The sequence below is a fragment of the Scyliorhinus canicula genome, chromosome 8 (assembly GCF_902713615.1).
Source record: "Scyliorhinus canicula chromosome 8, sScyCan1.1, whole genome shotgun sequence".
NCBI lineage: Eukaryota > Metazoa > Chordata > Chondrichthyes > Carcharhiniformes > Scyliorhinidae > Scyliorhinus > Scyliorhinus canicula.
In genome coordinates, this window is record NC_052153.1 from 71,004,026 (window position 1) to 71,148,204 (window position 144,179).

The following is a 144,179-nucleotide window of genomic DNA, read 5'->3' on the forward strand; positions in this document are numbered from 1 at the left end:
CGAACAGAGCGAATATGGAGTCGAGGGTCTTGATGACGGTGGCAGACGTCATATCCGGGCATGGGACGGCGAATGGGGACCTGGAGAATTCATCGACCACACAAAGGATATATCTGTTGCGGTCGGTGGACGGGAGGGGCCCTTTGAAATCCACACTGAGGCGTTCAAAGGGGCGGGACGCTTTCACCAGGCACGCGCGGTCTGGCCGGTAGAAGTGCGGCTTGCACTCGGCACAGACCTGGCAGTCTCTGGTGACTGCCCGTACTTCCTCGACGGAGTAGGGCAGATTGCGGGCTTTGACGAGGTGGTACAACCGAGTGACCCGCGGATGGCAAAGGCTGTCGTGCAGGGCACGGAGCTGGTCTACTTGTGCGCTGGCACATGTACCTCGGGAGAGGGCGTCTGGGGGCTCATTGAGCTTGCCGGGACGATACAAGATCTCGTAATTATAGGTGGAGAGCTCGATTCTCCACCTCAAGATTTTATCATTTTTGATCTTGCCTCGCTGCGTGTTGTTGAACATGAAGGCTACCGACCGCTGGTCAGTGAGGATATTGAATCTCCTGCCAGCCAGGTAATGCCTCCAGTGCCGCACCGCTTCAACGATTGCCTGGGCCTCCTTTTCAACAGACGAATGTCGAATTTCGGAGGCATGGAGGGTGCGGGAAAAGAGGGCCTTGGCTATGTCTGCTCTAATATGGGCGAAGGCATGTTGTGCCTTGGCCGTGAGGAGAAATTGAGTGGACTTTATCAGTGGGCATGCATTGTCCGCGTATTGTGGGACCCACTGGGCGTAGTAGGAGAAGAACCCCAGGCAGCGTTTGAGGACCTTGGGGCAGTGGGTTGGGATCGGGCCCCAGGAGTCCGTTTTGGACTACGCAGCCGAGGATGGCCAAGCGGTTAGTGCTGAATACGCACTTCTCCTTGTTGTAAGTGAGGTTGAGGAGAGATGCGGTGTGGAGAAATTTGGCAAGGTTGGCGTCATGGTCCTGCTGGTCATGGCCGCAGATGGTGACATTATCTAAGTACGGAAACGTGGCCCGCAGTCCATACCGGTCAACCATTCGGTCCGTTTCCCTTTGGAATACCGAGGCCCATTAGTGACGCCGAAGGGAACCCTAAGAAATTGACAGAGGCGACCGTCCGCCTCGAAGGCAGTGTATGGACGGTCCAATTTGTGGATGGGGAGCTGGTGGTATGCGGATTTAAGGTCAATCGTTGAGAAGACCCGGTACTGTGCAATCTGATTGACCATATCAGATATGTGAGGGAGGGGGTACACGTCGAGCTGCGTGTACCGATTGATGGTCTGACTGTAGTCCACGACCATCCTGTGTTTCTCCCCAGTTTTAACCACTACCACTTGGACTCTCCAGGGACTGTTGCTGGCTTCGATGATGCCTTCCAGAAGCAGCCGCTGGACTTCAGACATGGACGGTGAGGGTGCCGATGCAGTACCCCAGATCGCCGCTGGACCTCGAACCTGATGAAGGCCTTGTCCTGGGCGCTGTACCATCTGCTCCTGGTGGCGACGGGCTTGCAATCCACAGTCAGATTGGCAAAAAGGGAGGGAGGGTCAACCTTGAGGATTGTGAGGCCGCAAACGGTGAGTGGGGGTAGGGGCCTGCCGAATTTGAGGGTGAGACTCTGCCGGTTACATTGAAAATCCAGGCCCAGTAATAGTGTAGCACAGAGATTGGGGAGAATGTACAGGCGGAAACCCACTGAATTCAATGCCTTGCACGGTGAGGTTGACCACACAGAAACCTCGGATCGGGACAGAGTGGGATCCAGAGGCCAGGGAGATCCGCTGGTTGGCGGGATGGACCGCTAGGGAGCAGCGCCTTACCGTGTCCGGGTGGATGAAGCTATCGTGCTCCCGGAGTCTAGTAGGCAGGAGGTCGCGTGGCCGTTGATTAGCACCATCGAAGCGGTGGCCAGATTCTGAGGATCGGACTGGTCCAGCGTCATGGAGGCAAGTAGCGGGTGGTCGTCCGAGGAGTCATATGAGGAGCGATAGCGGCCCGGGTCCTGCGTTTCAGTCCCGAAGGGGAGACAAAATGGCGGCGATGGCGACGACCGGAGGACCTGTGGGGGAGAAGATGCGGCGCCCATGCAGCGCACGTTGTAGGGGCGGGGCAAGATGGCAGCGTCCATGGAGCGCATGTTGCGGGGGCGGGGCAAGATGACGGCGCCCACTGGCCACACGTGGACCTAGGAGGAGAAGATGGCGGCGCCCATGGTGCGCACGTTGTGGGGGCAGCACAAGATGGCGGTGCCCACGGGCCACACGTGGACCTGGGGGGAGAAGATGGCGGCGCCCACTGGCCGCACATGGCCCTGGGAGCAGAGGATAGCAGCGCCCATTGTGCGATCGGCTGGGGGAAGGGAGCGATAGCGGCAACTGCGCGGGCCTGGCACACCGCCGCAAAGTGGCCCTTCTTGCCGCAGGATTTGCAGGTTGCATCGCGGGCCGGGCAGCGCTGGCGGGGGTGCTTCTGTTGGCCACAGAAATAGCAGCGGGGACCCTCAGAGTGTGCGGTGTGGCGGGCAGCGCAGGCATATTGCGCAGGAGTGGCCCCAGTCGGGGGGTCGGTTGCGGGGTCCACGAGGGGTAGGATGGGTGGACCGCGCGGCAATCGGGGTACAACTGGACATTACGAGAAGCGACCGTCATGGAGAGCGCTAAAGCTTTCGTCTCCGTTAGGTTGAGTGCGGCCCCTTCCAGCAGTCATTGTCAGATGGGGTCCGATGCAATCCCCGTCACGAATGCATCACGCATGAGGAGATTGGAATGTTCCGTGGCCGTGATGGCCTGGCAGCCGCAGTCCCGTACGAGAGGGATAAGGGCCCGCCAGAAGTCTTCAATCGACTCACCAGGTAGTTGTACGCGAGTGGCGAGTACATGCCTTGCAAATAGAGCGTTCGTCTTCTGGATGTAGTTTTCTTTAAGGAGGTCCATGGTGCCTGCGTAATTCGGCACATCCTGTATCAGCGGGAACATGCTGGAGCTCAACCTTGAGTAGAAAACCTGGATTTTCTGATCTTCCGTCGGCTCAGGGGTCGCTGAGTTGATATAGGCCTTAAAGCAAGCCAGCCAGTGATTAAAGTCCTTTCTGGCGTTTGGCGAGTGCGGATCCAGCTGCAAGCGATCTGGTTTGATCCTGATGTCTATAATGCGGAAAATCTAACTGTAATAAATTGATGCGCTATCAATTGTACTAAAGACTCGAATGGGTACAGTTAGATGTTTGTCCTCCGACTGCAGCTGGTAGAATGGCTGATCAGGAGAATTCATGCATATTTATACGGCTCCTAGTGGGCGGAGCTAGCCGGCAGGGGCTACCGGCGAACCTGTAGTATAGGTACTACTGTACATCCCCTAATACAGCCACACACACAATTAGACAGTGGTTGGTGGACAGGCTTTGGGGAGTCAGGAGATAAGTTATTGCCGTAGAATTTCAAATCTCTGACCTGCTCTTGTAACCACAGCATTTATATGGGTGGTCCAGTTCTGTTTCTGGTCAATGGTAAACCCCAGGATGTTGACAGTGCGGAATTCAGTAATGGTAATGCCATTGAATGTCAAGGGGAGATGTTTAGGGTCTCTCTTGGTGGAGATGCTGATTGCCTGGTGCTTTTGCGGCAGAGGGGGCACATGCAATTTATTAGTCCAAGCCTAGGTGTTGTCCAGATTTTACTGCATGCGGGCACGCAATGCTTCAGTATCTGAGGAGTTAAAAATGGTACTGAGCACTGAACAACCATCAGCAAACATCTCCACTGCTATCTTGATGATGAACCAAAGGTGACTGATGAAGCAGCTGAAGAATGTCTCTTCCTCAGACACTCCCTGAGGAACTCCTGCAGTGATGTCCTGGGACTGAGATAATTGGCCTCCAACCATCACAACCATCTTCCTTTGTGCCAGGTATGGCTCCGACTATGGAGAGTTTTCCCCGCTCAGTATCGACTTCAGTTTTGCTCGGCTTTCTTGATGCTATGCTTTGTCAAATGCTGCCTTGATGTCACTGGCAGTCCCTCTCACACTAGCTCTGGAATTCAACTCTTTGTCCATGTTTGGGTAAGGCTGTAATGAGGTATGGAGCTAAATGATCCCAGCAGAACCTAAACCGAGTATCAGTGAGCAGATTACTGGTATCTCACTGCTGCTGTTGACAATACCTTCCATCACTTTGTTGATGATTGACAGTAGACTGATGGGGCGTTAATTGGCTGGATTAGATTTGTCCTGTTTTTTTTGGACACAACATACTTGGAGAAACGTCCACACTGTAAGGTAAATGCCTGTATTGTAGCTGTACTGGAAAAGCTTGGTTGGGGACGCTCGTGGTTCTGGAGCACCGCCGTTCAGTACTACAATTGCGATGTTGTCAGGGCCCAAAGCCTTTACTGTATGTGGTGCCTTCAGCCATTTCTTGATATCACATTGAGTAATTGAATTGATTGACATCGATAATGGTGGAGACTTCAGAAGGGGGCCAAGATAGATAATTCACTCAGCATTTCAGGCGAAGGTGGTTGCAAATACATCAGTCTTGCTATTTGTACTGATGTGCTCACGTCATTAAGGATGGGGATGTTTCTAAAGCTACCTCCAGTTTGCGGGACTGCTGAGATTTGATTAGACCTGTTGGATGTAAGATCACTTAGCCTGCCTATCGCATGCTGCTTCCACTATTTTAACATGCATATCTTCTGTGTTGTCACTTAATCATGTTGACACCTGGGGCGAAATTCTCCGACCCCCCGCAGAGTCGGAGAATCACCCGGGGCCAGCGGAAATCCCGCCCCCGCCGTGGCAGAAATTCTCTGCCACCCGGGAATTGGCGGGGGCGGGAATCACGCCCCGCCGATCGCCCGCGCCGATCGCGAGCCCCCTGCAGCGATTCTCCGGCCCGCGATGGGCCGAAGTCCCGCTGCTGAGAGGCCTCTCCCGCCGCCATGGTTTCAACCACCTCTGGTGGCGCCGGGATTGGCGGCATGAGCGGGCCCCCGGGGTCCTGGGGGGGGCGCAGGGCGATCGAACCCCGTGGGGTGCCCCCATGGTGGCCAGGCCCGCAATCGGGCCCCACCGATCGGCGGGCGGGCCAGTGCCGTGGGGGCACTCTTTTTCTTCCGCCGCCGCCACAGCCTCCACCATGGCGGAGGTGGAAGAGAATCCCCCAGCTGACATCACCACCAGCGCATGCGCGAACCGGCGAAGGCCTTTCGGCCAGCCCCGGCGCCGGGCGGCAGGCGTCAAAGGCCGCTGGCGCCAGTTTTGGCGCCAGTCGGCGTGGCGCCGACCACTCCGACGCGGGCCTAGCCCCCAAAGGTGCGGAGAATTCCCCCCTCCCCGCCGGGTAGGGGAGAATCCCGGCCCAGCCATTTTTAGGTATGTCTGGTGTTGTTCCTGACATGCTCTCTCACAATCAAAACCAGTGTTGGCTGCCTGGCTTGATAGTAATGGTAGAATGAGGGATATGTTTCGCTGTAATTTTACAGATTGAAGCTGAATACAATTCAACTGCTGCTAATTGCCCACAATATTTCATGGAGGCCAATTTTGAGCTGCCAGATTGGTTTTGAGTCTATTCCATTTAGCCAGAATGGTGTCACACAACACATTGGCGGCAATTTTCCAGTCGCGTCGTGCCAGCGCAAATCCCACCATGTCGGGAAAATACTGGGAAAGCCTCAAAATGCGATTTGTGCCAGACGCAAAACAATTTGCAATGTTCCCAGTAGACGTAATCGGGTACGTGCCAGCAAGGGCATGAACTTGATCACCCCATGCATTCAAATAGATTTCAATATGCAAAGTCGGCTTGCCGCCGAACCTTCCAGGTACGCACTATGTTCCCACCTGTAGGCGTGATGTGGTGCCCGCCTAACACTTATCACTGCTAGGTTGGCACTGCCAAGGGGTGGGGACTGAAGGGTCAGGGTCTTTGGCCACCCCACGGCGAAGTGGTGGTGGGAGGTTGGGTACCGGCGATTGGGGTGGGTCGGATCACCCTGATGCCTGTGTGGCGTTGGTGGGTAACCCAAACATTTAGTTGTGGGGGGAGAGGTTGCCCCACAAATGGAGACCAGACATGACGACCACGCCCAGGAGCTCGGAGGCCATTGTAGCCCCCAAGTCATGGCAGGACAGTGCCCTGGCATCCAGGCGCCCAGGCACTCTGAATGTGCCAACTGGTTATCACTGCTAGGTTGGCACTGCCAAGGGGTGGGGACTGAAGGGTCAGGGTCTTTGGCCACCCCACGGCGAAGTGGTGGTGGGAGGTCAGATACCGGCGATTGGGGTGGGTCGGATCACCCTGATTCCTGTGTGGCGTTGGTGGGTAACCCAAACATTTAGTTGTGGGGGGAGAGGTTGCCCCTCTGTTGTCAAGGCATGGGGATGGTGCCCTTATTTGTGAGGGGTCGCACTATCATTGTGGGATGGGAAGGGTGCCTGTTACTTAACTTTAAAATTGGTGCAGCTTATAAAAAGGGTGCCCCAATCTCTGAGGACCCAGAGCTGCCAGCTCAATTAGGCCCTAGGTCTCTCAGTGCCGATGCAAAAGATGCCCCCTTCCAAAAAAATGCTAAGTGCGGGAAGATTGTGATCAGACTCACACCGGAACAGCCACATGAATCACACCGATTTCCACGCCTGAAATGGCATTTAGTCATTTTGGGGGCACGGTTACGCCCATTACCTTGTCTTGCAGAGGAGTTACGTGCCAAAATATATTACATCCACACACTTCAATACTGTAATTGTATATTACCTAACTTGTGTTTGATACACCGAACCATCCAAAATTGTCCAGATTCCACAACAAAACTCTACCTCGCAAACAGTTGAGCGTCACGGTGTCTGACAGGGTTTATTGTAAAGTAACCACTGCACTTGGCACCAGATTGGAGAAAGAATATAATTTTAAGGGAAGGTTTTGCTCACACATCGTTCTGTCCTCATGCAGATCAATAGTAGCTGTGGAGTGACACGTACCACAAGTGAAATGTGCCAACACTCTATATGTTGTGTAACCCTGGAAGCATTTATTCTGTCATGTTGCTTCCACAGTGACTGTTCAAGGCAATCCTCATCCTGACATACCAACAATAATGTAGTGTTACTTGACCATCTCTTATGAATAATCTAAATGTCTACTAATCCACCTTGCACAATTAATGGTATGACTGAAAGGGAAACACAGAGAGCAAAAACACAGGCTATTAACTGGGTAAGAGGAAGAACATAAGATTATGTAATATAAGAGTACAAAATACATTAAATAGACCCATTCATTCATTCATTCAAAAATATAATAAATTTGTTCATATCACCATTTCTGTATCTCTCCCTTCCGGTACTTTTTTTCATAAGAGACATATGTAATTGGAATGACCGTTGAATCGAAAGGGAAAAGGTAGATATCGGTCTGTCTAATGATGACAGCAGTGTCCAAAGGGTAAATTAATGATGTTCTGTGTTTAGTGAAAATGTTGTCAACTAACATGGGCTCTGAGCTGAATATCTAGGTCACAGACCCAACAGATGCATGTGTGTGGAAACTGGAATGTTGTCTCACTCAGTATCTCAATTAATAACCTGCTTTGCCTGAGAGGCAGTCTCTGTATTTAAATACTTTGCCTTGTGTGAGAATCCCTTCAGGGGCTGGGTCATCCTTCCCTTTTTAATATTTTTTACACCAGATCCTGGTGTAGAAAACACAGGGATTGAGCACATTCAAGTAGCCAGGGTGGAAATTATAGATTGTGAGACTTAGCGAGACATTACCACATGGGGTGTGAAATGCCCTCTGTCTCAGAAGGTTTCTTCCCTGCTGAAGAATTTAGAATTTATTCATTAAAAAACAAATGGTAATTGTTCAAATCTTTGTACATTGTCGATCTCTGAGGTGAAATAAATCCACTTCACTGTTATGATCCCATAAAGACCAATAACTATAAATAAGAGCTTTGATACCAAGTGACCAACTTAAAGGAATTTCACAAGATGTAAAAATAATTAATTTAGAGTACCCAATTCTTTCTTTTTCCACTTAAGGGCAATTTAGCGTGGACAATCTACCTACGTGCCCATCTTTGGGTTGTGGTGGGGTGAGACCCATGCAGATACGGAGAGAATGTACAAACTCCATATGGACAGTGACCTGGAGCTGGAATTGAACTTGGGTCCTCAGTGCCATGAAGCAGCAATGCTAGACACTGTGCCAATTCACAAGATTTTAAGTTTTACGACTTTTAGAACATAGAACATAGAACAGTACAGCACAGAACAGGCCCTTCGGCCCTCGATGTTGTGCCGAGCAATGATCACCCTACTCAAATCCACGTATCCACCCTATACCGGTAACCCAACAACCCCCCCCCCCCCCCTTACTTTTTAGGACACTACGGGCAATTTAGCCTGGCCAATCCACCTAACCCGCACATCTTTGGACTGTGGGAGGAAACCGGAGCACCCGGAGGAAACCCACGCACACACGGGGAGGACGTGCAGAATCCGCACAGACAGTGACCCAGCCGGGAATCGAACCTGGGACCCTGGAGCTGTGATGCATTTATGCTAACCACCATGCTACCGTGCTGCCCACAAACTGTAACAGACCTGACTAAACTTGATCTAGGAAACAACTTATACTCTAAACTATAGCAAAAAAATTAACCATTGTGAGTGTTTTAACACAACTACTAACCCCATACTACATACACAAAAAACAGCTCTCCACAGGAGTACAGGGTTGGATTTTCTGATATCAGCAAAGACCAATGGCAGGTGGAAAAAGTAGTGTTCAGCCAGTTGATGGCAATGGCAGGAAAATAATTGCAGCCACGAATTCCACAATGTTTCGCTGGCCAGCAGCCTCTGATTCTCCTGGCCCCCCAACAAATCAGCGACTCAATAATCTGGGCACCATTTTAAAGGCTGTCCCAGCACACATCTATAAAACTAGGAAACAATCTTCATCCAGGTTCATCCACCGACACCAATCTGGCATTACCCTGGCATTACCATGGCACCCGCGGCTCTACCCTGGCACGGCGCTAACCCCCCTTTAAGTACTGCACTCACCTCCCAGCTCCCCTGGGAATTCTGCTCACTAGGTGCATACCTTCAGAGACCAGTTGTGCTTGACGCCTCTCTGACATCAAGCTGCTGTAGATGGATTTTTGGATTTGGGCGTAAGATTCCTGCGCATGGTAATTATACGTAACTTTATTACAATAAAGTTCCGAACATTGAACAGTGGAAATGCGGCTCACCAATGATGGTGGGAGGTGGGGGGTGGTGGGGGGGTGGGGGGGGGAGGGGTGGATTGCTCCCTTCTTTTACATCACTATGATACCTGACTTTGACCTTGGCTTATTTTCCGCTTCCGTTGTCGAAGTGAACGGGAGTGAAAATCCCAGCCACAATCTTTCTAAGAAATTTTTCCAGCCACTCCAAGCTACCAGTGGGTTGAAGTCTCTCCATTTCATTGAGTTGTAGATTTGAGTCACTGTCAACAGGGCTTCCTCTGTTTCCAGAGAATTTTCACACCGATTACCTGTAACATGATTCCACTCTGCTATTTCTCCTCCAGGCAAATATTCCAGGCTCTGTAGATTGCCATGGGATGCGTATTTTCAATGAACAATTGTGCTTCTTCCTGCATTTTGCCTGGAAGCTCACAGGGCTACAGGTGTGAAAATTTCGCACCTTACCCCAGTAAGTCTCAATGTGGTCCTCTCACCCCATCGACCCCATCCCCATAGTAATCAAAGAGCACAGGCTCACTGTCAGGCAAGAATGGAAGCAGGTCATATACCCTCTTCATTCCGCCCTTTTACCTTGAATTAAAGAGACACTCCCAAAATACAATCATCTTATAAAAGCTCATCTTCATTATGTTATCTATCAGCTCTCTGCACCCTCAATTTCTCCTCCAATTTATTTCCTCACTCATGTTAAAGAATCTATGCATCAGCCAGTCACTATTAGCTGAAACAACTGCTTCCTATAGGATTAAAATGAACTTATGTATCCTACCCTTTGAAATGCATAACAACCATTCAATTTCACAGAGCAATACCTTTCACCAGCCCATGATTGACAATTTTCATAGTCCAGAGTCAGGTATTTGGTGGTTTGTTTATCTGTCTTTCCCTTCACGCTTGAATGCATCTCAAGTACTCTGCTTTGATGCTGACCACAATGTTTACAAACACTCTTGCTATGGTTGTCAGCTCCTCCAAAGAAACTAAGGGGTTTGACTTCCTCTTTTCTAACAGTAGAAAACACTTGGCTGCTTTGATGTGGTGAGGAGCTGTTAATCATAGCAAGAGTGTTTATTGAATGGATGTCTTGCATTTCAAAGGGTGTCAGGGGTGGGGACTGAAGGGGGCTGGCTGAAGGGGTGGCTGATGAGACTCAGGTCACGCTCATGCGTGCATGGTGTGGGGATTGACCCATTATTCTGTGGTGGGGGGAGGATGCCCTCCTTGTTAGCGGGGGATCAGGACTTGCATTGTAGGGGTCTGCTGCTGGACTTTGGGATTGTGCCACCCGCTCAATATGGCTGCCCGATCCCATATCTTGAGGGTATCCAGCAAGCTTTCCACCATGCAATGATTTGCATGGCAAAAGACTGTGACTCGCATCTGGGCGCCACTCATAGAGGCAGCGGAGACCAGCCTTGAGGAGAAAAGTGAGGTTGAGCTAAGAAGGTGAAAATTGCTTTGAATCGGCAGCCCCTTCTACGGTAAAAAGTTGTTTGTTGATTCGGAGTTGGCATTAGCTCACCAAGTGTTTCTCAATCTACTCTCAAAAGTAGAAGCAATATGTGGGCATGTGTGAAGTATACGGGCGCGATTCTCCGCAAATGCCGCGAGTCGTAAAGGCTGCCGTGAAACTGGCCGTGTTTCACGGCAGCCTCCGCGCCCCCTCCCGGGACCCGATTCTCCCCCCGGGCGGGACTAGCAGCGGCGCCCTGTGAACCACGGCATCGCGGCCTTAGCGACCGTCGCTAAGTCCGCGCGCCAAGCGTCACGACGGCTGACGCGCACGATGACGTCAGCCGCGCATGCGCGGATTGGATGGCTCCAACCTGCGCATGCGCGTGGCCGTCATCTCCCTCGGCCGCCCCGCGGACTGATCCTGCGGGGCGGTGGAGGGCGAAAGAGTGCGTCCGTTACGGACGCACTGCCCACGATCGGTGCCCACCAATCGTGGGCCCATGCCCCCCTTGGCACGGCCGTGGTACTGCCGTGCCAATCGGGGCCCTGGATGCCCAGAACGGGCATGTTGCGGCCATTTTTACGACGGCAGCAAGCAGGTGTGTTTGCTGCCGTAAAAACGGCCGTAAAGGCCTGGGAACTCGGCCCATCGGCCTGGGGAGAATCGCTCTTCGCCGTAAAAAACAGCGAGCAGCGATTCGTGTCGTGGGGCAGCCGTGGGGGGGGGGGGGGGGAGAATAGCGGGAGGGCGTGAAAAATGTCGGGGACGCCGTCCCGCTATTCTCCGATCCGTCGTGGGCAGCTGAGAATCGCGCCCACAATATCTAGTGCAGATTAGAAAGGGGCTAGTCTAGCATCCCAGGGTTTTGTGTAATCAGGTTTTGATCAATATATGTGCACAATACAGAACGTTAGCTCCTCCGTTTGGTTGTATTTGACCAAAGCAGCCAAACCTGTTACCTCTAAAGAATATCCTAAACTTGTAACAATACTAAAACTCGACTTTGATGCCATTGATATTTATCTGGTTAATGCTGCACTGGATGCACACAAGCCGCAAGTTCACTCAATATCAAGGAATAGGCCCCATCAGAAATTCAGGCACAGACTTCGAAGGATCTGCATCATTCAATGAATGGAAGATTGTATGTGCTATGTAGGGCAAAATATAATACATCAGCACTATAAAAGTACATCTCTTTACGTTATCATCAATAACTAATAAGTCCTACTGTTACTTAGAAATGTAATGAGTTCTCCGCCAGGAGTAATATATGTATAAATATATAAATAATATATTTACAATCATGCTAATTATATATCATTAGAGAAACATAAATGCAATGATAAGAAAACATGCCTTGCCTCTGTAATTCAGTGTCAATAAAATTTCTACAAAACTACGAGTGCGATGAGATAATTATAATTTATTTACACACAAAATTAAATTAAAGATAGATTTTCACAGTAAAACAAATACATGGAAAAGATTCCACATGTAATTATAATTTTTTGAAAGGATTAATTTATTTATTGTTGTCTTAGTCACTGGCAGCCTAAAACCTTCTGGTGCTCTGTGTGGAACCAGCAATATCACAGATTTCATTTGCTTCGGACTAAAATTTAGGATTGCATTGCCGCCGAGATGGAAAGCCAGTGACATAATATGAGAGGGGAAGCATATTGAATGATATATGCTTTTCCCCTTGAGGGCACCAATTCATATTGAATGGAGGTCAATAGCGATACTTTAACACTGTGCAAATGTTAAATAGCCGCAAATTGTTGAAGTACGAGGAGTTTATGGTCTGGTAAATCACCCAAACATCCATTCTTAATCTGTAAACTTTAACAGTGACTATCAAGAAGCTTTTTTACTCTGCAAATATTACACCTATACCTCATATTATTCTCACTGTTCATACACACATGCACTCTCGAGCATATCTGTGATCAACAGAAAAAAATCAGTTATTTCTTTTCCCCTCTTTAGTCTGAGGCAATTAGGCAAATACATCATCCTTATCTCCACACGCAGCATTCTGACCACCATGAACAGTGAGCCCACCCATTACTTAACACCAACCCACGCCATGCAAAATTCAGTGTACAAGAATAAGCAAGGATTTGCAGCCATTGGCCGGAATTCTCCAGTCATTGCGATTCGATTTTCCCGCCGGCAGTGCAGCCCTGTGGGGTGGGGTAGTTACAATGGGAAATTCCGTTGACAATCGGTGATAAGGTAGAATCCCACCTCCAGCGAACGGCACGTGGCCAAGAAACACGCGGCAGGCGGACCGGAGAATCCTGTAAATTGTGTGTGAGGTGGCATCGTAGATCGACAACCTAAGCAGCGACTTTGATTACTGACCTGAGTCTGGTCTGTGCAAATTTCCATTTAGGAATAAAATTGACAATTGCACTGCCACTCAAAAGGAAAGTCAGTGACGTAACATTAGGGGAAGTACATTGATCAATGGGTGGGCTTTTGCAGCCCTTCCTGCCACAGGATTTCCCAGTCCCACCAAAGGCAATGGACTTTTGGATGACATTTTAAGGCCCCAGCCCTGTTGTGACTGTAAAATTCCGCCCAATGTGCTGTGAAAGTATTGGCTCATTGAAGTTAGAATAGAGGCAGCTTTAGAATGGAGCCAGAAGGAGCAGTTGTTTGAGCAGGAGGAAGCTGATAGTTGAGGTCTTCTTTAATAAAGTTGCTTTAGGCAACAGAAGGTTGACTTGTAGTATCACACTGTGCTGGTTAAATTCAAAATGCTTCCATTGTGGATCAGCACCATTATATCGCTGTTTTTGCCTTGCTTATATTTTGGTAGCAGGTAGCTGCCCAAAAGTGATATAATGGAAATTTTAGAGAAGCGGTATATGGCGCACAATGGGGATGTTTTGGTCGAACCCAAAAGTCCCTTGGACAAATGTGGATTAAATAAGGAAAGCCAGGGTGGATTTGATCAGGGCAAACTTTGTTTAAATGGTTTGATGAGTTTACAGTCAATTCACAGAGACAGCTGATGGGAATATTGCAGGTGATGTGACTACACGGATTTCAAAAAGACATTTGATAAATTGCCACTTTGTCAGCAAAGTTGAAGCATGCTGGAACAGTGGCAGCATGAACACTTAGTTAGCTGAGTGACAGGAAACAGCTTAATGCTGAACAGTTGCTTTTCGGACTGGACAAAGGTATATAGTGGGTTTCCCAAGGATCAGTACTTGGACTATTGTTTCTCTTGGCCTATACTGATAATCCATGCAAGCAACAATTTCCAAATTTGCAGATGCTCTCAAACTTGGGATTATTGTGTGTTGTGTTTTATGCCTCAGTTATGCAGAAATGATACACTGGTTATATGTGTGCAGGAGTTTTATTGAATGCTTTAAAATGTCTGGTCTCAAACTCAAAGCTACTTGCTTCAGTTCAATTTCATTGTCTAAATGACATGTCCAGGCTTAACTAGTTATATACGGTGAACACAGAACTGATCCCAGACTTACACAATCAAACACCAAATAATTGAACACTACGGGCGAGATTTCCTTGGAAATCGGCAATGGTGGGTGGGAAAAGCGGCGTGTAGCGCGGCGATGGTTGCTTTTCACGCCATGGAGTGTGCCAAAAATGTTGATGCACATGCTTCACATCATATTGCTGCAGGCAGCTATTGATTCGCCTGCTGTGCAACCACCTCAGCATTTTAATGATTGGGTTACCATATTTGAAGGCCACCCCTGCGCACTGATGACAATCAAGGTAAACTCCTCTAAATGGAATGCTGCATGGAAGAGTCTGTCCATTTTATGCCAATGGTGATTGTACCGACACTCCAAACCAATTAGGTTATCACAGCTAGGGTGGCAGCCACCATAGAGACTTTGGTCCTAGGCTTTCATCCTGCACTGCCGTAGGACGTGCCTAGAAGCTGTGGGTTGTTCCTGCCTCTTCTGTTTCTTTGGCCTGGACCAAGGACTGGGTGGAGCAGGTGACCAGATGACGGGACTGCAGGAGGAGGAGGGTGGTGGCTCACCTCAACTGGATGCCTTGGAGGTTGTGAAGATGCGCCTTTGAAGGATGTCGGCAGCTTTAGTGTGATAATTACTGATTTCTGTTTCAAGTTTGGAGGATGAGTAAATTGCTGGTGCCTTTTGTACTATTGCATGTTGTTATTTAATGTTCGGGAGTCATATGCTTGCTATGGGCAGCACGGTAGCACAGTGGGTAGCATTGTTGCTTCACAGCTCCAGGGTGCCGGTTTCGATTACTGGCTTGGATCACTATCTTTGTGGAGTTTGTACATTCTCCCTATGCCTGTGTGGGTTTCCTCCGGGTGCTCTGGTTTCCTCCCACAAGTCCCGAAAGACGTGTGGTTAGGTGAATCGGATATGCTAAATTCTCCCTCTGTGTACCCGAACAGGCGCCAGAATGTGGTGATTAGGGGATTTTCATAGTAACTTCATTGCAGTGTTAATGTAAGCCTAAGTGTGCCAATAAAGATTATTATTATATTGTATTGTTGCTGTTTCTTGTAATGCCAGTGGCTTGTTTGCTGCAGCCCCTTTTTGCTTCTGAGGCCTGGAGCAAGGAAAGGGAGGGAGGAAGATGACCTGCTGCCAGTGCTTGGGACAGGGAGGGGATGGCCTCACTCTCCCGCCGCGTTCTCTGACTGCGGGGGTTGGAAGGGGTTTTGTATTGTTGGTTGATGTCTGGAGGCCGTGTGTCTGTTAGCCGCAGTCCCTTTTGTCGGCTGTCTTTAATCCGGAAAGGGGTGTTCATTCGCTCTTTTGCCAGGCCTTGCGGCTGAGAGCTGTGGGAAGGGGAGAGAGGGTGAGTTGGATCAGAGGCAGTGCATTTGTTAGCCACAATGGGGGTGGTGGGGGTTTATATTGTTGGCTGATTTCTGGAGGGCATTTGTCTGTAAGTCACAGCCCCTTTTGTCTGAGGCCGGATTCCAGAAAGGTATGTTCACTCGTACTTCCGCCATGCCATGCAGCTGGACACTGCGTGGAGGAGAGAGAGAGAGGGCTTGGATTCTGGTAACTTTGTTATATTGTTGGCTGTTTAACGCTTAATGTCTGGAGGCCATGTGTTTGTTAGCTGCAACCCCTTTTGTCTGAGGCAGGAGTCCGGAATGGGATGTTCACTCGCTCTTCTGCCATGAATTTCAGCTGGGAATTGCAGGAAGTGGAGAGAGGGCGAGTTGGCTCAGATGCCAGTAAATTTGTTATATTGCTGGCTGTTTAATGTTCAAAGTCTGTAGGCCATGTGTTTGTTAGCCGCAACTCCTTTTAAATGAGGCGTGAGTCCAGAAAGGAGTGTTCACTCACTCTTCTGCTATGTCCTGCGGTTGGGAGCTACAGGTAAGGGACAGAGCACGAGTTGTCTCAGATGCTGGTAACTTCACTATGTTGTTGTCTGTTTCCTGTTTGGAGGCAGTATGTTTGTCAGCCACTACCATTTTGTCTGTGGTGGGAGTCTGGAATGGGGTGATCTCCCTCCCTTCTGCCCTGCTCTGTGTCAGTATGACTTTCCAGCTGGTCTGCTGCTGGGAGCTGTGGGTGTGGTTGATTTGGATGCTGTTACCTTCTTTGTGTCATTGCCTGGTCCTTGTTTAATGTGTATTTGGTATTTTTTGTGCAATTACACTGTTAAGGTTTTGCATTTGCACTGATGCTTTGTTATGCATGGGTGCCTGTACGTATAGCACAGTGCCATTTCCTTTTACTTTTATGGTTATGGTGATATGTGAATTGTTATTAAACTAAAACGTACCCAGGTGGATTCCCGTGGGTAAGTGTGCCATGTACCATGTGGGGCTTATTGCCTAGCATCCCAATCAGATCATGGGTGGGGAGGAGGTGCTTTTTAATCCTTGGTAAGTGACTGGTAAGTAGTTTTTCCCTTCATTTGTCTAATTTTTTGTTTTCTTTTGTTTTTTGGCATTGTAGTTGTAGACGTTAACCTAAGGTTTAAGACATCATAGGAGATCCCAGACCCGTGTCATGCTCCTCGTGTGCGATGTGGGAGTTCAGGGACATGTCCACTGACCCTGGCTCCTTCATGTGCAAGACATGTGTCCAGCTGCAGCTGCTGTTAGACCGCTTGACGGCTCTGGAGCTGCGGGTGGACTCACTTTGGAGCATCCGCGATGCTGAGGACTTAAACTGAAAATTGAGGGAGAGAGAAAATGGGTGACCAAAAACAGAGCGAGAGTAGGAAGGCAGTGCAGGGGCGCGATTCTCCGACCCCCACGCCAGGTTGAAGAATCGCAGGAGTGCCGGGCGATTCAGGCCACGCCGCCCTGGCACCCGCAAGTGATTCTCCCACCCCCCCCCCCAAAATGGCGCGTCGCGTTTTGCAATAGGCCGCTCAGAGAATCGCCGCTCCGGTCGAGCGGCGATTCTCTGGCCCGGATGGGCTGAGTGGCCTGCCTAATACGACCAGTTCATGCTGGCGCCAACCACCACCTGGTCGCTGCTGGCGTGAACAGCGCATGACCGCTGCATGTGGGGCCTGTGGGGGGGCGGAGGGAGAATCGTGCACCAGGGGGGTGCTCAGGAGGGGTCTGGCCCGCGATCGGTGCCCACCGATCGTCGGGCCGGCGTCTCTGAAAGATGCACTCTTTTCCCTCCGCCGTCCCGCAAGATCAATCCTCCATGTCTTGCGGGGCAGCGGAGGGGAAGATGGCAACCGTGCATGCGCGGGTTGCGCCGGCCAACCTGCGCATGCGCGGGTGACGTCATTTAGGTGCCGCCAGCCGCATCATTCAGGCGGCGCCACTTTGACGCAAGCGTCAAGGCCCAGCACGCGAAATTGATGCGCCACCGCTCCTAGCCCCCTGGGGGTGGGGGAATAGGGGGTGAGGAGTGGCCTCCGATGCCGGAGTGAAACACTCCGGTTTTCACTCCGGCATTGGCACTTTGTCTCCCTTTGGGAGAATTGCGCCCCAATGATGTGTGCATCTCCCTGCAAAACACATATACCACTTTGGATACTATTGAGGAGATGGCTCTCCAGGGGAAAGCAGCAGCAGCCAGGTTCATGGCACTGTGGCTGGCTCTGCTGCGCAGGAGGGCAGGAAGAAGAATGTCAGGCCTATAGTGATAAGGGACTCAATCGTAAGTAGAATAGACAGGCGGGTCTGCGGATGTAATCGAAACTCCAGGATGGTATGTTGCCTTCCTGGTGCAAGGGTCAAGGATGTCTCTGAGCGGCTGCAGGAAATTATATGTCACAGCAATGCTTTCAGTATGTAAAATGAAAAATGTATCACTGAACCAGATGACTGCAATTTTCTTGATACAGTAAATTTGTATGAGTGGAGTGGGCGATGTTGTATTGTAGATGGGCCAGCCATGCTTAGGATGTCAGAGTCTCGACTTCCAAAGCAAATCTTTATTGCCCAGCTCAAAGAAGGCTTCCAAACTAGAGGAGGATAAAGGAAGAGCTTCAAAGACACCCTGAAGGCTTACCTCAAAAAATGAAAAATCAACATCAACTCCATGCTCAGAAGAGATCTATTTGGAGGAACCGCCTGATTGAAGGGACACAATTCTTCGATGGCACCCAATGGCCAGAAAAAGGCATCTTAGAAAGAAATAGCAGTAATCCAGAGTCCAAGGAACGACCCCACCTCCCGGAAACCCCTGTCAAGTGTGCAGTCGAAGATGTGGCTCTCGGATCGGCCTCATCAGCCATCCAAGAACCCATGACCAGTAACACTGAATTTCTTAGGTGGACAATCATGCTGTAGATGCTGTTTTCCTCTGCCTTTCTTGTATTGTTGGATAGGTGCATCAAGCAATATGCAGCAATGGCAGGTAGATTGACTGGTCACTTAAGGGCCTCAGTTGACCCTCTGATGGGAAGGCCACCTGATATCTTCCCAGCTGCTGTTAAAATGGCACTCAATTTTAGCCTCCCACCCTACATATTTGCAAAGGAAAACATTTTAAATAATCTGTTTACTGCTTTGTTTTATGTCTCTTCCATGAGACATACCATTATCTCTGACAGTTGACATGGCACTTTACTATTTGAAGTACCAGCAGAGTATATATATTGTTTGTTGCAAAAGGTTAAGGATCATTCATCAGTCAAAACAGAGAAAGAAAAGAATGTTTCAGACAACCAGAATAATCAGGCATGGAAGGGAAGCAGAGAGTTGGGAAAGAACAGGAACAATAGAAGATTGCCAAGAGCTGAGTGTGATGGGCGGAGGAGAATGAACAGTGCCAGGGAAATAAGTGTGGATAAGTATCTGGATATGAACAAAGCTGGAAGAAATCCAACGAAAAACAATAGGGTCGAGCCAGAAAAACATAAAAATTTTAGAAAAAATTTTAAGAAAAGAGTTCAGCTTACATGAGAGACAAACTGAATGGATTACAATTCAAATTGTTGTCTCGGCAGATGCCATTATTTCTTTCAAACTTGTAAGCTTACTGAGCATGGGGCAATATTATCATCATGATAATGTTACTGGGTTAGTATTCCTGATTCATTCCCTGGAGCCACAAGTTCAAATTCGACCACAGGAGCTGAAGGAATTTAAATTTAATTAATAAATGTGGAATCAAAAAACTAATCTCAGAATGGATAATCTTGAAAAGACCGAGGTTTTTTTCAAAATCCCACCTGGTTCACAAATGTCCTTCAGGGAGAAAACCTGCCGACTTTATCTAATCTGACCAACACGTAACTTAAGACTCACAGCAATATTGTTTCCTCTGAACTCCCAACGAAATGGCCTCTGAAGCCATTCAGTTGTATCAAAAAAAACACAGAAAAGTCAAATAAACTCAGTGGGCGTATCCACATCGCATGGACGACAGCATTCACAAAGGTAATTAGGTATGGGCAATTAATTCTGGCCTTGTCAGAAATGCTCACATCTGGGCAGCGCGGTGGCACAGTGGGTTAGCCCTGCTGCCTCACGGCGCCGAGGTCCCATGTTCGATCCCAGCTCTGGGTCACTGTCCGTGTGGAGTTTGCACATTCAGATAGATAGATAGAATAGATAGATAGAACAGTACAGCACAGAACAGGCCCTTCGGCCCTCAATGTTGTGCCGAGCAATGATCACCCTACTCGCCCCGTGTCTGCGTTGGTTTTCGCCCCCACAACCCAAAGATGTGCAGAGTAGGTGGATTGGCCACGCTAAATTGCCCCTTAATTGGAAAAAAATAATTGGGTACTCTAAACTTTAAAAAAAAGAAATGCTCACATCCCATAAACAAATAAGAAACACGGTGCCATTTATAGTTTTGATTGGATTTGTTTATGGTCACGTGTACCGAGGTACAGTGAAAAGTATTTTTCTGTGAGCAGCTCAACAGATCATTAAGTACACAAAAAGAAAAGGAAATAAAAGAAAGTACATAATAGGACAACACAAGGTCCACAATGTAATTACATAACACCAGCATGGGGTGAAGCAGACAGGGGTGCAGCGTTAATGAGTCCATAAGAGGGTCGTCTAGGAGTCTGGTGACAGCGGGGAAGAAGCTGTTTTTGAGTCTGTTCGTGCGTGTTCTCAGACTTCTGTATCTCCTGCCCGATGGAAGAAGTTGGAAGAGTGAGTAAGCCGGGTGGGAGGAGTCTTTGATTATGCTGCCCGCTTTCCCCAGGCAGCAGGAGGTGTAGATGGAATCAATGGATGGGAGGCAGGTTCGTGTGATGGGCTGGGCTCACGACTCTCTGAAGTTTCTTGCGGTCCTGAGCCGAGCAGTTGCCATGCCAGGCTGTGATGTAGCCAGATAGGATGCTTTCTATAGTGCATCTGTAAAGGTTGGTAAGAGTCAGTGTGGACATGCTGAATTTCCTTAGTTCCCTGAGGCGCTGTTGTACTTACTTGGTGGTAGCGTCGACATGGGTGGACCACGACAGATTTTTGGAGATGCGTACCTCTAAGAATTTGAAACTGCTAACCATCTCTACCTCAACCCCGTTGATGCTGATAGGGGTGTGTACAGTACTTTGCTTTCTGAAGTCAATGACCAACTCTTTAGTTTTGCTGGCATTGAGGGAGAGATTGTTGTCGCTGCACCACTTCACTAGGTTCTCTATCTCCCTCCTGTATTCTGACTCGTCGTTATTCGTGATCTGGCCCACTATAGATGTATCGTCAGCAAGCTTGTAGATGGCGTTGGAACCAAATTTTGCCACGCAGTCATGTGTGAACAGGGAGTATAGTAGGGGGCTAAGTACGCAGCATTGCAGGGCCCCGGTATTGAGTACTATTGTGGAGAAGGTGTTGTTGTTCATTCTTACTGATTGTGATCTGTGGGTCAGAAAGTCGAGGATCCAGTTGCAGATTGAGCAACTAAGTCCGAGGTTTTGGAGCTTTGATTTGAGTTTGGCTGGGATTATAGTGTTGAAGGCGGAGCTGTAGTCAATAAATAGGAGTCAGATGTAGGAGTCCTTGTTGTCGAGATGCTCTGGGGATGAGCGTAGGGCCAAGGAGATGGCGTCTGCTGTGGACCGGTTGCGACGGTATGCGAATTGAAGTGGGTCAAGGCGTTCTGGGAGTATGTAGGTGATGCGCTTCATGACCAACTTCTCGAAGCACTTCATTATGACTGAAGTCAGGGCCACCAGACGGTAGTCATTGAGGCACGTTGCCTGGTTTTTCTTTGGCACCGGTATGATGGTAGTCTTCTTGAAGCAGGTGGGGAGCTCGGAGCGGAGTAGGGACAGGTCAAAGATGTCCGCGAACACATGTCCGTGCAGGCTCTTGGTTCACGACCAGCGATCCCGTCCGGACCCTTCGCTTTCCGAAGGTTCACTTTCAGGAAAGCCGATCTGACTTTGGAAGCTGTGATGGTGGGTATGGGTGTGTTAAGGGCTGCTGGGGCACTCGACAGTGGATCGTTGGTTTCCTGCTCGAACTGAGCATTGAATACATCGAGTTCATCGGGGAGAGGTGCTCTGCTGCCGGAGATACTGCTCGGCTTTGCTTTGTAGCCATTATGTTGTTTAGGCCTTGCCACAACCGCCGAGAGTCTGTAAAGGTTGTCTGTGACTCTAGCTTGGTCTGATATTCTCTCTTGGCATCTTGGATGGCGTTGTGCAGATCAGACCTGGATTTCTTGTATAGGTCAGGGTCGCCTGACTTGAACGCCTCAGACCTGTCCTTCAGTAGGGAGTCAATCTCGTGATTGAGCCATGTTTTCCGGTTGGGGAACGTACATACTGCTTTCTTTGGCACGCAGTCGTCCACACATTTGCTGATCAAGTCTGTGGCGGTGGTGGCATACCCATTTAAGTTGGTTGCTGAGTTCTTAAATATGGACTAGTCCACTGTCTCCAAGCAGTCACGTAGGAGCTCTTCCGTTTCCTCAGAGCAGCAGTGCATGACCTTCTTCGCTGGATTCTCCTGCTTGAATTTCTGCTTGTATGCTGGGAGAAGGAGCGCCGTCTAATGATCTGATTTCCCAAAGTGCGGTCGGGGCAAGGCGTGGTGAATTATAAATACTAATAATCCACACTGTATTGTACAACATGTGTTGAGCCTGTATATTGTATTGGATCATGTGTAGTTGGGCGGCTCTACCCACAGGGGGAGATGAGGAACTTGTACTGGGCTCCACCCTTGGCTCCGCCCATAGCTCCGCCTATGGCTCCTCCCCTTAACCGGATGTATAAAGGTTGATGCTGAGAGCCTGCCTGCCAGTTCATCTGGAGTTCATCTTGTCACAGGCAAGCTCTGTTGTAAAACAATTAAAACCACTGTTCACTTCTAACCACGTGTCTCGTGAATTGATGGTCTCATCAATTTAATCGTCTTTTAGAAACAGTAAGGAGCGACTATGGAATCAGCCCTCAAACCTGATCGACTGGAACTCGACCCACAGGATACAGAGGCGAAAGAAATCTTTTCACACTGGCTCCGATATTTTAAGGCCGACCTGGCTGAAGCAAGCACCAATGAAACGACGGAGGAACAGAAACTCAGCCTACTGCACGCGAGGGTGAGCCATCGTATATCTACTCAGTTAAAATGTACCGGCTCATATACAGAGGCCCTGGCCCTACTCGACAGAATGTACGTGAGGCCCGTCAATGAGGTCTACGCGTGCCACGTTTTTACTACTCGCCGCCAGCGCCCCACAGAATCGCTAGAAGAATTTCTAAGAGACTTGAAAGCCTTGTCCCGGGACTGTAATTACCAGGCTGTAAATGCTGCTGAACATAGGGAACTTGCTGTCCGCGCTGTCTTTGTTGCAGGCCTCAGATCCAATTACGTTCACCAGCGACTGCTTGAGAAGGGGGCCCAAAATTTAGAAGACACTGTTGAACTCGCTACTACTATGGAGGTCTCGTTTCGCAGCCTCACCTCGTTCCCTGCGGACTCCGTGACCCCGTCATGGGCCCCCGACCAGCGACTGCCCCAGGCCTGCGCCGGGCGGCCATCCAGCCATTATGCTGCCCCAGCCTGCCACTTTTGTGGCCAGCCCCATCACCCGCGGCAGCACTGCCCGCCCCCCCCCCCCGCCCCCGCGGCTCAAAGCACTCGTTCTCTGAATTCGCAGGCCCGCAGGCCCCGTATCACTGCGGCCTATACCTCCACTCCGCCCCCACCCACCACATGCAACCCATGGGGGCCGCCATCTTGGCGGACCCCCACCACGCGGTCGACCACGTGCGACTAATGGGGGACGCCATCTTGGACACCATCTTCGTCGCCGCCCGCCACGTGCGATCCACAGGGGCGGCCATCTTGGGCTCCATCCTCTCCAAATTTAGAAAATCTGATTGAAGACTGCGACCTCAGTGGGCATTCACCACGGGACCACCCCAACACAGCGGACTGAGCCGCCGACTACCCGCAACCCGGCGCAGTCACGTTGGACCAGTCGCGTCCAAAACACCTCCGCAACTCAATGACGACCGTACAAGTCAACGGCTACAGTACACCGTGCCTCTTCGACTCCGGGAGCACCGAGAGCTTCGTACATCCAGATCTGGTAAGACGCTGTTCGCTCCCTGTTTTTCCTGCACGGCAAACTATCACCCTCGCTTCAGGCTCCCACTCTGTTCACATCCAAGCGCGCACTGTCGCGACCCTAACGATCCAAGGCGCTAGTTACTCTAATTTTCAATTATACGTCCTGCCCGAACTTTCCGCCCCACTCTTACTGGGACTCGATTTTCAGTGAAACTTCAAGAGTCTCACCCTCAGCTTCGGCGGACCCCTACCCCCACTCACCATCTGCAGCCTAGCCATGCTGCGAATCCCCCCCCCCCCCCCCCCCCCCCCCCCCCCCTCCTCTCTTTGCCAATCTCACTCCGGACTGCAAACTCGTAGCCAATCGCAGCAGGCAGTACAGCCTACAGGACAGGGTGTTTATCCGAACCGAGGTCAGAAGGCTCCTACGTGAGGGGGTCATAGAGGCCAGTAACAGCCCCTGGAGAGCTCAGGTGGTGGTCGTCAAAACCGGGGGAAAATTCCAAAGGGTAGTGGACTGTAGTCAGACCATTAATCCGTTTACGCTCCTCGATGCGTACCCCCTCCCCAGGATTGCAGACATGGTGAATCAGATCACCCAGTATCGTATTTTCTCCACGGTGGATCTGAAGTCTGCATACCACCAGCTCCCAATCTGCCCGGAGGACCGCCACTACACGGTGTTCGAGGCCGATGGCCGCCTCTTCCATTTCATCCGGGTTCCCCTTGGCGTCACGAACGGGGTCTCGGTGTTCCAACGAGCAATGGACCGAATGGTGGACCAGTACGGGCTGCGGGCCACGTTTCCGTACTTGGATAATGTCACCATCTGCGGCTATGACCAGCAGGACCACGATGCCAACCTCCATCGATTTCTCCAGACAGCCCAGAAGCTTAACCTCACATACAACATGGAGAAATGCGTTGTCCGCACGACCAGGCTAGCCATCCTCGGCTATGTCGTGGAAAACGGAGTCCTGGGCCCCGACCCTCCCTCATTGTCCCAGGGCCCTCAAACGGTGCCTGGGATTCTTTTCATACTATGCCCAGTGGGTCCCTCAATATGCAGACAAAGCCCGCCCACTATTTAAGGCCACTCTTTTCCCCCTGTCGGCTGAGGCTCGCCAGGCCTTCAACTGCATCAAGGAGGAGATCGCCAAGGCGGCCATACGGGCGGTGGATGAATCTGTCCCCTTTCAGGACGGTCACCTCAGCACCTCGCTTTACCGCAAGCCCACAGATAATCTCACGATGCTCCACTTCTCCAGCTTTCACCCGAAACACATTAAAGAAGCCATCCCCTATGGACAAGCCCTCCGTATACACAGGATCTGCTCAGACAAGGAGGAGCGCAACAGACACCTACAGATGCTGAAAGATGCCCTCGTACGAACGGGATATGGCGCTCGACTCATTGATCGACAGTTCCACCGCGCCACAGCAAAAAACCGCACCGACCTCCTCAGAAGACAAACACGGGACACCACTGACAGAGTACCCTTCGTCGTCCAGTACTTTCCTGGGGCGGAGAAACTACGACATCTTCTTCGCAGCCTCCAACACATCATCAGCGAGGATGGACATCTTGCCAAGGTCATCCCCACACCCCCACTACTGGCCTTCAAACAACCGCGCAACCTCAAACAAACCATTGTTTCCAGCAAATTACCCAGCCTTCAGAACAGCAACCACAACACCACAAAACCCTGCCAGGGTAATCTCTGCAAGACATGCCAGATCATCGACATGGACACCACCATTACACGTGGAAACACCACCCACCAGGTACGCGGCGCATACTCGTGCGACTCGACCAATGTAGTCTACCTCATACGCTGCAGGAAAGGATGTCCCGAAGCGTGGTACATTGGCGAGACCATGCAGACACTGCGACAACGAATAAACGGGCATCGTGCGACTATCAACAGGCAGGACTGTTCCCTTCCAGTTGGGGAACACTTCAGCAGTCAAGGACATTCAGCCTCTGATCTCCGGGTCAGCATTCTACAAGGAGGCCTTCAGGAGACGCGACAACGCAAAATTGCTGAGCAAAAACTTATAGCTAAGTTCCGCACGCATGAATGCGGACTCAACCGGGATCTGGGATTCATGTCGCATTACATTCGGCCCCCACCAACAAGCCTGGACTTGCAGAGGCCTACCGACTGAACTGGCTTGGGACAATTCACACCTCTTTAACCTGGAGTTACCTCTCTCTCTGCATCTTTGATGATTTGATTGCCTGCAGGTGCTCGCATTCCGGGGCATCTCTGACTGTGTCTATATAAACATTTCTGGAACAAGCCTTTCCATTCACCTGAAGAAGGAGCCGTGCTCCGAAAGCTCGTGTTTGAAACAAACCTGTTGGACTTTAACCTGGTGTTGTAAGACTTCTTACTGTGCTCACCCCTTTCAGGTTGAGAGCGACGCCTCAGAGGTAGCTTTTGCAGCCACATTAAATCAGGCAGGGAGACCAGTCGCCTTTTTCTCCCGAACCCTCTCCGCTTCGGAACTTCGACGCTGCTCGGTCAAAAAAGAAGCACAAGCCATTGTGGAGGCTATACGTCACCTCAGGCACTACCTCGCAGGTAGGAGGTTCACCCTCATCACCAACCAAAGATCGGTTGCCTTCATGTTTAACAACTCGCAAAGGGGCAAAATAAAAAATGATAAAATTCTGAGGTGGAGGATCGAGCCCTCTACCTACAAATACGATATTATGTATCGACCGGGGAAGCTCAAAGAGCCCCCAGATGCCCTGTCCCGCGGCACGTGCGCCAGCACGCAGAGCGACCGCTTAAAAGCCATCCACAATGACCTCTGCCACCCGGGGGTCACCCAACTCGCCCACTACATTAAAGCCCGAAATCTGCATCTCTCCACCGAGGAGGTAAAAGCCGTCACCAGGGATTGCCCGATGTGCGCGGAGTGCAAACCGCACGTCTACAGACTAGACAGGACCCACCTGGTCAAGGCTTCTAGGCCCTTTGAACGCCTCGCTATCGATTTCAAAGGGCCACTCCCCTCGGCTAACTGGAATGTGTACTTCCTGAATGTCATCGACGAGTTCTGCCGAATCCCTTTTGCTATCCCGTGCCCCGATATGACCTCCCACACAGCCATTAGGGCCCTGCATAGTATCTTCACCCTGTTTGGTTTCCCCAGCTATATACACAGCGACCGGGGTTCGTCCTTTATGAGCGACGAGCTGCGTCAGCACCTGCTCGACAAGGGCATCGCCTCGAGCAGGACTACCAGCTACAACCCCAGGGGGAACGGGCAGGTGGAGAGGGAGAATGCGACAGTCTGGAAGACCATCCTACTGACCCTCCGGTCCGGGAATCTCCCAATTTCCTATTGGCAGGAGGTCCTTCCCAACACGCTCCACACTATTAGGTCCCTCTTATGTACCTCCACCAACCAGACCCCTCACGAGCGGCCCTTTATTTTTTTCTAGGGACTCCACCACTGGGGCTTCACTCCCGGCATGGTTGAAGACACCGGGCCCAGTACTCCTCCGGAAGCATGTCAGGGCACACAAAACTGACCCACTCGTAGAAAAAGTGCTTCTACTACACTCGAACTCCCAATATGCCTTCATAGAGTACCCTGACGGCCCTCAGGACACCGTATCCCTCCGGGACCTAGTGCTTGCAGGATCAAACCCCACCACTACCACCGCCGAGGTACCCCTCACACTACACCCCACACAACGCGCCGCGCCCCACTGCCCCCGCGCCTACCAGTTCACTACACATGGTCCGCGCGCCCGCACCCACAAGATTCCAGCGCCCCCACTCCCCAGTCGAACCGGACGGGTACGAAGCTCGGACAGAATCACCCCCGGAGTCCGCCATCGTACCCCAGCCGACCGTGATCATCCAGCCACCAGAAGGGGCTGCAACCCCCGTGCTCCGCCGATCACAACGGACAACTCGACCACCGGACAGGCTCAATCTGTAAACCATCACCCCCGCCGGACTTGATTTTTTTACAGGGGGTGGATGTGGTGAATTATAAATACTAATAATCCACACTCTATTGTACAACATGTATTGAGCCTGTATATTGTATTGGATGACGTGTAGTTGCGCGGCTCTACCCATAGGGGGAGATGAGGAGCTTGTACTGGGCTCCACCCTTGGCTCCGTCCATGGCTCCACCCATGGCTCCTCCCCTTAACCGGATGTATAAATGTTGATGCTGAGAGCCTGCCTGCCAGTTCATCTGGAGTTCATCTCGTCACAGGCAGGCTCTGTTGTAAGATGATTAAAACCACTGTTCACTTCTAACCACGTGTCGCGTGAATTGATGGTCTCATCACAAGGAACAGTAGGTGTCTTGATTTTTGAGTCGCCTTGAGTAGTCAAGGGTTTTGTCACCCCTGGTGGGACAGGAGATGTGCTGGTGGAATTTTGGCAGTACACTCTTGAAGTTGGCCTTGTTGAAGTCCCCAGCCACAATGAACAAGGCCTCCGGGTGTTCTGTTTCGTAGTTTATAACTGTGTACAGTTCGTCCAGTGCCTTCTTCACTTCTGCCTGGGGTGGAATGTAGACCTCTGTGATAATGGCTAAAGTGAACTCACGTGGAACTCACAGTTTTAATACAACAGCAATACAAAATGAATCACTCCAACACAAACCTGAAGAAAGACTTGACAGATGGGTCTTTGTGGTGATCTAACCACTGTATATATGTGTGCTTGCAGTAGGGGGGTGTATGGCTGTACCTGTATTACAGGTTTCTCCGATAAGCCCCTGCTGGCTAGCTCCGCCCACAGGGAGCAGTATAAATATTAGTAAATTTCACTGAGATGCCATTCTACAGCTGCCGCCGGAGGAATAGCATCTCACTGTAATAAAGCCTCTCTTGTACTGCTCTCGAGTCTTTGTATACAATTGTTAGAGCCACAATTTATTACAGTGAGATTTTACTTACACCATGGACATCAGGATTAAACCTGACCGCCTGCAGCTGGATCCGCAGTCGCCCCACGCCAGGAAGGACTTCATTCACTGGCTTGTAGTTTTCAAGGCCTACATCTCATCAGCGGACCTTCCCCCGACGGAGGCTCAGAAACGACAGCTTCTTTACTCAAGACTCAGCTCCAGCGTGTTTCTGCTCATTCAAGACGCGCCTAACTACGCCCGGGCCATGGAACTGCTCAAAGAGATCTACGCACAGTCGGCGAACACACTGTTTGCGAGACATCTACTCTCTACTTGCGTCCAACAGCCGGGTGAGTCGATTGAGGACTTTTGGAGGGCCCTTATACCTCTAGTACGAGACTGCGACTGCCAGGCCGTCACGGCCACAGAACATTTCCGATTTACTCATGCGGGATGCATTTGTGACGGGTATTGCATCGGACCCCATCCGGCAACGACTGCTGGAAGGGGCCGCTCTCGATCTCGTGGCTACAGAGACTCTGGCGCTAGCAATGACGGCCGTCTGCCGTAATGCGCGATCCTACCCCGCTAGCCACTCGGCCCACCCGCCCTACCCCTCGTGGACCCCGCAGCCGGCCCCCCTGACAGCCGCCCCTGTGCACTACGCCTGCGCTTCTCACCACACCGCGCACCCGGGGGTCCCCGCTGCTACTTGTGCAGTCAGCAGAAGTACCCCCGCCAGCGCTGCCCGGCCCGCACCGCGACCTGCAAAGCTTGTGGCAAGAAAGGCCACTTTGCAGCAGTGTACCAGTCCCGAACGGTTGCCACTATCGCGCCCAAAACCCCCCCTCGCCTCAGCCAATCGCACAATGGGCGTTGCTATCCGCTGCCCCCGACCCCACGTGCGATCAGTGGGCGCCACCATCTTTCGCCGCCCCTGCCATGTGCACACCATGGGCGCCGCCATCTTCAACCTCGCCTCCATGTGTGTTCCATGGGCGTCGCAATCTTGCCCGCCGCCATCTTGTCCGCCGCCATCTTCTTCCTCACAGGTACTCCTGACACCGCCATTTTGTCCTCCCCTCGGGACGAGACCACGGGAACCGGGTCACTGCCGTTACTCGTCGGACTCGTCAGACTTATCGGCCGATCGCCTGCTACTCGCCTCCGTGACGCTCGACCAGTCCCGTCCTCGCAACCTGGCGCCCTCTTCCACGACGGTGCTCGTCAACGGCCACGTGACCTCCTGCCTCATCGACTCCGGGAGCACCGGGAGCTTCATTCACCCGGACACAGTAAGGCACTACTCCCTTGCGGTCCATCCCGCCAACCAGCAGATCTCCCTAGCCTCCGGTTCCCACTCTGTCCCGATCCGGGGCTTCTGTCTGGTTAAACTCAGTGTACAGGGCGTGGAATTCGACCGTTTCCGCCTGTACGTTCTCCCCAACCTCTGCGCATCAATCTTACTGGGCCTGGATTTTCAATGCAACCTCCAGAGCCTCACCCTCAAATTCGGCGGACCCCTACCTCCCATCACCGTTTGCGGCCTCGCGACCCTCAAGGTTGAACCTCCCTCCCTCTTTGCCAATCTGACCGCAGATTGCAAGCCCGTCGCCACCAGGAGCAGACAGTACAGCACCCAGGACAAGGCCTTCATCAGGTCCGAAGTCCAGCGGCTGCTTCGGGAGGGTATCATCGAGGCCAGCAACAGTCCCTGGAGAGCCCAAGTGGTGGTGGTTAAAACTGGGGAGAAGCACAGGATGGTCGTAGACTACAGTCAGACCATCAATCGGTACACGCAGCTCGACGCGTACCCCCTCCCTCGCATATCTGATATGGTCAATCAGATCGCACAGTACCGGGTCTTATCTGCAATTGACCTGAAATCCACTTACCACCAGTTCCCCATTCATAAATCGGACCGTCCCTACACTGCCTTCGAGGCGGACGGTCGCCTGTGCGTTTCTAGCACAGACCGTTTGGCCATCCTCAGCTACGTAGTCCAAAACGGACTACTGGCGCCCGATCCCGACCGCATGCGCCCCCTCATGGAGTTTCCCCTCCCCCACTGCCCCAAGGCTCTCAGACGATGCCTGGGGTTCTTTTCTTACTACGCCCAGTGGGTCCCACAATACGCGGACAAGGCCTGCCCACTGATCCAGTCCACACAATTTCCCCTCACGGCCGAGGCACGACAAGCCTTCGATCGTATCCGCTCAGACATAGCCAAATCCGGGATGCATGCAGTAGATGAGACACTGCCCTTCCAAGTAGAGAGCGACGCTTCAGATGCCGCCCTTGCCGCCACTCTAAACCAGGCCGGCAGACCCGTGGCATTCTTCTCCCGCACCCTCTATGCCTCCGAAATCCGACACTCCTCTGTTGAAAAGGAGGCCCAGGCAATCGTTGAAGCTGTGCGGCACTGGAGGCATTACCTGGCCGGCAGGAGATTCACTCTCCTCACTGACCAACGGTCGGTAGCCTTCATGTTTAACAACACGCAGCGGGGCAAGATCAAAAACGATAAAATCTTGCAGTGGGGAATTGAGCTCTCCACCTACAATTACGAGATCTTGTATCGCCCCGGCAAGCTCAACGAACCCCCAGACCCCCTCTCCCGAGGTACATGTGCCAGCGCACAAGTGAACCAGCTCCGCACCTTGCATGAGAGCCTTTGCCATCCGGGGGTCACTCGGTTGTACCACCTATTCAAAGCCCGCAATCTGCCCTACTCCGTTGAGGAAGTACGGACAATCACCAGAGACTGCCAGGTCTGTGCGGGGTGCAGCCGTACTTCTACCGGCCAGACCGCGCGCGCCTGGTGAAAGCGTCCCACCCCTTTGAACGCCTCAGTGTGGATTTCAAAGGGCCCCTCCCCTCCACCGACCGCAACACCTACATTCTTAGTGTGGTCGGTGAATTCTCTAGGTTCCCCTTCGCCATCCCATGACCGGATATGACGTCTGCCACCGTCATCAAGGCCCTTGATTCCATATTCGCTCTGTTCGGTTTCCCCAACTATATCCACAGTGACAGGGATCCTCATTCATGAGCGATGAGCTGCGTCAGTTCCTGCTCAGCAGGGGTATCGCCTCCAGCAGGACGACCAGCTGCAACCCCCGGGGAAACGGGCAGGTAGAGAGGGAGAATGGGACGGTATGGAGGGCCGTCCAGTTGGCCCTATGGTCCAGGAACCTCCCAGCCGCTCGCTGGCAGCAGGTCCTCCCTGATGCGCTCCATTCCATTCAGTCACTGCTGTGCACCGCAACTAACCACACACCCCATCAACGTGTTTTTACCTTCCCTAGGAAGTCTACATCCGGGGTGTCGCTCCCGACTTGGCTCACGGCTCCAGGCCCAGTCCTTCTTCATAGGCACCACAAGGCGGAACCCCTGGTGGACAAGGTACGCCTACTCCACGCGAACCACCAGTATGCCTACGTGGAGTTCCCCGACGGCCGCCAGGACACAGTCTCGCTCCGGGACCTGGCTCCCTCGGGTGCCGATCCCATGCCCATGCCCCTCCCCCCCCCACCGCGCCACCCTCCTTTTCCCCGGCACACCTGTATTCGTCCCCACGAGGTACATCCCTCGTTCCCCTGCCCACGCTGGAGGACATGGAAGATTTTGGCTCGCTCCCGGAGTCATCCCGCCACTGGCCAGCACCAACACCGCCAGCACCTGCACCGTTGTCACCAACGGCGTCTGTGCACACGTCGCCACCACTGCTGCGTCGCTCGCAACGGAACGTTCGACCGCCGATCCGACTCAACCTGTGACCGGATTGCTTGATGGACTCTTGGTTTTCTTTTGTTTTGCCATTTTGTAAATAGATCACTTTATGTATTATAGTTCCACGTCACCCCCGCCGGACTCATTTTTGACAGGGGGTGAATGTGGTGATCTAACCACTGTATATATGTGTGCTTGCAGTAGGGGGATGTAGCTCCATCCACAGGGAGCAGTATAAATATTCGTAAGTTTCACTGAGATGCCATTCTACAGCTGCCGCCGGAGGAATAGCATCTCACTGTAATAAAGCCTCTCTTGTACTGCCCTCGAGTCTTTGTGTAAAATTGTTAGTGCCACAGTCTTTTTGTTAAAAGGAGCAGATTACAGAATGATGTCTCAGAATAATTTAAAATGGTAAAAGGATGGGTCAGATTGACAGAAGCAACAATTGGTGGGTCAAGAACGAGGGGCCTGGTGACATGGTGGCGCAGTGGTTAGCATTGCTGCCTCACGGCACTGAGGACCCGTGTTCGTTTCCAGCTCCGGGTCATTGTCCATGTGGAGTTTACATATTCTCCCCGTGTCTGTGTGGGTCTCATCTCCACAACCCACAGATATGCCAGGTAGGTCGATTGGCCACGCTAAATTTCTCCTTAATTGGAAAAAAATAAATAAAAAAAGATTGAGGGGCCGTATATCAAATATAATAGATTAAGAATAGAGAACAAATGATCTTTATTCAGAAAAAGGCCGGGATATTCCGCTTCCGTTCGCATTGGACAATTTTGGCAACAGGAGCGGAAAACATTGCAATAAACCCAAAGTTGAGTTTCATGACATTGCCAAACCAGGAAGTGATTGTCCTTTCCTCCCATCAGTGATGGGCCATGTTTCTCGGCATTCAATGTCGGGAACCTCATTATAATGAATCAACGTTTAGTTATCAGCCCCATACGCCAGAATCATACCCCTGTGTCAAAAAATCCATCCACGCCGGCCTGATGTCAGATTTGCATGAAGCATGGCTAGTCTCAGAAGATGTGCACATGGCGAGCAATGCTCCCAGGGGATCTCAGAGGTGAGTGCATCACTCAGGGGGGAGAGTGTAGTACCCAGATTTATGCCATGGTAGTGCCTACTTGATACCAGCTTGATGCCAGGGGAGATGGAGATGCTAGGGGATGGGGTGCCGGAGGTGTTCCTGGGGTGAAGATTGTTTCCTGGTTTGCTAGCTGTGCATTGGGGCCGCCTTTAAAAATGGCACCCGGATCATAAAGTGTCTGAGTTGATGTGGGATGGGCAAATCAGAGGCTGCCCACCAGAGATACGTCATGGAACCTGTGACTTCAATCCCACATTATATGGCAGAAAAAGCTACCAACTCCCAGCCAGAGTGTCATGTGGCTGTGGTATTAGAGGCTGAACTAGAGGCTGAGGCAGAAATTATGTTCAAGATTAAATTGGAGAGGTGGATGAAGGAAAAGGTTATAAAGGAAAATTGGAATAGATCCATTAACTGTGACTAAAACTGTTTGCTCGTGTGGAGGATGAATGCTGACGTGGACTGGTTTGCCGGATGGTCTGTTTCCATGATTTAACTGCTGTGCATTTCTATGTAATTTATTGCACCAAGCAATTAAAGCAGGATTATGTGATGTCAGAACCTCTTACAGTGGTATGAACTGATCCCTTCTGAAGTAATTACTGGCCCAACCCATCATTTTCCTGTAATATTCTAATTCTGAACCTTTTAAATTAGAATTAGAAAAATGAGGGAAACCTTTTCTTCAGTCAGGGTTTCTTTAATAAACTATTTTCCCCTCTAATTCATGGAAAGTGTTTTAGCTGCTCCCAAACATCATTGAAATACAAAATATAAAACTAAACTATTTCAGGCGCCGTTAGGCCTACTAATTCAGTGACTATATTATTTAATCTGTATTATGTAGTTCCTAATAATTCAATTCCATCAGAGTAAATAATTTCTCACTTAAAATCCCAGTGGCATTCTTTAAAATCGCAACTTGAAGTAAAACAATTTTAAGCAAATCAGACGTTCCCATAAGAAACAAAATATAAAGTAAAGTTTGTTCTTATGTTCATTTTTCTTTGGAGAAGCAAATTACAAGTTAAAATGCTATGCGCTACATAGACATTCCAAAATGAAATAACTTACAACATAAAAGAAATAATGTTTGAATTTAAATTAGATATCACTCACCAGTTGCTCTTTCTTCTTCGCCAGTCCCTTGGGAATGAGGATGGCTTGCTTCCACTCCAGTTTGATGGGTTCTGAGATGGCGGAAAAATCTAATGTGCAATCTACAGACTCATGTGGGGCAGGTAGTCCTTCGAGGGTCAGGTTTATGCCCTTGATTCAATGCTTTGGCTTCATCTTTGCACATTCATGGCAAAGTCCCTCAACGTGTTTGGTGTCTCCCTTTATGAACCTCCTCCCTTTTGGTCAGTCACAAGCCAGGCTATCCCATGAGGCGGCTGGGATATTTAACTTCTTTCGGGATGATTTGAGGTGAAAACACTTCAGTGGAGGCAGTTTTGAGAGATTAATGCCACAATGCTGGGCAAATTGGCTGAGGAGATCATGCTGCTGTTGGACCACCTTTCTTACCATTGGATTTGGAGGATCTTACAAAGGCACCACTGGTAGTACTTTGATGTGCCTGCTACAGGTTGTCCAAGTCTTAGAAGCATAAGAGTGCGGGGATAGTTTCCTGGTGAACCAAGATCGTAAATATCGGGTTTGAGATCGTGGTCCTCAAATACTCATAGATAGATAGAATTTACAGTGCAGAAGGAGGCCATTCAGCCCATCGAGTCTGCACCAGCTCTTGGAAAGAGCACCCTAGCCAAGCCCACACCTCCACCCTATCTCCATAACCCAGTAACCCCACCCAACACTAAGGGTACTTTTGGACATTAAGGGCAATTTAGCATGGCCAATCCACCTAACCTGCACATCCTTTGGCTGTGGGAGGAAACCGGAGCACCCGGAAGAAATCCATGCACACACGGGGAGAATGTGCAGACTCCGCACAGACAGTGACCCAAGCCGGGAATCGAACCTGGGGCCCTGGAGCTGTGAAGCAATTGTGCTAACCACAATGCTACCGTTCTGCCCCCACAATGCTACCGTTCTGCCCCCACAATGCTACCGTGCTGCCCCCACAATGCTACATGCTGCCTAAGTTGCCAAGGTTGAGTTGCACACTGGGATGACAGGATAGGGAGAATGGTCCATATTTTCCAGGATCTCACCATTAATCTTAATCGATGAGTGGTTGGGGGGGACTGTTGTAGTGCGGCAGTTTTGTTTTCCAATAATTTAGCGAAGGGCCCATTTTCTCATCTGTTTTCTGGGTGAGTGCACACGCAAACATATGGCAGCCCAATGAATGAAGTTGGGGTGACATTGGCTTTCAATTGAAGACAGCAGAAAAGTGGAGTGGGGGGGGGGGGGGGGGGCAACAAAGGAGGGGTGCCGAAAAGGAACAACCTGTAAATTGTAATAATATCTGTTTCAGCCATCTCTTGTACAGTGTAAAAATGTAAATTATAATAAAAATATTTATTTTAAAAGTCTTCATTTGACAATGACTCTCCATGGAAATCAAGTAATTCCACCACGTCGGCTTCCTCCTCATCAAAGCTAACTTCTTTCGCTAAGGTAATGGGTTCACACTGAACTTTTAGGGCAGCATCGTGAGATCCTCTCTGTGACATACTCAGGTCAGGCTTTCCATCACACACCATTCAAACATGACAATGTAACTTCATCCCATGAATCAGCGATGTTATTAATACCCTCAAGGATGTTGCATACACATTAAAATTTTCTGGCTGCCGGTGCATTATCACCGTCTATTGCCTCGATCAACTGCAAATAGATACAATGTACGTAAAATACCTTGAATGTTGCTATTGCCCCTGATCCATGGTCCCTATTCACCTTTTAAGATAAGTTATCAAGCTAGATAGGATGACCTGGGACATTTCCTCTGGCACAATATTCGCTCCAGGCAGTAGAAGCATGCAGAGAGAACAATTCTTGAAAGAGTGCCGCCGTCATTCAGGCTTTCTTATTTGAACACCACATGTTCTTGCACAGATGTTTTTGTGGCATGGCATCACTAGAAGGAAGTGTGTCATGTGATCTAGTTTTAATTTTGTTTTTCCTTCCAGCAGAGCACACACTCTCACACATATGTACAACTCTGTTGTCTTCAAGCTTTGTGTCCATGTATATCTGTTCACATGTGCCTAGAATTAATTAATGAACCCACAACGTGGTCATCCAATCCCTTATGAATGATTGAAACTTTAATATCATTATAAATACATGACAACCTTTATACTCTTGAATAAATTATCAAGTTTGAAAGGATAACCTGGGGCATTATCTAAGAGGAGCAATATCTTGAAGGCAATATGGCACAATATTCCCTCCAGGCATGAATGGCGTACAGAGAGAATCATCATTCATTGAATGCCAAATCATTTACGGATGTTCTTTTAAATAACCCTTCAAAGGCCTCGGTGTCTATGACTAGTACACCACTAAGGGCTTAAATCTCCTGCACCATTCCCACAAGCAGAAAAGTTCAGCAATCTTTGGCAGGTTTAAATCCTGGCACTCTCTTCTCTTTGGCGATGAATGTGCTTGTGTCATATGCTTCTAATCAAGCCCCATCTCATCAACGTTAAACACTTGTTTTGGTAAGTAGCCACCTTCTTTAATTCTCTTCAAATGTGCATGGAATTCATGACTTGCTTTACTATCGGCAGTAGCCACTTCACTGGTAGCTTTAATGTTAGTGAAATAGAAATGCTCCTTAAAACTCTTGAAACAATTGTAACTAACATTAAAACTTTCCAAATGTGAACTCTCACCCTGCTCATTATTTAAGTCATCATATTGTTTTTTCGAAATAAAATACTGCGGATGCTGGAGATAATTCTAATAACAGGGCAGGATTCTCCACCCCCCCGGGGGGTCGGAGAATCGCGCTGGGCCGGCGTCAATCCTGCCCCGCCGTGTTCCGAATTCTCCACCCCCTGAGATTCAGCGGGGGTGGGAATCGCGCAGCACCAGTCGGCGCGCCCCTCGCGCCGGTTGGCGGGCCTCCCGCAGCGATTCTCCGGCCGCAATGGGCCGAAGTCCCGCCGCTGACAGGCCTCTCCCGCTGGCGTGGATTAAACCACCTACCTGACCGGCGGGATTGGCGGTGCGGGCGGGCTCCGGGGTCCTGGGTGGGGGGGGGGGGGGGCACGGGGCGATCTAACCCTGGGGGGGTGCCCCCACGGTGGCCTGGCCCGCGATCGGGGCCCACCGATCGGCGGGCGGGTCTGTGCCGTGGGGGCACTCTTTTTCTTCCGCCTTCGCCATGGCCTTCACCATGGTGGAGGCGGAAGAGACCCCATCCCCTGCGCATGCACCGGTATGACGTCAGCAGCCGCTGAAGCTCCGGCGCATGCGCGGACTTACATCGGCTGGCGAAGTCCTTTCGGCCCCGGCTGGCGTGGCGACAAAGGCCATTCACACCAGCCGGCAGAGTGGGAACCACTCCGGCACGGTCCTAGCCCCTCAATGTGAGGGCTTGGCCCCTAAAGGTGCAGAGACCTCCGCACCTTTGGGGCGTCCCGACGCCGGAGTGGTTCACGCCACTCCAACACGCCGGGACCCCCCGCCCCGCCGGGTAGGGGAGAATCCCGGCCACAATCTTTATTGTCACAAATAGGCTTGCTTACATTAACACTGCAATGAAGTTACTGTGAAAAGCCCCTAGTCGCCACACTCCGGCACCTGTTCAGGGACACGAAGGGAGAATTCAGAATGTCCAAATTACCTAACAGCATGTCACTCGGGAATCAAACCTGGGACCCTGGTGCTGTGAAGCAACAGTGCTAACCACTGTGCTACCATGCTGCCCATAAAAACAAAAAGTGCTGGAAAAACTCAACAAGCCAGGCAGCATCTGTGGAGTGAAAAATGTTTCAAAGAAGAGTCCAATTGAACGTGAAACATTGGCTCTGCTTCTCTCTCCACAGATGCTTCCAGACCTGCTGAAGTTTTCTAACACTTTTGGTTTTGATATAGGATTTTAGCCTTTGCTTCGTTACCCCTCATACAAAGAGACACCTTGAGTTGAGTTTGATCTTTGATCCAGACTGCCAGGAGTCTTCTCATGTTTTCCATGATGTTGCTGGGGCAGCACGGTAGCATGATGGTTAGCATAAATGCTTCACAGCTCCAGGGTCCCAGGTTCGATTCCCGGCTGGGTCACTGTCTGTGTGGAGTCTGCACATCCTCCCTGTGTGTGCGTGGGTTTCCTCCGGGTGCTCCGGTTTCCTCCCACAGTCCAAAGATGTGCGGGTTAGGTGGATTGGCCATGCTAAATTGCCCGTAGTGTCCTAATAGTAAGGTTAAGGGGGGGAGTTGTTGGGTTACGGGTATAGGGTGGATACGTGGGTTTGAGTAGGGTGATCATTGCTCGGCACAACATCGAGGGCCGAAGGGCCTGTTCTGTGCTGTACTGTTCTATGTTCTATGCTTCCAGTCCAACCTAATTTTTGTGTGAGTTTGTCAGAGTTACCATGGATTGTTCTCACTATGGGGCAACCCAAGTCCTGTACGAATATTGACTACTCATTCTCCGGCCTCAAGAGATTCTAAAACCACTAATTTTATTTCAAAGGTGACAGGTCAGGATTCTCCATTTGCTGACGCCAAAATCGTGCAATGCAATGGGGCAGAGAATAGGTTCCGACAGCAAAATTGCGGTGGGCGCTGATTTGACGCTAAATCGCAATTCTCCATCATCACCTCAACAACTACGTCAAATTGTACCAGAACGCACGTACAGTAAACACCGTTTGCATACCATTACCGGGCCCGACCCGGGACTCCACGATTCTCCGCCTCCGATGGACCGAGTTCCAGACAACGCAGTTCACTCGTGCTTTTAAAAATCATGAAACCAGCATGATGGCTGATGAGGGAGAGGCAGGAGGTAGGACACAGAGAGGAGCAATTGCGAGCTGCTGGGCGACAGTGGCCGGGCTAGCTGAGGTGGTGGGGGGGCGGGGGGCCCTGCTAGGGGCCTGGAGAGGTGGGGTGATGGAGGGAACAGGCCAAGTGGCCGGGGTGACCTCCACAGGACTGGGACGGTGCCCAGGCATGGACTGCCATTACTGCGGCCATCTTGCTGCGCACCCACTGACCATCCACCTTGGCCCCTGGATCTGCCGAGTGACAAACCACCGACGGGGCCAGGGGTGTGTGCATGCGGGGAGGGGGGTTGCGGAGAGACATGCGGGGCAGTGTCCGTGGTACCAACTGGGAGCCACAATGTGGCCCGGTGGACCAGATTGGGCACGGGGGTATGCATCATGCTAACATGTCAGTGCTTCATTCCCTACAGACAATGCATATTGAAAATCAACCAGTAAATATGGCCTTCCTGCTGGTCGCCACAGCTCTGGGGGATGCCCTGCAGCTGTATTAGCGGGCGCTGCTTGTAGAGGAAGAGGAAGCTGTAGCAGCGGAGTAGGCAGCAGCGGGGCGTGCCACAGAGGAACAGGTGGCAGCGATCCAGGTAGGAGTGCTCGTTGACCAACAAAGAGTGCTGAGGAGGTGGAAGAGCCAAGGAGGCGCCGCATGAGGCTTTGTGTATACCAGCACCACCTGTCATTCGCGGACCTGCCGGACCAGGCATGCCATCGAAGATTCCGGCTGAGCAGAGAGACAGTGTGACATATCTGTCAGATGTGGTACAACTGACACCGCGGGGATATGGGGGAAGACACCCCCTCTTGGTGGCAATGAAGGTGATGGTCGCCCTGAACGTTTATGCCACGGGGTCCTTCCAGGCGCAGAGTGGGCACCTGTCTGAGATCTCACAGACCTCGGTGTACAGGTCCATCCAACCCGTCACGGAGGCCCTATATGCCCAGGCCCTATATGCCCAGGCCTATATACTCAATACATCCACTTCAATGTGGACCGAGCCAACCAGGATGGACGGGCAGCGAAGTTTGCCGCCATCGCCGGGATGGCCAGGGGGTGATCAACAGGATACATGGCCCCCTACGAGTACCTGCAGATGACAGGCCATTCTACACAAACCAAAAGGGGTTCCACTCAATGAACTTGCAGCTGATATATGACCATTAGATATGCATCACACACCTCTGCGCCCAATACCTGGGCACTGTGGATGATACCTTCATTCTGGCACACTCGATGATTTCTGAAATGTTCGAGACGTCCCCACAGCTGGGGGGCTGGCTGGGTAACAGGCCCACTTATTAACATATGATACGATTAATTACGAAACGTATTATGTTCAACGTGCACGCCACATGTTAAAGCGGGAAGTACATTAAATAAATCAACTGACAGCAGGGACTTACTGCAGTTCTTGTTTTTAACAAATGCAGAAAATGCCTCACTCCTCCACTCTGAGGTCCCCACTTCCTTCAATACCATAATACCAGTATCAAAGAAGAACTAGGTAGCCTGCCTCAATGACTACCGACCGTTGGCCCTGACGTCTGTTATCATGAAATGCTTTGAGCGGCTAGTCATGAGACGGATCACTGCCAGCCTCCCAGACGGTCTTGATCCACTGCAGTTTGCCTACCACCGCAACTGGTCCACAGCACACGTTATCTCACTGGCTCTGCAATCAACACTCAAACACCTCGACGACAAGGACACCTATGTAAGACTGCTGTTCATCGACTACAGCTCCGCCTTCAACACCATTATCCCGACAAGACTAATAACCAAACTCCGCAATCTTGGACTTGACCCCTCCCTGTGCAGTTGGATCCTTGACTTCCTCACCAACAGACCGCAATCTGTCCAGATAGACAACAGCACCTCCTCCACATTAGTCCTAAACACTGGGGCCTCGCAAGGATGTGTGCTCAGTCCTCTACTGCACACCCTATACAGACATGACTGTGTGGCAAAATTTAACTCCAACTCAACCTATACGTTTGCGGATGATACGGCTGTGGTGGGCCGTATCTCAAACAACGATGAATCAGACCAAAGGAGGGAGATAAATCATTTGGTTGCATGTTAACATAGAATATACAGTGCAGACTAAAATTCAATGCCGTATAATTCACTTTTCTAGTGGTGTTGGCTTCATACAATGAGAAAGCAATGCAGAGATGAATTAGTCTTGTAGGTGAGCGTACTGAATGTGTAGGTCTGCACCAACCCAATTAAGCCCTCACTTCCACCCTATCCCTGTAACCCAATAACCACTCCTAACCCTTTAGGTCACTAAGGGCAATTTATCATGGCCAATCCACCTAACCTGAATGTCTTTGGACTGTGGGAGGAAACCGGAGCACCCGGAGGAAACCCACGCAGACACAGGGTGAACGTGCAGACTCTGCACAGACAGTGACCCAGCGGGGAATCGAATCTGGGACCCTGGCACTGTGAAGCCACAGTGCTAGCCACTTGTGCTACCGTGCTGCCCTGATGGTATACCGAAAACAACCTCTCTCGAAATGACGGAAAGACCAAGAAACTGATCATCGACTTCAGGAAGCATAGCACGACACACACTCCCGTCTGCATCAATGGCTCCGAAGTGGAGATGGTTGATAGCTTTAAGTTCCTGGGGGTCAACATCACCAACAGTCTGTCCTGGTCCACTCACATTGATGAAACAGTCAAGAAAGCCCAATAATGTCTCTACTTCCTACGGAAGCGAAAGAAATTTGGCATGACTGCATCGACTCTCACAAACTTCTACAGATGTGCGATAGAGAGCATCCTATCCAGCTGCATCACAGCCTGGTATGGCAACTGTTTGGTTCAAGATCACAACAACCTGCAGAGTGTGGTGAACTCAGCCCAGCGCATCACACAAGCTTGCCACCCTCACATTGATTCTGTATACACCTCCCGCTGCCTCAGGAAGGCAGACAGCATTATCAGAGACACCTCCCACCCAGGCATTGCCTTCTTCCAGACCCTTCCATCAGGCAGAAGGTATAGAAGTCTGAAGACTCGCACATCCAGACATAGGAACAGCTTCTTCCCCACAGCTACTAGACTCCTCAACGACTCCCCCTCAGACTGACCTGTTCCCTGTAAGAACACTAATCACAACACCCTATGCTGCTCTTGCTCATATATTTGCTTTGTTTGGCCCCTTGTTCCGCACTGTAACCAATCACTGTCGATGTATCATTTGTCAATGTTCTCTGTTGATTATTCTCTTTGTCTACTATGTATGGACTGTGTACGTTCCCTCAGCCACAGAAAAATACTTTTCACTGTACTTCGGTACATGTGACAATAAATAAATCAAATCAAATCAAAATCAAATAAAAAATATCAAATGAAAGTTCCCCACTTAAAATACTTGCTTTGAAAATCACCAAAGATCAAAGAGTAACAAAGCGTATTGATTTACTCATTAGGGGCCTTGAGTAAAAGGACATTAGATTTGAAGTTTAGCAATGAAACTTGAGATTTAAATCACCTGCCTACTTTATCTCATTAAATTAAACTACACAAGTTTTATTAAGAGTTATATAACTGTGGAACAATGTCAGTTCCTGGTGTCACAATCCAATTAATTATATTTCCAGTTCAGACTGTGCTGAAATCTAATTTATATGTTTAGTATAAAATGCTTTTCACATTTCATTTATTTGAATTTAATTAAAATTGTGTCATGTTGTTTTGTGCTGTGACCAATTAGTTCAATTTCCTTGAAAGCCAGTTATTGGCAGAACATTACATTTCCTATGTTGATTTTTTTTGATGATGGATTATATGTTTAAAGCTTTGTAGTGATTGTTGACATAAAATACCCATTATATTTTGCTTTTCAATCTAAAACTAATTTATGCTGATAGCTGCTCTGAATCACTGGATACACCTTCCAGATTACTTATTATCATCATTCCATGTCGACCTGCATTCCCTGAAATTCAGAAGAGACAAAAAAAACTAAAAATAAAAATAAAACTAATTCGGAGATTAATGTGAAGCAGGATATGAGTTTTATACCACAGGTGTGGGGCCATTAAGCAAACAAGTAATTATGCATTCTGTAGTGCATTAGTCATTAATCCTTATGCTAACAGTTATGAAAGATTATTCATCAGTCCAGATAGCATCTTAATGCTTTTAACATTTAACTGTTTCAGGACACCTGATTTGAGTCATCAGACCTCACCAAATAATGCAAGGGCACTGTAATCAGAAGAGCATTACTTCTTTTATTTCCATTTTTATTGTACTTCTCTCCTCTCCTGAAGGCATCACTCAGGTTGCAGTATGGTCCAATGTGCGCTGAAAACCATCGAGCACGTTGACCACGTGGCCATTTTTCATGCTGGTCAATGACCACAAATGTGAGCTTGATCATTTGATGATAGGGACTTTGCAATTCTGCTCATTCACCTTCACCCCATAATCAGGTGTGTGCTCTTTCCAGAATGTGAGGGACTAAAACCTCACTCTGGGCTGGATTCTTCGGCCACGCCCGCCGCAAGATTGCCAGGGATGGAACACGGACCATGTAAAGGTCCGTTGACCTCGGGTGGGAATTTCTGGTCGCCAGCCATGCGCGGCCAAGGAATCCCTTTCTCTGTATTGTTATGGGTCAGGGTTTAGAGAATCCCAAAATGTATCATGGAGTTCACCTGACCCACAACTTTTAATAGATTGTGGTATGGGGAGCACATGGCTCACTCTACAGGTGTGGGACAGCAGAAATGGACCAGTATTTAAAACAAAACAATGTTTATTCTATGAACTCAAGTTAACCTTTTTAAAACAAACAGTGAATATCTTAGCAACCATTAATTCAAAGATAACCCCCAAAGACTACAACACTAAGTAATCCTTTAAGCTGTCCTTCTAACATCCAAAAGACTTAACAAACCTTTAATCAGGAGCACATTAGGTTCACAATCACTATTGAGAACATTTATAATTCTGAATTCACCAAATGATCCAGAGATAGTCTTTGGATGGCAAGAGATCAACAGGACAGCTCTTGGTTTAACTTCAGTTGCCGGTCACTGGAAAGCCCAGACACACCCAAGCTTTTTCTCAAAGTGAAACTAAAAAGCAGAACCGGAGCTCAGCTCCACCCACATTCTGACATCACTGCAGTAGCATGAGCAGCTAACCATTTCTTAAAGCAACATTCTCATGACAGTATACATTTATAAAATATATATAGATAACCTCATTGCTATTTTTGTAAACTTTAAAGCTGAACAAAATAGCTGGAACTGCGCCTGTCTAAGACTCTTGAGCAAAAAAGTCATAGAATATAGAACAGTACAGCACAGAACAGGCCCTTCGGCCCTCGATGTTGTGCCGAGCAATGATCACCCTACTCAAACCCATGTATCCACCCTATACCCGTAACCCAACAACTCCCCCCCTTAACCTTACTATTAGGACACTACGGGCAATTTAGCATGGCCAATCCACCTAACCCGCACATCTTTGGACTGTGGGAGGAAACCGGAGCACCCGGGGGAAACCCACGCACACACGGGGAGGACGTGCAGACTCCACACAGACAGTGACCCAGCCGGGAATCGAACCTGGGACCCTGGAGCTGTGAAGCATTTATGCTAACCACCATGCTACCGTGCTGCCCCAATATTGCAGTTTCAAGGAAGCTCACACCTTGTTATCTCTGAAAAACGCTAACGACCAGCTGTGAACTGCACAGCCCAACTTCAAAGAGAACTTGCATTTAATAAGCCAGGCTGGCCAGAAGGAGACTGATGGTCTGCTAAGTGAAAAAGACACACAACCTTTCTTTCAAGTCCTAATGGCTGAGACATTTAGCAGTCTTTGAAACTCAGCATACACATCCTTTGTTGGAGCAGTGAGGATGATAGGCCTAGGCCTTTGACTTGTTGGATAAGTAGTATCGCCTTGCTGAACTGCATTGCTCAGTCTGCTGTTTACCTTCTTATCTAGTAGCCTCACAGATGAGGAGCTCTGCCCAGGTGGAATACCTGGACCCCTTCTACGCTGCTTCAGCTGGACATTCTGTACCCTTACCTGCAAGACTAATTCATCTCTGCATTGTTTTCTCATTGTGTGAAGCCAACACCACAAGAAAGGTGAATTTAACGGCACTGGATTTCAGTCTGCCGACCTCCATGAATTAATACCCCATTGGTCTTTGATTCTGACTCTGGAACCCACATGAAACAATATTAATTTTCTCTGTGGTCTCTAGACTGTAAAACCGTCTTCTTTCCGTCCCTCTCTTTGCTATAAGAATGCGAAGGGGTGATGTTGCCAGGTGACATTCCTTTCTGCGTATTGAGTGTGAGACAATAAACTAACCCTTTGAGTGCATCCTATCTCAGATTTGCTGTGGGGTTATTATTATGGCCAGGGTTTAGAGAACACCAAAGTATATCATGGAGTTCACCTGACCTTCAACTTACAATAGTTGTTGGTTATGGAGAGCACAAGGGTCCACTTTACAGGTGTGATGTGACAGAGATCAAAAGTATTTTTAAACAAAAACAATGTTTATTCTATTAATCCAGTTAACATTTTATAAACACACAGTGAACATCTTATCAACTGCCAACACTGATATCCCCAAAGATACTGTACTTTATAGGTAACCCTTATTAACTTTCCTAACAACAGCCATAAGCCAAAGACCCTTTTTAACAAAGATTTGCATTCTTGCTGCCTGCTTGGCCCAAACTCAAGAAAAACCCAAGAAAAGGTTTGCATTCCATACAGAAACAGGTATTACTTTGAAATCATCAAGTGACATGGAGACATTCTTTAGCATGCAGAGAGAGAGACCAAAATACACCTCCTTGGTTTGAATGGAGCTCTCCAACTGAAAATGAAACTAAAACTCAGCTACAAAACAGCTTCCAGCTCAAAACAAAAGCAAAAAGCAGAGCCAGAGCCCAGCTCCACCCACACAATAACATCACTGCAGCCACTTGAGAAGACAAACATTTCTTAAAGTGAAATTTCCATGACATTATTGATAGAAGATTAAACCACACTGATTGGGATTGGGTTTTGGGAAATATCCCATCGCTTATAAAGAGGGAAACAAATCAAAAACAGCTTTGTTTATGACTGGGTGGTGAGGAGAAATTAGTGAAGTTTAATATTTCTTTGGCTACATTTGTTGCAAACGGCATGCATGTGCAGTTCTAGAGTTTTCCTCCATTATGTCATTACAAGCAACAGAATAGACAGAGGCCAGATGCAAAGGCGATGCTGTTCATACCATCATGGAGGTGTTTTAGGCAGTGTCATTTAATTCCTAATCAAGACAAAATGGTCAGAATGCCTGTTAATCATGGAGATGGGGTCAGTTTTCTGGGTTGGAGCCACAGTCAGACTTTTCCCTTGGGCGGTGAGTTTGGGCCAAGCAGGAATCAAGAAGGGTGGGGCTGGGGGTTGGGGGGGGGGCAGTGCTACAGTGTAGAGTGGCTGAGGGACGGTTGGAGGAAGGATGGGAATGAGGAAGAAGCGAGATGCGTGGGAGGAGGAAGAAAGTGTGAAGGGGATGAGTGTGGTGTATGTGTGCGGTGACATCATAGGCACGTGTCAGAGGGTACAGGCTGGGCACAGCAGAGTGACATCATTGAATGTCTGCACAGGTGCAGATAAGTATTAGTGGCCATTCTGTACAGCCATCTTCCATTGGCAAGAGATAGTGGGCCGATTCAGCGGACTTAAGTTAAAGTCTGCTATTCAGCTGCACTTTGCTGATTTTTTTGGCCTTGGGAGAGTCTCTGCACCACGGCCACACTGAAAGGCATTTTTGCAGATCATGGGCACCATTTTGTCTGGCTACCTTGGTTACACACCAGTTCTAGCCCACTGTGGATCCGAGCCGCAGGCATTGCCAGCTTGGTGCCCTGGAAATGCCCCTGCCAGCCTGCCATTGCCACCTAGGAGCCCTTGCACTGCCAGAGTGACACTGTCAGGCTGGCAGTGCCAAGGTACCCATGTGCCAAGGGAGTACGAGGGTACCACCCTGCCCTGACAGTCTCGAAGTCTCCAATGACCTGGCTGACCACGCCCCCCCCCCCACCCCACCCCCTCTAGGTGTCATTATGCCTGGTCTCCGTTTGTGTGGCCCAGTCTAAATGGCACCTTATAGAACAGTACAGCACAGAACAGGCCCTTCGGCCCTCGATGTTGTGCCGAGGAATGATCACCCTACTCAACCCCACGTATCCACCCTATTACCCCCCCCCCCCCATTAACCTTATTTTTTAGGACACTAAGGGCAATTTAGCATGGCCAATCCACCCAACCTGCACATCTTTGGACTGTGGGAGGAAACCGGAGCACCCGGAGGAAACCCACGCACACACGGGGAGGACGTGCAGACTCCGCACAGACAGTGACCCAGCCAGGAATCGAACCTGGGACCCTGGAGCTGTGAAGCATTTATGCTGACCACCATGCTACCGTGCTGCCCTTAAAGACCTTGGTGAGGTCTTCCTGGCATGGTCATTGAGAATTGGGTGCCGGGTGAATCCGGCGAATCCATAATTAAATGAGACGTTGAATCTCGTGAATGGCCTGTCGTGAGATTCAACGGCTTCAGGCGCGACCAGGCCGCTGAATCATGGCCAGTATTTTTCTTTTCAGGTTCTTATTGAGATTGTTTTGAGAGTGTTGTTTTGGTTTTGGGCGCTGCTTTTCTATTCTCACTGACTCCTTCAGTAGATAATGCAGTATTGCAGTAACATTACCATCTGTCTATACCATGGGGTATTTTTGGACTCAAGCAGAATTAGAAGAATGAATCGATATCCTCAATAATCATCACCCCTCCATTAAACTTAAAGCCACAAAACACAAGGAAGGCAATAATTTGCTCGACACGAAATAGTATTTAAATTGACACAAGATAACAGGCATAAATTAGCTGTGTTTTTTTAGAAATAATAATACTTCTACTCACAAAGAACCATCACCCTAAACATGCCTCCTGCGGGATGGTGAGGTCACAGCTAATGCATTCCATCATAAATGCACATAGCTGTACTGTGGTGGATTTAGAGTTAGTGGGCACTTGTGCGCAGATTCCTTTTCAGTCCCCACCCACCTTGGGACGAGATTTTCAGAATCTCATACGGAATTAGCGGATATCAATAAGTATACAAACAAAAAAGGATTGGCTAATTAAACCAAATGAGACAATTTAAATATATATATATTTTATTCCAAACATGATCAAATTCTTACATACACAGGCATAACTATATAATACATTGTCATTTTTATTTTAACGAAATAACAGTAACAATCCTAAATCCCCTATCCCCCCTCAGCCCGACAACTCCCCCTCCCTCACGCACTCCTCTCCTAATCCGCCCCCCGCTCCCCCCCCTAACTGACTATATGGTCAATGGAAGGGTCTTGGGGAAAATTGATGTGCAGAGAGATCTGGGAGTTCAGGTCCATTGTATCCTGAAGGTGGCAACGCAGGTTGATAGAGTGGTCAAGAAGGCATACAGCATGCTTGCCTTCATCGGACGGGGTATTGAGTACAAGAGTTGGCAGGTCATGTTACAGTTGTATAGGACTTTGGTTCGGCCACATTTGGAATACTGCGTGCAGTTCTGGTCGCCACATTACCAGAAGGATGTGGATGCTTTGGAGAGGGTGCAGAGGAGGTTCACCAGGATGTTTCCTGGTATGGAGGGTGCTAGCTATGAAGAAAGGTTGAGTAGATTAGGATTGTTTTCGTTGGAAAGACGGAGGTTATGGGGGGACCTGATTGAGGTCTACAAAATTATGAGAGGTATGGACAGTGTGGATAGCAACAAGCTTTTCCCAAGAGTGGGGGTGTCAGTTACAAGGGGGTCACGATTTCAAGGTGAGAGGGGGAAAGTTTAAGGGAGATGTGCGTGGAAAGTTTTTTACGCAGAGGGTGGTGGGTGCCTGGAATGCTTTACCACCGGAGGTGGTAGAGGCGGGCACGATAGTATCATTTAAGAGGCATCTAGACAGGTATATGAATGGGCGGGAACAGAGGGAAGTAGACCTTGGAAAATAGGAGACAGGTTTAGATAAAGGATCTGGATAGGCGCAGGCTGGGAGGGCCGAAGGGCCTGTTCCTGTGCTGTAATTTTCTTTGTTCTTTGTTCTTTGATGGCCATGAACTGATTCTTAAACAAAGTGATGAAGGGAATCCACCTGGAATAGAACTTTTCCTCCGACTCTCTCAGGTACATTTAATCTTTTCCAATTTCAGGAATTCTGCCAGGTATCCCAACCATGCTGAGGCCTTGGGTGATACCGCTGACCTCCATCCAAGCAGGACTCTTATCCGAGCCACCATGGAGGCAAAGACCAAGACGTCAGCCTTCTCCCCTTCAAGGAGCCCCGGGGTGTCTGCCGTCTGACACCCTAAGGATCGCCACCAGCGGGCATGGCTCCAGCTTGACTCCAACAATCTCCAACCTAGTCTCAAAATTGAGACCCAGAACCCAATTAGTTTGGCATAGGATCAGAACATGTGTGAGTGATTCGCCGGCCCCCTTGAACAACGCTCACATCTGTCCTCTATCCCAGGGAAGAGCCCACTCATATGGGTCTTAGTTAAGTGCACTCTATGTACTATTTTGAACTATATCAAGTTCAGCTTAGTGCAGGACGAGGTAAAGTTCATCCCACGCAAGATGTCACTCCAGACCCCTCCCTCTACCCCTAGGCCCAGCTCCTCTTTCTACTTCCCCTTCACCTCTTCTAGCGATGGTTTCCCCATCTGAAGCAAACACATATATATCGGAAATCTTCCCTTGCCCCATTTCATTTCTTGAAAGCATCCCATCCAGCAGTGTAGGTCTCAACAACTGGGGGAAACGAAGACAGCTCTTTGCGAATAAAGTTGCTGCCCTGCAAATACCTATATGCACTCCCGCTTGGGAGTTGAAATTTTTCCTTCACCTCCTCCAGACCCGCAAACCTGCCTTTCACAAACAAATCCCTGAACCTCTCAACTCCTGTTCTCCTCCAGATTTTGTACGTTGCCCCGGTGAAAAGCTACGATTATCACAAATTGGCGACAGTAATGACATGTCCCCCAGTTAAAAACATTGCCTGAACTGGTTCCAATCTCTTCAAGCTACTATTACCACCGGGCTGGTCGAGAGCTGAGCCAGGTAGAATGGAAGCGGGGTCATAACCAATGCCCTTATACACGAGGCCTCCTCCATCCATTCCCACCCCAGCTTTTCAGCCATCTTCGCACTTTCCCAATGTTTGCTGCCCAGTAATAGAGCATCAGGTTTGGAAGTGCCAACCCACCTGATTGTCACCCTGTCTGCAAGTAGGTTCTTCTAATCCTGGGAATCTTTCCCAACCAGACAAAGGCAGAGATTAACCAATCAACCCCCGCAAAAGAAAAAAGATTTAGGGAGGAAGATCGGAAGGCACTGAAACATGGGAAGACATTGAACATGAAGTAGAATGTGGGAAGTATTCCATTTCTGTTTGACAGAAAGTTATCTGTATTCTAAAATAGACAGCTCTTTGGATTCATGTCATTTGAATGTTTTAAAAAGGAAAACATTTCACTTTCAATAGGAATTATGCACATGTTTTATTTTCTACGTTTGGTCCTCAGCTGAGCCGCATCAGCCACATTCAATTATTTTCCTGGCGAGTATTGTGAATGTACGAGTTTCTACTGAATGCATTGGAAAGATTACAAAAGTACATGGCACTCTGCCATAAGACTGGAGCATAGCATTGGCTTTCACATTACGATTCCACCTGAACCTCCGATGTTTTACTGCAGGCCTTGTAATACTCCTACCCCTCCCCCCCCCCCCCCCCCCCCCCCACTTCCTTGCCCCCAGTAACGCATCACCATTGACAGATTGTATTCAAAAACATCAAAACATTTAACTATTTCAGGCAAAAAGATATACAATGCCATTATACTGAGGACTGTTAAACAGTACCAATTGAAAAAATGAAATGAATCAAAAATGCTTATTGTCACGAGTAGGCTTCAATGAAGTTACTATGAAAAGCCCCTAGTCGCCACATTCCGGCACCTGTCTGGGGAGGCTGGTACGGGAATCGAACCATGCTGCTGGCCTGCTTGGTCTGCTTTAAAAGCCAGTGATTTAGCCTGGTGAGCTAAACCAGCCCCAATTGAACACAAGCTTGTGAGCACTGCAATTTCATGTGAATGAATGGGCAACTTGTGCTGTGCATTTCTCTGCATGAAGTCAGGAAAGGAGAATCATCTTTTGCGAAGATAAGGAATTACTGTAAGTCGACCATTTTCCAAAACATGTGCCATTATGCCTAAAGAGCTGTAAAATGTTTATTTTGTACAAAACTGTATCTGGAAGGATCCCCAGAATAAGTTCAGTGAAAACTTCAAGATTATCGGTAAAAAGATTGGCCGGGTAAAAGTCCACCACTCACATAGACAATCTATGTTCAATTAATGTTTTTGTTTCAGAAAATATTCAGTCCATTTCACATCAGCACATGGAAGCCAAAAGTCCCCTGATCTATTTCAGTAAACTAATTCACACAGGCGTTAGATTGAACTTGTTACTTTCACAGAATGATAGGCACTTCAACATCATTGCACATGACCTCCCCAATTGTGGAACTGCACATATACAGTGCGCCACAATTGTAGAACTGCCAAGGTACACGATGCCCCAATTGTGGAACTGCCCTGGTACACTGTGCTCCAATTATAGAACTGCACATATACAGTGTGCCGCAATTGTGCAACTGCCCTGATACATAGTGCTCTAAATGTAGATTTTCCCAGTTACACCATGCTCCAATTGTGGAATTCTCAGCGACACTGTGCTCCAATTGTAGAACTGTTCAGATGCCCCAATTGTGGAACTGCCTAGGTGCACCATGACCCAATTGTAGAACTGCACAGATACACCATGCTCCAATTGTGGAACTGCCCAGGTGCACTTTATCGCAAATCTGTAACTATCCAGGAGCACCGTGCCCAATTGTAGGATTGCCCAGGTACACCATGCCCCAATTCTGGAACTGGCTTGGTACAACATGCCCCACTTGTGGAACTGCTCAGCTACATCGTGTTCCAATTATGGAACAACTCTGTTACAGCGCACTCCAGTTGTGGAACTGCCCAGTTACACCATGCTCCAATTGTAGAACTGCCCACATACATTGTGCCACATTTGTGGGGTTGCCTGATAGACATTGCCCCAATTGTGGAACTGCCCAGTTACACTGTACACCAATTGTGGAACTGCCCAGTTACACTGTATTCCAATTGTACAACTGCCCAGATACATTGTACGCTAATTGTGGAACTGTCCAGTTACACTGAGCTCCAATTACGGAACTGCCCGGTTACAGTTTACTCCAATTACAGAACTGCTCAGTTACACTGAACACCAATTACAGAATTCCCCAGTTACACTGTACTCCAATTACAGAACTGCCCAGTAACACTGTACTCCAATTACAGAACTGCCCGGTTACAGTGTACTCCAATTGTAGAACTGCCCAGTTACATTGAACACCAATTGTAGAACTGCCCAGTTACATGTACTCCAATTGTGGAACTGCCCAGTTACACTGTACTCCAATTGTGGAACTGCCCAGTTACATGTACTCCAATTGTAGAACTGCCCAGTTACATGTACTCCAATTGTAGAACTGCCCAGTTACATTGAACACCAATTACAGAACTACCCAATCACACTGTATTCCAATAGTAAAACTGCCCAGTAACACTGTACAACAATTGTAGAACAGCCAAGTTACAGTGTACTCCAATTACAGAACTGCCCAGTTACACTGTACTCCAATTGTAGAACTGCCCAGTAACACTGTACACCAATTATAGAACTACCCAATCACACTGTACTCCAATTACAGAACTGCCCAGTAACACTGTACACCAATTATAGAACTACCCAGTTACATGTACTCCAATTGTAGAACTGCCAAGTTACAGTGTACTCCAATTACAGAACTACCCAATCACACTGTATTCCAATAGTAGAACTGCCCAGTAACACTGTACAACAATTGTAGAAGTGCCCAGTTACACTGTACACCAATTGTAGAACAGCCAAGTTACAGTGTACTCCAATTACATAATTGCCCAGTTACACTGTACTCCAATTGTAGAACTGCCCAGTTACACTGTACACCAATTGTAGAACAGCCAAGTTACACTGTACTCCAATTATAGAACTGCGCAGTTACAGTGTACTCCAATTGTAGAACTGCCCAGTTGCAGTGTACTCCAATTGTAGAACTGCCCAGTAACACTGTACACCAATTATAGAACTGCCCAGTTACACTGTACTCCAATTACAGAACTGTCCAGTTACACTGTATTCCAATTGTGGAACTGCCCAGTTACAGTGTACTCCAATTACAGAACTACCCAGTAACACTGTACTCCAATTGTGGAACTGCCCAGTAACACTGTACACCAATTATAGAACTGCCCAGTTACACTGTACTCCAATTACAGAACTGCCCAGTTACACTGTACTCCAATTATAGAACTGCGCAGTTACAGTGTACTCCAATTACAGAACTGCCCGGTTACAGTGTACTCCAATTGTAGAACTGCCCAGTTACATTGAACACCAATTGTAGAACTGCCCAGTCACATGTACTCCAATTGTAGAACTGCCCAGTTACATGTACTCCAATTGTAGAACTGCCCAGTTACATGTACTCCAATTACAGAACTACCCAATCACACTGTATTCCAATAGTAGAACTGCCCAGTAACACTGTACAACAATAGTAGAACTGCCCAGTTACACTGTACACCAATTGTAGAACTGCCAAGTTACAGTGTACTCCAATTACAGAACTACCCAGTAACACTGAACGCCAATTGTAGAACTGCCCAGTAACACTGTACAACAATTGTAGAAGTGCCCAGTTACACTGTACACCAATTGTAGAACTGCCAAGTTACAGTGTACTCCAATTACAGAATTACCCAGTAACACTGTACTCCAATTACAGAACTGCCCAGTAACACTGTACTCCAAATGTACAGCTGCCCAGTTACACTGTACTCCAATTGTAGAAATGCCCAGTTACAGTGTACTCGTATTATGGAACTGCCCAGTTACACTGTACTCCAATTGTAAACTGCCCAGTTAAAGTGTACTCGAATTGTGGAACTGCCCAGTTACAACGTGCACCAATTGTAGAACTGCCCAGTTACACTGTACTCTAATTGTACTGCCCTGTTACACTGTACTCTAATTGTAGAACTGCCAGTTAAACTGTACTCCAATTGTGGAACTGTCCAGTTACACTGTACTCCAATTGTGGAACTGTCCAGTTACACTGTACTCCAATTGTAGAACTGCCGAGTTTATATTGTACTCCAATTGTACAACTGCCCAGTTTATACTGTACTCCAATTGTAGAACTTTCCAGGTACACTGGGCGCGATTCTCCCAAAGGGAGACTAAGGGCGGAATTCTCCGCTCCCGCGATAAATCTGGAAGGCCGTCGTGAACTCGGCCGAGTTTCCCGACGGCCTTGGAGGCCGCTCCTCTCACCTTATTTATCCCCACCTGGGAGTCTAGGAGCAGCGCTCTGTAACTCTCGACCACCAGGCCTTGACGCTTGCGTCAAGGCGGTGCACCGAGAATGACGCGACGGTGGCGCCTAAGTGACGGCAGCTGCGCATGCGCAGGTTGGCCGGCTCCAACCCGCGCATGCGCGGCTGATGTCACAACGGCTGATGGCTCAAACCCGCACATGCGCGGTTGCCGTCTTCCCCTCCGCTGCCCCACAAGATGTGGCGGCTTGATCTTGCGGGGCGGCGGAGGGGAAAGAGTGCGTCCCTTTGAGACGCCGGCCCAGTGATCGGTGGGCACCGATCGTGGGCCAGTCCCCTCCCGAGCATGGCCGTGGTGCTCACTCCCCTCTCCGCCCCCCACAAGCTTCAAACCAGCTTTTGGCGCATGTTCATGACGGTAGCAACCAGGTGTGGGTGCTGCCGTTGTGAACCGGTCGGGAACGGCAGGTCGTTCGGTCCATCCGGGTCGGAGAATCGTGGAACTGCCCAGTTACACTGTACTCCAATTGTGGAACTGCCCAGTTACACTGTATTCCAATTGTGGAACTGCCCAGTTACACCGTACCCCAATTGCAGAACTGCCCAACTACAATGTACACCAATTGTGGAACTGCCCAGTTACAATTATAGTGGTTTGCAATGTGGCTTCACAGCGCCAGGCTCCCAAGTTCAATTCCTGGCTTGTCTCGCTGTCTTTGCGGAGTATGCACTTTCTCCTGTGACTGTGTGGGTGTCTCAAAAGACATGCTGTTAGGCGAATTGGACATTCTGAATTCTCCCTCCGTGTACCCGAGCAGGTGCCGGTATGTGGCAACTAGGGGATTTTCAGAGTAACTTCAATGCAGTGTAAGCCTACGTGTGACAATAATATAGATTATTATTTTAGAATTGTCCAGGTAAACTGTGCCCCAGTATGAAATGAAATGAAAATCGCTTATTGTCACAAGTAGGCTTGAAATGAAGTTACTGTGAAAAGCCCCTAGTTGCCACATTCCGGCGCCTGTTTGGGGAGGCTGGTACAGGAATTGAACTGTGCTGCTGGCCTGCCTTGGTCTGCTTTAAAAGCCAGCGATTTAGCCCAGTGTGCTAGAACTTTTCAGGTCCCCCGTGCTCCAATTGTGGAACTTTTCAGGTACCCCGTGCTCCAATTGTGGAGCTTTTCAGGTCCCCCGTGCTCCAATTGTGGAACTTTTCAGGTCCCCCGTGCTCCAATTGTGGAACTGCCCAGGTCCCCCGTGCTCCAATTGTGGAACTGCCCAGGTATTTTGTGATTTTGTGCCCCAACGTGCTCCAAATGTGGAACGTCTCACCTGGACAGTGATCCAATTGTGGCACTGCCTGAGTTAATTTGGACGTTGGAAGCATTGAACAGACTCAATGGATATTGTAGCTATTATACAAATTGAGATTTTAAATGTATGTTGGTATGATAAATTATATTTTTGCTCCTAGATGTTAGAAAATCCCATCTGGTTCACTCATGTCCTACAGGGAGGGAAATTTGCCATCCTTACCTGGTCTGGTCTACATGTGATTGCAGATCCACAGTAATATGGTTCTCACTTACATGCCCATCAAAGTAATTAAGGATGGGCAATAAATGCTGGCCCAGCCATTGATGCTCACAATCCATGAAAGAATAAAAAAAGATACATAAAGCACTTGTTCTTTCTATAAATCTTCTCCCAAATCCCCAGTTTTCACCATATCACATTCAGATTTCGCCCACTTTTCTCCTCTTTCCCGGTTGCCCTCTGACCTCTGACCTCTGACACTCTCACATCTGATATTGTTCTTCCTTAAGTTACATGCAGGACTATAACAGAAGACAGCCCCAATACAGATGAATAAATAAAAGGTAAATCAACCCCTTGTTCAACCTTCATAATACATTTTGTGCATTCCCACTCTTACAGTGCAGTGATCTGGAATGTCATCTCTCAGTGACTTTTCTGTTTTCACTCACTCATTCTAATTGAGATATCATTACATTTAACAGTAAAAATCCAACAGACTGCATCATCGCAAGGCCAAATGGGATATTCCTGAAAGATATTATTAATCTGTAACCATTTATAGTTACCTAGTTATCATATATTACATTTCTTAAATATATACATTTATTTTATATATATAATAATAATCTTTATTATCACAAGTAGACTTACATTAACACTGCAATGAAATTACTGTGAAAAACCCCTAGTTGCCACATTCCAGCGCCTGTTCAGGTACATGGAGGGAGAATTCACAATGTCCAAATTACCTAACAGCACGTCATTCGGGACTTGTGGGAAGAAAGCGGAGGACCCGGGGGAAACCCACACAGACACGGGGGAGAACGTGCAGACTCCACACATACAGTGACCAAAGCCGGGAATCGAACTTGGGACCCTGGCACTGTGAAGCTACTGTACAAATGACTGTGCTACTGTTCACATCCGTTATTAGACATACATATGTATTAAACATGGAAGGCAGGGGAAACATAAGAACATAAGAACTAGGAGCAAGAGTAGGCCATCTGGCCTCGAGTCTGCTCCACCATCCAATGAGATGATGGCTGATCTTTTGTGGACTCAGCTCCACTTTCCGGCCCGAACACCATAACCCTTAATCCCTTTATTCTTCAAAAAACTATCTATCTTTATCTTAAAAACATTTAATGAAGGAGCCTCTACTGCTTCACCGGGCAAGGAATTCCATAGATTCACAACCCTTTGGGTGAAGAAGTTCCTCCTAAATCTACTTCCCCTTATTTTGAGGCTATGTCTCCTAGTTCTGCTTTCACCCGCCAGTGGAAACAACCTGCCTGCATCTATCCTATCTATTCCCTTCATAATTTTATATGTTTCTATAAGATCCCCCCTCATCCTTCTAAATTCCAACGAGTACAGTCCCAGTCTACTCAACCTCTCCTCGTAATCCAACCGCTTCAGCTCTGAGATTAACCTAGTGAATCTCCTCTGCACACCCTCCAGCGCCAGTACGTCCTTTCTCAAATAAGGAGACCAAAACTGAACATAATACTCCAGGTGTGGCCTCACTAACATCTTATACAATTGCAGCATAACCTCCCTAGTCTTAATCTCCATCCCTCTAGCAATGAAGGACAAAATTCCATTCGCCTTCTTAATCACCTGTTGCACCTGTAAACCAACTTTTTGCGACTCATGCACGAGCACACCCAGGTCTCTCTGCACAGCAGCATGCTTTAATATTTTATCATTTAAATAATAATCCCGTTTGCTGTTATTTCTGCCAAAATGGATAACCTCACATTTGTCAACATTGTATTCCATCTGCCAGACCCTAGCCCATTCACTTAACCTATCCAAATCCCTCTGCAGACTTCCAGTATCCTCTGCACTTTTCGCTTTACCACTCATCTTAGTGTCACCTGCAAACTTGGACACATTGCCCTTGGTCCCCAACTCCAAATCATCTATGTAAATTGTGAACAATTGTGGGCCCAACACGGATCCCTGAGGGACACCACTAGCTACTGATTGCCAACCAGAGAAACACCCATTAATCCCCACTCTTTGCTTTCTATTAATTAACCAATCCTCTATCTATCCTCTTTACCCTTAATGCCATGCATCTTTATCTTATGCAGCAACCTTTTGTGTGGCACCTTGTCAAAGGCTTTCTGGAAATCCAGATATACCACATCCATTGGCTCCCCGTTATCTACTGCACTGGTAATGTCCTCAAAAAATTCCACTAAATTAGTTAGGCACGACCTGCCCTTTATGAACCCATGCTGCGTCTGCCCAATGGGACAATTTCTATCCAGATGCCTCGCTAATTCTTCCTTGATGATAGATTCCAGTATCTTCCCTACTATTGAAGTTAAGCTCACTGGCCTATAATTACCCACTCTCTGCCTACCTCCTTTTTTAAACAGTGGTGTCACGTTTGCTAATTTCCAATCTACCGGGACCACCCCAGAGTCCAGTGAATTTTGGTAAATTATCACTAGTGCATTTGCAATTTCCTTAGCCATCTCTTTTAGCACTCTGGGATGCATTCCATCAGGGCCAGGAGACTTGTCTACCTTTAGCCCCATTAGCTTGCCCATCACTACCTCCTTAATGATAACAGTCCTCTCAAGGTCCTCACCTGTCATAGCCTCATTTCTATCAGTCACTGGCATGTTATTTGTGTCTTCCACTGTGAAGACCGACCCAAAAAACCTGTTCAGTTCCTCAGCCATTTCCTCATCTCCCATTATTAAAACTCCCTTCTCATCCTCTAAAGGACCAATATTTACCTTAGCCATTCTTTTTTGTTTTATATATTTGTAGAAAATTTTACTGTCTGTTTTTATATTCTGAACAAGTTTACTCTCATAATCTATCTTACTCCTCTTTATAGCTTTTTTAGTAGCTTTCTGTTGCCCCCTAAAGATTTCCCAGTCCTCTAGTCTCCCACCAATCTTTGCCACTTTGTATGCTTTTTCCTTCAATTTGATACTCTCCCTTATTTCCTTAGATATCCATGGTCGATTTTCCCTCTTTCTACCGTCCTTCCTTTTTGTTGGTATAAACCTTTGCTGAGCACTGTGAAAAATCGCTTGGAAGGTTCTCCACTGTTCCTCAACTATTCCACCATAAAGTCTTTGCTCCCAGTCTACCTTAGCTAGTTCTTCTCTCATCCCATTGTAATCTCCTTTGTTTAAGCACAAAACACTAGTATTTGATTTTACCTTCTCACCCTCCATCTGTATTTTAAATTCCACCATATTGTGATCGCTCCTTCCGAGAGGATCCCTAACTATGAGATCATGAATCAATCCTGTCTCATTACACAGGACAAGATCTAGGACCGCTTGTTCCCTCGTAGGTTCCATTACATACTGTTCTAGGAAACTATCACGGATACATTCTATAAACTCCTCCTCAAGGCTGCCTTGACCGACCTGGTTAAACCAATCGACATGTATATTAAAATCCCCCATGATAACTGCTGTACCATTTCTACATGCATCAGTTATTTCTTTGTTTATTGCCTGCCCCACCATAACGTTACTATTTAGTGGCCTATAGACTACTCCTATCAGTGACTTTTTCGCCTTACTATTCCTGATTTCCACCCAAATGGATTCAACCTTATCCTCCATAGCACCAATGTCATCCATAGAACATAGAACATAGAACAGTACAGCACAGAACAGGCCCTTCGGCCCTCAATGTTGTGCCGAGCCATGATCACCCTACTCAAACCCACGTATCCACCCTATACCCGTAACCCAACAACCCCCCCCCTTAACCTTACTTTTTATTAGGACACTACGGGCAATTTAGCATGGCCAATCCACCTAACCCGCACATCTTTGGACTGTGGGAGGAAACCGGAGCACCCGGAGGAAACCCACGCACACAGGGGGAGGACGTGCAGACTCCACACAGACAGTGACCCAGCCGGGAATCGAACCTGGGACCCTGGAGCTGTGAAGCATTTATGCTAACCACCATGCTACCCTGCTGCCCCTTACTATTGCCTGAATGTCATCCTTAAATAACAGAGCTACACCACCTCACTTACCATCCACTCTGTCCTTCCGAATAGTTTGATACCCTCGGATATTTAACTCCCAGTCGTGACCATCCTTTAACCATGTTTCCGTAATGGCCACAAAATCATAGTCATTCACGATGATTTGCATCATCAACTCATTTATTTTATTCCGAATACTACGAGCATTCAGGTAAAGTACACTTATGTTGGTTTTTTTACCTCTGTTTTGAATCTTAACATCTCCAGTTTTATTCCTTTTAGTATTACTGGGCCTATTCACTGAGCTCCCCTCAGTCACTGTACCTTGTACTGTCGCCCTTTTTGATTTTTGCCTATGGCTTCTCTGCCTTGCACTTTCCCCCTTACTTCCTTTTGCCTCTGTCCCTGATTTACTACCTCCCAACTTCCTGCATCGGTTCCCATCCCCCTGCCACATTAGTTTAAACCCTCCCCAACAGCTCTAGCAAACATCAGGAATTTCCTGTAAAAAATGTTTCAACATGCAGTTGCAGGAAATGAATGTTCTCACAAGGTCAGTTTGTAACATTTAACTTCTCCCCAAAGTTACTGAATTACATATTACATATTAAAGAAAAGGTTCTTGATTTACCGCAGCTCTGACAGCAGCAGAGCTGACCCCAAAGAACACTGACCCGTAGCAAAGGCAACAAAAAAACTGCAAGGGAAATATCCCAATTAACCTGACAATACCAATTCAACCTGAAGTTATAACATTCTGTTTGATTGTCATATCTGTGCCCAATGCTCCAATTTAAACTGCACTCTCCTGTAATGAGTGTACTTTCTGGAAAACCTCAGCAAATCAAACTGCCCTCTGTCCACCTCAAAACCACCAGCCAACCCACATGCATAACACATCACGGCCCATTCAGCAACTTGTTAGAACAGCACAGATTTGGGCTTAACCATGCCTGTAACACACAGGAAAGATAAGTGCCTTTCTACACAGTAAGAAGCAAATTGGAATGACTGCTCGATACTCTTTCGCAATCATCTCTGTTCTGTTCAGTAAGTTCCACGTTTATTGGTCACCACAGATGCTTGTGTTTGCTCATTCGATGGCCTACATTTTGAGGCTCCCTTACCACCTGATTCCCATTGACTCCAGTTTAGCTAGGGCTCCTTGATGCCAACTCAGTCAAACGATCCCTTGATGTCAAGGGCAGACACTCTCACCTCACCTCTGGAGTTACGCACTTTTGTTCATGTTTTTAACCAGGCTGTAATGAAGTCATGAGCTGAGTGACCCTGAGGGAACCCAAACTGAGCGTCCGTGAGCAGATTATTGCTGAGCAAGTGACGCTTGATAGCACGGTTCATGATCCCTTCCATCACTTTGCTAATGATGTTGGAATGCTGGCGCTGGACTGGGGTGAGCACAGTAAGAAGTCTTACAACACGAGGTTAAAGTCCAACAGGTTTGTTTCGAATCACTCGCTTTCGGAGCACAGCTCCTTCCTCAGGTGAATCCAACTATAGGTGATTCATTCACCTGAGGAAGGAGCTGTGCTCCGAAAGCTAGTGATTCGAAACACACCTGTTGGACTTTAACCTGGTGTTGTACGACTTCTTACTGCACTTTGCTGATTATGGAGAGTAGACTGATGGGTAGTAATTGACTGGGTTGGATTTGACCTGCATCTTGTGTACAGGGCACACATGGGCAATTTTCTGTAGATGCCAGTGTTGTAGCTGTACTGGAACAGCTTGGCTAGTTGCAAGGCAAGTTCTGGGGCACAAGTTTTCAGTACTATTGCTGTAATATTGCCAGGACCCAAATTCTTTGCAGTATCAAGTGCCTTCAGCCATTTCTTGAATTGGCTGAAGACTGGCATCTGTGATGCTGGGGACTGCAGGAGGAGGCCAAAGTGGATCATCCATTTTGGCAATTCCAGCTGAAGATCGTTGCAAATGCCTCAGCCTTATCTTTTGCACTGATGTGCTTCCCCCTACCCCCCATCATTGTGGATGGGGATGTTTTTGGAGCCTCCTCTTCCAGTGAGTTGTTTAATTGTCCATTGTCATAATATACACCAGTATATCATGGTGCAGACACATACTGAGGGACATACACTAGGACCAATCAACATGCACAAACACCGCAGCCAATCACCAGTTAGAACACACACACTATAAAGGCAGAGGGCACCAGGGTTCCCGCTCATTCTGGATGCTGCCTCTCTGTAGAACAAGAGCTCATCAAGTTTAGCACAGACTCACACCACGTGCTGAGAGATTTAACTGGTTCGGACAGGTACAGGTCTCTAGTTAAACTAACATTGTTTAAACCCACAGTTCTCGTATGTCTATTATTTTATAAGTAGTTAATAAAATAGAGTTGAACCTTCTTCAGTGTTGGTGGCATATGTTAGCTTCACAAGTCTACACTGTCCAACACTTCATCCACCATCACCACCATTCATGGCTGGATGTGGCAGGACTGCAGAACTTAGCTCTGATGTGTTCATTGTGGAATTGCTTAATTCTGTCTAACATTTGCTGCGTGTGCTATTTGGCATGCAGGTCATCCTGTGTTGTAGCTTCACCAGGTTGACACTTCACTTTTAGGTATGCCTGGTGTTGCTCCTGGCATGCTCTCCTGCATTTTTCATTGAAGCAGGGTTGATCCCCTGGCTTGGTGGTAATTGATGTACAGCGGATGGTCAGATTGGGGAGGGAAGTCAGATGCTCGGGGGATAGTTCTGTCAGGGAAATGGTCTGGTTGGGTCATGAGCAGTAGTGAGGTAGATGGATTAGGCAGGGTAGTTGGATGTTTGGGGGATAGTTAGGGAAGGTCAGGGGGTCTAGTCTGCTCTGGTCAGAGCAGTAGTCGGTGGTTGTTGGGTAGTCAGGTCCAGTCAGAGACATTGTTGGGTCTGGGGCCAGTCGGCTCGTCAAGTAAGGTCAGATTGCGGTATGGTGATGGGTGGGGGGGGGGGGGGGGGGGGGAGGCAGGCGGGGGGGGGGGGGGGGGGGAGTTGAATGGCCGGGTCAAGGAATAGTTGGATCAGGTCATGGCTGGTTGGGTTGGGTCAGGGGATAGCGAGGTGGTCTGATGGTTGGGTAGTCGGGTTGAGGGCTGGCTCAGGTCAGGTTGGGTGGATAGTTGGGTCATTTGGGGGGTTGTAGTTGAGTCATCTGGTCGAGGGGGGTTTTCAGGGATAGTGTTGTTGGATCGAGTCAGTGATAGGTGGGTGATGTGACCATCAATTCACAAGACACGTGGTTGGAAGTGAACAGTGGTTTTAATAGTCTTACAACTGAGCCTGCCTGCGGCGCGATGAACTGGCAGCAGGCTCACAACTGCAGATCTTTATACTTCCAGTTAGTGGGAGGAGCCATGGGCGGAACCATGGGCGGAGCCAAGGGTGGAGCCCAGTACAAACTCCTCATCTCCCCCTATGGGCAGAGCCGCGCAACTGCGCGTATACCGAGCTTACAAAGACACAACACATACAATATAACACAGTGTGAATTACTAGGATTGTGATTCACCACAGTGGGTGATAGTTGGATTAGCTGGGTTGGATTGGATTGGGTCAGGGCACCTCAGGTTTAGTAGTTGGTCAGGGGTCAATTGTGGAATTACTCAGGTATGAAACCAGATTTTAAATTCGCTAACATTTCCCACATAACTAGCCAGGTAAGTACCACAGATCTATCCCAGATCTCCGATTATAGCTTCCGCAGGGCCCTGACATACATCTACAGTCATGCACCAGGGTCTGAATTCTCTGGGATACTATGGGCAGGATTCTCCGGTCTGCTAGCCACGTTTGCCTGTGCGGCGGGCCCTCGCCAAGCAGCGGGATTCTCCATTTCTGCCACCTGCCAATGTGATTTCCCCTTGTGCCATCCCACGCCACTGGGAATCCCACAGGCATGGATGCTCTGCCGGCATAACGGAGAATCCCGTTGGCAGAGAATCCAGCCCTATGTTTTTCCACCAGAACTGAATCATGTGTAATTCCCATTCCCCTTGGGGACACTATTGGTTCTGAGATTCAGGTTGTGGAATTGAGTGAATTGCGAGCAATCCCCATCCCTGCTGGCATCTGATTCGCTGGGATCGGAATTCACGTTAACAAAACTGACAAGCTGGAGCTGCTTATAAGCACTCCTCTCAACACTTTCATTCCAGCCAAGAAGATAGCCACTGGAGGACCAGCCCTGCGATTCCAGGACTGTGAAGTGGACAGAATACTGGACACTATCAAGAAGAGGAGGGGCACTCTCTTCCCCACAATGGGATGCTGACTGAAGTGCCTGGGAGGAGATGGCAGAGGCAGTTAGTGCTGTCAACCTCACGAGGAGGATCAGAATGCAATGCTGGAAAAAGATGAATAATCTCTTGAGGGCAACTCAAGGGAGTCACCAAATCCGTGCCCCAGGCATCACTCCCATCCTTCACTCCTCACATTTGCCCCAATCCCCTAAAGGCCAACGACATCCCACCTGCCTGCACCTCCCTTACAACCCACCCTCCACCAAACCCCAACACGTGTATTGTCATCTTTGGCCAGGAGTCTTGCACACACATGCCACCAGCTGCAGACCCCCTGTAGAACTCGCTTCCCAACATCTCGCAATGTTGTTTCTGTGTCCTCTAGGACAAGGTGGCCCATAACAGATGAGAGCAGCAGAAGATCGGAAGGGCATCTAGACCAATGGGTTCCCACCCCTGTAGAGGAATGGGCCATGCAACCAGTGGGTCAGGCCACAGAGAGGGCAGTGGCTGACATGGAGGTCGGTATGTGCCAAGCAAGTGAGAGCACAATGCCACGCCGATGCCCTTACATCAAATGAATCACCCCACTCCCAAAGACTACTCCTTCCCAAGATCTCACAATGTCTCTTGCTTTTTGTTTTGCAGGATCACCAGCAGATGAGGCTGGGCCATCCGGGCTACCTTGCCGCCGCTGCCCCCCCCCCCCCCCCCCCCCCCCCCCCCTCCTCGGCACATCCCCAGCACACCCTGGAGCACCAGTCAGGGGAAGACACCGACTTCTCATCATTGCTGCCATCTGCACCCACCACCAATGCAGAGACTGTCACCTTGGAGGGGTATTTTAGTGAAGAGGCACCTGGGTCACCTTCTGGTGCGCACTTCATACATACTGCAGCAGATCAGGTGGAGGTAGGGACTTCCCAGGGTGTGGTTGGTTGGAGGGCTTACCGATCCCAGAAAGTTGTCGTCCGATCAGGTGTTGTACTTCTGGAAAATATAATCCCATCACTGGTACAGATGCCGACATAGAACCAGGATCTACAGGGGGTGTCAGCAACTCTCCAGCCTCTGCAGATACAGCCAGAGGAGTCTAACCACCTTCAGGCGCTGGAGATGGTACTGACAATGTGTGGTACCCAGGCCAACACTGAAATGGTGCCGTCCACACTGGAAGGCCTGGGCAAGAAGTCAGAGCCATGTGGCAGGATGTCCAAGGCTTGGGACAATCTGGGTGGTCGATGGCTAAGACACAGGACAGGGAAGTCCAGTCAAAGGCAGACAATTCTCGGGTGCTCATTGACATTTCTGCGGCGTTCCAGAGCTTGGCGCAGTCACAAAGGGTCATCGCTGAGTGCCTCAAGGGCCTTAGTTGGGACAATGTCAGAGGGATATGTTCACAGACACAAAGGGACATGACCTAGGTTGTGAGGGTGACGCCTTACTCGCTGCGGGACATGTCCCAATGCCAATGTTCCATGGCTGAGAGCATCGGGACCATGGCTCAAATGAGGGCGGGCCTCCAGGACTGGCAGGGTCAGGTGATGGTGGAGCCTCTGGAGTTTACCCCCCCCCCCATCATCCCATGGAGTAGTCCAGGGTGAGCGAGCACCCCAAGGGAGGACAAAGTGATGGGGCCCATGCTGGTGGCCCCCACAAGGGAGGTGCTGGAACACCTCAGCACTTCCGAATCCTCCTCCCCTCCCACCTTACACAGGCAGCACTGTGACACAGTGGTTAGCACTGATGCCTCACAGCACCAGGGTTCCAGATTCGATTCCAATCTGAGGTGACTGTCTGTGTGGAGTTTGCATATCCTCCCCATGTCTGCGTTGGTTTCCTCTGGGTGCTCCGATTTCCTCCCACAGTCTGAAGATGTGCAGGTTAGGTGAATTGGCCTGCTAAATTTCCCCTTAGTGACCAAAAGGTTAAGTGGGGTTATGGGATTATGGGTATGGGGAGGGGCGTGGCCCTAGGTGGTCTCCCTGGTTAGCCAGAATTGGTCTCAGCACAGGAGATCTGGCAACTCCTCAAGGATTGACGTTTACGGTATACAAAGAACAAAGAACAAAGAAGAAAGAAAATTACAGCACAGGAACAGGCCCTTCGGCCCTCCCAGCCTGCGCCAATCCAGATCCTTTATCTAAACCTGTCTCCTATTTTCCAAGGTCTACTTCCCTCTGTTCCCCGCCCGTTCATATATCTGTCTAGGTGCATCTTAAAAGATGCTATCGTGCCCGCCTCTACCACCTCCGCTGGCAAAGTGTTCAAGGCACCCACCACCCTCTGCGTAAAAAAACTTTCCACGCACATCTCCCTTAAACTTTCCCCCTCTCACCTTGAAATCGTGACCCCTTGTAATTGACACCCCCACTCTTGGAAAAAGCTTGATGCTATCCACCCTGTCCATACCTCTCATAATTTTGTAGACCTCAATCAGGTCCCCCCTCAACCTTCGTCTTTCCAACGAAAACAATCCTAATCTACTCAACCTTTCTTAATAGCTAGCACCCTCCATACCAGGCAACATCCTGGTGAACCTCCTCTGCACCCTCTCTAAAGCATCCACATCCTTCTGGTAATGTGGCGACCAGAACTGCACGCAGTATTCCAAATGTGTCCTATACAACTGTAACATGACCTGCCGACTCTTGTACTCAATACCCTGTCCGATGAAGGCAAGCATGCTGTATGCCTTCTTGACCACTCTATCGACCTGCGTTGCCACCTTCAGGGTACAATGGACCTGAACTCCCAGATCTCTCTGTACATCAATTTTCCCCAGGACTCTTCCATTGACCATATAGTCCGCTCTTGAATTAGATCTTCCAAAATGTATCACCTCGCATTTGCCTGGATTGAACTCCATCTGCCATTTCTCTGCCCAACTCTCCAATCTATCTATATTTTGCTGTATTCTCTGACAGACATCCTCGCTATCTGCAACTCCACCAATCTTAGTATCATCTGCAAACTTGCTCATCAGACCACCTATACCTTCGTCCAGATCATTTATGTATATCACAAACAACAGTGGTCCGAGCATGGATCCCTGTGGAACACCACTAGTCACCTTTCTCCATTTTGAGACACTCCCTTCCACCACTACTCTCTGTCTCCTGTTGCCCAGCCAGTTCTTTATCCATCTAGCTGGTACACCCTGAACCCCATACGACTTCACTTTTTCCATCAACCTGCCATGGGAAACTTTATCAAACGCCTTACTGAAGTCCATGTATATGACATCTACAGCCCTTCCCTCATCAATTAACTTTGTCACTTCCTCAGAGAATTCTATTAGGTTTGTAAGACATGACCTTCCCTGCACAAAACCATGCTGCCTATCACTGATAAGTCTATTTTCTTCCGACGACTTCCGGTTGCGGCTATGCGGAGCTAAGCCGCACGTTCGGCAGCTCCCGCTTTAATAGGACTTGTGGGCTCTTTTAAGGGCCCCAAACAGCACTGATTTGACGATTCCCGGTGGATAAAGGGGTCTGGAGCAAAACCCCCCGGGATTTATGGTTCGGACTCGAAGTGGGGCGAGGAGAAAAACGGCAGCAGCTCCCCTGGAAAAGCGGGGGAAGGTAGACAAAATGGCGGCCGGTGGAACCCCTGAGGAGTGGAGGCAGTGGGCTGAGGAGCAGCAGGCGGCCCTTCTGCGCTATTTCACGGAGCTGAAAGGGGAGTTGTTGGAATCACTGAAGGTGTCGACGAGTAAGCTGCTGGAGACCCAGACAACCCAGGGTGCAGCGATACTTGAGTTGCAGCAGTAGGCCTCTGAGCGCGAGGAGGAGGTTTTGGCCCTCGTGGGGAAGGTGGAGATGCACGAGGCACTTCATAAAAAGTGGCAAGATCGGTTTGAGGAGATGGAGCTTCGGTCACGGAGGAAGAACCTGCGGATCCTGGGCCTCGAGGAGGGGCTGGAGGGGTCGGACCTGCCGGCCTATGTGGCCGTGATGTTGAACTCGCTGGTGGGGGCAGGATCCTTCCATCTGCCCCTGGAGCTGGAGGGGGCCCATAGAGTACTGGCCAGGCGGCCGAAGGCGAATGAACCCCCGCGGGCGGTGCTGGTGCGGTTCCATCGGTTCAGTGACCGGGAGTGTGTTCTCCGATGGGCCAAGAAGGTGAGGAATAGTAAGTGGGAGAATTCGGTAGTACGTATCTACCAGGACTGGAGTGCGGAGGTGGCCAAGCGGAGAGCCGGGTTTAACGGGACGAAGGCGGTGCTCCATGGAAAGCAATTGAAGTTCGGCATGTTGCCACCTGCGCGCCTGTGGGTCACCTACAAGGACCGGCATCACTACTTTGAGTCCCCGGAGGAAGCGTGGCCTTTGTGCAGGCTGAAAAGCTGGACTCGAACTAGAGATTGGGGGCTGTGGGAGTTTTTCTATTCTATTCATGTATCTTTGTTTATGCTGTAGCGGGTTATTCTGTTTGATTTTGTTTTTTCTCTTGCTTTCGGACGATGTGCGTTATGGTTTCGTGTTCTAAGGTGGGTACTGGGGTTTGTGGCTGATCTGTGTCTTTGTTTGTATGGAGTTGGTGGTTGGGTTGGGACTGCTGTTTGGGAGCTGCGTTGGTGGGGTGGGGCAGTGTGAAAGCGCGGGCTTTTCTCTGGTTTACCGCGCTGCGGGACGAGGGGGTGGAGCTGGTGGCGAGGGGTGTGGTTATTAGACCGGGTTTCCCGCACCGAAGCGGTGCCAAGGAGCTGATGCAGGGGAGGAGGGGGGACCTCATATCGGGAGGGGTCGGAGTTAGAGCGGGAGCTGCCGGGGTCAGCAGAAGTCAGCTGGCTCACGGAAGTACAGTGGAGGGAAAGTCGCGGCTAGGAGGGGTCCTAGCCTTGGGGGGGGGGGGGGGGGGGGGGGGTATACCGGGTTGCTGCTGGATTGGCCAGGGAGGAGTTCGGGGGGGTCGGGGTGAGGTTCTATCGCCGTGGGAAACGGGCCGAATGGGTGATGGCCAGGGGCGAGCAGTCGATGGGCTATGGCTAGTCGACGGGGGAGGGGGGCGGGGTGCCCCCTGATCCGGCTGATTACGTGGAACGTGAGGGGGTTGAATGGGCCGGTTAAGCAGGTCCGGGTGTTTTCGCATCTGAAGGGGCTGAAGGCGGACGTGGCCATGCTTCAGGAGACCCACCTGAAGGTGGCGGACCAGGTCCGTCTGAGGACGGGGTGGGTGGGGTAGGTCTTCCACTCAGGGCTCGACTCGAAGAACCGGGGGGTGGCGATCCTGGTGGGGAAGAGGGTGGCGTTTGAGGCGTCTGAGGTTGTGGCTGATAGTGGCGGCAGATATGTGATGGTGAACGGTAAGCTGCAGGGGGAGAGGGTGGTGTTGGTTAATGTGTACGCTCCAAATTGGGATGATGCTGGTTTCATGAGGCGTATGTTGGGCCGCATTCCTGGCCTGGAGGTGGGGGGCTTGATCATGGGGGGGGACTTCAATACGGTGCTGGATCCCCTACTGGATCGTTCTAGTTCAAGGACAGGCAGGAGGCCAGCGGCGGCCAAGGTATTGAGGGGGTTTATGGGCCAGATGGGAGGAGTGGATCCCTGGAGGTTCGGGAGGCCGAGGGCTCGGGAGTACTCCTTTTTCTCCCATGTGCACAGGGTTTATTCCCGCATTGATTTCTTTGTTTTGAGCAGGGGACTGGTCCCGAGGGTGGAGGAGGCCGGATATTCGGCTATCGCGATTTCGGACCATGCTCCGCATTGGGTGGATCTGGAGATGGGGGAGGCGCGGGACCAGCGCCCGCTTTGGCATCTGGACATGGGGCTGTTGGCTGATGAGGAGGTGTTTAGGAGGGTTCGGGGATGTATCGAGAGGTACCTCGAGGTCAATGATACTGGGGAGGTCCAGGTGGGGATGGTGTGGGAGGCTCTGAAGGCAGTGATTAGGGGGGAGCTGATCTCCATCCGAGCCTATAGGGAGAGGGGGGAGAGGAGGGAGAGGGAGAGACTGGTGGAGGAGCTGTTGAGTGTGGGTAGGAGATACGCGGAGGGATTGCTGGGGGAACGGCGTAGCCTGCAGGCCAAGTTTGATTTATTGACCACCAGAAAGGCGGAGACACAGTGGAGGAAGGCGCAGGGAGCGATCTATGAGTATGGAGAGAAGGCGAGCAGGATGCTGGCGCACCAGCTGCGTAAGCGGGACGCGGCTAGAGAGATTGGTGGAGTGAAGGATAGAGATGGGAATGTGGTGCGGCAGGGGGCAGAGGTCAATGAGGTCTTTAGGGACTTCTGTAGGGAACTGTACCGGTCGGAGCCGCCGGTGGTGGGAGGGGGAATGGAGAATTTTTTAGACAGGCTCCGATTTCCAAGGGTGCAGGAGGAGCAGGTGGAGGGACTGGGGATGCCGATCGAGTTGGAGGAGCAGGTCAGTGGGATTGGCCACATGCAGTCAGGGAAGGCGCCGGGACCGGATGGGTTCCCGATTGAATTTTATAAGAAATATCCGGACCTGCTGGGCCCCCTGTTGGTCAGGACCTTCAACGAGGCATGGGAGGGGGGTGTTCTGCCCCCGACGATGTCTCGGGCGCTAATCTCCCTGATCCTGAAGCGTGAAAAGGACCTCTTGCAGTGCGGTTCATACAGGCCGATTTCACTGCTGAATGTAGACGCCAAGTTGCTGGCGAAGATCTTGGCCACTAGAATAGAGGACTGTGTGCCGGGGGTGATACATGAAGATCAGACGGGTTTTGTGAAGGGGAGGCAGCTGAACACTAACGTGCGAAGGCTGCTAAATGTGATAATGATGCCGGCAGCAGAAGGAGAGGTGGAGATTGTGGTGGCATTGGATGCGGAGAAGGCCTTTGACAGGGTTGAGTGGGGTACTTGTGGGAGATGTTGGAGAGGTTTGGGTTTGGGGTGGGGTTTATTAAATGGGTGAGGTTGCTGTACGAGGCCCCGATGGCGAGTGTAGCGACAAATGGGAGGAGGTCCGAGTACTTCAGGCTCCACCGTGGGACGAGGCAGGGGTGCCCCCTGCCCCCCTTGCTTTTTGCGCTGGCAATAGAGCCTCTTGCCATGGCTCTCAGGGAGTCGAGGAGGTGGAGGGGTTTGGTGCGAGGTGGGGAGGAGCACCGAGTGTCGCTGTATGCGGACGACTTGCTGTTGTATGTAGCAGACCCGGTGGGGGGAATGCCGGAGGTGATGGAGATTCTTGCTGAGTTCGGGAGTTTCTCGGGATATAAATTGGACCTCGGCAAGAGTGAGCTGTTTGTTGTACACCCGGGAGATCAGGAGGAGGGGATTGGTAGGCTCCCGCTAAAGAGGGCAGTGAAGAGTTTTAGGTACCTGGGGGTTCAGGTGGCTAGGAGCTGGTGGACTCTGCACAAGCTCAATTTTACTAGGTTGGTGGAGCAGATGGAGGAGGAATTTAAAAGGTGGGACATGCTGCCGTTGTCGTTGGCGGGTAGAGTACAGTCCGTTAAAATGACGGTGCTCCCGAGGTTTTTGTTTTTCTTTCAGTGCCTCCCCATTTTTGTTCCGAGGGCCTTTTTTAGGAGGGTGAACAGCAGCATTCTGGGATTTGTTTGGGCGCATGGGACACCGAGGGTAAGGAGGGATAGAGGGGGGCTGGCGCTGCCCAACCTCTCTGGGTACTATTGGGCGGCTAATGTCTCGATGGTACGCAAGTGGGTAATGGAGGGGGAGGGGGCAGCATGGAAAAGGATGGAGATGGCGTCCTGCGGAGGCACGAGCCTGAAGGCACTGGTAACGGCGCCGCTGCCGCTCCCTCCATCGAGGTATACCACGAGCCCGGTGGTGGCGGCTACCCTCAAAATTTGGGGGCAGTAGAGGCGACACAGGGGGGACATGAGGGGCTCGGTGGAAGCCCCGCTGCGGGGGAACCACCGGTTTGTCCCAGGGAACATGGATGGCTGGTTCCTGGGGTGGCACAGGGCAGGCATTAGGAATTTGGGAGACCTGTTTTTTGACGGGAGGTTCGTGAGCCTTGGTGAACTGGAGGAGAAGTTTGAGCTCCCCCCGGGGAATATGTTCAGGCACCTTCAGGTCAAGGCGTTTGCTAGGCGACAGGTGGAGGGGTTCCCTTTGCTGCCCCCGCGGGGGGTAAGGGATAGGGTGCTTTCGGGGGTGTGGGTCAGGGATGGGAAGGTGTCTGACATCTACCAGGTAATGCAGGAGGTGGGGGAGGCGTCGGTAGAGGAACTGAAGGCTAAGTGGGAGGTGGAGCTGGGGGAGCAGATTGAGGAGGGGACATGGGCGGACGCCCTGGAGAGGGTGAACTCCTCCTCTTCATGTGCGAGGCTTAGTCTCATCCAGTTCAAGGTGCTGCACCGGGCCCACATGTCCGGATCTAAGATGAGTAGGTTCTTTGGGGGCGAAGACAGGTGCGTCAGGTGTTCGGGGAGTCCAGCGAACCATACCCATATGTTCTGGGCATGCCCGGCACTGGAGGAGTTCTGGAAGGGGGTGGCGGGGACGGTGTTGAGGGTGGTGGGATCCAGGGTCAAGCCAGGCTGGGGACTCGCGATATTTGGGGTTGGGGTGGAGCCGGGAGTGCAGGAGGCAAAAGAGGCCGATGTCTTGGCCTTTGCGTCCCTAGTAGCCCGGCGGAGGATCTTGCTGCAGTGGAAAGATGCAAGACCTCCGAGTGTGGAGACCTGGATTAATGACATGGCGGGATTCATTAAGTTGGAGAGGGTCAAGTTCGCCCTGAGGGGATCGGTACAAGGGTTCTTTAGGAGGTGGCAGCCTTTCCTCGACTTTCTGGCTCAACGATAAGGTACTAGGTCAGCAGCAGCAGCAACCCGGGGGGGAGGGGGGAAAAGGGGGGGGAGCGTTTAGGGTGATAGTGTTTAAGTTAATTTGCTTATTGTTAATTTATTCTGTTGTTTATTGGGGTTGGGGGGGGTGGGGGGGGTTGTTATATGCGTTGTTACGGGTGCCGGGGGGTGTTTATTATTGTTATTGTTATTATTGTTTTGTTGATATATATTTTTCAAAAAATGTCAATAAAATTTTTTTTTTTTTTTAAAGTCTATTTTCTTCCAAATGTGAATAGATCCTATCCCTCAGTATCTTCTCCAACAGTGGTATATATGTGCCCGGATGTGCGGCCTCCTTCCCACCTGCTCCTCGGCCTGTTGAACGGCTGGGACTTGAGCCTTACCAACTGGCCTCTGGTCTTCTGTGGCAAGTTTCTCTTGTGCAGGGTCCTCCCTAAACTGGCCCTGTGCCTCCAGCCTCCATGAATCCACAAGGGCAGCAGCAGACAGGTAGATAACAAGCATTCCTGGCTGAAATCCAAAATTAATTCTCTGCGGGGGTGAGGAGGGGGCAGAGTCAGAGAATGTCAGCAATATTAGGATTCTCTTGACCATCCAAAGCCACCGGGTTATATGGTCGCCCTGAGTTGCATTGTTGCGCCACCCTCCACCCCCAACCCAACCTGTCCCCCTCACCCAGCCCCTTCAATATGTTGGCATTTGTACTGCACCTCTGTCTCCATCAGTGAGTGAGGCCTGGGGCGCGATTCTCTGCTCCCATGCCGGGTGGGAGAATCGCGGGAGGGCTACTCTGGCACCCCCCCCCGGTGATTCTCCCACCCCCCCCCAAAATGGCGTGTCGCGTTTTGGGATACGCCGCTCGGAGAATCGCTGGCCGCCGTTTATCACGGCGACCCGCCATTCTCTGACCCGGATGGGCCAAGCAGCCAGCCATTCCCGACCGGTTCACGCCGGCGGCAACCACACCTGGTCGCTGCCGGCGTGAACAGCGCGCCAAAGGTGAGTATGGGGCTTGTGGGGGCCGGAGAGGGGAGTGAGTACCACGACCGTGCTCGGGAGGGGACTGGCCCGTGATCGGTGCCCACGACGGCGTAGGAGGCCGCTCTCTGCCCCCTATTCTCCCCCCCAGGGGGCTAGGAGGGCCCCTCCGCCGCCCCGCAAGATCAAGCCGCCACGTCTTGCGGGGCAGCGGAGGGGAAGATGGCAACCGCGCATGCGTGGGTTTGAGCCGTCAGCCGTCGTGACGTCAGCCGCGCATGCGCGGGTTGGAGCCAGCCAACCTACGCATGCGCGGCTGACGTCATTCTCGGCGCACTGGGCCTTGACGCCAGCGACAAGGCCCCGCGGCCGAGATTTACGGCACGGCCCTCCTAGCCCCCCGGGGGGAGAGAATAGGGGACAAGGAGCGGCCTCCGACGCCGTCGTGAACCTCTCTGGGTTTCACAACGGCGTCGGGCCTTGCGGAGAATTCCGCTCCTGGTCTGTGATGTGGGGAACCTCTATCTTCACCACCTGTCCCTGTCAACAGGGATATCGGTGGCTGCTGTAACCCATGTTAGCAATAGGCTCTGTGGGCCCTGTCCTGTTTCCCCCAGTGGGGTCTACTGGGGGTCTCCTATCTGAGTGGGGCATGTGTTATCCTGCGAGCCGGGTGGCAACTAGTTGTATGATGGAGAAGAGGAATGTGTGCTGCCTCCATGCTAAGAGCTTGTGTGTGGGCAGGTCCGGCAGATGGGGGTGAGCGAGGGATGTGTGCATCTGCTGGGAGTGTAGCTGCAATGTGATGTGGGGCCTGGGTGCAGCACACAAGTTGTGACAGCGAGCTGGTCAGGTTCCTGGCCGGGGGCAGGATCGATGGGAGCAGCAGCGGTTGATAGGCAGGGAGTGGACACAGCCTCTACTCCTGAGGGGTGGGCTAGCTGATACTGTCACTGATGAGGCTTCCACTCTGAGAGGGGTTGTGTGCCAGGAAGGGTGCCAAAGGCCACGGTGCATGTATTGTTTTTTGGGGTGGGCTATGCTAATTCCCGTGCTTCCCCTGCAGTGGAACTGTGTTTCTGATGGGTGCACTGAGGAGTGGCAGTACCAAGTGAGCCACTGATTGAGCTTAGCCACGCCAATCCCATTGATGGGTCAGCTGGGGTCTGAGGGTTTCCAGAGGGACACTGTGCCGGGGAGGGTTCCCAGATGACCAGAGGCTCTCTGAGCACTCATAGGACACAGTGGGCAGTCAGCAGTGTTAACAGCCAGGAGCCTATAAGTAGCAACAAAGGGGTGAGTTTGAAAAAACTACTGCAACAATGGTGGTCTGAGCCAGGCCGATCCCGAGGAGGGGCACCCCGAGTGCATGGACCAGCCACCAAATCATTCCACATTATTCCCTATGGTCCAAGCAGCCACACCCCAGCAAGCTCGACGAGGTTTGAGAGTTGTCTTATCTTCTCGCTCCACCTCATGACACCTAGGCCTTGATGGTAAATACTGGACCAATTCATGCCCGCATGACTTCCGCCTGAGAGGACTGGAGCATCGCAGAGGGGTGGAGCACACAGTGTCCAGCTAACTAAGACATTCAAATCCATGCAAATGAGGGATTTGCATGCGCCCGCTGGCACGGGCCCGAAGCTCACTAACGGTGCCAGCAGGGGACCAGAACATTGCAGTGGAGGAGACAGTGGTATTCAATGGGTGTGAAGGGGTCTGATTGGCATGGACAAAATAAGATAAACTTTCATCATTGGAAAAGTAAGGAGTTTCTTAAAATCACAGGAACAGGTGAAAAAGGTGTGTTTCCACTCCGACTAGTGATTTGTTAAACTATCTGCACAATCTATGGCCCAATATTGTTAATGCCTGTTGAATACAGATGGTCACAAACAAGTGTCTATGGTACCTGTTGAGCACTGTTGAAAGCAAAATGTTGTCAAAGCTTTCTGGGAGGGCAATTGTCTCTGGCAAGAGTGCCCAGAGGCGGGAACACATCAGGACTCGTTTCAAAATTTCTCTGCCCTCCAAAGTCACTTTGGTGTAGTTGTGTAACCAGACTGATTCCTGTGTTGGCAGGACTGATGGACGAGGAGAGATTAAATCAGTTTGGATTGTATTCGTTGGAGTTCAGAAGAATGAGAGGGAATCTCAAAGAAACCTAAAAAATTCTAACAGGAAGCATGGTTGATGCAGGAAGCATGTTCCCTGTGGTGGTGCGTCCTGAATCAGGGGTCACAGAATGAGGTTGGGGGTAGACCATTAGGACAGAGTTGAGGAGAAATTTCTTCACCCAGAGAGTGGTGAGCCTGTGGAATTTGTCACCACAGAAAGTAGTTGATGTAGTGATCAGCATACAAGTATGTACACAAGAGGTCAATGTATTGACAACAGCTAAGTAATCACTAGAGGGCAGCAGTAGAGATGGGTATAAAAAGACAGACTCAAGCTAAGATCCGCCTCTTCAAAAGGACAGTGACTAGTGACCAGAGGCAGAGGGAGACAGCTCAGTGCAGGTGTAGTTAATCATAGTTATTTCTTATTCAATCTTGTTCATTTAACATCTCGCACAAGTGTTGGAGAGCGAACAAACGCACAGTTTATTTGTTAACGTTACTCAATAAAGTGTTTGCCCTAATTGGGAGACACAAGTGTTAATCAACATCGAGTTAAAGATCATCCTGGCAAGAAGCAAGTGAGTAACATATACTGCACAAAGCAATATAAAATTACTACCAGGAGTAGTAATATAACAGTTGAGGCCAAAACATGTGTGGTTTCAAGAAGCAGTTAGATATAGCACTTATGGTGAAGGGGATCAAAGGATATGGGGGAAAGCAGGATTAGGCTTTGAGTTGGATGATCAGCCATGGTCATAATGAATGGTGGAGCAGGCTCGACGGGCTGAATGGCCTCCTCCTGCTCCTATTTTTTTCTATGTTTCTATTCCATGCATTGTCCCATCCCTGTGGTCTGTCTATGAAATATTAACATAACCGTTTTTCTCAGCATAAGTATTACCATTAAATTGTCAAAACAACCTCTCTCCTGTTTAAGCTAATACGATAATGCACATCGTGATATATGCTGGGTTCCAGAAGCCTGAAATATATATGTCAAAAACCAGATGAATCGCTAACACCCTTGCTTTAGTCATCACCAAGAACTTCACCCATCAAGTTGAGGTCTATGATGGAGTGATACCTGAGATCGGTTTGACAAACTGTCTTTAGACCAAGCCGGTACAAATTGAAATTACAAAAGCAAAATACTGCGAATGCTGGAAATCTGATGTAAAAACAGAAAACGCTGGAAATATTCAGCAGCTCTGGCAATATCTGAGGATAGAGAAACAGAGTTAGTATTCCAGATTGATGACTTTTTGTCAGTTCTGACAAAAAGCATCAACATGGAATGTAAATTGTTTTTCTTTTCCTCTCTGCCGTGATGCTGCCAGAATGGCTTAGTATCGCTAGCATTCTCTGCTTTTATTTCAGATTGGAATCAGTTTATTTCACCGTCCCTCAATCAAAACATGCCTACCCAGCAGGTTGTGGCTGCTCAGTTGTTGACCATGTTTGAGATTAAACTCATTAGATTTTTGGGATCTATGGGAACCAAGGGGTATGGAGAAAGAGCGGGAAAATAGGTTTGATTTAGTTCAGCCCTGATCTTAATGAATGATGATGCAACCTCAAGGGAAGTTGTGGTCTACCATTGCTCCCATTCCTTATGTTCTTAAGATGCTGAGAAATTGAAGATACCCACAAAGTATTGAGTTTCTTTCAGATGATTTAGACAGCCAAACATGCACCAATGACAATTTCAGAGCCTTAAATTGGGTGCCTGGACACTTGAACAGATGTAGTCAGTATTAGCGGTTCGTATAGCAAATCGTGAATGGATAGAATAATCTAGGTTAACTATACAGGCATCTCAACATGTATTAGCTCTGGGCGGAATGTTACAGCCCCACTTTCCGGTGGGATATTCTGGTCCTGCCAAAGGGGACTTTCGAATGGCTCACCGCATTTTCAGACACCGGTCCGGGCTCAGTCCCGGTAAAATTTCACCCCTGTCTTTAATGGCTGGAATAACCATAAAATTTCTCTATTTTAATATGCCCATATTAAAAATGCACCTTTTGCATCAGCTGGGTAAAAGAAGAAGACAACAAAATCTTCTAATTACAATTAAAAGTTGAGAGAGTCCAACAGAGAGAAATTGCATTTGCTATTCTACTGATAATAGATTACAGGCTTCAATTTACAACTATGATGGGGCAGCACGGTGGCACAGTGGTTAGCACTGCTCCTCACGGCGCTGAGGACCTGGGTTCGATCCCAGACCTAGGTCGCTGTCCATGTGGAGTTTGCACATTCTTTGGCAAAGGGAAACCCCGGAGCTCAGGGGCCCAGCCTCATGGTGAGTATTGTGACCGTGGCCATTTTGGATCGGCCATGAACAAAGGGGCGCATCCACAAGATATGTATGGGTGATCCCACAGGAGGGGGGGGGGGGAAGAGAAACCACCTGTCAGAATAGTCACCTGCAACATTGGGAAACTTAACGGCTCAGTGAAAAGATCCAGAATCTTCGCCCACCTGAAAAGCATGAAGGCTGACATAGTCTTCCTCCAAAAGACACACCTGAGCGAGAAAGACCAACTGTGGGTGACGGAGGGCTGAGTGTGACAGACCTACCATTCCTGCTAATGGGGAAATCGGTGCTTCCAGGGGTAGTAGAAGTGGAATACTCCGTGTTCGTAATCTCCGACCATGCTCCACAGTACATGGTTGTGAGGTTGGAGATGGGCAGAGCCCAATGCCCCCCATGGAGGTTGGACAATGTCCACCTTGCCGACCAAGACTCTTGCGAGACAATATCACAGGCCATAGACAGGTACATTACCAATAACCAGATTGGGGAGGTCTCACCCTCCACGTTCTGGGAGGTGCTGAAGGCTGTGATCAGGGGTGCGATTATCGCTTATAAAGCTTATAGAGATCGGGAACAGAAGGCAGCTAGGCAACGACTGGTCGACTCCATACTGGAGGTAGACCAATAATACTCCACGGCCCTGACCATAGAGCTACTGGCGGATAGGAAAAAGATACAAAATGACTTTGACCTGCTCTTCACTGGGAAAGCAGAGCGCCAACCCTGCCAGATACGGGGGACCTTCTATGAACACAGAGACAAGGCCAGCCGCCTGCTGGTCCACCAGCTGAGAAAACAGGCAGCCATGAGGTAAATAGCACAGATTAGGGACACCAGAGGCAGACTAAGGGTGGCACAATGGTTAGCACTGCTGCATCATGGTGCTGAGGAACCTGGGGTTGATCGTGGCCCCGGGTCACTGTCCGTTGGAGTTTGCACATTCTCCCCGTGTTTTCGTGGGTCTCAGCCCCACAACCCAAAAGCAGGCTAGATGGATTGGCCACACTAAATTGCCCCATTAATTGGAAAAAAAATAATTGGGTGCTCTAAAGTTACACAACAAAACAACGAAAACTGGTAGCCAAACTGGAAAATAAAGCATTTGAGGCCTTCTCCCGGGGTCAGAACACCTCCAAGCCCCCCAAGGGGGACTTGACGATGAAGCAGTTCTTCGATGGACTGGACATGTCAGCTGTGGGGGAGGATAGGAAACAGGAGCTAGAAGCACCATTAGAACTGGGGGAAGTCATGGAGAGCATAAACTCCATGCAGCATTGGGACCAGATGGATTCCCAACGGACTTCTACAAAAAATCTGGGGCAGCAGTGGCTCTGCACCTGAGGGAGATGTTCACAGACTCGCTAGCAAGGGGCATACTGACACCTACGCTAGCACAAGCCTCAATTTTGCTGTTGCCCAAGAAAAACAAAGACCTGACCGAATGTGGATCCTACAGATGCATCTCGCTGCTCAATATAGACATGAAAATGCTGGCCAAAACCTTGGCTCGGCAGTTGGAGAACTGCATACCAGGGGTATTCGAAGAGGATCAGATTTTCTCACGGGTAGGCATCTAACATCAAACATCAAGCACATGCTGAACCTGATAATGACCCCATTACATCTCGGATCCAGAAAGTAGCATGGAAGGGAATCATGAGGTTACAAACTCAACCTGAGCAAGAGTGAAATTATCCCAGTGGACCCATAAGGGAGAAGGGCAGAGTTGGCGGGACTGCTGTTCAAACGAGCCCAAAACAAATTCTGCTGCCTGGGGATCAAATAGCCCACCACTGGATACAGAACCACAAATGGAACCTGACGAGTCTGGTTGAGGAACTAAAAAAGGACCTGCAGAGGTGGGGCACACTCCCACTCTCCCTGGCGGGGACGGTGCAGATGATCAAAATGAACATACTGCCCAGGTTCCTCTTCCTATTAAGATCCTTCACGATCTTCATCCCAAAGGCCTTCTTCAGCATGGTAGACAAACTGATCATGGCGTTTGTGTGAGGGGGTGGGGAAAGAATCCATGGATCCCCAAAAAGCTCAACAAAAGAAAAGAAATATGGGAGGCCTGGCCTTCCCAAACCTACACTAATACCACCGGGCTGCATGAATGGAAAGAGCAAGGGGATGGATGAAGAAACCAGGAGCAGAATGTGTGATGACAGAGGAGACGTTCCCGCATGGGACATCCCTCTGAGCCCTAGTGAAGGCAGCACTCTCATCCCCGCCAACCAAACACTCAATATACCCAGTGGTAGTCGCCATGCTCTGGACATGGAAACAACTAAGGCAACACTCCGGCCTGACCGAAATGTCCACCATGGCTCCCATCTGCAACAGCCACAGGTTCACCCCTAGCCACAACAGACAGTGGTTAGCACAGTTGCCTCACAGCTACAGGGTCCCAGGTTCAATTCCCGGCATGGTTCACTGTTTGTGTGGAGACTGCACGTTCTCCCAGTGTCTGCGTGGGTTTCTTCGGGGTGCTCCGGTTTCCTCCCACGATCCAAAGATGTGCAGGTTAGGTGGATTGACTATGCTAAATTGCCCTTAGTGTTCAAAAAAGGTTAGTTGGGGGTTAGGGGGATAGGGTGAAGGTGTGGGGATAGGGTGGAGGTGTGCGCTTGGGTAGGGTGCTCTTTCCAAGGGCCGGTGCAGACTCGATGGGCTGAATGGCCTCCTTCTGCACTGTAAATTCTATGATTCTATGACACCACCTTTAAAAGGTGGAGGCAGGACAAGGGATGTTGACAGTTAGCGACTTTTACATGGACGGTAGACTAGCGATGCCAGAAGAACTGACGGAGAGGTTTAAACTGCCCAAAGGAAATGAGCTAAGACACATAGAGATCAAAAACTTCCTCCATAGGTAAACAACAGTGTACCCATGGGAGCCGAGGCCCTCACTGATAGAAGAGTTTTTGGACGCGGGCGACTTAAGGAGGAGGAACTGTGAGGGCCTGTATGGGCAACTGTTGGAAGAAACACGCTCCCCGCTGAACAAGACAAGAGAAAAATGGGAAGAAGAACTAGAGGCATAAGTAGGAGGGGAATCTGGATCAAAGCACTGAACACGGCAAACCCCACCTCCTTATGCCGAATGCAACTAAAGGTAGTGCACAGAGCGCAACTAACCAGAACCCAAATGAACAGGTTCTTCCCGGAGGCGGAGGACAAATGTGAACAGCGCCAGGGAGGCCCGGCCAACCACGCCCACATGTTCACGGCCTGCCCCAGACTATGGGTTCTGGACAACCTTCTTCGAGGCAATGTCCAAGGTTGTGGAGGTGAGATTGGAGCCATGCCCAAAAGGGTTGGTCTTTGGGGGTCTCAGCCCAGCCAGAACTCTTCATGGGGAAGAGGGCCAATTGCCTAGCCTTTGCCTCCTTAGTCGCCCCCTGAAGAATCCTGCTCGGCTGGCGATCGGCAGGACCACCCAAACCTGCAGACTGGCCGTCCGACCTGTCGGAATTCCTCCGACTGCAGAAAACAAAGTTCACCATCCGAGGGTCGGAAGAGGTTTCCACAAGACGTGGAAGCTGGTCACCAACTTGTTCCAAGATCTGGGCGTAGCCAGCAGCCAACAGAGCGGGGATGGGGAAGCAGATGTTCCACAAAAACGTAAAGGAAGAGTTGGAGGGGGGGGATGGGGGAGTAAGGGGAGGGAGGGGGGAGGTGGTGGAGAGGAGGGGGAGCAGGGCAGCAACCGGCGAGGCAGAAGGTAGGCAACAGAGCCGAGGAGGAGGGACTCAAAAACAGAACCAGAGGGTGCCAGATCATAACACAGCTGTATATACACATGTCACACTCTGTACATGGGGGAATCAAACCCCTCCCCAGATGGAAGTTTCTAAAAATACAACTTTGAAATGTCAATGATAACCATGTACCATAAAACAAAGAAGACATTTTTAAAAAAGTGATCATTGGTGACATGTTGAAAATGGTTCGTATATAAATAATGAAATGCCGTTATTTATATTACTGGGGTTACTGTTACTGTTGTTGTAATCTTTGTTACATGTGTTGATTTTGTCTTGTTCTGTAATTTTTGATATAAAATGTTTAAAAGTCCAATAAAAATATTTTTGAAAAAGCAAAGGGCGGGAACCGCATTTAAATTAATTATCATAGAATTTACAGTGCAGAAGGAGGCCATTCGGCCCATTGAGTCTGCACCAGCCCTTACAAAGAGCACCCTATTCAAACTCACGTCTCTACCCTATCCCCGTAACCCCCATTTAACCTTTTTCGGCACTAAGGGCAATTTAGCATGGCCACTCCACCTAACCCGCACATCTTTGGACTGTGGGAGGAAACCCACGCAGACACGGGGAGAACGCGCAGACTCCGCACAGACAGTGACCCAAGCCGGGATTCAAACCTAGGACCCTGGAGCTGTGAAGCAACTGTGCTGACCACTATGCTACCGTGCTGCCCAAATCAATTTTATTATGATCAATTTTAATATTATGAACAGGCCCCCCTGCCACATGATCTCCCCTCAATAAATATATTAATACTTTGCCAACTTGACATCACGTCGGTAAGGTTCACATCCGCTTTTTAAAAACAAGAAACAGTTGAGAAGCTCCCTCTGGTGACGCAGCGATAAGCACAGACCCCGGTGGGAGAGGGGCATGCCCAGGCACTGTCCTGGCACTTCCCCCTGGCTCAGGCTTTCACTCCTGGGGTGACAGTGAGGGGGCTACTTGCAGGCATAGGGTGAGTGGCCACTGAGGGGGGAATGCTGACAATACATCTGCAGTGGCGGTGGAGGGAGGGGTGGCGATCCCACGGTGAATATTCGGGGAGGGGAAGGAGCCCCTGATACCTCCTTGGTGTCGGAGGGGGGTGGGGGGGGAGGGGGGGGGGTGCAGATTGACACTTCTGCTCTGATCAGAGCGTCCTTTAACGATGGCGCCCCGATCTCTGTGGTACCGGATGACGAGTCTATCTGGCAGTGTCCTATTTCGCCAGAGTTTCGGCGTAAACCACACTTGCTCATTTTTGTTCTTTGAAAAGGCTCAAGATCTGAAGAGAAAACTTGTCTGCGTAACTGGAGAGCTATACGACAATTTTCAGTCTGAGCCTCACACTTTGAAAATATTGCTAAGATTCCGCCCATAGTTTCATGTTGTTAAAAATAGGGGTGGTGTATTTGTAGTGGGGGGGGTTAGTGTAGAGGATGGCATGTGCAGATGTGTGACTTGGATGATGGTGTTACACTGACATCAGTCAGTTATGTGTTAGACGAGAGTGGAAGAGAGAGATTGGAACACCATGTCCAGCTGCCTCCTCTGTAATATGTTCAGATGTAATACTAATTACATGTAGTTCTAACAACGAGGTGTAAAGCAGATTTTTATTTGATTCTTTCAAGGGACGCGCACGTCATTCGCTAGACCATCATTTTTATTGCCCATCTCTAATTGCCCTTAAGAAAGTGGTGGTGAGCTGCCTTCTAAACCACTGCAGTCCATGTTGTGTAGGTACACCACAGTGTTGTTAGGGAAGCAGTTCCAGGATTTTGACCCAGCGACAGTGAAGGAATGGTGATATAATTCCAAGTCAAAGAACAAACAAAGAACAAGGAAAAGTACAGCACAGGAACAGGACCTTCGATCCTCCAAGGCTGTGCCGACCATGCTGCCCGTCTAAATTAAAATCTTCTGCACGTCAGGACGATTGTGGCTTGGAATGGAACATGCAGGCGGTGGTGTTCCCACACATCTGCTACCATTATCCTTCTGGGTCGTTGTGGTCGTGGGTTTGGAAGGTGCTTTCCAAGGAGCCTTGGTGAGTTCCTGCAGTGCATCTTATCGATAGTACACACTGCTGCCAATGGTGAAGGGAGGGGATGTTGGAGGTGGTGGATGGGGTGCCAATTAAGCAGAATGCTTTGTACTGGATGGTGCTTCTTGAACACTGATGGTGCAGCAGTCATCCAAGCAAATGGATGCTATTCCATCACCTTTCTGACTTGTGCTTTGTAGATGGGGGCAAGTTTTGGGGAGTACGCCAGAGTATGTCTAAAATCTAATAAACAAGTTCCACTTCTGGAGTCCAAGATAGAACGGCCATCCCAGAAAACCCATGACTTTACAACTGGAATTCCCCAGTCCCTCAATACATTCCACAATATTGTAATAATCGTTTCTTAAAATGACAACACAAGTGAAACAAGGGTGGAATTTCATGGCCGCTGTTACAGCAGCACGGTAGCATGGTGGTTAGCATAAATACTTCACAGCTCCAGGGTCCCAGGTTCGATTCCCGGCTGGGTCACTGTCTGTGCGGAGTCTGCACGTCCTCCCCCTGTGTGCGTGGGTTTCCTCCGGGTGCTCCGGTTTCCTCCCACAGTCCAAAGATGTGCAGGTTAGGTGGATTGGCCATGCTAAATTGCCCGTAGTGTCCTAAAAAGTAAGGTTAAGGGGGGGTTGTTGGGTTACGGGTATAGGGTGGATACGTGGGTTTGAGTAGGGTGATCATTGCTCGGCACAACATCGAGGGCTGAAGGGCCTGTTCTGTGCTGTACTGTTCTATGTCCTATGTTCTATTGTCTTCAGTGTGAACGGGAAAATCCGCAGCATTCTGCCCAAGGCCTTTTTGTAATGCAGTCGTTTTCAAACTCAGGGTCGCGACCCGCAGGTCGGTCGCAGGCGTGTGTTAGGAGGGTTGAGGAGCAATCGGTCACGGTGTTCCTGATCGTGGGCAGAAGTGCCCAATGGCTGTGACCTGCTTTCAAGAATGCCAGCCGTCCTGCGCATCCGTACCCTCTCAGCCGGACCTAGCAGTGCGCAGACCCAGAGCCCAGCAAGTAGGGCTGCCTCCTCCTGACATCAGCGCGCTATCCCAGGACCAGTTTTTTATTTAAATGATGGTGTCTTCCCACCAGAAGTGGCAGCAGAGAGCTGGTCATGTGCCCCGTACACTCTCATCACGTGGTCTGGGCGTGGAATCACAGAGCAGAAATTCCTCCATTTTGTACCTTCCAGCAAACAACCAAAAGGACGTTGTGAAGAACTGAAGATGGATCATTTTGTAATAAAGAAGAAAGGGGCAGATTCACAAACAGGCCAGAATCTCACAATTGACTCGGCTGGAGAAAGCTTATCAAGAGAGTCCAAGGCAGGACAAAGCAGTGCGGGTGGGAGCTGTATCCAGATCTCCAGGGTCTTTGGTGAACAAGCAATTAAGAAGAAACTGAAATCGGGAACAAAGCAGTATAAAGATGACTTTGTGAGGTATGGCATTGTTAATTTGCCAGTTCAAATCAGGATGCAAAGCCCATGTTTATTATATGTAGCGAAATACTGGCAAATAAAAGTTTAAAACCCTCAAAACTTCAAAGAATAAGCATGGTGAGTTCGAGGACAACCCTCTTGATTGAAAAAGGAGGCAATGAGAACTTAGATTGTCAGCTGTAGTCCTTAGCAGAAATGTAACATTGAATGACAAAGCAAGTGAGATCGTGAGGACCAAGCAGGCTCACCAGTCGCATTAAAGGTAAGCAATAATGGTGTGTCGCGAAGGTCAGCCGGCGTGGGTCACGAAGGTCAGCATTGATTCTGAAGGTCAGCTGGTTGGTAAAATTACTTTGCAGGAACAAAAGTTTGAGAAACACTGTTCTCATGGACTACAATGAGCCAGACATCAAATTTTCTTTCTTTTTAAATATAGGAATATTACTGCCATGCAGGTAACTGCAGGCACTCTGTAACATGGAAAAAACAAATGAAACATAATTTATTTTCAGCTGAATGGCTTTATTAAAAAATCTATATTGTTTTCTCACCCAGAATCTACAGCCAGATTTTACAGACAGCTCTGTCAATCCATCTTTATCAGTCTGTCACAGGAGCCCCAATTTTATAGATTAAAAAGCTCGTGGCCCACCTGCTGTGAAAACATTTGATGTTTCTAAAAACCCTGGAATTAAAATGGTTATCGACAGGGTGCAGGGTGATAAGTATTTCATCACCATTTTAACTCCTTCGCCCTGTTCTTGTTGTGCGAGGTTAAAATCGGGGCTATGTTCTTGCTAATTGTAGTTTCCATCATTTTGGTATCATTTGGGCTTGTTTTATTCTCAGCTGTCTTCAGATATGCTGACATAAACATCAGGATTTTCTTCAATGGCTGAGTCAGCAAGAACCATGAAAACATGAGCTGACAGATCAGGTGAGTCAGCTCCAGGTCTGTCTCTCACCAGATGCAAAGTACCCATAGCAGCATTTGAAAGCGACAGGCAGGAAAAGACATGCCCCACATCATGGTGGCCAAACCCAAGAGTCAGGCTGGAGTCAGGTCAGCCAACCCAAGCAGATGTGCGGAGACAGTCACAGGGATTAGAGCATAGAACATACAGTGCAGAAGTAGGCCATTCAGTCCATCAAGTCTGCAACGACCCACTTAAGCCCTCACTTCCACCCTAACCCAATCACTCCTCTTAGCCTTTTGGACACTAAGGGCAATTTAGCGTGGCCAATCCACCTAACATGCACATCTTTGGACTGTGGGAGGAAACCGGGGCACCCGGAGGAAACCCACGCAGACTCGGGGAGAACGTGGAGACTCCGCACAGAAAGTGACCCAGCACAAAACCGAACCTGGGACCTGTTTTGTTATGCTCTTGACGTAGCATAAGCTGCTTCCTTGATGTGCACTCTGACAAAGGAAAGTTCAGAACTGGAGATAACTTTAACACATTGATTAAACTGTTAACAGTTCTCCTACTTGGATTCGACTCTCCTGTTAATCCTGCTGTAGCTACTCAGACTATCTAACCAGTCTGCTACAATCCAGGTGGTGGGTGTGATGTGTTTCAAATCAACCCTGTGTACTCACTGAGTGTCTCCACTGGAAAGAGGAAGATCATGTGTGCTGTGTCCTTTTATATTTGTTGGTGTAATGCCCTCCTGTGGTAGTGTCACCTCTGTGTGTGCCGTGAATGCCCATTGGTTGTGTCCTATCTTACTGACCTATTGGTTGAATGTCTGTGCGTCATGTCTCTAGTGCTCCCTCTAGTGTCTATCTGGTCTACGTGTATTTACATTAACCCCTTGTGTATTTACAGTTATGCATATCACCACAGGACTCTGGTGCTGTGAAGCCATAGTGCGAACCACTATGCTACCATGCTGCTTACCAGGTACGGCAGTGGGCTACTATAAAGCCTCCCCTCTGTACCCTGAGACTTTGTCCCAGTTAATATAAAAGCAGAAATGCCCTCCAGCCCTCGTCCTCCAAAATAGCTCCAGGCTCTATCCATGCCACCTCATGCCCCCCACCCACCCAGCTCCATGGACGCTCATGCCCTCAAAGATTAAGTTATCAATAAATTAAGGTTTCTTCCAAAGCTTTTGGTTTTAGAAAATGCACAGAGGTTTAAAAGGCATGGCCAGTACTGCAGTACAGCACTGCATAAGGCAGTGCCATAGCTTGGCAAAGGCGGCATGAAGGCCGCAGGGGGTTGGTGGAAGGGACATGTCTGTTGCCGCAATGGAGCTGACCAGGTTGGGGGTGCTTGATGCTAGCTTCTGACAGGAAACAGCACCCACCTTTTAAAGGCATTCCCAAAAATCAGACCACCTGGGAATGGGACCGTAACACCTGGAATCCTGCCCGCCAGTTTAAATAATTCCCAAGTCATCCCACCTCGGTTAAAATCCAAGCCACTGTAATGAGGATCATCCCAAAATCTTCAAGAGGGTGAAAAAATATGCAAATCTTTTGAACTGAAGAGAATGCATGTTGTCCAAAAGTGGCCATTGGCAATAACCAATCTGCTTTCTAACCTTAGATGAAATCAATGATGCCAAAAAATACACCCTGAACTTGTGTGCTTTAAAGCCAGGTACTTTATATTTAAATCAAATATTTGATTCTTCGGACCGTGTTTTCTGCTTTACCCTTCTGGATCATTTGTTCTCAAATTGCTTATCCTTTGACTTCAAACTCTCTCTGCATTTTCATCTCTGACATTTTGGAGTCAAATAAACCACAAATCAACATTTGCTAACTCCTTTGCCTCTTCTTTCAAATGGCTCTATTTTTTTGTGGAAGAGGCAAAAAAGGAGCGAGAAAGAGTGGAAGTCGCTGAAGTGACTAACTGCTGAAGGATATCGAAGGAGATCTCCTGTCACCAGCCACACTTTGCCAAGATGGAAGTGACAAAGTAATAACTTCTCATCCAGCCTGACAATCAGGCAGAATGATTGACAGATAAGTCAGTGACTGCGAAGGTGACCACCACATTGAACTTCTGTGGATTTGGTCATTAATCAAACAGCGGTGTGCCAAGCGTACAGCAGCTGAGAGATAGATGGTATTGTTTCAGGGTGAAATCTTGCATAACTTTCAGCAAAGTCACATGCAGCGTCAGAGGTAACGACATCATTTTTCAGCTGACAATTTCCATAGTGCAGGATCTTATAGAATGCATACATTTAACCATCTGACCCTCTACTGTGAATCCCAAGGTTCTCATAAACAGAAAATTATCCCTTTGGAATAATGTTCTGAAGCTGTTTGGCCACATGTATAAAATTGTGTCTTAGCCCGGCAAGCTGGCAGCCGTCCGGTGCGGCGGCATGGAGTAGCAGCAGCATCTCGGGTGGCTCCCGCGCAGGCTCCGCCACTTCAGGCTATCTGTCTGAACAAACGGAAACCCCATTTTTTAAAAAAACGAAACAATAATTGCATGTCCTCAGCCGGAAAAGCGGCCGTGGAGTTTGGAGCCCGAGGATTGTGGAGCAGAGGTGCCGGTAAGTGTGGCTCAGGCAAAGAACAAAGAACAAAGAAAAGCACAGACAGGCCCTTCGGCCATCCAAGCCTGCGCCGACCATGCTGCCCATCTAAACTAAAATCTTCTACACTTCCAGGATCCATATCCCTCTATTCCCATCCTATTCATGCATTTGTCAAGATGCCCCTTAAACATCACTATCGTCCCCGCTTCCACCACTTCCTCTGGCAGCCAGTTCCAGGCACCCACTACCCTCTATGTAAAACATTTGCCTTGTACATCTCCTCTAAGCCTTGCCCCTCGCACCGTAAACCTATGTCCCCCTAGTAATTGACCCCTCTATCCTGGGAAAAAGTCTCTGACTATCCACTCTGTCTATGCCCCTCATAATTTTGTAGACCTCAATCAGAGGTTAGATAAACTCGGTCTGTTCTCACTGGAACGATGGAGGTTGAGAGGAGACTCAATGGGCCGAATAATCTCCTTCTGCATTGTATGTTCTATGTTCTATGAATAAGGGGGGAAAGCGAGTCAAGCGGGGAACATAACTGTTCCCTGATGTGTATAAAAGAAAAGCTGAATTCCCATTACCGGTGATGGTGATGTGCTGAGTGGACGCACATCAGGTAGCTCTCCTACAAGCCAGGACAAATTAAAGGCACTTTTTGTCAAATTTTGCCCAAATTTCAAATGGAAAAAAATCCCTCAACAGCAAAAGGAGGGCAACCAAGAAAAGATGCCAGCAAACGGGAGCTCAAGCGGCCGGAAAAAAGGCAGACGTGTCAGAAAGAGCCACGGCTAGCAGGCAGATGAAATGGCGGATGCACGAGGCGAAGGAGCCCCGGCCACCCAGGAGAGAGGGCAGCCAACGACCCGAGCATCAGCTTCCTCCCCCACCACATGGAGATGGATGGAAGAACATCCTGATGAAGGAGCTGACCACCATGAAGGAGGCGATCAGGATATAAATCCAGGCGGCGGTCAAGGTGGCGGTGGCAGAGGCGATGGCCGCCATGCAGAAGGAAATCGATGGGCTGGGGAAGAAAATGGCAACTCAGGAGTGCACGATCCTCGACCTGGAAAAGGCATCGATGGACCAGAGCGACAGAATCATCACCCTGGAGGCAGAAGTAAAAAGGTTGGTGGCAGTCCAGGAGAACTTAAGGGGGAAAGTCAAGGATCAGGAGAACAGGTCCCAATGACAAAATATCCGGATCATGGGCCTGCCGGAAGGCAATCAAGGACAAGGTCCTGATGGACTACGTGCCCAAATGCTGGGCAACTTAGTCAGGAGAGACAGCTTCCCCAAACCCCCTGAGCTTGACAGAGCACACAGGTCGCTCAGACCGAAACCTAAGTCTGGGGAGCAGCCGAGGGCAATTATCGCAAAGCTCCACCGATATCAGAACCGTGAGAGGATCCTGTGGTGGGCACGTGAGACAAAAGCGAGCACCTGGGAAGGACATAAAAACCGAATCCACCAGGACATTGGGGAAGATCTGGCAAAACGCAGGGCCTGGTTTAACCAGGCAAAATCGGCCCTGTATAAGAACGGGGTATATTTCGGTTTGCTGTTCCCATCCAGGCTCTGGGTCACGTACCAAAAACAAACACAACTTTAACTCCCCGGAGGAAGCAAATGAATTCATCAGAACTAACAGCCTGGACAAGGGACAGACACGGCAATGATGAGGGTTGTGCAAGGAAAGACCAAAGGACTCATTGGACAGTGAGCATGTTTGTGTGGGACTGTGCTGCCTCATTCCGATCATAAAGGGAAGACTGGCTCATAGAAAGAAGCGAGGACTGGGAAAGGCAGGTGAGGGTTTAAACAGGGAAAACCGGCAGTCAGTGGGCATAAAGTAGGGTGGGGGGGTGTGGTCGGGGGGAAGGGCTGAGGGCACAGGGAGGGGGAAGGGGAAAGCACAGGGGGAGATGGGGAAAGGGTGATGCAGGGAAGGGGGAAGGAACAGAGCAGGAAAAATGAGTTGGGTTTTGTACGGGCTTCAACAAGTGAGGAACAGGCTGAAGAAACAAGATGGTGCCGCAAGCTGCCACTTTGGAGGGTTCCGAAAGAAAGGGAGACCCCGGCATGCAGGGTTGCACCCAAGTGGTGTACCCACAGTTGGCAGCCATGTTGGGTGCCCCCTGGACAAAAGGAAACCTTGGAGTGCAGGGGCCCGGCCGCATGGTGAGAATGGGGACCCTGGCCCCATTTATTGACTCCTTAATAAAACGAAACCCCGGAGTTCAGGAGCACATCCACCAGGTAAGTATGGTTGATGCCGCAGGAACCGGGGGACGAAAGCCCCCCACCAGGATTATCATCAGGAATGTCAGGGGATGTAATGGCCCGGTGAAAAGATCCAGTGTCTTCACCCAACTAAGAAGCCTGAAAGCCGACATAGTCTTCCTGCAGGAAACACACCTGAGGGAGAACCGACTGCAGGTAAGGAAGGGCTGGGTGGGACAGACGTACCGTTCATGCTACGGGGCGAAGGCTAAGGGAGTAGCCATATTGATTAATAAGAGGACAAGCTACACTGCGACTAGGATGGTTACGGACCAAGGGGGATGGTACATCATGGTTAGCAGTATCGTAGACAAGGCACCAGTGTTCTGATAAATGTGTATGCGCCAACTGTAATAACACAGTCTTCTTAAAAAAGACCATGGTGGAAATCCCCAGAATTGACACACACTGACAGATCATGGGGGCGACTTAAACTGCATACAGGACCCATTGATGGACCAATCGAACCCCAGATCGGGGAACAGGACGGGCATGGCTAGGGAACTGGGAGCTTTCATAGAGCGTATGGGGACAGTGGACCCATGGCAGTTCTTAAGCCCCGGTAAGAGGGAATTCTCGTTCTTTTCGCTGGTCCATAAAGCATACTTGAGGATTGATTTTTTTTTACAGTGGGGAAAGCGCTGCTTCCAGGAATAGGAAGAGCAGAATATCCCGTGATAGTTATCTCCGATCAGAATGGGGAGGTCTCATCTTCCACGTTCTGGGAGGCACTGAAGGCGGTGATTAGGGGAGAGGTAATACCCTCCAAGATACGAAGAGACAGGGAAGAGAGGATGGCCGGGCAACTGATGAACTCCATTCTGCAGGTCGACAGAAAGTACTCCGAGGCCTCGACCGCAGAGCTTCTGGTGACGAAGAAAAAAACTACAGGAAACTACATACCTATCCATTCACCTGAGGAAGGAGCAGTGCTCCGAAAGCTTGTGTTTGAAACAAACCTGTTGGACTTTAACCTGGTGTTGTAAGACTTCTTACAGAACCTCTCCTGTTAGTGGTTCAAGGACCAGCAGTGGTAATGTCTTCCTCCAGTTGGTGGCATCTGTGTGTATCTCATTCTCATGTCAGCATTCACAAAGTAGAGAGATGCTGGTAGGTAATGATGAAACTAACACATTATTTTTCTAAGCTTGTAATTTAGGGTGACACATGGCGGTACACATGTGTGCAGCAGCACTGTGAGTGAAGGGTATGTAGGCAGCAACAGCAACATGAAGTCATGGTCACATGCACATGAGAGGTGTAAGGAAAAGGCATCATGTGCAAGCGATGCAATGCAGCAGCCTGCAGAAGTACGTAGGAAGTGAGGCTGAGGCAGAACTCTGCCTGTGGTGAGATAACCACTGTAGTTATGTGTACTGCAGTAGGGGGATGTATGCCTGTACCTGTAATACAGGTTCCTCCGGTCAGCCCCTGCCGGCTAGCTCCGCCTACAGGGAGCTTATGTATAAATGTATGAGAGCTGCTCAGACTCTCAGTCTACAGTTGCGGATGGAGGGACAACATCGTACAGCAATAAAGCCTCTATTGTACTAGTCTCTCGGCTTTGAGTATAATTATTAGCGCCACAATTTATTGCTGTACGATTTCCCAGTCACCATGGACATCAGAGTCAAGCCTGACCGTCTGCAGCTGGATCCACATTCGCCTCACGCCAGAAAAGACTTTGATCACTGGCTCGCAGTCTTCGAGGCCTACATCTCTTCAGCACACCCTCCCCCGACGGAGGCTCAGAAAAAGCAACTCCTGTACTCCAGACTTAGCTCCAGCGTCTTTCCGCTCATTCGAGATGCGACCGACTACACCGCAGCTATGGAACTGCTCAAGGAGAATTATGCACCGTCGACGAACACCCTGTTTGCGAGGCATCAACTTTCTACTCGCGTCCAGCAGCCGGGTGAGTCGATTGAGGACTTTTGGTGGGCCCTTATACCTCTGGTACGAGACTGCGACTGCCGGGCCCTCACAGCCGCGGAACATTCGGACTTACTCATGCGCGATGCCTTCGTTACAGGCATTGCATCGGACCCCATCCGGCAACGACTGCTGGAAGGGGTCGCCCCCGACCTCGCGGCCGCAAAGGCCCTGGCGCTCTCCATGACGGCCGCCTCCCGTAGTGCGCACACTTACTCCGCTAGCCACTCGGCCCACCCGTCCTACCCCTCGTGGACCCCGCAAACGGCTACCCAGGCCCATCCGTCCCACCCCTCGTGGACCCCCCAAACGGCCCCCCCAGCAGCCGCCCCCGCGCACTATGCCTGCGCTGCCCGCCGCACCGCACCCCCTGGGGGTTCCCACTGTTACTTCTGCGGCCAACAGAAGCACCCTCGCCAACGCTGCCCGGCCCGCACAGCGACCTGCAAAGCTTGTGGAAAGAAAGGCCACTTTGCAGCGGTGTGTCAGTCCCGGACGGTCGCCGCTATCGCGCCGCCGGTCCCCACGCCTCAGCCGCTCCCTCAATGGGCCCCGCCGTCCGCTTCCCCCGACCCCACGTGCAATCAGTGGGCGCCGCCATCTTTTGCCGCCCCCGCCACGTGCGCCCCATGGGCGCCGCCATCTTCATCCACCACAGCCATGTGCGTTCCATGGGCGCCGCCATTTTGTTCCGACCCCATAACGTGCACTCCATGGACGCCGCCATTTTACCCACAGGTACTGCGGATGCCGCCATCTCGTCTCCAGGGGCCGCCATCACGGGACACGGGTCGCTACCGCTCCTCGTCGGACTCATCTGACTCAACCGCCGACCAACCACTGCTCGCCTCCGTTACGCTCGACCAGTCCCGTCCTCGCAACCTGGCACCCTCTTCCACATCGGTGCTGGTCAACGGCCATGTGACCTCCTGCCTCATCGACTCCGGGAGCACCGAGAGCTTCGTCCACGGTAAGGCGCTATTCCCTTGCGATCCATCCCGCCGACCGCCAGATCTCCCTTGCCTCCGGTTCCCACTCTGTCCCGATCCGGGGTTTCTGCCTAGTTAAACTCACTGTACAGGGTGTGGAATTCGACCGTTTCCGTCTGTACATTCTCCCCGACCTCTGCACTTCACTCCTACTAGGCCTGGATTTCCAGTGCAATCTCCAGAGCCTCACCCTCAAATTCGGTGGACCCCTACCTCCCCTCACCGTTTGCGGCCTCGCGACCCTCAAGGTCGAGCCCCCCTCCCTCTTTGCCAATCTGACTGTGGATTGCAAGCCCGTCGCCACCAGGAGCAGACGGTACAGCACCCAGGACAAGGCCTTCATCAGGTCCGAAGTCCAGCGGCTGCTTCGGGAGGGTATCATCGAGGCCAGCAACAGCCCTTGGAGAGCCCAGGTGGTAGTGGTTAAGACCGGGGAGAAGCACAGGATGGTCGTGGACTACAGCCAGACCATCAACCGGTACACGCAGCTCGACGCGTACCCCCTCCCCCGCATTTTTGATATGGTCAATCAGATTGCACAGTACCGGGTCTTCTCTACTATTGACCTGAAATCCGCCTACCACCAGCTCCCCATCCGTAAATCGGGCCGTCCCTACACTGCCTTTGAGGCGGACGGTCGTCTGTACCAATTTCTGAGGGTTCCCTTCGGCGTCACGAATGGGGTCTCGGTCTTTCAGCGAGAAATGGACCGAATGGTTGACCGGTACGAATTGCAGGCCACCTTCCCGTACCTCGACAATGTCACCATCTGCGGCCATGACCAGCAGGACCATGATGCCAACCTTTATAAATTCCTCCACACCGCATCTCTCCTTAATCTCACGTACAACAAGGAGAAATGCGTGTTCCGCACAGACCGCTTAGCCATCCTTGGCTACGTAGTCCAAAACGGACTACTGGGGCCCGATCCCGACCGCATGCGCCCCCTCATGGAGCTCCCAATTCCCCACTGCCCCAAGGCCCTCAAACGCTGCCTTGGGTTTTTCTCTTATTACGCCCAGTGGGTCCCGCAATACGCAGACAAGGCCCGGCCACTTATCCAGTCCACACATTTTCCCCTCTCGGCCGAGGCACAACAGGCCTTCGCCTGCATTCGATCTGACATAGCCAGGGCGGGGATGCACGCCGTAGACGAGACTCTGCCTTTCCAAGTAGAGAGCGACGCTTCAGATGTCGCCCTTGCCGCCACGCTGAATCAGGCCGGCAGACCCGTGGCATTCTTTTCACGCACCCTCCACGCCTCCGAAATTCGGCATTCCTCTGTCGAAAAGGAAGCCCAGGCAATCGTTGAAGCGGTGCGGCACTGGAGGCATTACCTGGCCGGCAGGAGATTCACTCTCCTCACTGACCAACGGACGGTAGCCTTCATGTTCAACAACACGCAGCGGGGCAAGATCAAGAATGACAAAATCTTGCGGTGGAGAATCGAGCTCTCCACCTTTAACTACGAGATCTTGTATCGCCCCGGCAAGCTCAACGAGCCCCCAGACGCCCTCTCCCGAGGTACATGTGCCAGTGCACAAGTGAACCAGCTCCGTGCCTTGCACGACAGCCTTTGCCATCCGGGGGTCACCCGCTTGTACCATCTGATCAAAGCCCGCAATCTGCCCTACTCCGTCGAGGAAGTACGGACAGTCACCAGAGACTGCCAGATCTGTGCGGAGTGCAAGCCGCACTTCTACCGGCCAGATCGCGCGCGCCTGGTGAAAGCATCCCGCCCCTTTGAACGCCTCAGCGTGGACTTCAAAGGGCCCCTTCCCTCTACCGACCGCAACACCTACATCCTTAGTGTGGTCAATGAATTTTCTAGGTTCCCCTTTGCCATCCCATGCCCAGATATGACGTCTGCCACCGTCATCAAGGCCCTGGATTCCATTTTCGCCCTGTTCGGTTTCCCCGACTATATCCACAGTGACAGGGGATCCTCATTCATGAGCGATGAGCTGCGTCAGTTCCTGCTCAGCAGGGGTATCGCCTCCAGCAGGACGACCAGCTACAACCCCCGGGGAAACGGGCAGGTAGAGAGGGAGAACGGGACGGTATGGAGGGCCGTCCAGCTGGCCCTACGGTCCAGGAACCTCCCAGCCGCTCGCTGGCAGCAGGTCCTCCCTGACGCGCTCCATTCCATTCGGTCGCTACTGTGCACCGCAACTAACAGTACACCCCATGAATGTGTTTTTGCCTTCCCTAGGAAGTCCACATCCGGAGTGTCGCTCCCGACTTGGCTCACGACTCCGGGCCCAGTCCTTCTCCGTAGGCATGTACGGCACCACAAGGCGGAACCCCTGGTGGACAAAGTACGCCTTCTCCACGCCAACCCTCAGTATGCCTACGTGGAGTTCCCCGACGGCCGCCAGGACACAGTCTCGCTCCGGGGCCTGGCTCCCTCAAGTGCCGATCCCATGCCCACACCCCTTCCTGCGCCAACCCCAGCGCCCCCCTATTCGTCCCCATCAGGTCCATCCCTCATCCCCCTGCCCACCCTGGAGGACATGGAAGATTTTGGCTTGCTCTCGGAGTCATCCCGCCAGCAGCCAGCACCAACACCGCCAGCACCTGCACCATCGGGGCCATCACCGCCTGTGCCGACGTCACCACCACAGCTACGCCGATCACAGCGGAATGTCCGACCACCGATTCGGCTCAACCTGTAACCTGCTAACCGGATGGACTCTTGATTTTCCTTGTTGGACCCTCTTGTAAATAGCATCCTTTGTATTAGAGTTACATGTCACCCCCGCCGGACTCATTTTTACAGGGGGTGAATGTGGTGAGATAACCACTGTAGTTATGTGTACTGCAGTAGGGGGATGTATGCCTGTACCTGTAATACAGGTTCCTCCGGTCAGCCCCTGCCGGCTAGCTCCGCCCACAGGGAGCTTATGTATAAATGTATGAGAGCTGCTCAGACCCTCAGTCTACAGTTGCGGATGGAGGGACAACATCGTACAGCAATAAAGCCTCTATTGAACCAGTCTCTCGGCTTTGAGTATAATTGTTAGCGCCACACTGCCAAAGGATACAAAAATAGCTCAAGGAGCATCGGACCTGAGAGAACTGGGAGACAGGTTCAGAGAGCACTGGGAGTACAGGTTCAGAGAGCACTGGGAGTACAGGTTCAGAGAGCACTGTTACAGGTCCCGAGAGCACTGGGAGTACAGGTCCCGAGAGCACTGGGAGTACAGGTTCAGAGAACACTGAGAGTACAGGTTCAGAGGGCACTGGGAGTACAGGTCCCGAGAGCACTGGGAGTACAGGTTCAGAGAACACTGGGAGTACAGGTTCAGAGAGCACTGGGAGTACAGGCTCAGAGAGCACTGGGAGTACAGGTTCAGAGAGCACTGGGAGTACAGGTTCAGAGAACACTGGGAGTACAGGTTCAGAGAGCACTGGGAGTACAGGTCCCGAGAGCACTGGGAGTACAGGTCCCGAGAGCACTGGGAGTACAGGTTCAGAGAGCACTGGGAGTACAGGTTCAGAGAGCACTGGGAGTACAGGTTCAGAGAACACTGGGAGTACAGGTTCAGAGAACACTGGGAGTACAGGTTCAGAGAGCACTGGGAGTACAGGTTCAGAGAGCACTGGGAGTACAGGTTCAGAGAGCACTGTGTGTACAGGTTCAGAGTGCACTGGGAGTACAGGTTCAGAGAGCACTGGGAGTACAGGTTCAGAGAGCACTGTTACAGGTCCCGAGAGCACTGGGAGTACAGGTCCCGAGAGCACTGGGAGTACAGGTTCAGAGAACACTGGGAGTACAGGTTCAGAGAGCACTGGGAGTACAGGTTCAGAGAACACTGGGAGTACAGGTTCAGAGAACACTGGGAGTACAGGTTCAGAGAGCACTGGGAGTACAGGCTCAGAGAGCACTGGGAGTACAGGTTCAGAGAGCACTGGGAGTACAGGTTCAGAGAACACTGGGAGTACAGGCTCAGAGAGCACTGGGAGTACAGGTCCCGAGAGCACTGGGAGTACAGGTTCAGAGAGCACTGGGAGTACAGGTTCAGAGAGCACTGGGAGTACAGGTTCAGAGAACACTGGGAGTACAGGTTCAGAGAGCACTGGGAGTACAGGTTCAGAGAGCACTGGGAGTACAGGTTCAGAGAGCACTGTGTGTACAGGTTCAGAGTGCACTGGGAGTACAGGTTCAGAGAGCACTGGGAGTACAGGTTCAGAGAGCACTGGGAGTACCGGTTCAGAGAGCACTGGGAGTACAGGTTCAGAGAGCACTGGGAGTACAGGTTCAGAGGGCACTGGGAGTACAGGTCCCGAGAGCACTGGGAGTACAGGTTCAGAGGGCACTGGGAGTACAGGTTCAGAGGGCACTGGGAGTACAGGTTCAGAGAGCACTGGGAGTACAGGTTCAGAGAGCACTGGGAGTACAGGTTCAGAGGGCACTGGGAGTACAGGTTCAGAGGGCACTGGGAGTACAGGTTCAGAGAGCACTGGGAGTACAGGTTCAGAGAGCACTGGGAGTACAGGTTCAGAGTGCACTGGGAGTACAGGTTCAGAGAGCACTAGGAGTACAGATTCAGAGAGCACTGGGAGTACAGGTTCAGAGGGTACTGGGAGTACAGGTTCAGAGTGCACTGGGAGCACAGGTTCAGAGTGCACTGGAATAGCAGGTTCAGAGAGCACTGGGAGTACAGGTTCAGAGAGCACTGGGAGTACAGGTTCAGAGAGCACTGGGAGTACAGGCTCAGAGAGCACTGGGAGTATAGGTTCAGAGAGCAATGAGAGTACAGGTTCAGAGAGCACTGGGAGTACAGGTTCAGAGAGCACTGGGAGTACAGGTTCAGAGAGCACTGGGAGTACAGGTTCAGAGAGCACTGGGGGTACCGGTTCAGAGAGCACTGGGAGTACAGGTTCAGAGGGCACTGGGAGTACAGGTTCAGAGAGCACTGGGAGTACAGGTTCAGAGAGCACTGGGGGTACCGGTTCAGAGAGCACTGGGAGTACAGGTTCAGAGAGCACTGGGAGCACAGGTTCAGAGAGCACTGGGAGTACAGGTTCAGAGAGCACTGGGAGTACAGGTTCAGAGGGCACTGGGAGTACAGGTTCAGAGGGCACTGGGAGTACAGGCTCAGAGAGCACTGGGAGTACAGGTTCAGAGGGCACTGGGAGTACAGGCTCAGAGAGCACTGGGAGCACAGGTTCAGAGTGTACTGGAACAGCAGGTTCAGAGAGCACTGGGAGTACAGGTTCAGAGAGCACTGGGAGTACAGGTTCAGAGAGCACTGGGAGTACAGGTTCAGAGAGCACTGGGAGCACAGGTTCAGAGTGTACTGGGAGTACAGGTTCAGAGAGCACTGGGAGTACAGGTTCAGAGAGCACTGGGAGTACAGGTTCAGAGAGCACTGGGAGTACAGGTTCAGAGGGCACTGGGAGTACAGGTTCAGAGAGCACTGGGAGCACAGGTTCAGAGGGCACTGGGAGTACAGGTTCAGAGAGCACTGGGAGTACAGGTTCAGAGTGTACTGGAACAGCAGGTTCAGAGAGCACTGGGAGTACAGGTTCAGAGAGCACTGGGAGTACAGATTCAGAGAGCACTGGGAACACAGGTTCAGAGAGCACTGGGAGTACAGGTTCAGAGAGCACTGGGAGTACATGTTCAGAGAGCACTGGGAGAGCAGATCCAGAGAGCAATTATATCGAAAAGCATTGTTACAGCGTTATGAATTTACTTTCCTTTGGTTTTGTTCAGTCTCATGAACTGCTGCTTTGCTAACAGAGCAGATAGTTGACCTCTTGGCCTCTGGTTACTCAGTTTACTATTGGGCTATTGGAAAATCTCCTCAAGGCATTCATAATGAATTGCTTTCCATTAGAGAAGCAATTGTGTGGCTCCTGGCTACCTCATGGCTTGGCAGAGATTACTAATCCTTATTAGTGTCACAAGTAGGCTTACATTGATTAGAAACTTGTATCGGAAATGGAGATCCTGAATCCTAACCAAGCAACTGCATTTGCAAATGGAAGATCATCATTGGAAAGTCCACTGGCCTCAGTCAGTACTTCCAGCTACAGAGTCAAAGAACAAAGAAAATTACAGCACAGGAACAGGCCCTTCGGCCCGCCCAGCCTGCGCCTATCCAGATCCTTTATGTATACCTGTTGCCTATTTTCCAAGGTCTACTTCTCTCTGTTGCCCACCCGTTCATATATCTGCCCAGATGCATCTTAAATGATGCTATCGTACCCGCCTCTACCACCTCCGCTGGCAAAGCATTCCAGGTACCCACCACCCTCTGCGTAAAAAACGTTTCACGCACATCTCCCTTAAACTTTTCCCCTCTGTAGTAATCCACGGGAGGCAGGAGTTCCGTCACCACACCAATATTTATTTACAATAACGATATTACAGGAGCAGTTACAAACAGTGCTGCTAGCAGTCCAGTCAACTTAAGACTGGCTCACAAAGCCTACACAGGTGATTATATGTGCCCCCTCAATGAGCTATTATTGAGGGAGCTCATACTCCAATTGGCCAACCAATAAAGCCAATTGGAGTTCATTACACCCTCTCACCTTGAAATCGTGACCCCTTGTAATTGACACCCCCACTCTTGGAAAAAGCTTGTTGCTATCTACCCTGTCCATACCTCTCATAATTTTGTAGACCTCAATCAGGTCTCCCCTCAACCTACATCTTTCCAATGAAAACAATCCTAATCTACTAAACCTTTCTTCATAGCTAGCACCCTCCACACCAGGCAACATCCCGGTAAATCTCCTCTGCACCCTCTCTAATGCATCCACACCCTTCTGGTAATGTGGCGACCAGAACTGCACGCAGTATTCCAAATGTGGCCTAACCAAAGTCCGATACAACTGTAACATGACCTGCCGACTCTTGTACTCAATACCCCGTCCGAGAACAAGTCCTGAGAACAAAATCCGTTTACAGGTGAAATGTATTGTAGGAGGGACTGAAAACATGATTGAACCAACATGTCATCAATTGCTTCACCACATCACGTCTTGGGTTACAAATTGACAAAGTAACTTTCAATACATTTTACATTGGATTGCATTGTGCTTTGCTCTCCTGTGGCTGTTCACTTAATTGGGCCTTTTAATGAGTGAATGAGGGTACAAAAATGAATTGTGCCAGGTTCCCAGCAGTTATCGTGGGTTTGTGCCTGCTCGGCCCAGTTTGCAGAGTTAGTGAGAGGGTACTCCATTGGTCTGGTGCCTGTGGGCATAAGCGCCCCTAGGGACACAGCTGACACACCTATGTCGCCAGAAACTCCGAAACGCCTAGTCTCATGGGTGGATCAGCATCATAACCTCCTATATTATACATCATCGGGCCCCAGAGAAGGAGGCAGCTCCATCTTTCTTTATAAGAAACAATTACATCACCTTTTGGAGTCCAAACTGTTTCCTTAGGCCTAAGCTTTAGATATTCGAATATAACCCCTTTGAAAGATCTCCATTCTCTCCCTATTAACCCTGTAGGTTCTTGTAGCAAGGCTCACACTATTCATCTTTCTAATATGTATGATTTGTATATTTTCAATTGTCATGCCAATTTTGTTACCTTTTCCCTCACACTGCAATCTGCTGAGTTCAAAGTTCCAATTGTGCTAATTCTGAAGTGAGTAATGCCATCTTTTTTTAATATCAGATGCACTGAAAGCTCTGGTCTGCAGTGTGAAATGGTGCGTGCAAATTCCGCCATTTCAGTCAAACCATTCGGACATGACTGTTCTGTCAAGCATCAGGAACAAAAATTCAACTCTGATAGAAAAAGAACATGCTGGAAAGACTCAGCCGGTCAGACAGCAAGTGTGGAAGGAGGAAAGTAGGATTCATGTTTTGGGTCCATGATCTTTCATCAGAGATGATGAAGATGAACAGTTTATATGGCGCAACAGAGCCAGGGAAAAGGGATGGGGAGCAAATGAGAAGACAGACTGTAATTTAATAATGGATTGAAGCTAATTAAATGATAGAAAGGTGTGGTAGATGAGCCAGAAATAATATTGTCTCCATTTTCTGCCTCACCCGCATCGTCCCCCTACCTCCCCAAGTCCCCAACTTTCCTTGGCTCTGTTCCCCCTTACCAGCTGTTCCTGCCACCCTGGTGTCTAATAGCCTTATTTGGGTAACAGATTAGTATTGATTGATTAATTTGTGAGTCAGAGCTTTCAGACTCCAAATTTAGTTCAGTTACTGATTTATAACCTTTCTGCCAACTTCGATTGGAAGAATTTCACAAGGTTTCACTGCAAATCTAGATTTATTACTGCAACACTTACCCATTGGTTAGGCTTCATCGTAGCTTACATCAGGTGATTAACTATGAAAGAATTGTTGCAGTGAAGATCCATCATACTCTGAAACTGAGGAATGAAGGAGGCGGCAAGAAGTGAAGTTAGGAAAGAGAAATGCAAAAATAATCAGTTCATGTCCAAGTGTCTTTGTAACTTGGTTATCTATCTGCCTTTCATTTGTGCCAGGTGTTTATATGACTTGGTCTTACCTAAAGGATGCTTGTCAAAGAGTGTCTTGTATAGCTGTAAGATTCCGTTTTAGTTTTCATTTCATCCGGCAAGAAATGTTTTGGGGTTAAGAATTTAAATTTTCTGTATTCCAATGACTATAATAACCTTTATTTCCCCAATCCCTTTTAATTCATATTTTGAAAGAGTTTATAGTTTTGCCTGTCATCCTCCGATAATATTTGTCAACCTGTACTGTCCTTCTAATATGAGAATGTCATTGATTGTACTCTGCATATTGCTGTTGTCTTGTTGATTTACTTCTGGATCTGTTTGTAAGCAATTGTGATGTTCCAATTCTGATATCTTTCAGCAAAAATCTGAGTTTCAGAAGACATGTGCCATCTCACTACCATCACTAGTTCTAAATAGTGAGGCAGAACATTTAACTCTCTATGTGGTTTGAATTTGCTAGCTTCTCGGTATTTCCTGTTGTTAGTCGAACAGTCCTCCTCAACGCTGGGTGAGACAGCATTAAATAAGGTTTTGCTGGCTTGCTGGTTAATGCTGGGCACAGATGGCTTTTTCTCACTTTGCTTGGCTCCGACTTTTAGGATGTGTGATTAGCATCTCCGTGGGAAAAGTCAAAGTTTGAAAGATATGGGAGGTATGAAGACTCTGGACAGATGTGGTACTCTTACCTATAGCACTTCCTGCTGATAACAACTTCTGATTTTTTTTAAAAATACGTTCATGGGATGTGGGTGGTGCTGGCTGGGCCAGCATTTGTTGCCCATCCCTGAGGGCATTCAAGAGTCAACCACATTGCTGTAGGTCTGGAGTCACATATAGGCCAGACCAGGCTAGGTAAGGGTGACAGATTTCCCTCCCTAAGGGGACATTAGTGAACCAGATGGGTTTTTAACAACAATCGACAACGGTTTCATTTTTATCATTAGACTTTTAATTCCAGATTTCTTTTTATTGTATTCAAATTCCACCATTTGCTGTGGTGGAAATCAAACCCATCTCTCCAGAGCTACACCCTGGGTCTCTGGATTACAAGTCCAGTGACAATACCACTATGCCACTGCCTTCCCACTGATTGACGGTATTCTGCTGTTTGCTGCATGTTGGCCTTGACATTCTCCACTTGCTCTGTGACTAGATCTCTCTTGATGGTAAAATTATGCCGCCTGTAGCAGATTATGATAAATTAGCAAAGTATTTCTAAGACACCCCCGCCCCCTCCATTATAGGTCCAAGCATAACAACAACAACAAACTGCATTTATATAGCACCTTTAACACAGAAAAAATGTTGTCAGGCATGCAATTGAATCATAATGACACAAGTGCACAGCAAGACAAAGAAACTAGCATTAGGGGGGAGAGAAAACCTGGACAAAGAAGTGTGTTTTAAGATTGGAGAGAGAGAGATAAGGAAAACTTCAGAGGAAGAAGGGGGGATGCACAGGGTACCGGAATTGGAGAGCTCTCATAGGTTTGTGGGGCTGGAGGAGGTGACAGAGAGGTGAGACCATGGAAACAGTTTAAAGCAAGGTTTAAAACAGATTTCAAATTGAGGCATTGCCGGTCAGAGTGTGGGGCAGCAAGCAGGGTGATGATGTGTGAGGGGAACTTGAGTTAAGGTATACGCAGCAGAATTCTGGGTGAACACACACATAATGTGAGAAATGATGAGAAACGTCAGCTATGAGGCTAGAATGGAGAGGGTGGGAATGTTGTCCTTGGAGAGAAGAATTCAGCCTCAGAAGAGATTTGATAGAGATATTCTAAATCATCAGGGGGTTGGGAGAAAGTGTTCCCGCTTGTAAAACGATCGAGAACAAGAGGATACAGATTTAAACGGATTTGCAAAAGAAGGAAATGTCGTGTGAGAAAAACATTTCCACACAGCGAGTGATTTGGGTCTGGAATGCACTGTCTGAAAGTAGGGTGGAGGCAGGTTCAATTGAGGCATTCAATTTCGAAAACAAATTTCCAATTAAGGAGAAATTTAGCCAATCCACCTACCCTGCACATCTTTGGGTTGTGGGAGTGAGACCCACGCAGACATGGGGAGAACGTGCAAACCCCACACGGACAATGACCCAGGGCCAGGACCGAACATGTGTCCTCAGAACCGTGAGGCAGCAGTGCTAACCACTGTGTCGCTCCACAATTGAGGCTTTCAAGAGGGCATTAGATGATTATTTCAACAGAAACAATGTGCAAGGATGAAGGGAAAAGGCAGGAGAATGGCACCAAGTCATCATGCTCATATGGCGAGCCGATGGGCTGAATGGTCTCCTTCTGCACCATAACAGCTCTGCGATTCTGTTTGTAGAGCGGTAGATTGGAAGCTGGCCAGGAGAGCATTGGAATGCGTCCCAGATATTCCTATCTTCCAGGAGCATTAGAATAATCGAATATTGAAACAACAAAGATATTTCAGCAACTCCTGAGCCAGGGTCAGAATTGGACGGTTTGGATGTGGAAATGGGCTGTCTTGATGTTTGGGAGGGTTTTCAGGAAGAAACGTCGTGGGATTAATCACAATGCCAAGATTATAAACAGTGTGGCTCAGATTATGACAGTTGCCAGTGAGAAGTATTTCATGATGGTACAGTAGTTACCACTGCTGCCTCACAGCTCCAGGGTCCCGGGTTCGATTCCCGCCTTGGGCGTCTGTCTGTATGGTATTTGTACGTGTGTGCGTGGGCTTCCTCCGGGTGCTCCGGTTTCCTCCCACAGTCTAAAGGTGTGCAGGTTTGGTGGGTTGGCCATGCTAATTTGCCCTCAGTGTCCAAAGGGTTAGGTTGGGTTACTGGGTTACGGGGATAGGGTGGAAGCCTGCGCTTAAGTCTTTCCAAGGGCCGGTGCAGACTCAATAGGCCGGATGGCCTCCTTCTCCACTGTAAATTATATATATGATATGATAAAAGGTGGCCAGGGAATGGAATTTGTGGCAGAGACCCAAGAAGGATGGATTCAGTCTGCCAATATTCAATTGCAGGAAATTTCTACTGTCGGACAAACACTGTAACAAAATCAGAGTCAGTGGAGGAGATTAGAGAGGTAGTGATGATGTAGAACTGGGTACCATCAGCATACTATATTGGGCGCAATACAGCATCGACATTGTGCTGAGCACGGATCGAGGCGCGCCGGGTGAATAGCGAGGAGGAAAGAAAATTGATCGCGAACCATTTTGCCATTCACCCGACCCGCTCCCAATGGTGAGTTCTGGCCAGCAAACGAGGTATTAGCCTTGTTGGTCGTGATGGCATTTCACACTCCTTAACTCACAAGTGCCTCCTCAAGGTCACACGTGTCGTGCCTCAGATCAGTGCATTGCATATCCAGCAACCGTTGATGCCTGTACAGTCTGCCTGAACTCTAGGAGCATCAGCATCATAGAGGCAGCTGCCAACAAACAAACACTAAAGAGCAGGGCTTCACCATTGTGGATCTTCTCTTGAGCAGAGTGTAAGTGTGTAGATGAGCGAAGCGCAGCTGAGCACGGTTTGTCTAATGTTTCTGGCAGAGGTCTGGGGTCTAGGGGCTCTTGATATGGCAGGATTGAGTGTGCAGAGCAAGATTTTCCAGCACAACTGGCTCACTGGATGGCACACTGAGAGAAAGCAGGACAGTCATGGTGAGGATGAGAGAGGATGGGGGGCTTAGGGTCCCAGGGTGGAAACCTGAACTGATTGTCGATCTCTCTCCTTTTGCAATGCCTTCCAGATGAAACAATGTTTGCTGAAGTCATTCCCGCAGAGGCTTGCGGCAGCCGGGGTGGGCAGATGCTGGAGATGGCAGCAATGGCAACACAGGCTGGAAGCAGCAACACATGTGTAGGGGGTTGCCGCATGGCCTGAAGACCCAGCCACCCATCAGGCTGAGGAAGGACCCAGAGGGGGAAGCCTGCAATGTCCCAAGGTGTACGAGTGTCATTGGTCATTCAATACGTTGACGGACAACATCTGCCGCAGAAGACTGCGTCTCAGCAGTGAGACCTGTGCCACATCCTCGTGGACATGGCACCCTGTGGATGAGGAGGACAACCACTCCCAGTGACCGTGAAGGTCACTGCACCCCTGAATGTCTGGGCCACTGGATCATTCCAGGGCTTGAGCGGGAACCTGTGTGACATATCGCAATCTTCAGCCCACAGATGAAACTGGGTGGTGACGGATGCTCTGTATGGCCAGGCATCCAACTATATCACTTTCTAGCTGGACCAGGCCCACCAAAGTGCTCGGGCTGGAGGATTTTCTGCCATCGCCGGGATACCCCATGTCCAGGGTACCATCAATGGCATGCAGGTTGTCCTACGAGCACTGGGGCATCGGGGAATGTCCAGATCGTGTGCGGCCCCCACCTGAGGATTATGCATGTGTGTGCCTTCTACCTGGAAGTGTGCATGACAACTACATCCTGGGACACCAGGAGATCCCCGGTGTTTTCAAGGACCACCCCAGGATGATGGGATACCCGCTGAGGTCATGGCTGATAACCCCAGTGTGAAGGCCTGAGACTGAGGCAGAGGTTCGTTATAATGAGGCCAACATTGCCACTCATGCTGTCATTGAGCGGTGCATCCAGCTGCCGAAAATGCGGTTTTGCTGCCTTGACCACTCTGGCGGTGCCGTGCAGTACACGCCCCAGAGGGTGTATCACTTTGTGATGGTCTTCTGTGCCCTCCACAATCTCCACAGCAGCGGGGCAATATGCTAGAGGAGGAACAACAGGAAGAGGCGGAGGGACATGCAGCTTCGACTGAGGAGGAGGAGAGGATGGAGAACAGGTGGCGGCTAGTATCTGACATTCCACGAGGACCAGGGAGGCCATCATCATCCCCAGATTCTCCTAGGATGCGGCTGTATCCATCAGCTCAACCCCCCCCCCATTTCCCTTCCTCCACACCATTTCCCTCCCACCCCTGAATCCACCCCATTTCCCTCACCCCAATCCCCCTGCTCCCCATTTCCTTCCCTTCCCCAATCCCCTACCCTCCATTCCCCTGTTCCCCGATTTACCAGTGTCACTGGCATCACCATGCCAGCCTGTTCTGCCCACAATCCTTGAGATGTTCCAGTGTCAGGAGGGAAGAATTCGGATGAAGTGGAGGCTGCCGTAGTCTCCCTGGTTGCAGGCCCTGGGCTAGCTCCAGTGCTTCTTCCTCCTTTACAGTGTAATGTTCTTGTCGGATGGCCTGATTTATATTACAAGAACACTTGTAGCTATAGCAGTAAACGATTTATTAACATTAACTGTGGGTCAAATATATGCAAAACAGATGAATAATAGTATGAACATACACACACCATTATCTTTCTCCCAGCTCCCTTGTCAGTCTGAGGTCACCTGACTCTAACATTCATTTATATACTAATGAGACTCCTAGTGGTCAGTTGGTGAAATGCAACACAACCATGATATCACTACAGCCTCTTTCCTTTGAAGGAATACATTAATACATTAGCAGCAGTATATTTACATCTGATATCATTAGCCTGGGTTCCAACAGTATTAATTCTTTTTCTTTAAAATTTTTCAAACTGGTTTAACAAATGTATATATAATATTTACAACAACAAGCATAATATGTACAAATAGTCTAAATCTCCAAAGTGAGTCGATCAGATTTTCTTCTGACTCTGGTTGATCTTCCCAAAGTTTGACCTTGCTGCTCAGAACTTGTAGATTCAATGTTCTCCCTGACATTCTCATGCTCAGGAACTGCTGAACTCTCTGACACTGCAGCTGACGTTGATTCTGATGTAGATTCATCATTCATCATGCTTTTGTGAAAGTATTCTCTGGTTTTCAAGAGAGCAACAGTTTCTTATGAAAACCTCTGTCTGTACATTGTAGGAACGAGGTGCTATTTGTTCGAATACAATGGCTTTTCTCAACCAATTGCCTGAATCTTCTATTCTCACAATGTCATCACTACTCAGAGGTGGTAAAGTTCTAGACACTCTATCATAGAACTGCTTTTGTTTTGTTTTAGTGTTTTGCATTTCCTGCAGTACCCCTGCATTCTCCTCCTTTTCCAAGTATGGAAGTGTGGTACGCAACCTTCTATTCCTAAGTAACTGTGTTGGCAATCTACCATATCACAATGCAAATGTTTTATAATGTGATTTCGTGAGATATGGATCAGATTGGCTGTCCATTGCTTTCTGTAATGATTGTTTTCCAATATGTACACTTTTTTCGTTAAGGCCTTTGGGATCCATGCCTATACGAGCATCACCATTTCTTTGATTGACACATACCATGGATCCTCAGGGATCAGTGCTGGGCCCACTGTTATTTGTTATTTCTAGTAATGTTTTGGATGAGAATTTAGGAGGCATGGTTAGTAAGTTTGCAGATGACACCGAGATTGGTGGCATAGTGGACAGTGAAGAAGGTTATCTAGGGTTGCCACAGGATCTTGCTCAATTGGGCCAATGGTCCGGTGAATGGCAGATGGAATTTAATTTAGATAAATGTGAGATGATACATTTTGGTAGATCGAATCGGGCAGGACCTACTCAGTTAATGGGAGGATGTTGGGGAGAGTTGTAGAACAAAAAGATCTAGGAGGAGAGGTTCATAACTCCTTGAAAGTGGAGTCACAGGTGGACAGTGTGGTGAAGAAGGCATTCGGAATGTTTGGTTTCATTTGTCAGAACAATGAATAAAGAAGTTGGGACGTCTTGCTGAAGTTGTACATGACATTAATAAGGCCACACTTGGAATACTGTGTACAGTTCTGTTCACACTATTATCGAAAGGATATTATTAAACTAGAAAGAGTGCAGAAATGATTTACTAGGATGCTACCAGGATTTGATGGTTTGAATTACAAGGAGAGGCTGGATAGACTGGGACTTTTTTCCCTGGAGCATAGGAGGCTTAGGGGTGATCTCATAGAGGTCTATAAAATAATGAATGACATAAATAAGGTAAATAGTCAACATCTTTTCCCAAAGGTAGGGAAGTCTAAAACTAGAGGGCATATGTTTAAGGTGAAAGGGAAGAGATTGAAAAGGTATCCAGGGGGCCAATTTATTCACACAGATGGTGGTGTGTGTCTGGACCGAGCTGCCAGAGGCAGTAGTAGAGGCGGGTACAATTTTGTCTTTTAAAAAGCATTTGGACAGTTATGTAGGAAAGATAGGTAGAAGGATATGGACCAAATGCAGGCAATTGGGACTAGTGGTAAAATTTGGACAGCATGGACAAGTTGGGCCGAAGGGCCTGTTTGCATGCTATAAATTTCACTAAGTGCATCCTCTGGCCACTAATTGGCGAATTCAGGAAGCAGATCACTGCCAGGATCACTTCCTGACAGGGTGTAGGGTTCAAACCAACACTTGTGTCTGACATTGGTGTCCAGATCCAAAAGGCAAAATCTTGCCTGAGGAGCAAATCTTGCCTGCTATCATCAGTCAATTTGTGTGAACATGGTTGACATCATGATTCAGCTTAAGCTAAAACTTTACAAAATCTTTGCTTGGCCACTTGCAAGTTGTGATGAATGATTACTGCCAGGGGAAAAACTGTGGTCTTAATGAGTGGCCGGGCTTTATCCACATATCTGGGGACTCACTGGGCGTAATAGGAAAAGAGCCCCAAGCACCGTTTGAGTGCCTTGAGGCTACGGGGGAGGGGAAGTTCCTTTAGGGGGCGCATGCAGTCGAGGTCTGGGCCTAGGACCCCGTTTTCCACGACGTAGCCAAGGATGGCTAGTTGGGTTGTGTGGAAAACGCATTTCTCTTTTTGTACGTGAGGTTGAGGGCCCAGGCGGTCGACATGTGCAACCAACGGCGGCGGCCATTTTGTGACTCCGGGCAACCATTTTGTGAGTCCGACTCAGCTGAGGACTCTGACTACCCGCAACTGGGAGAGATCACCCTCAATCAATCACGGCCGAAACACCTACAGAACTCCATGATGAAGGTCCAAATCAACGGGCACAACACCCCCTGCCTCTTCAACTCTGGGAGCATGGAGAGCTTTATTCACCCAGAATACATCGAGATGGACAACGGTCTAAAACCGGAGAAGCTCAATTTGGACGCTCGGTCGCCGGAGGCCGCAGAAATATTTAAATACTGGCTTTGGTATTTTGAGGCCTACCTGAACTCCGCAGAAACTCCAGTCGACGGACCTCGCATGCTGAGCTTACTACCCGCCCGGGTGGGCCACAGACGCGATCGAAAAAGCCACCACGTACGAGACGGCGGTCAAAATCCTGCAGAAGCGCTTTGTTAAGCCAATAACGAGGTACATTCCCAGCATTTGCTCTCGACCTGCCGGCAGTGCTCCAGGGAAACGTTAGACGAGTACGTGGAAAGACTCACCACGCTCGTTTGGAACTGCGACCACAAGGAGGTGATGGCAGAAGTCCATATGAACTTGCACATCCGAGATGCTTTCGTGTCCGGAATACAATCCACATACATCAGGCAGCGACTCCTTGAAGACAGAGCAAAAGACCTCCAAGGCACGGTAACGCTCGCCTCCTCTCTGGAAGTGGCCCACCATAATCTCCGCACGTACTCCATGGACCTTTCGAGCCCCTCTCGGTCCCCCCCAGACTCGGCCACGCTACAGGCCTGTGCCGCGCGGTGACCCGCTCACACCGGGGGCACACCGTGCTATTTCTGTGGGCAAGGTCAGCACCCACGTCAGCATTGCCCAGCCCGCTCCGCTATCTGCAACGACTGCGGAAAGAAGGGGCATTTCGCAAAGGTCTGCCTAGCTGGGCCCAAGGTTCAGAAACAAAAGTCACATCGGGCTCAAAAATTGAGCTCCCAGGCCCACAGGCCCCGCAAAGCGGCTGCGCGCCGGACGGACACGCCCCCTTCTGACACATCATCGGCCTCGTGCGAGTCATGGGGGCGACCATCTTGGCGGTGGCCATCTTCAAAATCCGCCTACCATCAGCTCCCTATCCGCCCGGAGGACCGCCCCTACACGGCCTTCGAAGCAGCCGGTCGGCTTTTTCGCTTCCTCAGGGTCCCTTTTGCCGTCACAAATGGAGTCTCCATTTTTCAAAGGGCAATGGACAAAATGGTGGACCAGTACGGCTTACGGGCTACTTACACGTACTTGGACAATATTTCCATCTGCGGCCATGACCAGCAGGACCACGACGCAAACCTGAAAAAGTTCCTCCAGACTGCCCAGGCCCTCAATCTGACCTACAACAAAGAGAAATGCGTTTTCCACACAACCCGGCGAGCCATCCTCGGCTACGTCGTGGAAAACGGGGTCCCAGGCCCAGACCCCAACCGCATGCGTCCCCTTAAGGAAATCCCCCTTTCCTGTAGCCTCGAGGCACTCAAACGGTGCTTGGGGCTCTTTTCCTATTACGCCCAGTGGGCCCCCAGATAGGCGGACAAAGCCTGCCCACTCATTAAGACCACGGTTTTTTCCCTTGATGGCTGAGGCCCGGTTGGCCTTCAGTCGTATTAAGGCCGATATCATTAAGGCCGCCATGTACTCGGTGGACGAAACCATCCACATCAGATGTCGCCCTGACTGCTGCCCTCAACCAGGCAGGCAGGCCAGTGGCATTTTTGTCCCGAACCCTCACCCCCTCGGAAATTCGGCACTCTGCAGTCGAGAAGGAGGCACAAGCCATTGTAGAGGCCATGCAGCACTGGAGGCACTACCTAGCCGTAGAAGGTTCGCCCTCGTCACCGGCCATGGTCGGTAGCCTTCATGTTTGATAACGCTCAACAGGGCAAAATGAAAATGAAAAAGTTTTGAGGTGGAGGATTCGAACTCTCCACCTACGCGTACGTATTACTATCGTCCGGGAGCTCAATGAGTCCCCAGATGCCCTGTACCCACGGTACGTGCCGCCAACGCACAGAAAGACCGTCTGCGGGCCATCCACGATGACCTCTGTCACTCGGGGGTCACCCGGCTTGCTCATTTCATCAAGTCCCGCAACCTACCTTACTCCACCGAGGAGGTCAAGGCCATGACCAAGGCATGCCAGATCTGTGCGTAGTGCAAACCGCACTTCTGCCGACCAGACAAGGCCCGCCTGGTGAAAGCCTCTGGGCCCTTTGAGCGACTAAGTTTGGACTTCAAAGGGCCCCTCCCGTCCACCAACTGCAACATCTATTTCCTCACTGTCTTCGACGAATTCTCCCCCTTCCCATTCGCTGTCCCCTGTCCCGATATGACCTCGGCCACCGTAATCAAGGCACTGCACAGCATCTTCACCCTGTTTGGTTTCCCCGCTTGTGTCCACAGTGACCGGGGCACATCGTTCATGAGCGATGAGCTGCGTCAGTATCTGCTCAACAAGGGCATCACCTCGAGCAGAACGACCAGCTATAACCCGCGGGGAAACGGGCAGGTGGAGAGGGAGAACGCGAAAGTTTGGAAGGCTGTCCTCCTAGCCCTACGGTCAAGGAGTCTCCCAACCACCCGCTGGCAGGAGGTCCTACGCGATGCCCTACACTCCATTGGGTCTCTCCTCTGCACGGCCATGAACGAGACCCCTCACAATTGCTTGTTTGTCTTCCCCAAGAAGTCCACCTCTGGGGTCTCGCTTCCATGTTGGCTGACGACTCCGGGACCAGTTCTACTCCGGAGGCATGCGAGGAACCATAAGATGGACCCTCTAGTCGAGCACCTTGATGGAAGGCAAGACAGAGTTTCCCTGCGAGACCTGGCACCCACTGGCTCTCCACTGACGCCCCCCCCCCCTTACCGATGTTCCCCTCCCCGCACCGGCTGCCGACTCCGACAGCGCCCCCTTCTAGTGTCCCCTCCGCCGGCGCCACCACCAATCACCCTAGTCACCCCAGATAACCCCCCCCCCCCCCCCCCCCCCCCGCCCCCCCGCTCCAACAGGGGCAAAGGCTCAGAGCACCGTGCTCCCAGATATACTCCCATTGAAGACGCCCGAGTCCGCCGCACCACCGCCGGAGCTGAGAAGGTCAACAAGGACGGTCAGACCACCCAAAAGACTGGACATGTAATTCCACTTCACCCCCGGGACCAGTTCTACTCCGGAGGCATGCGAGGAACCATAAAATGGACCCTCTAGTCGAGAGGGTCCAGCTTCTGCATGCGAACCTCCAATACGCCTACGTCGAGCACCTTGATGGAAGGCAAGACACAGTTTCCCTGCGAGACCTGGCACTCACTGGCTCTCCCACTGAATGCGATGAATGATTACTGCACCATTAATGTAATGATCCCTTTAAGACCCGGTTTGGAACCCTGGGGGGCTACGCCTCTGGCTCCACCCCCCAGGGAGCCATATATAAGGTAATGTTCAGTGGGCCGTGTGCAGTGAGCACATTTCTCGGTAGCTGTCTGGTTCTCTGCTAATTAAAGCCTTTGTATTACCAATCATCTCTCTCGAGTTGTAATTGAGGGCATCTCACAAGTTTTTGGTCATTCCATAGCTTATAATTTTATAACTTATTCTATGTCAGTTTTGCCAGTAAGTGTCAATTTTAAGCTCTTAAGAAATAAGCATTATTCTTAAATAAAAAGGTTTTTTCCCCTCTTAACAGCTTTATCAAATTTGTATTTTACAATTTCATTTTGATTGCTAGGTGTTAAAGTATCAAAATAATCACATTGGGAGCCATTTGATTCTGAAATAAACTCTTTAAATATTTACCATAATTAATGTTTTAATCAAAAGAAATGAGTGGTGAATGATTTGCTTGTGTGATATACCTGACATTTCCTCTTTTAGGCTTCCTCCTGTGGCCTAGTGGTATGGTCACTGAACTGCTAATCCACAATCCAGAGCAATATTCAGGGGTTCCAGGTTTGGTAGTATGGCTAGAGAGATCATATTACCGGAGAACCAAGCTGCCATTGGTACAGCAGCCTCGCTGCCCATTGGCCCAGGCAAGTCATGCGCCTCTCTGCCAATTGGTTGTGGCTGGTCATGTGACTTCCCTCCGATTGGCTGAGAGGTTGGTAGCTCCGCCTACAAGGTGGGGTATAAGAGCTCGTGCTGGCTGGCAGTCGGCCTTTCTCTGTATGACCACTGCCGGGCTCACATCTAGCGTATTAAAGCCTGTTGTTTGGAACTTCACTGCGACTCGAGTCCAATTGACGGTGCATCACCAGGCTTGAATCCCACCATAGTAGATGCTACAAATTGTCCTGTGACAGGCATCAGTAAGCTGAAAAATATTTTCTGGGCCAAAACATTATAGATGCACTGATGTTCTTAATTGGTTTAACAGACACAGAATCAGCTACAAAACAAGTTATCGCCAAGGCCTAAGAACAATGTACAGGAGAAGATCACAGTGCTGCCTTGCATACTACAAAAGTGAAGATTACTGTATCTCATTGTGCAGAAGAATGCATGCATGGGAGGTTTCTGTCTCCAGGCACCTGTCAGTATGAGCCTGCCTGATGAGCAACAGATTGCTCCAGTGGCTGTGACTGTAAACACTAGGGAGCACACTGCAGTAACCGTTGTCAGTGCTAAAACAAATCCCTGTGTAACCCCATCACTGGGGCCTGTGTCAGTGCTGATGGATGTGAGGGACGGTGAAGTGAAGAACCCTGTGATCATGGATGTAATGGCAAAAAATGGCCAGTGCCAAAACGCAGCAACTTGTGATCATGAGACGAGAGAATAGCATTATTCTCCAGGCTACACTGGTGCCTTGCCTCAGACTAAAAACAACAAACTAACACAATTGAACCATGAGCTGACAACAAATGTCAAATCAGTATCATTTGCCCAACAACACCAAACTAGTTGTTATTCCTGTACCAAATACATATAAATGTGTCTGAATGCAATTTTATAAAAGGCCATTCGTTTATTGTCTGCATTAATACTGTTGAAATGTTTTTACTGTATATTTAAACTGGTTAAGAAGGATGAGGGAGGAATCTTATTGAAACTTACAGAATACTGAGAGGCTGAGAGGATGTCTCCACTAGTAGAGAAAACTAGAACCCTAAGGCACAGCCTCAGACTGAAGGGAAGCTCTTTTAAAACGGAGATGAGGAGGAATTTCTTCAACCAGAGGGTGGTAAATCTGTGGAACTCTTTGCTGCAGAAGATGGGCTGAATGACCTATTTCTGCTCCTATGTCTTATGATCGTATGGTCTTAAATCCCTCCCAAAAAATCAAAATACTCGGCAGGTCATGTTGCATCTCTTGGGCGGGATTCTCCCCTACCCAGCGTGGCGGGGGGTCCCGGCGTAGGGGAGTGGCGCCAACCACTCCGGGGTCGGGCCTCCCCAAAGGTGGGGAATTCTCCGCACCTTTGGGGGCTAGCCCCGCGCCGGAGCGGTTGGCGCCAGACGACTGGCGCAAAAAACCGGCGCCGCCCGGCAGCGGGGCTGGCCGAAAGGCTTTCACCGGTTGGCGCATGCCGCTGACGTCACCACCGGCGCATGCACGATGTGGGTTTCTCTTCCGCTTTCGCCATGGCGGAGGCCGTGGCGGCCGTGGAAGAGAAAGAGTGCACCCAGGGCACTGGCCCGGAGTCTGAGCGGGGGGCCCCGATCGCGGGCCAGGCCACAGTGGGGGCACCCCCCAGGGCCCGATCCCCCCCGCCCCACCCCCAGGAACCCGGGGGCCCGCTCGCGCCGCTGCTCCCGCCGCCACCAGAGGTGGTTCAAACCTCGGCGGCGGGAGAGGCCTCCCAGCGGCGGGACATCGGCCCATCACGGGCCGGAGAATCGCCGCAGGGGACTCGCCGACCGGAGTGGCGTGATTCCCGCCGCCGCCACTTCCCGGGTGGCGGAGAATCTCTGCCACAGCGGGGGCCGGATTTTCGGCGGCCCCAGGCGATTCTTCGACCCTGCTGGGGGTTGGAGAATTTCGCCCATTGTGAGAGAATTAAGGTTATTGGGCAGTATTTTTCCTATGGGGTCGAGATCCCGATGACGGGGTCAAATAGGGGGCATGAACGCACATTGTGAGGGAACAGTCACTTGATAGTGACTTTTCATGAATGAGTGAATTAATGGACAGTTAGTGGGCTCGGCATTCAATTAAGGAAGATGGGTGCGCTTCTGAAGCTGGTGGGCCAGCAGGAGATCTTCCAGCATGGAGGACAGCAGGTTGCCTTTACATATTGCATATAAATCGTTCCATGTTTAGTCTGTCAATGAACATCAATTAATATTCTTTTTCATACACACTTTTATAATATTTTCCATGAGGAGTTGACCAACAAAATGTAAGTTTTAATTACATAGGAACAGGGATCAGCCATTCAGCCCCTCAAGCCTATTCCGCCTTTCAGTTTGGTTACGATTATTCTGCATCTTAACTCTATTTACTAGCCTTATTCAGGTCCTGTCCCAAATCCTCCTCTGCCATTGTCTTCAGTCCCCAACACAAACCCTGACTCCCTCCCTCTCCTTGGTCACTATCTGAGACTGAGCCAGACTGTTCATAACCTTGGTGTTCTATTGGAACTTGAGATGAGCTTCTGACCACATAACCCACTCCATGCCGATCCAAGTAACGTTCCCCCAACTCTGTATTTTCCCCTGTCTCAGTTCAGCTACAGCTGAAGTTTCCACCCATGACTTTGTTAACTCTTGACTTTACAATTGTAATGCTCTTCTATCTGGCCTATCATCTTCCGGTCTTCCATAAATCTGAACTGATTCAAAACGCTGCTGCCTGGGTCCTTAGTCACACCAAGTGTTTGCTGACCTGGATTGGCATGCAGCGTAGCAAAGCCTCACTTTTAAAATCCTTATCCTTGATTTTAAATTCCTCCATGGCCTCAACCCTTCCTATCTGTCACTCCTCCAGCTCTGTAATGCTTGACAACCTCGGACTCCTCTAATTTTGGCCTCTTGCACATCCTTGACTTTCATTTCTCCAGCATTTGGTGTCTGGGTCAAGGCTCTAGAATTTCCTCCAGAAGGTTCTCCGCCATTTTAGTTCTCTCGCTTCCTTCAAGGTGCTTCATAAAACTTCCCTTTTTGACCGATTGGTCATCTGTCCTCACACCTACTTACATTTTACTCAATGTCAGAATTTGTTGGATAACTGTCTTGTGCTGCACCTTAGCGACTATTTACTATTTTAAAGGAGCTATATAAATACAAATTGTTGTTGTTGTTACTGCCAATCCAAATAACTGGACCCACACATTGCCAGGGAGCAGGAATTTCAATCCTTTTCTTTCCAAAACCGGTCTTACTGAATCTGCTGGCTCTCAAGGTCTTTAAAAAAATAATTAGCAATGCCATTCCACTCTTCAATCTTTGGATGCGAGTCCAGAATTTTCATGCAGCCCTGATTCCTGACCTTTTCCCAGCTCTTCGAGGCAAAAGCCGAGAAAAACAAATTAAAATGTGGCTCAAATCGGAACCTTTTCGCCTCAGGCGCTAAAACCAGCTGCAAAGTTAATTTTTAAATCTCCCCCTCACATTTTTCAACCTCAGGCCCTTCTTCTGGCAGTGGCAAATTAACATTTAAAGAATTTTCCAAGACCAGCTCATTAATATGAGGTCCAGCTGAATTTTGCTGTTTTTGGCCCCCATTCCTGATCGGAATTGTTTTATTGAAGTTCCAGTCCACCTTTCAAGGCTCTGATTGTGCTTTTCATTCTGCAGCTCCACCATCAGATCAGCTCCATCTCCGGTCCCAGGCCCCCCACAGCCCCCCAAACACGCTTTCTACTCTGTCCCAGCATCAACTGCTGTTAAAGTTTTTGAATTATTCAGTCACAAATTGAAAACAGGTGCTAGACTAATAAGATAAGCTCACTTAATATGTGGACTTAGCATAGAATATTGGTTATAATAGGGATGCAGGAACAAAAGCAGGCCTTTTAGCTGATTTACCATAGTCTTTTCATTTGCCCGGGGTTTTGCAGCTCCAATGTTCAGAATTAACACTCAAGTTATGACGGGTGCCGCAGTTCAATGAAAACATTTTTTAAGTGTGGTGGCGAGCGGAAACTGCCGCGAGCTTCCCGGCGCTCGGCACGGCGAGGATATCACCACAATCCAATCTTAATTGGTCCGCTTAACGAGGCCCCACAGGCTTCATGGCGCAAATGAAGGCTCGCCAGCCAATTCATCCTGACTGTGCTCGCCAGCCCCCCGCTAACAAGGTAGAAGAGCACTTAAAATGCCCTTGCACAGCCAACCCCAGCCAGTCATACTGCCCCTACCAAACTCCGCCGCTCACGCGAACCACCCCGCCACCCCAAAATCTCTCCCTCACTACCCCCCCCCCCCCCCACCCCAACAACGCTGCCGGCAGTGAACCACATATGCAGCTAATGATGCCCTCTTGAGAAGTTGTCCCATAACCATCAGGAGAGGACCCAGACGGGTGGTGGGGTGCCAACATCAGAATCCTCACCACCTTCATGGAACGGGCCTGGAGGTGATTGGAGTGGCCGAGGGCAGAGCGGAGCGGTCACCAACGTGGAGGTCGGCGCATGCCACAGAGGTGAGGATCCACTGGCCCCACCCGGATGAACTGTCTAACGTGACCTGTTAATGCCAAACAGAATGACCCATCCATCCCTCCCACTGACCACACGTCGTTCCTCCCTCAGGATTTCCAGTCGACTGCGCTGGGCCATCTGGGGTGCCCCCAACACCCTTCTTCCCATGAAAACATCTCAGAGGAGATCTCCAAGGATGCCTCCGTAGACGCGGCATCCCGACTTCCACCAGCGCAGCGTCAGGCACTTTGGTGGGCGACAGTAGTGGCCAGGCCGCTGGGCACGTTCTGGTAAGCACCACATAGTTGGTGATGGACATCAGGTGGAGGCCGGAACGCCCAGGCGAGACAGCAGTCAGGGTTTGCTGGATCCCAGGGCCCAGCTGGATCCCAATCAGATGCTGAACCTCTGGACGAGGTTCACCCAGTGCTAATGCAGACAATAGGGTGCGGCCGTGGTATTGAAAGGGGGATGTCAGCAACCCTCCAACAGGTCCATAGCTGATCGGACGCGTTTCAGAGACTATGGGCCCAGGGGATGGTGCCAGCAATTCATAGCACAATGGCCAACACTGCAGAGTGGCGATCGCAGTGGACACCCTGGTGCACAATGTTGGCAGCATGAGTGTAGGTGTCCAAAGCTCACTCAGTGACAGCCATGGCTGAGGGCCTCAGCAGAATGTCAAACTCGTTGGGGGACATCACCCAGTACCAGACGAACCTTGAGGAGGCACTGCGGGGAACGTCCTAGTCTCAGATAGGAATGGCTGAGGCACTGCAGAGCTTGTCCCAGTCGCAGGTGGACATTGCCAGGGAGCTGCAGAGGGAGGGGGAAAAGATGGTAGGTAAGCGGTATGGGGGGGAAGTGTGCATTGGGGAGGGGTGGGGGAGGGTGAGAGGGTGGTGGGGAGAGTGAGGCGGCACAACCGGGAGAGTCAGGCAGTGGTGGACACTATTATGTGAGAGACATTAGAAACCCTTCACCACAACCAGTACAACGCCTTTCTTCCACAATGCAGGCCAACCACCAATCCCATGCCCCATCTCCCCAGATATGGGGGCCCTGGACCCCTTGTGTTTCCGCCCTCCCACTCCCCCCTCCCCCACTCCGGCATACCACAAGCAGGTAATGGGTGTGAGCGAGCACTCAGCAGACAGGCAGGGGTCAGACTGTGACATAGATTGAGGAGCACCAGCGCTCAGCTGTCTGTGGGTTATTGTCACCTTCCTGCCCTCGACAGTGACCCGCTGATGGTGCCGACACAGTCCCAGCATCCTGGATTGATGTTACACAGACTCTAGGAGAGTGGGAAATGAAATTGGGGCGGAGATGGTGAAGGGGGGTTCAAAGAGATGGGGGCAGGTAGGGGAAGGGTGGGAAGGAGGGAGGGAAGAGGTGTGCTTGGACGGACGAGGCCACGTTCTATGTGAAGCAGGCGAGGGTGAGGGCCTCGCTGGCACTCCGGACCCTCGCCGCTGCCACCTGTCCTCCAGCCTCCAGCTGGTCCTCTGGTTCCTGCCCAGGATCATCCTCCAGCCCCTGCTGGTCCAGCACCTCCTCGTCCTCCTCCTGGGATCAGAAGCTGATGCTGGCACAGTGTTCAATCTCATTCGCACCTCGTGACAATGAAGCAATCTGTGCTCGTGTGTAGCTAAACCTGGACAACATTCAAGCTTGGGCTGACGAGTGATGAGTAACATTCACACCATCTAAGTGCCAGGCAATCATCATCTCCAACAAGGGACCTACCATCTTCCCTAATCATTCAATGTTAATATCGTCAAATCCTCGATCATCAACATCCTGGGGGCACCTAAAGCCAGAAACTAAACTGGACCAGGCGGATAATCAGAAACTACAAGTGCATGTCAGAGGCTCAGAATTCTGAAGTGAGTGATTCAACTTCTGCCAACATCCCCCTCCCCTCACCACCTACCACACCCCAAATCTGGCACCCATCTATCAGGCACAACTCAGGAGGGTAATGGTTGCCTGGATGAGTGCAGCTCCAACATTCAGGATGTGCAATACTATTCAGGGTAAAAGTAACTTACTTAGTCAGCATGACATTCGCCACCTTAAATATTCACTTCCTCCACCACTGGCACACAGTGGTAGCAGTGTGTACCAAATACAAGATCCACTGCAGCAACTTGCCACGCCTCTATCAACAATACCTTTTAAAGCCACAAAGAACAAATTCAGCAGACATATGGGAATACCACCACCTGTCAGGTACCCTTCAAACCACACACACCATCCTGACTTGGAACTATATTGCCTTTCCTCTATAATCACTGGATTAAAATCCTGGAATTCACTCCCTGACAGAACTGTGAGCCCACCTCCATCACACAGATTCCAGCAGTTTAAGAAGCAGCTCACCACCACCTTATCAAGAAAAGTTAGAGATGAGCAACAAATCTTGACCATGCTATTGACACCCACATCCCTTGAACAAATGAAGAAAGTGGGGTCCTTGTATCTTCTTTCACTGCAGCTGAGGTGTGCAAAATAGTTCAAGGACCAAGGCAGACAACACTCAGGGCCTCAAATGTGGTGATGGAGACCTGGATGGAAGAGGCAAGATGTCCTGTACTCATAGAGACAAAGAATACCACATTACCCTCTCTCCCTCAACAACTGGTGCTGATATGCCTGGTCTCAAGTCCTTCTCTAATTCTTCTTTAGACCAAAGAGAACCCCTAATGACCAAGCACTTCCTTTTTCCAGGTGGCTATTGTAATAGAACATAGAACATACAGTGCAGAAGGAGGCCATTTGGCCCACCGAGTCTCCACCGACCCTCACTTCCACCCTATCCCCATAACCCAATAACCCCTCCTCACCTTTTTGGTCACTAAGGGCAATTTATCATGGCCAATCCACCTAACCTGCACGGCTTTGGACTGTGGGAGGAAACCAAAGCACCCGGAGGAAACCCACGCGCACACGGGGAGAACGTGCAGACTCCACACAGACAGTGAGCCAGCAGGGAATCGAACCTGGGACCCTGGTGCTGTGAAGCCACAGTGCTATCCACTTGTGCTACCGTGCTGCCCATGGTAGCACAAGTAATGTTCTTGTTGGATGGCATGATTTATATTACAAGAACACTTGTAGCTAAAGCTATAAATGATTTATTAACAATAATTGTGGATCAAATATTTGCAAACAACAGATGAATAACAGTATGACCATGCACAAGCAACCTCTCTCCCAGCTCCCTGGTCAGTCTGAGGTCACCTGACTCTAACATTCACTTAAGTACTAATGAGACTCCTAGTGGTCAGTTGGTGAATTACAACACAACCATGCTATCACTACAGCTATGATAAGATTTCCAAAACGCTGGACTGACACAGCATATTTTAGGAAACTTTCTAATAATTTGATTGATGGATGTTTCAGATAAAGTCTTGGCAATGGGTCCCAGCAAATCTCCTATGTATTTCAGAAGTCCTCCTTACAGCTCCGGCAGCAGTGAACATGAAGTGGTGAATATTGCTTTGAATAACATTTATAAATCCACACTAATGCTTTGCTTACTTCCAGGAAAATGTCTGCTAACAGTTTGAGGCACTAGGAAAGCGGCTGGTCACCAAAATACCATGCGGCCTCTTTAGCTGTCAGGAAATGTAAATGGCAACCCGCTGCTTAATGAGCCATTTCAGCTGTTCCAAGCACACACTTGACTCCTTCATGAAGATGCTGTAATGGGCTAATGCAGGACTAACCAACGTTTCAACTCAAGACTGAATCTTGGGCAACTCAGAGGGCCTCTAGTGTCTGACAAACACCAACATATATAATTATTCTACTCTGCTTCATTCGGCTTGCACTGCCCAATTCCCTTGTCCCAAATGTAAGGATGGAAACCCCAACCTCTGCCTCTTACTCTGTCCCCATATACCGCCTAGATCTATCTGTGATTGGACAGTCATTAGCTCCAATTACGCCTCTTGTTGAACAAGACAAAGCTAGAAATTAAGTCACAGGCGTCCTCTTTTGTGAGAGCCAACCATGTTGTAACACTTTGGTGTTGGGTGACATTCCTGTTGCTATTGGTGTTCATTCTTTACACTTCCTCTGTGGTTCCTCAATCTTGCTGTTGAAGTAATAGTTTTGCTGTGAGATGTGGAAACTCCACACGGACAGTGACCCGGGGCTGGAATCGAACCCATGTCCTCAGCGCTGTGAGGCAGCAGTGCTAACCACTGAGCCACAGTGCCGCCCATGTTTGAACTCAGTTAATGTTTTATTCCCCTTGTTAATGAGATGGAAAAGTATGGACAGTAATTATTGTTCCAAATATAGCTTGACATTTGCCCTTGTATATATTATGGTCTACATTACCTTAATTGCCACATATTTGGGATCATTAAGCCATTTCCAGCACTCTGCTGCTGGAATTTTTATCAACAGGGGCCCAATTTTTGTTCAACCCTTTCAATATTGGCTTGCTGCAACGATATGGTTTTTTAGTCAATAAAAAAAAATTCTAAACTAGAAGAAAACTGAAACTCTCAGATTTGTCGGTTATGCCTCACCAATGTTTTGCAGTCATTTGTTTTCTACTATTACCAGCTGAATTTAGATTGCCCTTGTTAACTAGGGCTATGGGGTTCAATTTTAAAAAGGCTCAATTGATGTTGATTACATCCACTATTGTGGCTGAAGCCACAAAAGTGGCCAATCACAATTTAGCACAAGGCCAGCAATTACATTTAATTATTTGCATTTAATATACAAATTACCTTAAAGTTTTCAGAGTGCATTGCAGCTGTTTGGGGGGCAACCACTATGTGTGATTCTGGGTCACTACGTCATTTCTGAAGTCAGGCAACTAATTCTTATTCCAGATGAACTCTAATCATTAACTTCACTCAAGGTGTTCTTAGAAATGGTAAAGAATGTTTAGAAATTAGAAAAGGCTGTTTCTAAGTGGATCATTACATAAAACAGCAAATATTGACAAATGTCAATAGTTAGTCAAATTAATGTACATAACTTTGATCAAAATTGGCACCACACCTACTTACATAAATAGAAGCTGTAAAATAAATATGGTGAAATTGGGATCTTCCTGAGTTTGCCAAAAACATTCAGCGCAAAATTCTCCATTTCTGAGACTAAGTGTAATGACAGGCAGCTCCTACAATGCCTTTCTGGTTGTCCAGAATGGTGGGATCATGTACCAGATTCTGCATTTGCAACATCATTAATTATGCAGAAGTGTATTCTCCGCCAAACCGACTGGTGCACTGGCAGCCGTGGGTACAAAGGTTCTGGCGCCATATTTAAATGCCTGGCCAACACGTTCATTACTCCATCCAGCCCACCTGTCTTCATCAGACTGTGCAGGATTTCAGCAACCCAGAGGGATAAGACTATCAACCTCAAGAAAAGATCTGTCCCTCAATTCAACATTCCCCCCCCCCCCCCCCCCCCCCCCAAGTCCATCACCTGCAAGGTGCCCATTACCCACTTGGACCTCTATCTTCTTTCCACAATGCACCCCTTGCCTCTGTTAGCCCAGCCTCATCTTGCATTCCAACTCCAGTTGAACTTCAGACCTTTGCCGCGGTGGCTGTATGATTGGATTGGATTGGATTGGTTTATTGTCACATATACCAAGGTACAGTGAAAAGTATTGTTCTGCATACAGTTCAGACAGATCATTCCATACATGAGAAAAATACATAGGGCAAACATAAATACACAATGTGAGGCATCGGGTGAAGCATACTACTGAGTAGAGAAGATGTGTGAGGAGATCAGATCAATCCATAAGAGGGTCATTTAGGAGTCTGGTAACAGCGGGGAAGAAGCTGTTTTTGAATCTGTTAGTGCGTGTTCTTAGACTTTTGTATCTCCTGCCCGATGGAAGATGTTGGAAGAGGGAATAACCCGGGTGGGAGTGGTCTTTGATCATGCTGCCTGCTTTCCCAAGGCAGTGGGAGGTGGAAACAGAGTCATTGGATGGGAGACGGGTTTGCATGATGGATTGGGCTGTGTTCACAACTCTCTGTAGTTTCTTACGGTCTTGGGCCGAACAGTTGCCATACCAGGCTGTGATGCAGCCAGATAGGATCATTTCTATGGCGCATCTGTAAAAGTTGGTAACAGTCAATGTGGACATGCAAAATTTCCTTAGTTTCCTGAGAAATTATAGGCGCTATTGTTCTTTCTTGATCGCAGCATCAACGTGGGTGGACCAGGGCAGATGGTTGGTGATGTGCACAACGAGGAATTTGAAGCTGTCAACCATCTCCACCTCGACCCTGTTGATGCAGACGGGGGGTATACAATACTTTGCTTCCTGAAGTCAATGACCAGCTCTTTAGTTTTACTGACACTGAGGGAGAGATTGTTGCCGTTACACCATTCCACTAGGTTCTCTATCTCCCTCCTGTATTCTGACTCATCGTTGTTCGATATCTGACCCACTACGGTTGTGTCGTCAGCAAACTTGAGCCCCGCAGCACAGTGCTGTCCAGCAACAGGGGAAACAGACCCCTGTAATCTCAACCCCAGGCACTCCATTTCACTTTGGGAGTGTGGTGAATGTAACTTGGTAATTCACACTGTATCTTTGTAAGCACAGTAGCGTTATCCGGCCACTAGGGGGAGTAGCTCTGGGAATGATCAGGAATTTGTACAGGGCTCCACCCTTGGCTCCGCCCACGACTTCTCCCCCTTGTGCTGCTGGATAAATACCCCTGTCCAGAGTCAGCCTGCAGTTCACCAAGAGTTCATCAACGGGTAACAGGCTGGCTCTGTAATAAGTAGATTAAAACCACTGTTTATATCGGAAAGCACGTGTCTGGTGAATTGATGGTTCCATCAGGGAGTTGTGAGGTGAGCCCGAGAAATTCAGAGTGCAGCCTAGTGGAAGGTAAGTGATTCTCTGAGTGTTCTGACTGGGGAAAAAACACAGGAGGGCTGTGATTTGATTGGCTAACAGGGAAGCTGTGCTAGATTTGAAAATCCATTTAAAGTACTGATTATAAATTGCTTTCAGACTTAATTAATATGGAGAGGTATCAAAAAGTTTTTTAAATTAAAAAAGTAAATGAGAAATTAATTTAATAAAATAGAGATGGAGGGTCAGGTGATGTGTTGTTCTGGCATGATGTGAGAGCTGTGGATCCCATTGTGGTTCCCAGTGACCACGTCTGTAGTAAGTATTGGTATCTTGTGGAACTCCGGCTCAGAGTTGTTGTGCTGGATTCTGAGCTTCGAACGCTGTGACCGATCTGAGCGGGGGAGATTTACCTGGATGGTTTGTTTCAGGAGGCAGTCACACCCTGTAGATTAAGTACCTCAAAATCTGTCAGTGGTCAGGGTCAGCAGGGTGTGACTGCATGTGAGGCAGGTAGAGGGGCCTTGAATTCAGGGTTGGAGGAGGCTCAGCTCTTCACCTTGTCCAACAGGTCTGAGATTCTTGCTCCCTGTGTGGACAGGTGCAGGGACTGCAGGGAGGATCAGCAAACTGACCACTGCACCATAGTACAGGGAGCTGTTCAAGTGGGGGGAGCAAAAAGACAAGTGACAATTGTAGGAGATTCTAGAATTAGGGGGATTGATAGCATCCTTTGTAAGCAGAATCGAGAGTCCTGCATGGTATGTTGCCTGCCCGGTGCCAGGGTGAGAGACATCTCTGACCGGCTTGAAAGGATATTGGAGGGGGAGGATAAAGTTGTTGTGGTCCACGTTGGGACAAACAACATAGGCAAGACGAGAAAAGAGGATCTGTTGGGAGATTATCAGGCACTGGGAACTAAATTAAAGAACAGGTCCTCAAGGGTGAGAATCTCTGGATTATTATCCGAGCCATGTGCAAATTGGCATAGGAATGTGAAAATTAGGGAAGTAAGCACGTGGCTAAAGGAGTGGTGCAGGAAGGAGAGGAAACTAAAGGCCAGTTGTCTTAATTTATGTAGTGGGGAAAATGCTTGAATCAATCTTCAAGGAAGAAATAGCAAGACATCTGGATAGAAATTGTCCCATTGGGCAGACGCAGCATGGGTTCATGAAAGGCAGGTCATTTTCAATTAATTTACTGGAATTCTTTGAGGACATTATGAGTCCGGTAGACAATGTGGAACCAGTGGATATGGTGTATCTGGATTTCCAGAAGTATTTTGACATAGAGCTGCACAAAAGGCTGCTGCATAGGATAAAGGTGCACAGCACTACGGGTAATGTATTAGCATGGACAGAGGATTGGTTAACTGACAGGAAACAAAGAGTGGGGATTAATGGGTGTTTTCCTGGTTGGCCATCAGTGGCTAATGGTGAGTCTCAGGGATCAGTGTTGGGACCGCAATTGCTTACAATTTACATAGATGATTTGGAGTTGGGGACCAAGTGTAATGTGTCAACGTTGGCAGATGACACTAAGATAAGTGGTAGAGTAGTGTGCAGAGGACACAGAAAGTCTGCAAAGGGATATAGATAGTTTAAATAAGTGGGCAAGGTACTGGCAGATGGAGTACAATGTTGGTAAATGTAAGGTCATCCATTTTGGTAGAAATAACAGCAAAATGGACTATTATTTAAAGAGTAAAAAAAATTGCAGCACACTGCTGTGCAGAGGGACCTGGGTGACCTTGTGCATGAATCGCAAAAAGTTGGTTTGCAGGTGTAGCAGGTAATTAAGAAGGCAAATGGAATTTTGTCCTTAATTGCTAGAGGGATGAAGTTTAAAAGCAAGGAGATTATGTTGCAGCTGTATAGGGTGCTGGTGAGGCCACACCTGGAGTACTGTGTACAGTTTTGGTCGCCTTGCTTGACAAAAGCTGCACTGGCACTGGAGAGGGTGCAGAGAAGATGCACTAGGTTGATTACAGAGTTGAGGGGATTGGTTTATGAGGAGAGACTGAGTAGACTGGGATCATACTCATTGGAATTTATATCTTATAGAAACATAGAACATTATGAAGGGAATAGATAAGATAGAAGCAGGGGGGATGTTTCCACTGGCGGGTGAAACAAGAACTAGGGGGCATAGCCTCAAAATAAGGGACAGCAGGTTTAGGACTGAGTTGAGAAGGAACTTCTTCACCCAAAGGATTGTGAATCTGTGCAATTCCCTGCCCAGTGAAGCAGTTGATGCTACCTCGTTGAATGTTTTTAAGACAAAGATAGTTTTTTGAACAGTAAAGGAATTAAAGGTTATGGTGAGCAGGTGGGTAAGTGGAGCTGAGTGCACAAAACGATCAGCCATGACCTTATTGCATAGCGGAGCAGGCTCGATGGGGCCAGATAGCCTACTCCTGCTCTTAGTTCTTACGTTCTGTACAGGTCCGTCTCAGTGATACAGTGGGTACATGTTCCAGCAGCATGGTGCTGTTCATGGAGACCAGCTCAGCGTGGAGATGGAGGGCAGGAACCAATCTTGTGTGGCAAAGTGGTGTACAACGCATCAGGAGCAGCACAGCGCTATGGCAAAAATGCTTTGTCACACACACCTCAAAGTCTTTTGTGAACTAAGCACTGCCTTATACACGCAACCATTTATAAATCGAGTTTTGAGCTGATGAAATTTTACGCTGGCATGACGCATGGAAGGCCTGATGGTACACCGGAAGGCAGCTGTTTTAATGAGCATTCATGAGATGCAAATGCTGTTCATGCTACCAGCCAATGGGAAGCCTGACCCACCATTAACCTGTCATTGGTAGAATTGCAACGTGATTTTACTCCAGCGGGTCTCTGACGTTAGGCTCCCACTAGATTCTCCATTCCCGCCCGCCACCAATCCAGCTGCGGGCAGGTGGGAGAATCCTACCCTGACTATTCTTTTGTTGAGATTTCTAGGTGCTTTACCTGGTCAAGTTTCATTATGTTTTGGCAGCTTGCCACGGCCATTTCTAAGTCTGCGTTGAGTCACTCCAGTGAGGATGGTCAGAAGTTCTCATTAAACTGTTCAGTCAGTAGTATCGATGAGCCGCTGTGTGTGAACTTCAGAGAGTTAATCAACTTGAGCTTCTGACCCAATTCACTGGGGACTCCTCATTCACAGGAAATAGCTCCAGTAATCTTTCTCACAACTGGAGTTCAAGTTCATCTTAAAAAAATAACTTGTTCAATGGATATAATTTCTGGAAAAAAAAACCATTGCACACCATCTGCAAGAGGCATGAAATTGTCTAAGTTCACCAGTGAAGGAAAACATGTCCAAGTGTCTTGTCCTTGTGGCCACTTGAGAGCGTATTGCAAATCCCTGTGGGCCAAATGAAAGGATCAATGTTACATTTGCACACTTTGGGTTGAATACCATGACCTTATTCACTGACTGCACGCAACTCTTCCCCAGTCATTTCTGGAAGTCCCAGTGGAATTAAATAGCAATCTGGGAGTTAACAGTTTGACTGCATGAGGCTTCTGCTCCTTTAAAGGCAGAACTCCTGCCTTAAGGAGCTGCCAGCCAATTGGAGGGCCGGCAGCTCTTCAGTCTCAGCAGTGCCACTGGGAACAATGACCACGGCTGATTCTGCAGCCAGGCCCAGAGCAGCCAATATGGAGGAGGTTCTAGAATTAAGATGAGTTTGTGGGGCTCAGTAGAGCCAGTCAGGCAGGCCCCACAAGGGGGAAGGTTGCTGTGGAGAGGGATGGGTTTCAGCGTGGTGGCCCTAACCAGTGGGGGTGGGGGGCTCAGTGGACCATATGGTGACCAATCAGGAGCCCCCCTCCCTTCAAAGCCCATAGGACGGCCACCAGCATTTACTGTTATATTTCCCGAGTTAGCCGCAAAGAGAAAAGAAGTAGAGGAGCCACGCTGTAAGTTGAAAACAGGGTACCGGGTTCATTTGGAGATGTTGCTCTTAGGGTGCAAGGTGGTGAACTGAAAGCCTGCATAAACACTCTGCTGACATCACTGCAGATCCCTTGACATTCCACCAGCAGGCAGTATTACTATAATGCATAACACGCCCCTCTCCCTTTACACCTTTAGTGCAAACGTCTTTTTAGCACGAAACAAAAGAGTAAACTAAATATCCATTACATTACATTATATTGTTTGTGCACATACACGCTTAATGAGGAGGTCTTTTTGAAGGACGTCTGTCTCTTCAGGCAGTACTCAGCGTTCTGAATTCTAGCTATTTGAGAACTCAGAAGTGTCTTCCTTTTCTCTTGATGGTGGTACTTTTGAGAAACTACCTCAGTGTCTGTCTCCGTTAGTGCTAATGATACTGCAGGGACAGATTCTGCAATTTCCCCTGTGGTAGGCCTCGGTTCTGACATATCACTATTGTTACAACACTCTGGGCTAGTGCATGGTCAATTCCAGCCCCACAGACCCTGGAGTCCCAATGTATGTGAATTAAACAATAATACATAGAAAATTCTCAAAATCTTTGGCCCTTGGCTGCCCAATAATTACAGTCACCAAGTTTGTAAGTTGAAACACAATTACTGTTTATTTATAACAGAAATAAAGATGAAACATGCAGTAGTTTGGGATAGATAACAAAGAAACCTACCATCCCGCTCCCCCTAACTGTCCCGGCTGATTTAGCACAGCGGGCTAAACAGCTGGCTTGTAATGCAGAACAATACCAGCAGAGCGGGTTCAATTCCCGTCCCAGCTCCCTGAACAGACGCCAGAATGTGGCGACTAGGGGCTTTTCATAGTAACTTAATTGAAGCCAACTTGTGACAATAAGCGATTATTATTATTATTACTCTACTCAAACAACCAAAATACACAAACTCAGTGGGGTGGTAAGGGGTAAAATTAATTAAAGTTAAGGTAAAAAGGATAATATTCCTTGCTTCAGATGATGAGCTTTCTGCAGAAGGCTTTCCTCCCAGCACAGTGATTGATCAAAGTCACTGATCTACAGCTGGTGATAATCTTCTTGCAGGAACATTCATTCAGTACTCACAAGCAGTGGGATTTCTTCTGGAGAGAGCCTATATTAAACTGGGCCTTCAACTCAAAGGTCCACCTTTGAATCTACTTCTCTCTTAAGAAGCTTTGTCTCACATCAAACCCAGCGTTCAGCCTGTGCTTTGACCTCAATCCTTTGCAGTTTCAATAAAATGACATCCAGCCTCACTGGGGAGAGGAAAGCGTTCTTACACTGGGATGTTTGAGAGATTTTGTCATATCAGAGAGAGAGAAAAACACAGCTGCAGCTTCAGAACCAAAAGGGAAACTAAAAATACAGCCTTATGACACTGAGAAACATTCCAGAGAAATCAAAACCAATCACCACTGGTTATAGGCAAAGCCCAGCATTTAGAGCCAGTTCATTGGCTGCCAGCCAAGTCAGTCAAATTGCATCATCACTGATCTCTCCTGCTTGAATTAAAGGCAAAGGCCACTGCTTCTGCCTGAGGTAAAGATATAGGTTGCCTTCAAGTCATCCACAGGTCAAAACTGTAATGGCAGAAATAAAGTAAAGGTGAAAACAGGGAACGAATAGGGTTTGAACAGTAGAATCTTACATTATCCATATATTCTGGTGAATTCTCAGTGATTTCACTTCATGAAGCTAGTAGTTGGTCAGTATGAAGTTGCCAAACTTTCATCATCGACTATACGGTGTAAAATTTTGGACCTGCCTTTGCTAGGATGATGGCTGGTACTGGTTTTAATTCATCGTATAGCTGCTGGCTAATACTTGTTCTCCTTGGTTGAAGACTCTACTCTTTGAGTTTTTCTCCCTCCAAGCAATCTGCTTGTTGTTGTTGTCATTTGACAATCTCTGACGTGTCAGGTGGTGTCAAGAGGTTGAATTATGTCCTTAGTTTCCTCTTAGTAGCATTGCTGGTGACCTCTGCATTGTTGCATGTGCGGTATTTCTACACAACATCAGGTAGTTGTTCCGACCTCTTGATAAAGTGCCTTGATGTCTCAATGCCTTCACTGCATATTGTTCAGCCAGTCCATTTGTTGCAGGATGGTACGGAGCCAATTTGAAATGTTGTATACCAATCTCCTTTAAGAAATCTTCAAACGTGTTTGACATAAATTGAGTTCCATTATCACTTAATCTCTCAATGGTTTGTTGGTCATCGTGGATTTCCTGGTTGCAACTTGTGGTCATTTGAGTGTGCATCGACAGTCACTAGCAATATGTGGCCCTCAATTAGACCAGCGTAGTCTGTGTGTATTCTCTGCCATGGCTGTGTCGGCCATTCCCATGGATGTAAGGGTTGAAGTGGTTGAGTTTTTCTTAGTTTTGCACAGGGCTGATTTTGGCCCACTTTTTCTTCAATGTTACCATTTAGTCCCGGCCACCAAAAAACCCTGCGTGCCAATTCTATCATGCTCACCACACCAGGATGTCCATCATGTGCAGGATTCTGTTATGCAAACACGGAGGCAGCGCCGGCCCTAGGGTTGCTGGCGCCCCGGGCAAGCTGAGCTTCGGCGCCCTTGGGGGGGGGGGGGCGTGGCCGGGGGGGGGCGTGGCCGGGGGGGGGCGTGGCCGGGGGGGGCGGGGCCGGCGGGGGGCCGGGGCCGAGAGGGGGGGCGGGGCCGAGAGGGCCTCCGACCTTGTCCCATTCTCAACGTCGAACCCGCTTTCAGTTGTCCAGGACTGAAGCTTCCGGAATGCTATCCTCAAATCTCCTTACGACCTCCGTTAGGTCTACTTTTTTGATGATGACCAAGATTCCTGTCCACCTGATCCAACCGCAGCCTCATGTGACTTGATGTCCAAATTTTGTTGAATAACCATTCTGTGCAGCACGTCTCGACTTTAAAGATGCAGTGAAATGAAGCGGTTGTTGACAACATCATGACTGTTGGTGACTTCCTGTCTATGACATAAAAACAATCTGCCAGTTTACATAATACCCTTCACTTACTTTCCCATTTAGTAAAAATAGGAAAAGAAAAAACCCTACGTCCAAAAAGAGTATTTCCCAGCACCGCGGCGGAGTCTGTTTATTTACTTGTTGTTTAATAAATCCACAGATGAAGAGCACTTATACAACAAGTAATGGCTTACTTCTATCTTTATTCTCGCACACATGGGGGGGGGGGGTGGTGCGGGTGTGTGGGGAACTGGTGAGCGAGTGTCTTCAGTAAATGTGGCAAGACTTACATCAGGGCGTCAGACGTTTGTGTCTCGGGCTTCTGACGATATTGTTAAACCCATAAGCTTTGCCCAAGGCCTTAACGAACTACCACTGCTCAATGGGCACTCCACTGCTTCATAAAATGGCTGTATTCCAACACAGATCTTAAGGTCTCAGAACAGCAGCCACGCAGTGAGCTCTGTAGCATCTGCCCGCATCACATACTAAACAGGGGAGAGAAAAAATATTACAGTTTAAAATCTGTACCCGGTGGGGGAGCGGACCCGAGGGGGGGGGCGGGGCGGGGGGGGCGGACCCGAGGGGGGGCGGGGCGGGGCGGGGCGGGGCGGGGGGGGGCGGACCCGAGGGGGGGGCGGGGCGGGCGGACCCGAGGGGGGGGCGGGGCGGGCGGACCCGAGGCGGGGGGGGGGGGGGGCGGACCGAGCGGGCGAGCGGACCGAGGGGACGGACCGCGGGGAATGCGGCCACCGCGCATGCGCTGGTTGGCGCCGGCCCAACTGCGCATGCGCGGGACTCGAGTCTGGCGCCCCCGAGCACATGGCGCCCCGGGCAACAGCCCGAGTTGCCGGTGCCTTGAGCCGGCCCTGCACGGAGGAATAATCACTCGGATTCCCCATGATACAATTCCACTCAGGACTGTTGGTTCAAGTCTTCTCGTGAGGGTTTCAGGTCTAATTTTTTTCTGATGTATATCTATCATCATACCTTTTAAGACAATTTCCATCACCTTCCCCATTACTGGATTGGTTCTTGTATATCTCTTGCTCAAGATGAAGTCACAGGTACATTATCCATATGAGAGAAAAGGGTGGGATTCTCCGTCCAGTGAGGCTAGAATCATAAAATGTGATTGGGCGGAAAATCGCACGTGAGCCGAAAATCGTGGCCGGTGCTGGCGCCTGGCGGATTGCTGTTCTCCGGTGCCTCAACAACGGGTCAATGCATTCTAATCCGCACGTACAATAAACACCATTGGCATATCATTAATGGGTGACCCAGTATTCTCCAGGGCCGCCACGATGCTCTGGCTCAGCCAGGAGGAATTATCGATGGCGGGTTTCACATGAGGTTTTAAAGATCAGGAAACAGGTAACAGCTGAGGGTGAGAGAGGAGGTTGGGCATGCTGCCTGAAGGGCGATGTGGGTTGCCGGACTTGCTGCTGGCATGGCCGGCTGGAGGGTGGCGGTGTCTGCCAGGGCAGGGGGGATGACAGGTGGTGACCATCATGGGGGATGGGTCATGGAGTGGGAGTGATCACCTCACCCCCGGGAACGGGACCAACACTGCCGTAGCCTGCAAGGCAGCCATCTTGCTGCTCACCCCACTGACCACTCACCGTGGCCCGAGGTTGCGCAGAGTGACACAGGCCATATGGATGCCCCCACCCACCATCCCTCCACTCTACCCCTCCCTCTACCCCCAACCTACCCTCCCACAATCAGACGCCACCCACCAATGGACAATCATGTGGCCCACCCAAGGGGGACGCCCACTGTAGCCCCTATAGGAGGGCACCAGATGGGAGTGACGGAGCATGCTGCAGACATGGGTAGAGCCAGCCACCGGTACCACTACTGGCAGCGATGTGTGCCTGTCAGCAGGGATAGTTGCTGGGAATCGACAGGGTCAGGGGCGCGGTGCAGAGTACTGGGGGAATCGGTCAGGGGTGGGGGAGAAGGAGGGGGACATGTGGAGGCAGAGGCTTTAGCGCAGGCAAGGGCCACAATGTAGCCCATTGAACCTGGTTGGGCACGGGGGTACGCACCATACTAACATGTCTGCCTTTCACCCCCTGCAAACATGGACTTCAGAATCTAACCAGGAATGGTGGCCTTCATCCTAGTCGCCGCAGCCCTGGGGGATACACTGAGGCTGTACAGGCAGGAGCTGCTCGGAAAGTACCACCAAAGGGATTTCACTCAATGAACATGAGCTGTACGGCATGCACGGTATGCACAACACCTTCGTCCTGGCACGTACAACAGTTCCCGACAACTTTGAGGTGCACCCCCGGGTGAGGGGTTGGTCCTTGGGTGATAGGGGTTATCTGCTGCGGTTGTGGCTGATGACCCCTATCCGGAGGCCACAAACCAACGTGGAGACCTGCTACAATGACGCCCATGCTGCAACCAGGTGCATGATTGAGGGGTGCATTGGCGTCCTGAAGATGTAGTTCAGTTGCCTGGACAGCTCTGGAGGGGCCTTCCAGTAGACCCTCTCACATCGTGGTGGCCTGCTGCATCCTCCACAACATTGCACAGCAGCGGGGCGATGTGCTGGAGGAGGAGGATGAACGAGCAGGATGCGGAGAATGGCCGGGACGTGCAGGGCATGGGGCTCGGGCAAGCACAGGAGGCCACACATTGTGTGCGCCAGGAGGCGTGCACGGGATGCTCTAATAGCCTTGAGGATCTCTAAGGGGGCCTGGAGAATGGCACGAACACCCATCCCAAACCTTCCCCCCCCCCCCCCCCCCCCCCACCACCCCTCCCCGGCCCGGCATCCCCCAGACATCCACACCCTCCCATCACCACATCCTACAGCACCACATACCTCAACACCTCCCCATGATCTATACCTGTGGCTGCACCCCTGGGTTGGTAGTAACAGTGGGTCTGGTCCACAGGATGGAGAATGATGATGACCCACTCTGTGCTGAGTTCTGGTGCTCCACTTTGTTTGACAACGTCTGACTCCTGCCCATGGTAGCACTTTCCACCGTCCACCTGGGTGAACCCAGCATGCGAGCTGGCCATTCCATCACATGGTCCGAGAGGGTGGGGGAGGGTGGGGGAGGGGCAGAGTACCAGGACGATGTATGCGGTCCAACCTGGGTGCACCAGCTCATGACCACGTAGTGCGGCGCAGGCGAAGAAGTTAAACCCCGCTTAGTTGTGGTTCCCCATGACACGAGTGCCAACACTCCTCCCATGCCACCCCCCTATCACCCTCACCCTACCACCTACACCCCTACCCCATACCACCTACACACTACACCACCCCACCCTCACTCCTACAGCATCCCCACACTGCCCTCACCCTACACCACCCCTACCCTCATGGCCACACCAACCTCCCCGTACACTACCCCCATTCCCATCCGAGATCACCTTCACCCCTACACCAGCCCCACACCACCCACTCCCACGCTGATCCGCGGTCTAACCACGTGTCTTACCTTGTGTCTTACAGGACCTGCTGGAGATGGGGCAGGTCCATCAGGCGTCCTCCTGCCCCCAGCCACTGCCACAGCCAGAACCTCCCCATTAGCCGAGCAGCTCGGGCACCAGCCCACCTCCCGAGACTCGTGTCAGAGGATGACAGTGACTTCCCATCACAGCTGACTCCAACACCTCCACCATCCCAGAGACACTCACCTTGGTTGGGCACTTTAGTGAAGAGGCTCCTGGGACACTATGTGATGTGCACCACCAGTTGACCCGGTACAGCAGGTGGATGTAGGAACACCCGTCAGGGTGGGCTGACCCCAAGGACTAATTGCCATTCAGACGGGTCTCAGGTTTCTGGAACAAACAGTGCCATCAATAGTGGAGATTCAGTCGCCGAGCCAGGGACTTCATGAGGGGTTGTCGGCGAGCATCCAGCACCTGTAGGTGCGGTTTGAGGAATCCAACCACGTGCAGGAGCAGGAGGTGGTGCCGACAATGCATGCTACCCAGGCAAACAGCGCAAGGGTGGCGTCCTGGGTGAAGATACCAGGGGCAATGGTTTCAGCTATGGATTGGCATGTCTATGGCCCGGTGCATTCTGTGCAGTTGTTGGCAGGGGCCCAGGACTGGATTGCCGCCTCATAGGCGACCATGTTCCAGATGGGCTCGGTCCACATTGAAGTGGATGTATTGAGCCGCCTGGGCATATAGGGCCTCCGTGATGACACGGATGCACCTGTGCAGCAAGCTCTGTGAGATCCTGGACTTGTCCCTACTCAGTACTTGGTGTGAAAGTTCAGGGTGACCATCACCTTGAGTGGTGTCCTCCCCCATATCCCCAAGGTGCCAGGTATGCCATCATCCGGCAGATATGTCGCACTGTTTCCCTGCTCAGCCCGAGGATTCAACGGCATGCACGGTCCGGCAGCTCCTCGAATGACAGGTGCTGCCAGTACATGCGAGGCCTCATACGGCGTCTCATTGGCACCTCTTGGACGGCCAGTGAGTGATGGCCGGGTGTCGGGGGGTGTGTGGCAGGGGTTGATGGGTGTGGAGGTGGGTGGGGTGTGGGGATGGGAGGCGAGGGCACCCGTACGGCCGGTGTCACTCAGAACCTGGGGCCAAGATGGGTGGTCAGTGGGGTGTGCAGCAAGATGGTTGCGGTAATGGCGGTCCATGCCTGAGCACCGCCCAGTGCTGTGGGGGGGGTCACCCCGGCCACTCGGCCTGTGCCCACCTCCCCTGGCCCTGGTAGGGCCCTCCTCCACACACCCCCAGCCACAGCCAGCCCGGCCAGTGTGTGGCCCAGCAGCCCACAGATGGGACTCTCCGTGTCCTACCTCCCCTCTCTCCTTCATCAGCCACAACACTGGTTTCACAATATTTAAAAACGCAAGTGAACCGCGCCGTGGGGAACTTGGCCCATCAGAGGAGGAGAATCGCGGAGGCCCTGGAGAATACCGGGTGGGGCCTGCCAATGATATGCAAACGATGTTTACTGTACGTGCGTTCCGGTACGCATTGATGCCGCTGTTGAGGTGACGGAGAATCATGATTTGGCATCAAATCAGTGCCACCGCGATTTTGGCACCGGAACTTATTCTCCGCGATTCTCCGCGTTTCGCGATTTCGCCGTCAGCAAACAGCGAATTCTAACTGACTAGCTGTTAAAGAAAGAATAACTTTATACGGTCCAAAGATTGTCGTCAAAGGTTGGTGATCTGTCAAAAATGTTAAATTACGTTCATAGAAATACATCAAATATGACTCTCAGGCCTTGTTTTACTAACTGAACATAATTTGTTTCTGCACTAGTAAGTGTCCATTAAGCAAATGCTTACAGTCGTTCGTCTCCTGAGGGCATTATGTGCGAGACAACTGCACCAACCCCAGAGGGTGGTGTGTCGCAAGCAAGTTGTAACCTCAGCTTCGGATTGTAGTGGACCAATGACTCTGACTTCTTTCAAACTTCTTTGCCGTTTGTATATGCATTCTCACATTCTTCAGTCCAGTGCCATGCCTGTTTGACACATAATAAAGTGTAATAGCTTCAGCCTCATTGCTAAGTTAGGAACAAATTTATCAGAATTGATCCTAAAATGACCTGAATTGCATCACATTTTGAGGACGCGGGGCTTCGAGGATCTCAACTATCTTCTTTGGGTCTTAATGAAAATCATTTTTGCCAATGATGTGACCCAGATACTTGATGGATGACTCAAAAAATTCACATTTCTCTTTTTTGACTCTACGATAATGATTTTGTAACCTCACCAAGGTGGTTTCCACATTCTTTATGTGTTCTTGTTCACTTGAACCTATGATGAGAATGTCATCCAGTCAACACTGTCCACCCGTTAGCCCACTCAGGATTTGATCCATGGATCTCTGAAAAAGGACTGGTGCTGAAGTTATCCCAAATGTAATTCTCCTATAATGAAAAAGACCTTTCTGTGTCACCATTGTAAGTAACGGTTGTCATTCTGCAGCCACATTCATCTGTAGGTATGCCTGTGAAAGACCTATTCCTGACCTCCAGTAAGTCCAACGAATAAGTCTTCAAACAGTGGCAGTGGATAGTGATCTGCGCACAATACCGGGTTAATTTGTTTTTTTAAATCTCCACATATCCTTACTAAATCATCGTACTTCAATGCAGGTGTAGCTAGACGCTATTTTTAAATGGCACTCTGATCTCTCGACACCCCCCCCCCCCCCCCCCCATACTCCGACGCGACCCCCAGACACCCTCCAACGTCCCAACTCATCTGTTGGGGAGTCCTCAAGCCCCCTCCCCCCACCCCGCAGTCCACCACATACTGGCAGGGTACCCCTGGGTCCGATCCCCGGCATAGGCAAAATTCCAGCTTGGCACCTTGGCACTGCCAGCGTGGCACCCTGGCAGTGCTCCTGCCTGTCTGACAGTGCCACCTGGACCCCCTGGCAGTGCTGGATGCCGGGTGGCTATTCGATCCAGTATTAGCACAGCTAAGTGGGTTTTTAAACTTGCTTAACCGCGTGAGACTGGGTCCTGCCCACAACGTCTTGCGAGATCTGGTTAGAATCGGGAATCCCAGAAGGCCACACCCAGGCTCCTCCAGCTACAGACCGCCCCGATCCTGGTGGGACACGGCCGGTAAATTGTGCCCCTCGTATTATCTCTTGAAGCTGTTCTGGTACGGTGCCCCTAGTGAATCTTTGGTTCCACCATTTAACTTGTAACCTCAACTAGTAGACTTGACCTACATTTTTTTGTATGCGTCTTTGCGCTGGTGAAGTTTGACGTGACCAGCATGCTTTGGCAATATGGCCCCTCTTGCCACAATTCTTGCATTAACTCTCCTTACCCCAGCATTCTTCTGCAGAATGTCCCACTTGAGCACAACAATGACATGGTAGACTTCTCGCAGACTTGCTTTTTAGTGGATTCCAGCCTGTGAACCTTTGCTCAAATTCTAATCTGTGAAGCCTTTTTCACTACAAGTTCCATGCTGCTGATGCCAGGGTTAAAGCACTTTCAGTCATCAGTTTTCTCTGGATGGTTTCATTTTGGAGTTCACATACCAAACTGTCACAAAGGGTGTGGCCTCACGTTGTACCAAACTGTCAGTACTTCGCTAATTTACGTAACGTTGCTAATAATAATAATAATCTTTATCAGTGTCACAAGTATATTTGCATTAACACTGCAATGAAGTTACTGTGAAATCCCCTAGTCGCCACACTACTCATGCCTGTCGGGTATATTGATGGAGAATTCAGAATGTCCAATTCACCTAACAAGCACAGCTTTCAGGACTTATGGGATGAATTGTAGAATGCTTTTCCCTTTGCCTGACCGCTGCAATGGAAACAAAACCTTTCTGCAATTAAGAGCAGATGGGAAGAGAAATGTCCTTCCAAGAGTTTCATGAATTCCTTGTCGGCTATATCTCCCAGCTTTGCTGGGTGGACCAGATTTTGTGGTGGCATTACATTTATAAGCCCTACCAAACTGAGGAATGCCGCAGCTCTTAAGTCCTCCGGAGTCTGGTTAGCTACAAAATACAATTGAAATCTTTCTTCATATGTATTCCACATCTCATAGTCCTCATCAAAAGCGTCCATGGCGCATTTTTCCTGCACTTTTGGATCCCGGTTCTCTTGGTCTGCACTTCTTCAGCCTTCAGCCTTCCTCCCTGATGTTTTTTTTTAGAAACAAGCAATCTCCCAGCCCACAAGCAAAACTAATTTATTTCCTTGCCTGGCCAATCATTTTCCTGAGCAGTAGGTTACAGAGTCAGACAGCCTCCCAGGTTCCCGTTCCCTCAGCCCATTTACAGTGCCATGTGCACAATCTCCGCAGCTTCTACCCACTTCAACACGACATAACTCCCTGAAAGTACATTTTCTTTTGTTTAGATATGTTCCAGTTACTCACAGTTGCATTCCTAAATAATTTCTCTTGGCCTCAAACTTAATCAATGGTTCTTTATGGCTCAAATCCTTGTCGCCATTTTTCTGTTGTTATATTTCCCTAGTTATCCACAAAGAGAAAAGAAGTAGAGGTGCCATGCTCTAGGTTTGTAAAAAACATGGTGCACAGTTTATTTAGAGACAGTGCAAAATGATGAACTGAAAGCCCTCACAAACACGCTGCTGACGTCACTACAGATCCTGTGATGTTCCACCAGCAGATAGTATTACTCGAATATATAACACCTCCCTAGATGGTATACACCTCATAATACCGCCCACCTCAAAACAACCCATCCCCCACACCCCACTACCCTCAGCTGCTGGTAGCATTGGGGTGGATGAGGCCTTTAAGTCGCCGTTAATTGGTCTCTTCAAGGCCTTTCTTGGCCTCCAGGCAGGAAGGCCATGCTCTCCCTTCCCTTCCCCTCACTTAATCAGAGTGAATTGGGAAGGCAACACCTTCACTCCTGATTCCATACCTTCTAGCCTGTTCCCGAGGGCCAAATTAAATTTTACCCTACCAGTGATGTTTATGATGGAATGGTATAAAATGTTGGTGAGGCCACAGCTAGAGTATTGTGTGAACTTCTGGAACCCACATTGTAGGAGGGATGTGATAGCACTGGAAAGGGTGCAGAGGGGATTTACCAGGATGTTGCCTGGGCTGGAGAGTTTTAGTTATGAAGAGAGATTAGATAGACTGAGGTTGTTTTTCTTGGAGCAGAGGAGACTGAGTGGGGACATGATTGGGATGTATAATATTATGAGGGGCTTAGATAGAGTAGACAGGAAGAAACTTTTCCCATTGATGGAGGGATTAATTACCAGGGGACATAGATTTAAGATAAGGGGCAGGGGTTTTCGGGGGGATGTGAGGGAAAACCTTTTCACCCAGAGAGTGATGGGAGTCTGGAACTCACTGCCTGAAAGGGTGGCGAAGGCAGAGACCCTCATAATATTTAGATGTGCACTTGCGATGCCAAGGCACACAAAGCTATGGGCCAAGTGTTGGAAAACGGGATTAGAATAGTTAAGTGGTTGTTTTTGACCGGAGCAGAGATGATGGGACAAAGAGCCTTTTCTGTGCTGTATACATCTATGCCTCTATGACTATGAGTAAGGAGCTGAACCTGCTGTGTATCAGGAATCATCGGGAGTTCACCCCAATTTCAGTCAGATGGGGAGCACTCCAGTGCAGGTTGCAGCCATTGGTGAGGAGCCTGCAGGTGCAAGTGAGTGTTCGGGGTATCTGACCTTTGAGTTCAAGTTGAGGGTGGTCCAATCTCAAGGGAAGATCAATCCCTCACCCGCAGGTGGGATTCAATACCCGAAGGCAGAGTGGGCTCTGATTCTAGGGCTCCAATCCCAGGTCACGAGCAGAGAAATCCGGGGTTGGCGGGGGGGGGGGTGAAGAGAGAGGGTGGTAGTGGAGAGAAGCACCCATACTCCACCTGACCCACAAGCAGCACTATAAAGGTACGCCTTCTCCCCAAAGCTGTCCTCACCTCCTTTGATCTATCGATTTCCTGAAGCCTGGGAATCCCAAAGTTAAGTCTGGAATGGATGTTAAGTTTGAGGCACATTTTAATATTTAAATGACAACTCACCTCCAGGGAGTAGTTGGAGGTCAGTTTGGTTCAGGTTGAAAGTTTAGAATCTTATACAACTCACCAATCTCTTTTCTGGGGTTAAAATTTGATCCCATCCTTCCCATTCCTCAAAAACTCAAATTCAAAGAGTGAATGAGAAACATTAGTACAAACAGAAAATTAATTTCCCAGCCTAGTAACTCTGGTTGCCAAGGTTCTTGAGCTGTCTATTGCTCCCAGGCCATGGTTCAGAACCCCAAGATTACACATGTAAATTAAAGCTGGATTCTCTCAAGTTATTTTCCTGACGTATATTTGTGTGCCAAAATACCTCTGGTCAAAACAACTCCATGCTACATTCTGCCATAATCTATAAAATATAAAAATGCAGATCCTCTCCAATCTGCCTTGATTGTCCTCAGGCTTTGCCCAGCCAATGTCAGTCAGACTGATGTCAAATAACTCGAATAATATCATTTGATGAGCAGATCATCGGCAAATCTTGATCAATTTTCAGAAGAAATCTGATTTCTTCGTTCGAAAATGATGAGAACGGGTTCTGTGTGCTCTTTATAATCACATGACAGATCATATTTATATCATGCCGATTAAAATCTTCATATTTGTAAATTGCTAAGACATTACACTGCATTTTGCAGAGTCTGCTGTCACACTTAGGAACCATTAAGTGTGTTAAGGGCATGATTTTCTGATTGAAAATAATTTAATACATCTGAGGTTTCTGAACTGTGACTGATAGTGCTGGCAGCCAAAGCACACTGATGATCATATTATCAGCTTCAGCATCTTAACTTGCAAAATTATGTCAGATGATAGTTGAAAAATTATTCAAGTTTACACCTCAATGATCTCGACTGAATGTTTAATCCATATCAATATAACTCATGCTGGTAGCAGCGACACCCCCACCCCTCAAGCGACCAACACCCTGCGATGGGGTCCCTGAAGATCCCTCAGCTTTCAGGCTCCCCCTTTTCATGCCCCCCGCCCAATTGCATGCCCCCCTGCTTCAGACCCCCACCCCCCACGAAATATCATGCTTCAACCCCTCCCACTCCTCATATCCCCCTTCTGGACCCTTTCACGT